The following is a 143,584-nucleotide window of genomic DNA, read 5'->3' on the forward strand; positions in this document are numbered from 1 at the left end:
CCTGCCCATTGAGCCACCCAGTGCAGACAGCGGTTGATAGTATATGATAATTTGCCTCCAATTTGTTGAAAGAAATCCGGGCTACCCAAGCTGTGACTTGCTCATACTCAATAAACAGCTCCTGCAGACAGGTGCGGCCCGGTATGTTGATGTAGACCAGGTTGCGAGAGACAGACGACAAAGACGACTGCGGCTTCAGAGGCGGCATAGACAGATGAGTCGGCCGCGGCGCTGTAAGCCGGCGCGGGCGAAAGAGTCGGCCATAGCATTAGAAACGGCACGGACTCAGGTGAGTTATCCGTGGTGTTGTAAACCGGCTCGGTTGCGAGATACGGCCGCGGTGTTGTAAGCCGGTGCAGGAGCCCATTGAGTAACGCGACACGGACGACCACCTGTGCCGAATGATTTGGCGCGCCTCCATCTCCGCAATATAACAACACCTTTGTAATGAATAATTTACCTGTGTATAAAAACATCATAGGGCAACATAATGGTGCCAACAGGTTTTAAAAGTGTACTGATATAAAAATATAAAGGAGGGATAACACCTGGTTTTGTTTAGGTGACAGCTCCATATGCAGACCCGGCGCCTCATAGTATTTAACCAGATTTATTGAGCGGCGCTGTTTTTGTCTTTTATCTGCAACTGCTAGAGCGTGGTCCGTGTACCTGCCGTCTAGACTGATGCAGACGGATGATGCTGAAATTTTGTAGAATCGCTGGCATTTTGTACTGATGATGAAAATAGCAGACGGAAGTGTGAATCGTCTGTATTAGTACTTCGGGACCCTGGCCTTTATACGGATTGCAAAAAGTGGTATCTTAATCCCCCGATGAGTAGCATCAAGTGTCACTTAGAGCCGGTCAAACCCAATGGTTTTCTGCATGGCAACTTTTGCGTAAATACTAACGGCGTTCTGCTTTGATCTTCATGCAATCTTGTCATCTTATGGAGCCACGGGTTGAACCGTACAAAGCAGTGGAGCACGAGTCCGCAGAAGTGACTGCTTCCGGGTCATGGCTGGATCAATTGACTCATGGCGTGTCCTTCTCCAAGTCAGAGCATGTGGTCTGATGCGTTGGTGTTGACCGAGGCTTGTTGTGCTGGCGTGGGAGACGGAGCCGGCCCGGGAACAGTCCGGTGCAAGGGCGCAGCGCAGGAGACGAAGCCGGCCCGGGAGTAGAGCCGGCGATCGGCGCAGCGGCCGGGGCTGCTGGCAGGCGAGTGACCCGGCGCACGCGGACAACAGCGGGAGGCGCAGGCGCACCGGAGCAGGCGGTTCACGGGTGAGGGACGCACGACAAGACCCGGCGCGGCGGAGACGGCCCACGACAATAGAGAAGCGGCGCGGTAGCAGGTCATGGCTGCAGAAGTTGCAGCGGCGGTTTAGAGCGGCAGAGCGGCAGAGCGGCTTGCAGTCGAGGTGATAAAGCCCGGCGGTTTAGCGCGGGGTGGTTCAGCAAACCGGCATCTCCCTCGCCGGCGACTCAGCGGGCTGCGACGGCAACTGATACTGAGCCATGAAAGCGCGCCAGAACCTTGGCCAGACCGGCGACTCGGCGGAGGCAGCGATGGCCGCTTGAAACGGAAGACGAAGCCCAGCAGCGGGGCAGGTTACTCGGCCGACTCAAGGCGCGGCGGTGGTGACTTGAAGCTCTGGTGGAGGCGAAGCCAGCGGGCGGCGGAGGCGGGTCGAAAACTGAATCAGCGGCGGCCTTAAAACGGGGCGGCTGACGGGTAGGAAGGCGAGGCGTCGGTGATTTGAAGCCGCGCGCGGAGCTAACCGTCTGGGCGAGCCAGCGGAGGTGGCTGCTCGAGCCCGGCCACAGCGGAGACGGCGAGACCCCGGGGCGGCTCGGAGGCACCGGCAACTTGAAGCCCTGGCCAAAGCAAAACCAGCAGCCGTATTCGTTTCCGAGTCGCGGCCGGTTTACCAGACCGGATCCTAGTCTTCTTTCACTTGGTAACTGAAAAACCTGAACCAATACTGGTGGACCAATTTACACGAATAGTAGCATAGTAGCATCGGTCTTAGCAGATCACTTTATGAAACCACCGCAGGGCTTGACTCGTGCCTACACACGCACGTGCTGATACAGATTGATCTGACGCGGCATATGGCATCTGTAATACAATTCCTGTTGGCCTCGGCGACCAGTAACTGTAGCAGCAAAGAATTAATCTTCTATTCAGATTCGGCGGATCATGTCGCATCAGCGATAGACAGAAGAACGCCAAACCCTAGATCCTCCTAATTTCTCTTATTTGATTGTGTAACTCACGGCTAGCAGGTTTGGACGGATCTGATCATCAAATAATGAACCCGCCGACTCTGTCCAAGTTTGCCCGTGTCGGGTCACCTTGCGCGATTATTCCTTGATTCTTCTTCATCTGGTCAGTCGCTCGCTTCTTGATCCCTAAAGAGCTCCCTCTAAAAACTCAACATCACCATGCGCAAGGCCCACGATGGGCGCCAACTATCGTGGAATTGTCACGGCAGATGTCCTTAGTGTCAGGACTTAGTCGCGAGGCCAACGCATCTATGTGGTAGCTTGAGCTATGTGGTAGCTTGAGAGGGGTTGAGCGGAATCGAGAGACGCAACACAAGACAAGGATTTAGACAGCTTCGGGCCCCGGGAAACATCATCCGGTAATAACCCTACATGCTGTTTGAGGCTAGGTCTCATTATCATCACGAGGGAGACGCCGTAAACCGGCTCTTTGTGTCTAGCCCTAGAAATTGTTTCTTGCTTGTAGCTTGTCCCTCTTTGGGGAGCCCTGCCCCTCCTTATATATGTTGAAGGGGCGGTTTACATGTGGAGTCCTATTAGTATTAGGACTAGTCTATCTCTAACACAAACCGGATACAAGTCCTGGTCTTAACTCCTTGTAAGGTAAATATTCCTCACGCCTTTCCTCTTAAACCGGCCCACCATAGTATGAACCGGCCTTCATGAACCGCCCGTTGGGCCACCAGGTCTTGCCGCCGTCTGTCCCGCCCGCCGGATTACCAATGAGTCGTGAACCGCCAGGTCCAAACGGGTCGCCTGGTGAATCGCCAAGTGCCAGCGGGGTCTCAAATAAACCGCCAAGTCCGGCCGGTTTACGCCGCGGGGTATATCCCCGACAGGGCCCATGAGGCAGGGGGCGCGCCCTAGAGGGGGCGTGCCCCCCACCCTCGTGACCGCCTCTTTTGTTCCTTGGAGAAGGGTCCAACTCTCCTGGATCACGTTCGGTGAGAAAATCACGTTCCCGAAGGTTTCATTCCGCTTGGACTCCGTTTGATATTCTGTTTCTTCGAAACACTAAAATAGGCTAAAAACAGCAATTCTAGGCTAGGCCTCCGTTTAATAGGTTAGTCCCAAAAATAATATAAAAGTGGAAAATAAAGCCCAATATAGTCCAAAACAGTAGATAATATAGCATGGAGCAATCAAAAATTATAGATACGTTGGAGACATATCAGGGGCGCGTGGGTCGTGGGGTGGGGCGCTGTGGGTAGCGGGGATGAGTGGAGTAGATCTTGCCATGTCATCGATCCATGTGATCAATCTGCGTCTTGTGTTTCTTCTTTGCCGTCTGCAAAAAAATGCACACGGGAAAGACCCTAGTTTGCCGTCTGCTAATATAAACACATACTGCAAAGATTCTTTGCCGTCTGCGAAAACAAAAACTGACAGCAAAGATTCTTTGCCATCTGTGATTTGTTTGCCAGACGGCAAAGTGTGCTCTTTGCCGTCTGTGTTTTTTTTTTCAGACGGCAAAGTATATTTTGTCGTCAGTTTTTCTTTGTCGTCTGCTGATGATGAAAAATCTTTCTTTGCCATCTTCCCTGACGAAAAGCTGACGGCAAAGACGCGCCCTGACGGCAAATTAGTCGTTTCCTGTAGTGTGGTATTCCTTTTCTTCGAAACTCTAAAACAAGGAAAAAAACAGGAACTGGCACTGGGCTCTAGGTTAATAGGTTAGAGGTTAATAGGTTAGTCCCAAAAGTCATATAAAATATCATATTAATGCATATAATAAAACATCCAAAACAGATAATATAATAGCATGGAACAATAAAAAAATATAAATACGTTGGAGACGTATCAACCACTGCGACCACAACCACCCCTGCTTCGCAAGGAGCAACAACTAGAACGGAGCACCACCGCACTAGATCCAGATAAGTCGCTCGAGCGAAATAGTTGAGCGAGAAGGCCCTCCAGCCGCAACACACCTCACGCCCTGGGGACGTCATGCCTGCTACGCCTGACGTGCCCCAACCGCTGGTCAGCGCCCCAGGCGCACAGCCGGAGACGCCGCGAGCACACATGTTGTCTGCTCATGCCGTCCACACCCCGGTCACGCCTCGAGGTTGGACCGAGGTCGCCGCCCCGGTGCCCCACCATCCACTCAGAACCAACACGAAGCTCCACGCGTTAGCCGCCATCCTTCGCCCGCTGCCGCCAGCTCCCCCTCGCGAGCGCCCAGGAACAGACGGGGAGAAGAGGCCTTGCTGCCAGCGGATCCGCGCGGGCTTCGCCCGTTAAAGCCCATCGGCGGCGACGACGAGGAGAGAGGGGTGGGGTAGGAGGTGTCGTGGTTCTAACTCTGACAGTGATGTAGGGGGGTATGTATGGAGAGGCTAGATCTTAGCTATGGAGGAGTTGTAAGCACACGAGGATTACGAGTTCAGGCCCTTCTCGGAGGAAGTAACAGCCCTACGTCTCGGTTCCCGGAGGCGGTCGACTGAATTATGTGGGTATGAATAACAGGGGTGCGAACCCTTGATACTGAGGAGGGGCTGGCTTATATAGAGTTTGCCAGGCCCCTCCAGCCCTCAGTAATGCAGGGTTTAAAGTACATTAAGACTGGGCTTTACTGGTAACGTCCCTAATAAAGTGCTATGATGACCATAAAAGCTACTTAATGACCGACCGTTTGCGTGCGGAGTGACTTTAGATCTCCTGGCAGTCGAGTGGTTGGCTTCGTGGTCGAGTGATAGCTCCATGGTTGAGTGTCTTGAATCCGTCGAGTGGGATACCTCCAAGTCGATTGAAAGGTGACTTCTTCTAGGGATGTCCTTGGGTAGGGCACTTAGGACAGGTCCATGCCCCTACCCTAGGTACATAGCTTCATCATTAGCCCCCAAATGGATCAAGGTTTGAGTGGGAAGGAGTTGGGGACCCTTCCGACTGGTTCTCTGTGCTATATGAGCGCCTTATTTCGGATCAATTGTCACGGATGACGTCATCAACTTCTTTCAGTCGCCTTGATCCATTCGAGGCCTCTTGTCGAGTGAATTTCTTTACTTGTGAAGTTTCGAGTAATGGTGCGAAAGGGATCTTCTGCTTGACAAGTTGTTCTGCAGCCCGCAGATTTTGCGGGATTTGAATTTCAGGAAGCGCGCGGGACGGGGGCGGCCGCAGTAATCGGATGGGATAAGACGGAAGCTCCTCGATCCCCGTGCCACCTTTTTCGCCACGTACCGCGCGCGTTCCTGTTGCGGGATTTGACAGGATTGCCCGGGCCTACTAGTCAGCCACTCGGAAGCGACCTCTTATAAGCTGCCGGCTCGGGACTCCCGAACAGTGCGCCTTCACTTTTCCTTCTCCCTTCACAAGATCCTCCGCCATCTCCGCTCTCACCTTAGTGCCGTAGGTCTGTTCGAGCTTCGCCGGCGATGATGGTGAAAGAGAAGACGTCGGCTCTGGAGCACGCGAAGAAGGCGGCGGTGCAGGGGAAGGGGAAGAAGTCCGCTCGGGGCGGATCTTCCTTGAGGACAGCTCTGTCCAAGGATTGGATCCAGGGCGACTAGATGCCGTCGGTGATTCGGCAGGATGATCTTGATGATCTGGTCGAGGGGTGATTTATTCCCCACGAATCTGCGCGTCTCCCGGGGAAAGAAGTCGAATCCCAGCCTCTCGATGGTGAGTGCGTCCTCCTCGCCACCCATATCGACCGCGGATTCTCTCTGCCTCCTCATCCTTTTTTCCGGAGTTTCTTGAACTTCTTCGGAGCGCAGCTCCATCACTTCACTCCCAATTCCATTGTGTATCTTGCTGCTTCCGTTTCCTTGTGTGAAAACTTCTTGGGTTGCTGCCCCCATTGGGGACTCTTCAAGCACATCTTTACTTGTCGCTCCCAGTCGGTCAAGAAGGCAAAGTCGAGTGACGAACGGACGCAGGTGATCCAGCTGTGTGGGGGCCTGGCGATCCAGATGAGGGGAAAAAGTTCTTTTCCGTCTATCACTTTTCCCGAGTCGGTCCGTGGTTGGTAGTCGACCTGGTTTTACTGTCAAGACCAGGCGACCCCAGGACAGTCGACTGGGCTTCCCCCTTTCTCTATGAACCGAGCACAAAAACTTGCCTCTCTGAAAGTGGCGCCGGAGGAAAAGGCGCAAGTCAAGGTGCTGGTTGGTCGAGTGGTTCAGCTTGTCCGCGAGGGTGTGACTGGCATGGACTTGCTGGAAGTCTTCCTTCGGAGGCGCATCCAACCGCTTCAGGCTCGTGACCACCCGATGTGGCTGTACTCGGGTCTCGAGGACACCACTCGGATTCACCCAGAGGAGGTCACTGACGAGATGCTGGAAGGGTGGCTGTCGAGCATTACAGGGAACAAAGACAACCCCCGAGGAGCCAGGAGGATTCCTCCACTCGACAACACATACGAAGTGGACAAGGTCTGACCTTGTGTTTCCGACTGAGATCTTCCTTTCCTTATTTGTTCCCTTTGAATCGGTCGATTGACTTTTGTCTTGTTTGCTGTCCTCCAGGCAACTACTGAGATGTACTCGACACCCAATGGAGCGCAGGAGCAGGCCGAGGAAGGAGAGGCGAGCGGAGGCGAAAGCGGAGACGAGCAAGGAGAGTGGGAATCTGACGGCGAAGGAGAGGGGGAGGACGACGACGACTCCAGCGAAGAGGAAGAGGAGGAAGTCGAACCCCCCCCCCCCCGCTCGAAAAGGTGATCCAAGCTTACACACGACCCTGCGCGGGAAAGTGGTAAGGCGACTGCCCCTGTTGGGCAGTCGTCGAAGCGCCCTCGGACCTCTTCTCCAGCGCCGACTGAAAAAGCTCCCAAGCACCCACGCGCGACGCCGTCCAAGCCGCCCAAGGCTCTGCCCAAGATGAAGATGACTGTCCCCACCATTTCTGGGTAATAGTAGGATTTGCTTTCCTTTGTTGAACGTGACAGACTCTTGGTCGACTCATTGAGCGAGCTGACTGACTTTCGAAATTTGCAGTGCTGCTACCTCGGAGATCTCCGCCAAGGACGATGATCAAGAGATGGAAGATGCTGTTACCTCCAACCCTGGTATGATAACTGATACTCTGCCTTGAGTCGACTGACGATTTCTTATAACTCTGGTCGATTGAATTTTTCTTGTAGCTCCTCCTCATGTCATTGACCTCCCTGATGACGACGACGAAGTGCCGCTGAGGGCGAGAAGGAACAGGAGGGCGTCGGCTGGCAAAACCCCACAAACTACTCCGGCGTCTGAGGCCGTAGCTCGGGATGGTGGTGATACCACTCGGCCTTCTGTAACTTTCGCCGTTCCTCTGACGAGCGTGCGGCCTTCGACGTCGACTGCAAATCTGCCTTTACTTTTTGCCACACACCACGTCCCTGAGGACCAAGTGGGTGCCGCTAAAGAGGCTATACGCCAGGCGGGAATCATGATGGAGCAAGTGACGGTGGTTCGGGAAGCCAGCCAAGCAGCTTATGACGCGAGTTCAGCTCTTCACAGTAACGTCCAGGTCAGTCGATTCACCGCTTGTTCTGTTAGGATATGCTGTTTGAAGAATCTCTTTTCCGAAGATCTTTATATCTGTACACCCACTGGGTGTGTCCGTCAATTTTTGTAGAGTGGGGGCACGCTAAGTGCACCCACTGGGTGTAGTCCCCGATACTAAGGTGGACTGCTAGCAGTCGACTGTAGTCTTTATATTGTGTTGCTGTAGTTGTACTTCTTCACTCGGTCTGGTCAGGCCATGTCGAATGGAACTGTATCCGGTCGACTGCGGGCAGTCGATTTTTTTTTCAAACCAGTGGGGGCACGCTGAGTGCACCCACTGGGTGTAGTCCCCGAGACTACTGCCGAATGTTTTTGATTCGGCTGTAGTCTTAGAAACGCCATCATTGTCTCTTGGTTACTCGGAAGCAACTTATCTTGGACATCTGTCGACTGATTTTTTGCAGAAATCCTGTGAACTTGTGGCTCGCTATACTGAGTTGGAGAATAAACAGATCCAGCTCAACCTTGACTTGAAGCTTGCTCAAGAGAATTTGCAGAAGGCGCGAGAAGAAGCAAAAGGTATGGCTGGTGAGGTTTTCCATTCTTGATGAGTGACTTTTCTTTCTTGTCCATTTTTGATGTTGATCTCACTCGACGTTCCGTAGATAAACTGGAGGAAGCTCTAAAGAAGAAGGATCAAGATCTTGATAAAGCGCAGAAGGAGGCTTTGAACAAAACAAAGCTTGCTGAAGAAAAACTAGCTTCAGTTGGTACTCTTGAAAAGGAGAACTCCAGACTGAAAACCGCTCTCGACGCAGCTAACACTACACCACAACACTGGATTGGGGGTAATTAACTGCCGGGAGAAATCATAGCATAAGGGCAAATCATCTGCCGGGAATCACTGTACTGCCGGTAGAAATACTTAAAGGCAGACGAACTGCCGGGAGAAGTTGAGCAACGAGGACAGATGGACTGCCAGCGATTGCACACGCTTCTTAGGTCACCCTATCTGCCGGGAGAAGCAACCCACGGCCCATCATCTGCCGCGACTGACTACTGTTTGGCGGGAGACATTGGGCCTCAATGTGCGCGCACAGAAATTTCGCACCCAAAAGAAATATAAGCGCCGAGCCCAAGCCCAACTGGTTTTCCCCAAATCCCTCCTCCAGATCCACCCAGACCCGCCGCCGCCGCCCCCGCTCTCGCCCCCAACCACCCCACCGTCGTCCCTTCCAAACCCTAATCCTTGCCGGCCCGTTCCCTCCATCCATGTTTGCCGCCGCCCCTACCTCTGTTCCTCCACTCACCTGCGCCCGACCTAGTCATCTCCAGATCTGGCCGCACACTGGTCATCGGTGCTGCCGGATCTGGCCGCTCCGGGCCTCATCAACGCCGCCCCGGTTGTTCACCTCTCCACCGCCTCTCCCCTCATCGTCATCCCATCCGCCTCGCCCAGATCCGTGAGAGGGTAAGACTGGGAGAGTAGCTGTCTGTCTCCTGACGAGCTCGTCCCCAAACGGCCTCTCCATGGACTCCCTCCACCACACTCCCAACGCCACTGCATTCAGAACGCGGTCCAGACTCCTGAACTTTTGCATGAAGCACCAGATCATAGACCGTGGCATCGAGTAAAAGTAGATCGACCGCGAGCTGCATCGACATCGAGGGTTCCTCTTCTTCACGGGGCCTGCACCTTCTGGGGGTGTAGGCGTGCAGCACCAGCTGCCGTGGAGGACGGATGGCGTAGTGCTGGTAGGGCTGCTCCACTCCTGCTGCACCACAACATCCTCTACATTCGCCACCAGTCTCACCACAACGCCTCTATCATCACCTGTATGTATGGATTAAGATGCTATCCCCTCTTTTTTTTTCCTTGTATGTCTGTTCAGAGTACAACAAGGTCACACTCACAGTCAGAACGCACCAACTAAGCCTTTTGCAAAAAACTTTTATTCCTTTAATTAACCAATATACACAGCAGTACACATGGTTTAAGTCTTGAGCATTAGTTCAGTTATTCATACATTCTGTGTAGGTTTGTTGCTCCAACTTGTCATATGCTTGAGAAGCCATATAGTTTACTTTGTCCTTATCAGCTATAATAGCAAAAGTATATGGTCCTATTTCAGGCCTAAGAGCCGGTTCCTATTTCAGCTCTAAGAGTCGTTTTAAAAAACAAAACAAGAAAAGACTCAACTATACAAGGTCAGATGGAAGATTCTTAGAGTACAGGTCATGTTTCGTTAAAAAAAACAAGGGCATGTTACTGATGTTCGTTTTCAGTTCTGATCCATCTGTCAAAGATAAATATTGTGAGCGAGATCACCGCCCAAATATGAGCAGTTAGGAATCTGTGAAATTTTGCAAAGTTCTTCTGCTAACAAAATCTTGAGAATTGGCAGTTTTCATCAGTTGTTTCGATTAGCTTTTCTTATTCGATTGTTGCTGCCTTTCTGATATGTAATCTTGCACCTCACCGGCTTTTTTCTGATACAAAATTGCATGCATTTATATGCGTCCTCGAGAAAAAATATATCAAATATTGTTATATCAGTACGTCACCGGAGAAAACATAAGGTGCAGTCGAAAATTAAAACAAATATCTTGCACTTTTATTGGTGTTCTATTCTCGAAGACTAAAAGTATAAATACCAACTACACTTTACTCGTTCTGTTTCAAGGTGAAATGTTGCTACATCATGCTAGTGTTTTTGTATTGGCTAACCAAGTAATTATATATCATTACAGAAGCTGGCATCTTCATTTCAAAAATTGATAAAAGTGGAAAAAGGGATGCCAGAAGATACAAGCATGTAAGCTTATGTTCTTCTGATTGTATTTTCCAATGAATATTATTGTTGATTGCTTAAAAGTCTTCGCTTCTAATGCAGCTTTTTTCGATAAAGGGCTTTTCATTGAATTGAAATATCGAGTTGATACAACCGCATCAAAGATCACCCGGCCTCTGCATAGCTAGATGCACACAGCCAAAGTTACAAAGTACTAGAAGCCAAAATAAAAAGGCAAAAAACGCCAGCAGTAGCGAAAAAAGATAAAAGAGGCCTAAGGTGATGCCGGTCCAATCCGAAGGTCACACCGCCATCCATGGGGGTAAAAAATGTCCCTGGCCGAGCACTCCAACCGGGTAGAAGCCATCATAAAAAAGTCTCTGTCCTCCGGCCTCTGCAGGATAGACCACATACGGAGCCATTGCGAGCATATATGAATTACCTGCATAGGAGATGAAACACTTTTATGATTAAAAACAATATCATTCCTGGTGAGCCACAACGCCCAACATAAGGCAGCTGCCCCCGCAAGAATGTGCTTAGACAATTGTTTATCTATTCCCCTAAACCAATTGCCGAACATATTCCGTACGCTGCGTGGAGGATATAGATTCGAAGCAATTTGGACTATTGCCCATACCGATCTTCTAAGTCCATGGAAAAAGCAGCACTGCGACCAGAAGCAAGCTGAGGTAATAAGCCTTGGACTCAGTTACCTCTTTATAGTTGTTCAGATCTGAGGCCGTTTTACCCCTTGTAAAGTAGTAATTTTCGTAATCGGATTCTCCAAGGCATTAGTTGCACCTTTCTTGTACATGTGTATCCTGTATATTAGCAAAAACTATGAAATAGCATAATGCCAGGTTGGAATTCACGATTACAGTTAAAATGGTCTTTATCTTCCCGATAGCTCCAAATGATCATGACTTTATTCCAGAAGCTTAGTTTGGTTAGGTACTGTTAGCTCATTTTGATTCAGAACTTAAGTGTAGCAAGACTACAAAGTGAAAGTAGGATGCTGCTTTTGCTTGGTAGAAACATGACTTGTCCTCATGGTACATTATACATCTCATTTTAGTTCTAGTGCATTTGTCTGACTTATTCCAATGCAACAACAAAAAAAGAGTGGCAAGATATGGAAAATGCCCTATGGTGGCCGTGCACCTCGGTGCACTTAATCCTGGCCGCTCAAACATTCTGAGAATGTGTGCCCTCCCTGTATTTGCTGTGGCTGTTCCCTGTATTGATTCATCAGCCTGTGTATGGAGGGCCGGCCAGCTAGGCGCAAGGGGCAGAATCTAGCCTCGCATGCACCTGTGTCTGGGTCCAGTTGATTATATACATCATATAGATTTTGACTACGCCTGTGTACATATGACGTCTTTTTTTTCTGCTGGACTAGCTGTTCCTTCTCAGTCCATGCATACCTTCCCCACATCAAATGTGTCCCACTAATTTCGTTTGCTAATCTCCCTTCTAAATAAACAGAGAGATCTTCCAGATACTAGCTAACTTGTAGACAGACTAATTTTTTCAAAGTCAGTGAACTATAGCTTGCAAATTAATAATAAAATATACGTACAAATGTTGTAGTCAGTACAAAATACTCTGTCTTGCAAAACGATCTTATATTATAGGACGGAGGGAGTAGCTAATTGACTGCTGTTACAAGGTAGAGGCAAAATAAAATTTAATTAACCATCCTTCTTAGTACGCTGCGCCCAACAAAGCACTAGAATTAGTGTCAAAGTTATATAAAAAAATCGTCTAAGTTAACATAATCTTTACTGGTCACACCTTATGCATGAGGGCTATTATGTGACAGGTTGACAATGGCCTCAGGATTAGCAATACGCTCCTGAAACTATACCTTATGCATGATTCATAAGTAACATTAACTGGCATTAGCCAAGACATTTGGATGATTCTTTGCTCAGTTAACTTCTCTTGGCTACTTCATTCTTTTGCAATTTCACTGTTCTTGATGTAATGAGATTGGTATTGTATATGAGCCAAATGTGAAATTTGTTTTGTGATAAGCAGAATTGATATATTTATTTTTACTTTTCTCAGTTACTTTGAAATCTACATTCGTAGTACTACTTGATCCATTTCTTTCCATGACTATATCATGTATAATATCTTATAAGATTCATGTATAGTATCTTCTGTCTACAAGCTTATGTATTGTAGTGTCTTATGTATAATGTTGCAGGTTTCTTAAACATACACAAGTTGATAGAGGTTTGGAAGATCTACAAGTTGCTGGAGATTTGGAAGATCTAACAAGTTGGAGTTATAATATATATACTCCATCCGACCCATAAGATCATTTTGCAAAACGATCTTATATTATGGGATGGGGGAGTATGTAATATGTCTTGTTTATTGAGCCTGGGGACGTTGGCAAGTTCACTTCGCTCATTTTGATGTTCGTTTTGACACATCAGCCAATGTATGCTCATTTTGGTTGTTTGGCACAGTATCTTTTTCTAAACATATGTACTTTGCCTTGTGGCACAACATCTGGTCGATTCATGCATGTATATGTATTTAATCGTTTAATGTTATATAATGAGGCCTTGCATGTAACATTGATTGAAGTGTATGTATAAGCTGTTTGATCTATCCTGATTGGCTCAACATAATGATTGAATATTAAATTAGGGATATAATGCACTGCTTGTGGAACAACACGTGCTGGCATATTACCTGCCGGGTAAATGTCTTTGTACAGGCAGCCAAACTGCCGGTAGATGTAGTTCCTACTCCATAACTAATCTGCCAAGAGAAAGTAAACTGCCGGCAAATAAACTTGTCAGGGCAAGGAAACTGCCGGGAATAGTTTATCTGCCGGGAGAACTAATCCCGGGCAGCCGTTCTTGTGGCAGTTCAATCTGCCGGGAGAAACTCTGTCCCGACAGTTTTTCTGCCCTCTTAAGTGCATTTTCCCGGCAGATTACATGCCATTGCATCCATGTTGTGGTGTAGTGTAATCAAGAAGTCAGCCGTCTGAAGAACGACAAGATAGCTCTGAATGACAAGGCAAGTGAACTGGCGGGGAAGAGGAACGATCTGGAGGCTTATCTCGGTGGACTCGCCAAGAAGTTGTTCGTCATGCTCGAGGGTAATTACTCTGGCCCGACTGTTTTGCAGTTACCGAACTCGTGCAGAGCCGTTGTCTTATTCTTGAATCGTGTTTACAGAATTTTGCCGGAACTTCGAAGAGGAGACCAGTCGAGTGGAGACAGGCTTGGACCCCATCAATTCTCCAGTGAAGGACGAGGCTGCTATGAACGTGCTCCGACTGGAATCTCGTGTTGCCGGCATTGTTGACTATCTTGCTCGGTTGAAGGTTGCGATGTCGCGGATCGACACGTCGCTCTGGCCTAGGACGACGCTTCAGAATGACCTCGAGTCCCTGATGACTCGACTGAATGAAGTCCCAGGTCGAGTGGCGGAATGGAAGAAATCTTCTGCTAGATGTGGCGCTGACGTCGCTCTGTCTCTGGTTCGCATCCACTGCAAGGAGGCGCGAGAGGAAAAGTTGGCCGCCATCCAAGTTGCCAATACCAGGAAGCACAGCTTTCAAGACTTCATGGAGACTTTCATTGCTGCTGCCACTCGCATTGCAGACGGGATCGACTTGGACGAGTTCGTCGCCCCTTCCAGTCCTCCGCTTGAGGAATACAAACTTTTTATGCTTCACCTTAAATTTGCCTCGGAATGCCGAGTGGATTTTGTAACCGTTAAACTCTGTCGAGCTGGAAGCTCGAGTACTTTGATCCGCGGTCCAGGACCTTTGGATCTTATCCGAACTTGATTTATTGTTGAATATCTTCATGGATTATCTGTCGAGTGGAACTTGTTCTTCACTCGAAATAACTTCGTATTTGTGGTGCAGCTCCGAAGGAGAAGGTAGCAGTCGACTCGCACCTCATCGTCCTTGCGGGTTGGGATGTGTTCCGTACTTAGGCGAGTACTGGACTACAGCTAAGCCCCCCGAGTGAGAGGTTTGCTCTCCACTCGGTAGGATTTTCAAACTTAGGCGAGCACTGGGCTGCAGCTAAGCCCCCGAGTGGGAGATTTGCTCTCCACTCGGTAGGATTTTTTTTCAAACTTAGGCGAGCACTGGGCTACAGCTAAGCCTCCGAGTGGGAGGTTTGCTCTCCACTCGGTAGGATTTTTAAACACTTAGGCGAGCACTGGGCTACAGCTAAGCCCCCGAGTGGGAGGTTTGCTCTCCACTCGGTAGGATTTTCAAACTTAGGCGAGCACTGGGCTGCAGCTAAGCCTCCGAGTGGAAGGTTTGCTCTCCACTCGGTAGGATTTTTTTCAAACTTAGGCGAGCACTGGACTGCAGCTAAGCCCCCGAGTGGGAGGTTTGCTCACCACTCGGTAGGATTTTCAAACTTAGGCGAGCACTGGGCTGCAGCTAAGCCTCCGAGTGGGAGGTTTGCTCTCCACTCGGTAGGATTTTTTTCAAACTTAGGCGAGCACTGGACTGCAGCTAAGCCCCCGAGTGGGAGGTTTGCTCACCACTCGGTAGGATTTTTAAACGCTTAGGCGAGCACTGGGCTGCAGCTAAGCCCCCGAGTGGGAGGTTTGCTCTCCACTCGGTAGGATTTTTTTCAAACATAGGCGAGCACTGGGCTGCAGCTAAGCCTCCGAGTGGGAGGTTTGCTCTCCACTCGGTAGGATTTTTAAACACTTAGGCGAGCACTGGGCTGCAGCTAAGCCCCCGAGTGGGAGGTTTGCTCACCACTCGGTAGGATTTTCAAACTTAGGCGAGAACTGGGCTGCAGCTAAGCCTCCGAGTGGGAGGTTTGCTCTCCACTCGGTAGGATTTTCTTTTCAAACTTAGGCGAGCACTGGACTGCAGCTAAGCCCCCGCGTGGGAGGTTTGCTCACCACTCGGTAGGATTTTTAAACACTTAGGCGAGCACTGGGCTGCAGCTAAGCCCCCGAGTGGGAGGTTTGCTCTCCACTCGGTAGGATTTTTTTCAAACTTAGGCGAGCACTGGGCTGCAGCTAAGCCCCCGAGTGGGAGGTTTGCTCTCCACTCGGTAGGACTTTTTTCAAACTTAGGTGAGCACTGGACTGCAGCTAAGCCCCCGAGTGGGAGGTTTGCTCACCACTCGGTAGGATTTTTAAACACTTAGGCGAGCACTGGGCTGCAACTAAGCCCCCGAGTGGGAGTCTAGCTCACCACTCGGTAGGATTTTTTAAACACTTAGGCGAGCATAGGGCTGCGGCTAAGCCCCCGAGTGGGAGTCTGGCTCACCACTCGGTAGGATTTTTTTACAGACTTAGGCGAAACGGATTCGCAGCTAAGTCACCCACTGGGGGATTTCATACGCAAGCAAAAAGCGACAGCAATTATAGGAAAAATTGGAACACTCTTGTCTTTGATAAATAAACTACAGAAGTTTTTCTTATTACATCTCATCCGAGTGAGAATTCAAGTGTAAAAGGGGCGGAGCAGTTCCGCATTCCAAGCTCGTGGCTCATCGATCTGGCGATCAACATTGTAAAGGTGATACGCTCCATTGTGGAGGACTCTGGTGATGATGAAGGGGCCTTCCCAAGTAGGAGCGAGCTTGTGTGGTTTCTGTTGATCCACTCGGAGGACCAAATCTCCTTCTTGGAAGGCTCGACTCTTCACATTTCTGGCATGGAATCGACGCAAGTCTTGCTGATAAATGGTCGATCTAATCATAGCCATTTCCCTTTCTTCTTCTAGGAGGTCGACTGCGTCTTGCCGGGCTTGTTCTGCTTCATCTTCGGTATAAAGCTCGACCTGGGGTGCATTGTGAAGTAGATCGCTCGGCAGGACTGCTTCGGCTCCGTAAACCAGAAAGAATGGAGTTCTCCCGGTCGACCGGTTCGGGGTGGTCCTCAATCCCCACAGAACTGACGGAAGCTCGTCGACCCAAGCGCCTGCCGCGTGCTTGAGATCACGCATTAGCCGAGGCTTTAGTCCTTTGAGAATCAGACCATTTGCCCTTTCAGCTTGTCCATTCGACTGGGGATGGGCGACCGATGCGTAGTCGACTCGCGTGCCTTGCGAGGCGCAAAAGGCTCTTAACTTATCTGAATCAAAGTTTGACCCATTGTCAGTGATGATACTGTGCGGGACTCCATATCTGAATGTTAACTCTCTGATGAAACTGATAGCAGTGCAAGCATCAAGATTCTTGATAGGCTTAGCTTCAATCCATTTGGTAAACTTGTCGACTGCCACAAGCACATGTGTGAAACCGCTCCTGCCCGTCCTCAACGGACCAACCATGTCCAGTCCCCAAACAGCGAAGGGCCAGATGAGTGGAATGGTCTTCAGGGCTGATGCTGGTTTGTGTGACATGTTGGAGTAGAACTGGCAGCCTTCACACTTGTCGACTATCTCTTTCGCCATTTCATTTGCTCTTGGCCAGTAAAAACCCGCTCGGTATGCTTTAGCCACAATGGTCCGAGAGGACGCATGGTGACCATAGGTCCCCGAGTGGATATCATCAAGGATTATCTGACCCTCTTCTGGTGTTATACACTTCTGACCGACTCCCGTCGCGCTTTCTCTATACAACTGTCCCTTTATGACTGTAAAGGCCTTGGATCGACGGACGATCTGTCGAGCCTCATCCTCATCCTCCGGGAGTTCTTTTCTCAGGATATACGCGATGTACGGTATCGTCCAATCGGGGGTGATTGCCAAGACTTCCATGATTAGGTCGACCACCGCTGGAATTTCGACTTCAGTCGGATCCGTGGCACTCTTTGGCTGCGGGGCCTCATCTGTAAAAGGATCTTCTTAGACTGATGGCGAGTGGATGTGTTCCAAAAACACATTGCTGGGGATGGCTTCTCTCTTGGAGCCTATCTTTGCCAAATCATCAGCCGCTTGATTTTTCAGTTGGGGGATGTGATGAAGTTCTAACCCCTCGAATTTCTTCTCTAACTTTCTCACTGCATTGCAATAACCAGTCATAGCTGGACTTCTGACGTCCCACTCCTTCATCACCTGATTCACCACCAAATCTGAGTCGCCATAGACCATGAGGCGACAGATGCCGAGTGAAATGTCCATGCGCAACCCATACAAAAGTGCTTCATATTCTTCTTCGTTATTGGAGGAATCGAAATGAATCTGGAGAACATATCTGAGTTTATCTCCTCGGGGGGAAACCAATACTACCCCAGCACCGGAACCATTCAGCATCTTAGATCCATCGAAGAACATAGTCCAATGCTCCGAGTGAACTTGAGTCGGAAGTTGCTGTTCGATCCACTCGGCGACGAAATCTGCAATTGCTTGGGACTTGATAGCTTTCTTTGCCTCAAACTTGATATCCAAGGGAAGAAGTTCAATCGCCCATTTGGCCACTCGACTAGTTGCATCTCTGTTGTGCAAAATCTCCGATAGTGGAGCGTCGCTGACGACTGTAATTACAAGCTTCTGGTAATGAGGATATCTTTGCTTTGAAGGAGTCAAAACTTCAGAAACATAATATACTGGGCGCTGAACTTTGAAGGCCTTTACTTCTTCCTCCCACTCGACCGTAAGTACTGTACTGACAACTTGTCCTGTAGCTGCAATGTAAAGCAGCAAAGGCTCCTTGCTGATTGGGGCAGCAAGCACCGGCTAGGTGGAGAACAGAGCTTTGAGCTCTGCAAACGCTACATCAGCTTCTGGAGTCCACTCGAACTTGTCGGACTTCTTCATCAGTCGGTAGAGAGGCAATGCCTTTTCACCGAGGCGAGACATGAATCGACTTAAAGCGGCCAAGCATCCTGTAAGCTTCTGGACGTCATGCACACGCACAGGACGTTTCATCTGGAGAATAGTACCAATTTTTTCAAGATTGGCGTCGATTCCCCGTTCGGAAACGAGAAAACTGAGTAACTTCCCACCCGGAACTCCGAATGTGCACTTTGATGGATTGAGCTTGATATCATACCTCCTAAGGTTGGCAAAGGTTTCAGCAAGGTCAGTCAGCAGGTCGGAACCCTTCCGTGACTTAACCACAATGTCATCCATGTATGCCTCCACGTTCCGACTGATCTGAGTGAGCAAACACTTTTGAATCATCCTCATGAACATGGCTCCGGCATTCTTCAGGCCGAAGGGCATGGTGACATAACAGAAGCACCCGAATGGAGTGATGAAAGCTATTTTGATCTCGTCGGGTCCATACAGACAGATCTGATGGTACCCGGAGTAGGCATCTAGAAAAGACAATCGCTCACACCCCGTGGTCGAGTCGACTATTTGGTCGATGCGAGGGAGAGGAAAATGATCTTTTGGGTAGGCCCGATTGATATGCTTAAAGTTAATGCACATGCAAAGTGACTTGTCCTTCTTGGGGACCATGACAACATTGGCGAGCCACTCGGAGTGGTAAATTTCTCGGATGAACTCTGCTGCTAAGAGCCGAGCCACCTCCTCGCCAATGGCTTTCCTCTTCTGAACGGCGGACCGTCGAAGATGTTCTTTCACAGGCTTAAATTTTGGGTCGAATCGTAGACGGTGCTCAGCCAGCCCCCTGGGAACTCCAGGCATGTCAGAAGGTTTCCATGCGAAGATGTCCCAGTTCTCACGGAGGAACTGGATGAGCGCTTCTTCCTATTTGGAGTCGAGCGTTGTTGAGATGTGAGTCGGAGCAGCATTTGGGTCGGTCGGGTGAATGTGAACTGGCTTCGTTTCACCAACAACTGAAAAGCTGACTCTGAAGCAGGCTTCTTGGCTCGTAGCAACTCACTCGGATCTGCAGTCTTCTGATATTCTTGCAAATCGACCACTGCCATCTGGGCATCAGCAATTTTTGAGCCTTTTTGAAAACACTCTTCTGCCTTCTTCCGATTGCCTGCAACAGTGATCACTCCTTTGGGACCAGGCATCTTCAATTTGAGATACACATAACATGGTCGAGCCATGAAGCGTGCATAAGCTGGTCTGCCCAAGATTGCGTGATAAGCACTTTGGAAATCCACAACCTCGAATGTCAACTTTTCCTTGCGGTAATTCTTGGAATCACCGAAAACCACATCAAGAGCAATTTGGCCGAGTGACTCGGCTTTCTTCCCAGGAATGACTCCATGGAAGCTCATGTTGCCGGTACTGAGCCTGGACATCGGAATGCCCATCCCTTTCAATGTTTCTGCATACAGTATGTTCAAACCACTGCCACCATCCATCAGGACTTTAGTCAGTCGAGTGCCTTCGACAACTGGGTCGACCACCAAAGCTTGCCTCCCAGGGGTGGCAATGTGCGTAGGATGATCAGACTGGTCGAATGTGATGGCAGTCTGAGACCACTTAAGATAACTGGGTGTTGCCGGAGCAACCATATTCACCTCGCGGTTAATGACTTTCAGTTGACTTTTGCTTTCAACATCAGCAAAAATCATCAAGGTGGAATTGACCTGGGGGTATCCATCGTCACTATCTTCCTTGTCCTCAACTTTGTCCGACTCCTTTTCCTTATCTTTGGACTGTTTACCCTGAAACTGCTGGATCAGGAGCCGACACTGTCGAGTGGTATGCTTTGGGTAAATGAGTTTACCCTCTTCATCTTTCTTGGTGTGGATGTGACACGGCAGATCCAAAACATCATTTTCATCTTGGTCCTTAACTTTTTTGGGGTTCCAAGGCCCCTTGGGTTTTCCCTTAAATTTCCCCTGGGTTACGGCCAGGGCCTCCCCAGGAGCGGCTGGCTCGGCCTTCCGCTTTTGCTTCCGACTGGAATTTCCTCCGGTTTCCTGGGTGACTGCCTTGTGCTTGCCACTCCGGAGTCGATCCTCATCTTCACCATTAGCGTATTTGGTGGCGATCTCCATCATCCGATTGAGAGACATCTCTCCGGTTCGACCGAACTTCAGAATCAATTCTCTGTACTTAACGCCTTCTTTAAAGGCACAAACTGCTTGATGATCTGGCACATTTTCAACTGTGTGATGCAAAGTGATCCATCTCTGGATGTAATCCCTCAGAGTTTCATTCGGCTTCTGCACGCAAGACCGCAATTCTGTAAGACCTGCAGGTCGCTTGCATGTTCCTTCAAAGGTTGTGACAAACACTCGGGAGAGGTCCTCCCAAGTGTAGATGCTGCTGGGTGCTAACTGATTTAGCCACGCTCTGGCTGAGCCCTCTAACATGAGAGGCAAATGCTTCATAGCAACCTCATCATTGCCACCGCCAATCTGGACAGCCACTCGGTAATCTTCGAGCCAAGTGTCAGGCTTAGACTCACCGGTGAACTTACTAACTCCAGTCGCCAACTTGAAGTTGGGAGGAATCACAGCGGCTCTGATGGCTCGACTAAAACACTCTGGCCCTGAAACGTGTACTCTGCTACTGGTAGGCGCATCTCTGTCGTGGCCTTCTCGATTTGCTCTGTTCCTGTCAACCAAACCTTGAACGAGAATGGATCTCGCATCAAAGCCTGGTTCTCTGGGGTCAACTGGAATTCTCCGCCCAACACTATGAGGGCGCCTGTCATCCTGCTGTCGAGGCGCATATGATCCACTCCTCGGGGGAGGGGTTGGCACTCGACGTCGATCATCATGATCGAATCGGTGATCATACTGTCGAGGCGCATATGATTCCTTCTGTACTGATCATGCCGGTCTCCACGTCCCTCATGCCGCGGGGGCGATCTTGGGCTGTGAGCCGACTGGACTGTATCTGCTGCCACTGATCGACTATGGATCCTGTTCCACGACTGAGAAACAACGGAATTCTGGTTTCCCGCTGCCCGGAGCAACGCTCTGATTTGCAACAAGCCCCTGCCAGCCTCTGACTGGGAGGGCTGAATCGATTCTGCTATACGGGCCGCAGCCGCCAAATTCTGAACCGGAGTTCGATATACCTGCGTAGGCGGAAAGAGCTGACGCCGACTGGATTCGGGAGCCCGTTGACGCGCCCGCTCATCGAGTACTCGCTGGAGATTCTCCAGTCGAGTGCGCTCGGCCAAGTTAGCCAAGCGCGCGTCCTCCAAGGCCCGGGCCTCAGGGGTTTCTCCAACGATAGGAGTGTGAAGTGCATCCATGTTCCGGCGGCGAAGTTCTTCTCGCTACAGTGACGTGAGAGGCTCGGGGAGATATTCTTCGTGGAGACGCGACGGGTCGCCCCCACCTGCCCCTCCGTCAGTGCGAGGGAAACCAGGAGGACTGGGCAGCCCATCGATCACCAAAACCTCTGCCGCTGGGTCACTTCTGTCGCATTCGGATGCGGTCTCTGCGGAGCCAGTCGAACAGGCCGTAGAGGGATTCGTCGGGCTCGATTGCCGCGATTTGTGGGGTGGCCGACTGGCGAGCCACCGCATGCCTCACCCACCTCTGAAGTCTCGATCGACCGGAGCGCTTGCGCCGGCGAGAGACGAGGCGGGGGGATGACACGGGAGCCGACCGATACTGGGTCGACGGCTGCCGCAGGAGGACGCCACGGACACATGCGCGAAAGTGTGTCGCCCCGCGGACGGGGAGCGCGTCGATGTCGAGTGGAGCCTCCTGAAGCCAAGTGGAGTCATCGGCGATGAACGTGAGCGCGCCGAGACGGATCTCGCGGCCCTCCACCAAAGCTCCGCCCGAAACCATGATCAAAGAGATCGAAAAAATCGCAACTTCTCCAACTAGGCGCTAAGACTCCTAGCCCCACGGTGGGCGCCAACTGTCGTGGTTCTAACTCTGACAGTGATGTAGGGGGGTATGTATGGAGAGGCTAGATCTTAGCTATGGAGGAGTTGTAAGCACACGAGGATTACGAGTTCAGGCCCTTCTCGGAGGAAGTAACAGCCCTACGTCTCGGTGCCCGGAGGCGGTCGACTGAATTATGTGGGTATGAATAATAGGGGTGCGAACCCTTGATACTAAGGAGGGGGTGGCTTATATAGAGTTCGCCAGGCCCCTTCGGCCCTCAGTAATGCAGGGTTTAAAGTACATTAAGACTGGGCGTTACTGGTAACGTCCCTAATAAAGTGCTATGATGACCATAAAAACTACTTAATGACCGACCGTTTGCGTGCGGAGTGACTTTAGATCTCCTGGCAGTCGAGTGGTTGGCTTCGTGGTCGAGTGATAGCTCCATGGTCGAGTGTCTTGAATCCGTCGAGTGGGATACCTCCAAGTCGATTGAAAGGTGACTTCTTCTAGGGATGTCCTTGGGTAGGGCACTTAGGACAGGTCCATGCCCCTACCCTAGGTACATAGCTTCATCAGGAGGGGCGTGGTGGATGGGGCAGAGCCACTGCCCATGTCGCCCCAGGGAGGGAGCGACGTGAGGGAAATATTTTTCTTGCTATTTTCATGTGAAATGTAGTACAAAAAATTCCATAGACAAAATTCCTATGAGATCCAATCATATAAGTCAAAGGTCTAATGTAGAAAAAATTCCTAAGGATTGCAGTCCTCGAAAAATCCTATACAGATCCTTTCAAGAAGCCCTAAAGAGGTGTTCAACTTACCACTTACTAAATAACCGTCTAAGGGCATCTCCAAAGCGGACCCGTAAACCTCCTGCAACCGTCCGGACCACGCTGTCTGGACCGCGGAAGCCATCCAGTGCCAACTTGTATCGGTCCGCGGAGCGGTCCGGACACGATTTCTCCTGCAAATCCGAGACAAAAGTGGGGAAGGTTTGCGGGAGTCCGGACCGGTCCCAAGCCCGCTTCTGACCGCCCTAGCCCATAAAAAACCTCCCCCCTTCTGCGCGTGTTCCCGCCCGGCGCCAGCTGCCCGCATTTATGTCGCTGTAGAGCGTGACGCTCCGCATTGAAGATGGCTCTGAGTGGACGTGACCTCTCATTGCCTCCACCATTGAAGCGGCGCGTGGGCCAAGGGTTTCACCTGGTGCGCGCCCGGCTGAACACGCCTCCTCGCCGCATTCATATGGCTCCATTAACCCGGCATGGAAGCTGAGAAACCTACTCCGACCACACATCCGTTCAGGAGCGGGCTGACATTAAACACAATATCGGCGGAGCTCCTCCCGTTCGCCCTCTATTTAAACAATGGCAGACGCCGGGCAAGAACCACACCCCTCCGCCGCTCCCCCAATCTTCTCATTGACCACTCTTCTGATGGCGTCCGAAGAGCAGTTCTCCGGCATACAAGCCGGCTGGGTGGCCACCGAGCCCACCGGATACGAGCGAGGCAACTCGCTACTCCACCTCCCGTGCCTCACCCGACGGAGCAAGTTGTCACCCGAAGCCGCCACGTGGTTCAGCAACTCGTCGCTGCAGACCCACTAAATGAGGAGTGGCGAGTTACTCCACGGCGGCACGGCGGGGAGCACGGCGGCACGAGCGTCATCGCTGCCGTCGACGACCGCGCCTCCCATGCCTGCGGACGTGCCTCCCGTGCGTGTGACCGCGCCTCTCGTGCATGCAGACGCACCATGCAGGCAGAGGCAGAAGTCGGGTGCGCGGAGAGCGACGAGTTGGTGGCCGGCGCCTCCGCGTCCTCCGCCATTATCGAGGAGAGGTAAAACATGGGATTCCGCCGCCGCTTGGGTCCCATGAAGGCCACCGCCTAGGCGACAGTGGCATACACAACCGGTGCCTTGCCCGGTTCTTCTCTTTCGAGGACCTCCGTTGACCCCACATGGGCTTCACGGAAGCGGAGGCGTCGCCTTCCCCTCCCGCTGAAGCATCAGCCAGGGGTTCCACTCCGATGAGTGGTGGGGAAGTGAGTCGTCCTTTGCGCTGAAGCATATACCTCCGGGGCTCCCGGCAGCCCGTTAGCTCGGTGATCGGGTTGCCGGACATGAGGAAGACAAAGGGATCCGTGGGCGGCGATTTAGATTAGGTATTATTATACCTCTAGAGACGGACTAACACCGTTTGATGTAAACGTAATGAAACCCATCTTGTTTATATGAAATCCGGTGTGTTTATATGAAATCAGGCCGTGTTTTATGAAAACCAGATTTGTTTCCATGAATTTTGTCCGGTTGATTTTAGTTGTTGTGAAAATGTAAGCGGCTAGCGTTGGATGACTGCCTTCCATATCTGTGTCCACAGACCTATCAACTGTCCGTAGACGGATGCGGGAGGATTTTTGGGGTTGCGGTTCGAGATGCCGTGACAGCAGAGTCCACACGAGGAGAACAAGACCCTAACGCTGGTCACGGGCGCAGCTGAGCCTGCTTAGCTTACTGCAGAGTTCAAGCGCTCGGCGCAGATCTCTAGCGTCGGGCTGGACGAGAAGCCTAAGGAAATGGCTGGGCCCGAGCCCGGTGGCGTCGTCTGGCAGTCAGACGGGTGAGGATTTTTCGTGTTTCCTCTTTCCTCTGGTCCGGGATTTGGCCTTCTTGTTAGTTAATTTGGTGCTCGCTCTTGTGTTTCTGTTGCAGAGAGATCGATATGGATCTGCTGCCTCCGATTAGCGCGTCTATGGGCGCCCTGGGCTCCCTTCCCGGGAAGCTGGATGCGCTCAAGGATTCCGAACTCATGGATGAGATCCGGAAACTTGTATCCCGTCTGCTGAAGCTCTCCAAGCCACAGGACCCCCGTCATGCAGCGAGGATCTGGATGAATGAGGCGCGCGAACTATCCTATGAAATGGTCAACTGTGTCGACGCCGATGCAGATTGGATCGACAAGATGTCAAGAATATTCAAGCCACGCGTGAAGGAGGCCAATGGGCGGTACGACAGATACAAGCTTGAGAGCGTCCGCAGCCGTGCAGCTGTCTTAGCGATCCCAATGGTGGTCGGCGACGGCGGCCGGAAGCCAGATCTACTCGTCGGCCTTCACGCCAATGGTGGCGCCTTCGAAACGCTCCGCAAAAATCTGATCGACCGGGACGAGCAGCTCAAGGTGCTATCCGTTGTTGGTGTTGGAGGAATCGGCAAGACCACGGTTGCCAAAGAGCTATGGCGTGAGCACAAACCCGGGCACCACTTCCGCTGCCGGGCTTTCGTGCGGACCGCCAAGAAACCTGACATGAGGAGGATCCTGAGGAGCATACTCGCACAAGTTCGTCCGGACCAACCACCCGACGCTAATGAGGTGCACGAGCTCATTCATGACATCAACGAGCATCTAAAGCATAAAAGGTACTTGAGCTGTTGAGCACCTTTTTTTTTTAATATGTATGATATGCACACTCGTGCATATTCAAGAAAAAAAATGTACTTGAGAAATGTATATAAAAATTTCATCATTCAGACAAGACTACTTGAGTGGGGAGTGGTTTTCTACACCCACGCTAGATGCAGCCATTTCTTAGATAATTATAAGGTGTTTGAATCTTGACCAATGAAGTATTTTCTAAATCCCTGCAAACAAAATATTTTCTAAATGCTTATTTGGTGCACCATTTTCACTCAAATAAGGTTTTGGTGGGTCTTGCTGTCACACCAAGTGCAAACAGAATACCTTGCCTCTGACTATAGAAATGCACTCAGCCAAAAGGCTTACAAAGTTCATTCTGCAACATAGCAGTCTAAGTGTGGAGGAGAAAATTACTAGGGTGGAGAAGTGACAATCCAAAGTCTGCACCTTGATAAAAAAGTATATTTCCCACAAAAAAAGATAAAAAGTACAACCTGCAAAAACGGCATTTTCCTCTTGTGAAGACCCTCCTCTCTTGCCCCTAGAGACCACCCCGTGCTTGATTACGTAAAGCCCCTGGCCCCCTCCCTCATCATCAAAGAAAATGTCGTGGGGATTCAGAATGTGATGAGGATGAGGAGATCCTGAGTCCCGAATCCCCACCACACACACACACACAAATAGTAAGAGCGTCTCCAGCCATTGGCCCCCGAGGAGACATAAAAATCGCCGCCTGAAGGAGAGCCGGCGATAGAATCGGCTCTGGGAGCGGTTGGGCATCCAGCCGTCGCCCCCAGGCGCCGATATCGGCCCATTCCTGGCCGCCTTTCGGCCCACTTTCGGCAAAAAATCATCCGATATCGGCGTGAATCGGCCCATATTCGGCGTGGTTTTTGTGTCACATATTCATCACAGCAAATCAATAAAAATCAAATAGCTCAACAAATAGTACAACAACAAATAATTCAATACAAATTATATAGTTGAAGAAATAAAAACTCATATTTCATCACACGTCGAGCTAGGCGTCGCTCTTGATCCTTCATAGGTGCTCCACCAGATCCTGCTGCAGTTGTTGATGCACCTGTGGGTCTCGGATCTCCTGACGCATATTGAGGTAGGCAGCCCAGATTGCCGGTAGCTGGTGATCAACTTCGGCTAGGGGACCCTGCCTGTAGTATGGTTCAGTGTCAAACACTGGCTCTTCCTGCTCGCTCTCGATGATCATGTTGTGCAAGATGACACAGCAAGTCATGATCTCCCACATTTGATCTTTCGACCAGGTCTGAGCAGGGTACGGGACAACAGCAAATCGAGATTGAAGCACACCGAATGCCCGTTAGACATCCTTCCTGCAAGCCTCCTGCACCTTGGCAAAGTGGGACTTCTTGCCTCCTGGCACATGTTTGAGATAGTCTTCACAAATGTAGACCATCTCGGATAGATGCCATCAGCTAGGTAGTACCCCTTGTTGTATTGCCGCCCATTGACCTTGAAGTTCACCGGACAAGAATGACCTTCAACAAGCTTGGCAAAGATAGGGGAGCACTACAGCATGTTGATGTCATTGTGAGTTCCTGGCATACCAAAGAAGGAGTGCCAAATCCAGAGGTCCTGTGTGGCCACCGCCTCAAGTACCACACTGCAACCGCCTTTGGCGCCTTTGTACATCCCAAGCAAATGGGAAGTTCTTCTAATGCATGCAGTCGATGCTTCCAAGCATCCTAGGAAATCCTCTTGCTGCATTATGTGCTAGGATCTGAGCAGTGTCTTTCGCATTGGGTGTTTGCAAGTATTGCGGTCCAAACACTGCCACTACTGCCCAGCAGAACTTGTATAAACACTCAATGGTCGTGGACTCGGTCATGCGCCCATAGTCGTCGAGTGAATCACTAGGAGCTCCATATGCAAGCATCCTCATCGCTGTCGTGCACTTCTGAATTGAGGTGAATCCAAGTTTGCCGGTGCAATCCTACTTGCACTTGAAGTAGCTGTCGAACTCACAGATGGAATTCACAATCCTGAGGAAAAACTTTCGGCTCATCCGATAACGGCGCCGAAATACTTTGTCGCCATGCAGTGGAGCGTTGGCGAAGTAGTCAGAGTAGAGCATGCAGTAGCCTTCCAAACGATGCCGGTTCTTTGCTTTCATCCACCCCGGCGCCGAGCCACCTTGCCGCGGCTTTTCATTGCTCGCGAGCAGGCCGGCGAGGACGGCGAGGACCATGAGATGCTCCTCTTCCTGGACGTCGGCTTCGGCTTCCTCCTCCAGCAGCACGGCGAGCGCCTTCTCATCGTCCGAGTCCATCGCCGAGCAGGCAAATCGCCGAACACCTTACAGGCGTGGTGGGCGCACACCGCCGGTACACCGCCCTGAGCGGCCGGAATGCCGGAAAATCGCTCCGACGGTGGTGGAAAGCCTGCCGCGGCGAAACGTCCTCTCTTTTCCGGCGGGGAATGACCTATCTAGTGGTGGTGGGTGGTGGGCGGCGCGGGGATCGGCAGTGGGGCGGCCGGGGGCGGGGGGGGGGGGGGGCGAATCTGGCCGGTTGGCTTGACTTTTCGCCTGGCAGTGTGGGCCAGGCATGCTTTTCCCTTGTGCCGGAGCCCCCGAGCGCCCCCCTCGCCCCCCCCCCCCAGTGCGCCAGGTTTGGCCTGCGATCGTCGGGCCCAAAAACGGGCCAAGCCGGCGGATTTCGACGTCTTGAGGGCGCGACTGGGGCGTTTTTTCGGCGCCGGCGCGTAAAAAGTCGCCGGGGGGGCTGTTGGGGCCGCGGCTGGAGATGCTCTAATGGAGTTTGTGGTGGTAGCGCCATACTGTCCCTCCTCCCCCTCTGTGTCGTCATAACTTTGTCTCCCATTCAAATAGTGCAAGGTGCAATTGCTCTATTTCACTTGCGAGGTGGTGTATCAGGATCAGTTTGTAGGGGGGATAGATTTGGTTTGATCCAAGAAATTTATGGGAAAATTGGAGCTGGTTAGAGCACAGATGCATGGGGTGAGGAGGACCAAGCCCTAGGTAAATCTATACTAGAGAGTATGAATTTTCTGTCTTGATCTCATTCTTTGCATTGCGTGAATAAAAGGGCGACTGCTGAGTGCGAAGTTTGAGGTCCCAACCTTATAATTTGAAAAGGGTAAAACACATTTTAAAGTTCTAAAAAACTCAAAAAAGTTCTGTGAAAACAAACATGTTCAGGATTTTTATTAAATGATATGATGAACTTGTAGGCGACAAAAAACATTGTGGCACAAAACAACAACAAAAAAAGCCCGCTTTGGTATATGTATTTGTCTTTTTGTGTATTTTCATGAAACTTGGTACTTATATATATATATATATATATATATATATATATATATATATATATATGACGCCGGTTTGGGACACCTTGGTGTCTGGGTACCTTGCCTATCCATCGTTGGATCGTGTTTAGCGACAGATTTGGAAACAAATGTAAATGATTTAATTACTAATTAATTTGGCAGCCTTTAATTCTTTAACTGTCCCATGCATGCATGTCACATCATAGAAAAGGAAGGTGATTAAAATACCATAGTGAATAAAAATCAACATTTATTACCTCCTTATATACCACTTATTGATTCGTAGAATAAATCACTACGTATATAAAATACACATGTATGTTACGTAACTTCAGCAGTAGGTATACACATACCCACCATCTAATTGGGTATACACATACACATACCCGTATATGTATCTTTTTTCAAGGCATGCGCATATATACATAATTTTGTTAGTTGGTATATGCATACCCGCGTATGTACATAATTTCGTTAGGGGTATATGCATACTCGCATATGTACATAATTTCTTTGGTAGGTATACGCATACCCGCGTATGTACATAATTTCTTCTTTTGCAGAGGTATGTATATAATTTCGTTCGTAGGTATATGTATACCCACGTATGTACATAATTTTGTTAGTAGGTATATACATATCCGCTATGTATATAATTTCTTTAATACCTAAAAACCTAGAATAAATCATTGGATATATACGTATCCGTGTATGTACATAATTTCATTAGTAGGTATATATACCATGGGTATTTATATTATTTGGAGTTTGCACACAATTTGTTGATATAGATAATAAAAATATTTTGTCATGAATATCTCAGAATGGTATCAACTTTTATGTATACATTTATTCATCTGTGCGTAGAAAAAATCCAAAAGCCGACGAGTCACATTGTGCGTACATAGTATATATGTTTCCTTTTTATTCTGTCATTCTCTCTCCACCAATCAATATGTGTTTTAATTCTATTCAAATCAATAAATACAAATGGGTGGACATGCGAGCTATTAAATGCTAGGTGCCCCAAACAACTTATATATATGCACACTTTTTTTGTCGTTACTAGCTAAAATATTATAGTTCTTGTTTGCATGTTAGTCTATTTGTGAAGTAAATTTTCTTTCACATACAAGGTTGAATTTGGGTCGCGTCAAGTTGGACTCGTTTACATATTGTGTTGGATGCGGGGTTGATTGTAATCAGGCTATATATAGAGCAATAAGACAAGGAGGTCACGAAAATAGTTTCTGTCCAATCTATCTCGTGTGTTATGTTTTTGCCCTAGTGTGAGTTTGTATCCTAGAACCCATGTTTAAAACTCTAAATCCAATGTTGAACAACAATTATTTATTTATATAAGTACCATGTTATAACCATTGAATTATTAAAATAAACATTTGTTGTGTCATGTGGGTCAGCGTGTCTGTCTATTTTCTGGTGTTGTCATCAATGCCCCAGTGACACAACAGTGCATTGATTTGTCTATGTGTTTTTCCTTCTTTGCTGACTGGTGTGTGGATGATCCGGTGATCTTCTGTTCTTGACTGTCCCGTCATCTTGAGCTTGCGTGGATTGGTGACTCACTAGGGCCTGGGGTGTGCCATGGCGTGCCTCCTGAGAGGGAGATGTGCGTACTTGTCTTAGCATCAGTCCTATTAGCACTTTCATGTCAAACCGGGACTTTTCTCTTTTTAGCCACCGGCCCAACCAGTGCACCACACGTGGACTAACAAAGGTAGAGCTAGCCGAGATGAACGCACCGCAGTGGAGCAATAATTGAGCTTCTTTTTAGTATTTTTAATCAGTTAACTGACCTTTTGATTGGCTACTCGTGCTACGTGGCATAAGCCAGCGGGCGCCCAGCGTTTTGCTGTTAATTGGTTTGTTGGTTTCAGAGCTGATACCCATGATGGCACTCCTACATTAGTTGCAGTCAGCAATCTGTGAAACAACACAAAGCCAGTTAATAGGATGTTGGACAATCTCTTTTTATTCTTTATTCGATGGCACGTATCCATTAATTTTGCCTTTTATTTGCATGAAAGTGTTATGGGTATGCAAGGGTGGCACTGACCTGATGTGTAAGGTTAGGTACTTGAACTTATGAGTGTAGCACTGAAATAACTGTGTGCTTGTTTTAGGAGTATTTGTGGTATTCCACTTACGTTTAATTATACTATATACTTTGTTTATCAGGTACTTCATTATAATTGATGACTTATGGGATACATCAGTATGGGATGTTGCAGCCCGTGCTTTCCCAAAGGGTAACGATGGCAGCAGGATAATAACAACAACAGAAATTGAGGATGTTGCTCTTGCATGTTGCAGTTATCAGTCCAAGTACATGCTTAAGATGGAACATCTTAGCGAGAGTCACTCAAAAGAGTTGTTCACCAGTGCAGTGTTTGGCTCTGGAGAACAACACTCTCGACAAGTAGATGAAGTGTCAGATGAGATTATAAGAAGATGTGCTGGTTTACCACAGGCAATTATCAGCATATCCAGTGTTCTAGCAAGCCATGGAGAAGCAAATACAGTAGAGAACTGGGAGCAAATACAAAAAAGTTTTCTAACAAATACAACTTCTGACGAGATACTGAAAGAAGTACTGATTTTTTGCTACAATAGGCTTCCCAGTTGTGTTCAGACATGTCTGTTGCATCTTAGTGTATACCCAGAGAACTATGTTATCTTGAAGGAAGATATAACGAAGCAATGGGTTGCTGAAGGTCTCATCAGTGCACCAGCAGAGAAAGGAAAAATGGAAATTGCCGGGAGCTATTTTGATATGCTTGTTAGTATGGGCATGATCCAACATATAGACGTAGACTATGGCAATGATGTTGTGTACTATGCGGTGCATCACATGGTACATGATATCATTACATCCAAGTCCAGAGAAGAGAATTTTGTCACTGTAATAGATTATTCTCAAAGGGCGGTACGGTTTTCTAACATGGTTAGCCGTCTGTCCCTCCAGTTCGGCAGTGCAACATATGCAACTACACCAGCACGTATCGGACTGTCGCAAATGCGATCTCTTGCTTATACTGGACTGATGAGCTGCTTGCCTTCCATATCAGAGTTTAAGCTTCTTCGAGTACTGATTCTCCATATTTGGGCTGATCAACCAAGCACAGGTGTGGACCTGGAGTGTATCTCTGGATTGCTTCTGTTGAGATATTTGCAGGCGACATGCAACAGCACCGTGCATCTTCCAGAGCAGATGCAGCGTCTGAAACACTTGGAAACACTTGAAATAAATGCAAAAGTAGCAGCCATTCCATCGGATATTGTTCATCTTCGAAACTTGTTGCATCTCCGTCTAGGAGGTGGGACAGAACTGCCTGATGTGACTGGTGTCCTCACAAATGATACCCTGAATCCTCCTAGTGCTGCCACTTTATTGGATGATTGGAGCAGTTCTCCCGATTCACTGAACACAATGGAGCTATTGCCACCCATTTGCAGAATCCCCAAGTGGATTGGACAGCTAACTAACCTCTGCATTCTGAAAGTTGTCGTCAGAGAACTGCTAAGGAATGATATCGGTAACATGAAAGGATTGCCATCCCTCACTCTTCTCTCATTGCACGTCCAGGGAGGAACTACAGAACTAATCGGCTTCGCATCAGGAGCATTTTCTGCTCTCGTGTATTTTGAGTTCAGGTGTGGTGAACTGCGCCTGATGTTTCAGGAAGGAGCAATGCCCAATCTTCAGAGAATCAAGCTAGGTTTCAATGTTCGCAGAGGAAAACAGTATGTGCCTTTGCTTAGCGGCATTGAGAACCTGTCAAACGTCCAGGAAATTTCTTGGATAATTGGCGCAGCCCCTGGTGCCGATGAGCATGATTTTCAGGCTGCAAAATCTGCATTTATGAAAGCTGTTAGCAAGCTCTGTAGTAAAGTCAGTGTAAAAAGAGCAGATATGGTTGAGGAAGAGTGTGATCCGGCAGAAAAACAGAGAGAGGAAGATGCATCAAGCAGTGTAAAAAGTGAACAACCTGCAATTCCGAAACAAGAATCTGAGGAAGATATAAAACAAAATGCCGGTGGCAGTTTGCTCAGCGGCATTGAGAACCTGTCAAGCGTCCAGGAAATTTCTGGAATAACTGGGGTAGCCACGGGTGCGGAAGAACATGATATTCAAGCTGCAGAATCTGCATTCATGAAGTCCGTCAGTGAGAAACGTAGTAAGGTCAGTATAAAAAGAGCATCTATGCTTGAGCAAGGGTATGGTCCGGCACAAAAACAACATGTGATCCGAGAGAAAGATGCATCAAGCAGTATAAAAAGTGAACAACCTGTAATTCCGAAACAAGAGTCCGGTGGCAACTATCAGTTCATTCAACGGTACGGTTCTTTGTCCTGTTCTGTCCATTATTTCATACTTTCTCTTTGTTGTTGAACTTAGAGATCTTCCATTACACTCTTCTGCCTCACACAGTAATAGCTAAACATAGATCATCACAAACTTTCAACTTTATTTTGCAACTTACGTTGCACTCTTTTACATGGGTGTGATTTGTGCAAAGTCCATTGCTCAAGTAACAAAGGTCAAGGAAAAGATCGACTAAATTGGTCATATATGTTTAAAGCTTGCTCTAGCTAGATGTATATGCATAAAATTTATCCCATGTAAAACATCCATATTTTCTCACCAGGAGGAGAAATACCAAGGAAACTGCAAATATGGTGCAAGGTTTGTCAGGGAACCGGGAACTTCGTGGCGGTGCCGTTGGAGAAGCTAACAAGGTATGATTTTGTTTTGTAAGGGAACATGGTAGATAAGACATAGATAGTACATACCTCTGAAAACATCGCTCAAATTCCATGATTTTAAATGCGCATGATTTTCTCACACCATATCTGATCATGTTTTCTGCAAGTTTTACTTTTTTGATATACGAACAGATATGACATTCAAATATAGTACATAACTTTCAAAATATCACCAAATTCAGTGATTTTAGGGTATTAGATGACGTACATTGAAATGAACGTATGCTGCATCATATACCTAAATTCAGGGCATGTGATCCAAAACTACCCCAAAATTCATTTAGCTTTTGTGATTTAGTCATACGTATGTGCTCCATTTTGATTTTTATGACTGGGTAAAGAAACTAAGATTGAAAAAAAAACAGGCTTGCTTTTAATTTGCGTATTTGAATTTTGGAATCATGGAGCTAGCTATCATAGATTCCACATTTACCTGGGAGCTAGCTGGAGAGCCAAAAAGTGGATTAAGAATGATCATTGTGGATGTTGAACATATTCTCTCCTCTTAGGTGGAATATTTCTCTCTTTCTCAGGAAGAAGAACGTCAGAATAGCCTGTGGAAAGGCTACATCAGCATGAATTTTAAACTCCATGAGATCGAAGATATCACAAACAACTTTGCAGATTATAGGAAAGTCGGCAGCGGTGGTTACGGAGATGTTTACAGGGTATGATCGACTAATCATTGTATTTTCTGTCAATGCTTCTCACATTTACAATCAAGATCTGTACCATGACAAGTGGTTGATTTTATCAGGCGACCTATCAAGGGGAAGAGATTGCTGTGAAGAAGCTCCATCAATTGCAGGGACTCGATGATAAGCAGTTCCACAGCGAGTTCCTTGACCTTCATAAGGTACGCCACCAAAACGTTGTGCGGCTCATTGGCTACTGCTACGAGACTCGGAGCAGACAGGTGAATCATAATGGGGAACTTGTCTTCGTGAAAATCATGGAGCGGGTGCTCTGCTTCGAATATATGCAGGGCGGAAGCCTCGATAAACATATTACAGGTAATTAAACCTCTTCCATGACCTGGATCCAAGGTATATGAATGATTCAGCATCATATATCTGACAAATACGCTGCTGTGTTTACTTGTAATTGCAGAAGAATCTTGTGAACTTGATTGGCCCATATGTTATAAAATCATCAGAGGGACTTGTGAGGGCTTAAATTACCTTCACAGCGCGCAGGAGAAGCCTATTTTCCATCTAGACATAAAGCCAGCCAATATTTTGCTGGATAAGAGCATGACACCTAAAATTGCGGATCTTGGTTTGTCCAAACTTGTTTTTTCAACATTAGCACATAAAAGAGAGATTGTCAATGGGACACAGTAAGTTTGACACATGTATTAAGCTGGATTTATATGTGTGTCCTGCAATAACCACATAGTCTTATATTTCTGATATCATGCAGCGGGTACATGCCCCCGGAATATGTAGAACGTGGCTTTGTATCGAAGAAGTTTGACGTATTCAGTTTGGGAGTGGTGATTATAAAAATGATGGCCGGTAATATGGGCTACTTCTGTCGTGCTGAAAAGTCTCCCAAAGACTTCATTGAGCATGTAAGAGAAATCTACTCCCTCCGTTGCAAAATAAGTGTCGTGGTTTTAGTACAAATTATCTGTTTATACCGTGGACATACATACATCTCTTTCACATTTTACAGACCTGAGCATTATCTTTCTAAGGGAGTTTTCTGTGACAATTTTGTATGCAGGTAACTGAAAACTGGACGAGAAGGTTGCAGGAAAAGCCTGGATATTCCTCGCACGAAATAGATATCCTCCGAGTGAGTACAACTGTGGAGATTGCACTAAGGTGTGTGGCCAGGGACAGAAACGAAAGGCCATCTATCAGGGACATCGTCCATGAACTTGCGGAACTAGAAGCTAAGATTGAGAAAATGTCACTAGCTTCTGATCTGCCAAAAGATCTCACTTTCCAGGTACGTTTGCTTGACCACTGGGAAGACATGGGTGCCCCTGTATTTTTCTTCAATTAATGTTTGCAATCCTCTGTTTCAATATTTTTGGCCTGTCAAATTTCTGTTGAATATGTACCTGTGCAATGATATTTTTTTATTTATGATTTGGCTGCACGAATCAACCTCTTTTTTTTTCCTTGCAGAGAAGCTGCAACACTAACATTATGTCGGTGGATCCGCCCACGGTGCTGCGGTTCCTCTTTGAGCTAAGGAAGGAGGCGTCGTGCTGCCTGCAGCTAACCAACAAGACAGGTGGCTTCATCGCATTCAACATATTGATCGACGAGAACAAGTACAGTGTGCGGCCAAGCCAAGGGACCATCCCGCCGTTCTACAGCCGTCACGTGGGCGTGACTCTGCGAGCGCAGGAGGCGGCGCCACCATACATGCGGTGCGGCGACTTGCTCCTTGTGCAGAGCACCGGCGTCAGCCAAGATCTTGTGATCGATTATGAAGAATTGTTCAAGACGGCCATGGTGAATGAGGTGAAGCTGCGAATCGCTTATGTCACATTGGACCAGTAGAATCCTCCACCAAGAACCGAAAATAGCTCAGGTGGTAAAGAGCCGTATTGGTAAATTCAGATAATTATTGAGTAGTTTTTTGCGAAAGGGTGTTGTTTTGAGGTCTCTTTAATTGTATCTTCTTCGATGATGTCGTGTTCATCGTCTTGAAGATGCACTTGTGCCACCATAGTCCACTGTGAGATGAACTCCTAGATGTGTGCACTGTTAGGCCATTTGTGAACTGAATTTGATGTACCCAAGCGTCATTCTGGATAGCCTTGCTTAAACCCCAGCTCTTGTTTCTGAAAATGTCAAATATTAATTGTGCAATCTGCTTGGGCCTAAGCCAGTTTAGCCTGGCGGATTCCCAAAAGCTCGCCTTGTTCCCATCCCCTATCGTGACCTTCGCCAGGGCGTGAAAGAGGTCCCTCTCTTCCTCGTCGCATGGGTTCACGGTGCCCACGCAAGAGTGCAGGATCATATCGATGCAAGTCTCATGAGCCAAGCCCTGCTCCATCGCAGAGAAAACCATCGATCACATCATCGCTTAGTTGCACGGAACAGGTAGCTATCAAACAAAGCCTAATTGGTGTGCCACATCTTAAGGAACGATTGAAACTATATATTATTTTCTGCCCCTCCGCAAGCATCCTTGATTTAGTTGATATCCACCCTACAAAAATGTACTCCATCCATTTCATAATGTAGTATGTATAGATTTTTAAAAGTCAACTTTGATTAAGTTCATAGAGAAAACTGTTTATATCTACAATAGCAAATATTTAAAATATGAAATTATGTCTTATGATGAATCTAATGATATATGTTTGGTAATCTAGACGTAAATGTTTTTTTCACAAACTTGGTCAAAGTTGGTGAGGTTTATTTTAAAAAAATTATATATGCACTACATCATGAAACGGAGGAAGCAGCTAATTAAGCAAGAACAATCACTGAGGAAAGATGGAAGGAGCAGACGCCTTTATCGGTGCCAAAAATGTTGCATGTTATAAGAGCGAATTGTTCTGCTTTGGTAGAGCCAAAGACGACCAGGAGTCTTATAGGCAATTGTTTGGGTGCGAGTTGGGGAGTTTACCCTTCTCTTACCTTGGTATTCCGATTCACCATCGTAGGCTAACAAACAGAGAATGGAAGTGCATTGAGGATCGCTTTGAGAAAAAATTGAGCTGTTGGAAGGGTAAGCTCATGTCATACGGAGGCCGTTTGATTTTGATTAATTCGGTGCTCACGAGTATGCCTATGTTTCTCTTATCTTTCTTTGAGGTCCCAGTTGGTGTTAGGAAACGACTGAACTTTTATCGGTCGCGTTTCTTTTGGCAGGGTGATGAGCTTAAAAGAAAATACCGGCTTGCTAAATGGGACATCATCCGTAGACCGAGAGACCAAGGGGGTCTTGGTATTGAAAATCTTGAAGTTAAGAACAGATGTCTTCTTAGTAAGTGGTTGTGGAAGCTGTCTTCCGGGACTGAGGCCATGTGGGCGCAGATCCTCCGCAACAAGTACCTCCAAACTAAAACATTGTCCCAGGTCGCAGTCAGGCCGACTGATTCGCCTTTCTGGAAAGGACTAATGAAAGTCAAGCAATCTATGTTCAATAGGACGAGATTTGTTATTGGAAACGGTACAAGTACACGTTTCTGGGAGGATACTTGGCTTGGTGAATCACCTTTAGCCATTCAATATCCGTCGTTATATCGGATTGCTCAACGACGTGATGTGTTTGTTGCAACGGTTTTCCAATCAGTCCCCCTTAATATTCAGTTTCGAAGGTCGCTAGCGGGCAATCGTTGGGAAGAATGGCTCCATCTAGTTAGGAGACTGATGGAGGTTCAACTTTCTCACCAACCCGATATATTGCGTTGGAAGTTGACTAGTTCTGGAGTATTTACAGTTAAATCAATGTATCTTGATGTTATTAATTCGACTGCTATTCCAACTTCCAAGTATGTTTGGGCTGTCAAAGTGCCTTTAAAAATTAAAGTGTTTATGTGGTTTGTTCATAAACAAGTTATTTTAACAAAGGACAACTTGATTAAATGCAATTGGACAGGACCTACTAGGTGTAGTTTCTGTGATCGGGATGAGACGATTACACATTTATTCTTTGATTGCCCGTTGGCCAAAGTTCTTTGGCGGACGGTCCATATTGCTTTTAATATTACTCCGCCGACTTCGGTCAATACTTTATTTGGGACATGGCTTAATGGGGTTGAGCCTGTTTTAGCAAGACATATTCGGGTTGGAGTTTGCGCTTTGTTATGGACTATCTGGATTGCAAAAATGATTTGGTTTTTAACAGAATATCACGGATTCATTTTTTGCAGGTTATTTTCCGAGCTACGGCATTGATCCGTTCGTGGTCGCTACTCACTCCGATGGAGGCCAGGGAGCATTTGGTTACTGAATCTATCCGTTGGGAGATGGTAGCTCGGGATATCTTCAACCGGTTTGGATGGCGGTCATGTAATAGGATAGGCAATTAGTTTACCTATCTATTGTTAGCCAGCCGGTTGTGGCATCTTTTTCGGGCTAGTTTGTGTATCTAGCCGTCCATCGCTCTTGTGTGAGCTGCATTTATCTTTTTCTTTTTTAGCTGGAGACTGTGGAACCTTATTGACACTTTTTGTTATTTGGTTAATAAGATGGCCGTATGCATCGCTCTGATGCAGAGGCCGGGGAAACCCTCCTTTTCGAAAAAAAAATGTTGCATGTTATACTATTGGCCTGGTCCCGCCTCACGCGTTTGAGGGACGCCTGCAAGGCTCTCTGCCTACCATTGTGTTGTGTGTGCTCAGATGGCCAGTTGGATGGGACACCGCTCTTAGCAAGGTCACACTAAACGGTGCTTATGTACAATTTAGCGGTTTTAGCTGCATGTAGCACCATTTAGCGGCGCTATAGTGTCGGTTTAGCATGTTTTGAGGCTGAAAGTTATTTGCCATAGCCTGCTATTTTAAACTTTGATTAATCCCCATCAACCAGTTCCCGAATATTTTCAAAAATGTTTCTTCTTCTACTACTTTTGGAGGGAGTATAGAGGATACTTGTACAAGTCTTGCTATAAATTCTGTAAAGAGATCAAGAAAACAGGATGAATATCAGACACCATATAAATCATGTACGCTCCAAGGAGGCCTTGTTGAGTTTGACTTTGGGATTACAGCTTATGCAAATTTCGTAAGACTATCCATAATGGGAGTAACATAGATGGTAACATCACACACATCTAGACAAAGTATATGATGTGGCAAATAATAAATGAAGAAAGAGAGATACGTGATAATATAGCTACTAGTTACTAATAGTATGGGTAGCATCACACATACCAAGATAAGATGAGTCTATAGCATAATAAATGAAGTCTTGCATGATACCACACATATGTTACTCTTCACTGAGGAGGTAGTAATATAGACTAGCAACATATGCATATTACTAGTCTAAGTTACTCTTCATTGTGGCTAGTCTAAGTACAATCCCCTGCAATTTTTTTCTCTCGAAAGTACAACGTCATGAACACGAAGCCAACGTAGATGCACCAATCATGTTATATGTCCCCCACTTGGTAACTTGCCATAATAAATAATCGACGGCCAGAGCTCAGCATGTATAATTTGTGAACATGCTCTAGCTAGTAGGCAAGATGCTATGACCTAACATGTATATTGTACACCTTATTAGCGGTCAACATAGCATATGCCATGTTTTTTCTCAACTAACTGAGATGAAGAGTTTCTTATTACTTTGGAAAGGTGGAAGGTGGGTGCCCTCCATGTGAAACTTTTACAATTGTCACAGAGATGTGTCCGGGTTTTCGTGACTTTCTGCAAAAGAAAGGAGGAAGTACTTTCTGCAATTGACTATGCAACTCTGAAGGTGCACACTCTGTAGCAGAAGATTTATCTAACTATATTTGTGTTTTTTCATAAATGTGGAAAATATGTGATATTTAATGTAATAGATTGGTTGTAGGCGACTAGCAGCAGTCGACGTCGGATCAGCATGGACCATGGAGTGTAGGTGTTAGAGCATCTCCAATAGGTGATGTAAAATAGAACCCAAATACGTCTTGATGTAAATTTTACATCACCAAAAAGGTGGTTTTTAGATCACCAACAAGGTCCAACTCCACTTTTTTCAAGAAAACATCTGATCTATTCATCTTCAACCATGGTAGTACAACGAACACCAGAAATAATAAAAATTATATCCAGATTCGTATACTACCTTGCGACGATTGCAAGCACTGAAACGAGCCGAAGGCGCGCTGCTGTCATCACCCCACCCTCACCGGAGCCAGGCAAAACTTGTTGCAGTAGACAATCAGGAAAACGTCATGCTAAGGCCCCATAGGTCCAACTCCAATAGCTGATGTATTATAGGCACGGAGTTGAAGCTACGATGGCTCCGGTGGGTGGTCGTGATGGACGGGGACGGCGGCGGGGTGGTGGCGATGCCCGGGGAAGACTGCGGCGGGGTTGCGAGTGCCTACTTCCTCCTCCGTTCGGTTGCGGTGGTTGGCCATGGAGGTGCAAACCCACCATGCCTACCACTGCCAGCGATAGCGGCGGCAGCGGCGGAGGGAAGGGAGGAGTCGCGCCGCCGACGGGAATGGGGCCATAGACAGGCGCGACATCGGCAGGGAGGGTTGGCGGGATCGACATGGCGGCAGATCACCAACGGGCGGCGCGGGCACGGAGGAGACAGGAGACGCGATCCGAACCTTCAGATTGGTTGTTACGTTTGCGCGCGCGGCGTTCCGCGTGCTATACCACGGCCCTGGTGATGTATAGTTGCATCAACAGTGTCCTATTTTACCGAAAAAGGATTTCCCCTGCTTTGTATTCCAAAGCACCCAACACCGAGTACAGATAACGCTGTGGCGAGCAGCACAACACACTAAAAGAGAAAGAAGAGGAAACAAATGCCAACCACGACAGCTTGGCAAAGCATGGATGACCCGCCACCGCGGCGCCCACCGGAAACAAAACACCACCGACCGAGGCTCCGATCCGCCGCGTACCAAGCAGCACCTCCAAGAAGGGATGCAACACCGACGACGCTGCTGCCCGGATGAGTCCTCGGGTTTCCCCGGGCACGCGGAGGGAGCTGGGGGGTGGATACCACCGACACCCTCCAGGGAGGAATGGTGGAACCCGCAAGTGTCACCACGTCGGAGCCGAAGCCGGCAGGGATTTCTCCCGCATTCCAACCCCAACCGCCCAACCGAACGGAACCGACCTGCCAAAACCGACGCCCATCACCATGCGCCAATGCAGTAGCGCCGCCACCCACGCCGCCTTGCTACGAACACCACCACAAGGCCAAGAGGACCGGAGAGAAGCTCACCACAACGGGAGCAGCAACATCGACGCCGAGAGGGAGGGAACCACCTCCACCGCCGTCGTGAGGGAGGCCCGTGCCTCCGGCACCGACGCGGTAGCCGTTCGGACGCGGCAGCGGGGCATGCCGGGCCACCCCTGGCCCAGCCAGGCCCAAAGCGGGCCCGTTAAGCCCCGCCGGCCGCGATGCAGCAGGCCGGCGTCGTCGCCGCTGGCACCCAGCCACGCGTCGCATCTCCCCCGCCTCCTAGAAGCCACACCGGAGCCATCCCCGCCGCCGGCCCGCCCAGGCCTAGATTTGGGCCGAGCGAACGACGCCAGATCCCGCCGCCGCGCCGTCAACAGCGCCGCCGCCGCCCAGTTGCTCGCCTGCATGCGCCACGGAGCCCCGCCGCCTAGATGCACCCCTCGGAGCCGCTCCGCCCGCGCCGGAGAGCGACCGGGAGGGGAAGGGCCAGGAGGCCGCCGCCACCAGCAGCCCCAGGGCCAAGCCGGCCGCGGGCGCCGGCGCCGGCGGCAAGGAGGAAGAAGGGAGGGGGGGAGCCTGGAGGGAGGAGGCCCGACGCGCGGCCGGTCGCCCGCGGGGGGGGGGGGGGGGGGGGGGGGGGGGGGGGGGGGGGGGGGGGGGGGGGGGGGGGGGGGGGGGGGGGGGGGGGGGGGGGGGGGGGGGGGGGGGGGGGGGACGCGGTCGCGAGAGAGAAAGGGGGAGATTATTATCACAGTGTCCTATTTTACATCGCGATGTATAAAGGATTGGCCAAAAATTCATATAGGGCAGCTGCTGGAGGTCGTTGTTGTGCCATTTTTACATCAAAAGCTGTTAACCGCTATTATACATCACCTAGTGGAGATGCTCTAATCTAAATATATTTATGAAAAACTTTGAAGGTGCTAAACCACTCTAACGAGGATGGGGCATCCAAAAAAAATCATATAGAAAGGACCGAAATATACAGAACCAGAACAAAATTCAGGTTAACACTTTTAAATTTTTTAGGATTTAAATTTATCATTTCATTGTTCAGGCCGTCTAAGACCAAGCATCTAGGAGTAGTTGCGAGGGTTGTTATCGTATTTTCTGCGGTAACCATGAAGTCATCCGGTGCTATCTTCAGTGTATGTCTGTCCCCATCTAGCCATACCCTTTAGGCCTCCATTACAAAGCAGTGTTGTCCGAAAAACTAGTGTTGGTTGCCAAAAAGAATTAGAGGGCCGGAGTGGGTCGGCGACCAGGCGGCGGAGGGATGGAGGCCGCGGTGGTGAGCGCTCTGATGACTAACATCGTCGCGAGGCTCTTCGCCGTGCTAGAGCAGAGATACGACCAGTTGAGTGCCCTGCATGATGATATCGATTCTATGAAAGCGGAGCTTCACCTGATTGCTGGTGCGATGGAGGATCAGCTCGCGCAGAAGGGGCCCACCCGTGCTGTAGAGCGCATATCCATGACTGTATTGCGGGAATTGGCATTTGACATCGAGGATTGCCTGGACCGGTTCCTTCCTTGCGCTGCATGTGGAGAAGAAGCGGGGTCAATCGGCGATCCAGTGTACTTTGTTGATGAGATTCAGAAACTGAAGAAGCGGCTGGAGGGGGCACATCAGCAGAAAACAAATTACGGTGTCAAGGGCGGCCAGCAGGAAGATTCCCAAGATCGTCAGGGGCATCCAGTAGCTTCCCACGATGCGGACACATTTGAGGAACATCATCATCATGTGGGCATCGAGAAACCCAAGCAGGAGGTTGTGGATTTGCTAGAGGTGGAGGGAGACAAAATGATGGTGATATCCATCGTCGGATTTGGCGGCTCCGGAAAGACGGCACTCGCAAAGGCAGTGTATCACTGCCCTCAAGTCCGCCGGAAATTCCTTCGCCGTGCCTGGGTTGTGGCGTCGAAGCACAAAGACGACGCCAAGGGGCTCTTGACGGCGATACTACAGCAGCTTCTTCCAAGCAAAGCACGAGCAGTGCTACCAACACAACAAGTACCCCAGCTCCAGCAGCACATCATACATCATCTGCAAGCTAGAAGCACAAGGTATGTCCCCTGACCAATCAGAATCAATCGTCTTATATGATTAGCATGCATCAATTTGACATCTCTGTTTGCCCGCATATTACTTTCTTGATCCAGTTTCCTATATACCTTTTAAATGATATAAACCATACTGGTTTCTTTCTCGTCGGTTTTGTACATTTTTTTAGCAATTGAAAGGCGGCAGCAGTGAGTACCTACTCAACACAATTAAGTTTTTTGGCATAATTTACCACTTTTGGAGACCTGCCGATCTATTATCTATTTCAGTCATAGGCGTAAACCTGCACAACATATTTTTGTATTGAAAATTATCTATGTAAAAAAGGAAGATGCAAAAAAAAAGGGATTAACAAGTGATATCCAAGTCCTACATCGAACCATCTTCCATTCATGTTTGATGGATATAGAAGGTCAGTAGGTCACACATTAAAATTTAGAAATGAGAAATTATCTGCAAAAACGTCTTACACTAGTGTACACAGCTAGTACTGCTCCCAATATGAGGCGCAGCCCTAAGTTTTAGTCTCTTGTGCTGCAAATTTGCAGTAGCAGCAAAACAAAAACAACAGCGCATGAACGCACAACGAACCCCCGAAAGTTTCCCGACCGAGCGCTGCACAGCCAGAACACCGCACCCCGCCCGCACCAGAGAGCTGTTGGGTGAGGAGCCAGGCAGTATTGGCCGGCAAGAGTGGAGCCAGGCAGTGTTGACCGGTAAGAGAGGAGCCAAGCAGTGTTGGCCGAGATGTCGTGCATGGGAATCATGAGCGGCTCCATCTGACCGATTTTGTGGCCAGCCGCTCGGATTTGTGTCGGATTTCTACAACGACTACCTCTTCAAGCTCCCCGCATTCGAGTGGTAGATTTCTGCAACGACTACCTCTTAAGCTGCTCGTCATTGGCGACTCCTCCATCATCAAGTCTTGCCACCTCCTCCACTTCGCCGTGAAACTAAAACCATCGATGTTGATTTCGGAAGTACAGTAGCAAAGTAGATGATCCCCTTTTGTTGGTTATTCATGGAGCTCCAATATTTAGTTGCTGCAAGTACAACCATCAGACCGAATTTGGTGCTCCCCCGCCGTCTGATTTTTGTCCAGCCCAATCTATTGTATCAAATCTGTACTTCATCCAATCCACTCGTTGTTTCATGTCCTTTTTTCTGGTTCATGTGCAGATGCTGCAGAGGAACAGACAATGATCCGGCTTAACCAGATTAGATATAAGTTTTTTATGGTGGATTAAACGTAGATTAGTCTAACTTGGACTAGTGTAGTGTATTGGTAGCATTATCATATGGTGATTAACAAACTCATGCCTACCATAGAACCACTAAACTAGAAAACAAGTACAGAGGTACTGCCGCCCATTAGCCAGGCTGGTTCAAAGTACAGAGCACATGGTTGCTGATCTAGCACCAATACTGTTATAGGTGTATTGTTTATGTAGATGGTGGTGGTGAAGAGGTCACATCTAGTTAGGTCTGAAACCATGACAAATTTGGGCCAGTTGTGCTGCACCTAACTGAAATTAAATACTATTCATGTTTTATATGGTTTGTCTTCATTTGAGATTCGTTTAATATTTCAATATGTATGCAATCATGGAGAAGAAAATATATGGTTGGGTGCATTCGGGCCACTGGTGGAGAAGAAAAATCCGGGGCCCTAAAACTCACTTTTTAGTACCCTAAACCTGTTTTTCAGTGCCATATTTTAGGGCAGCTGTTGGAGATGCTCCTAGAGCTTTCCGTAATTTGTAATATTGCTGCCCTATTTAGTTAAACAAATAAAGCATAATAGCATTTCCAATAGCTGCCCTATTTTAGAGCACCAAATTGTGGTTGGAAGAAATTTCGGGGCACCAAAAAGTGGGTGACCAACACAAGCAAAAGTACACATAAACATAGTAAAGGTACATACTCTCTCAACCTTCATTTCCACTCGTCCTTTCTTTCTCCTCACCATGGCTTCCAGTATTGGTTTCATGCTCATCACAGACTTTATTTGTTCATTTTCATGCTTTGTGCCATCCATGTCGCCACCCATACCTCCCATGGAATTGATGCCACCATCCATACCTCCCATGGCACTCATCGTACCACCAAAGTCGCCTCCCATGGAACTCATCGTACCACCAAAGCCGCCTCCCACGGAACCAAAGCCGCCTCTCCTGGAACCCAGGCTACCTTCCATCATGCTCATCAAAACCCCCATGTATTCTCCCATGACGCCACCCATTGCACCACTCATACCACACATGCCCCCCCCCCATGCCACCACACATAAAATGCGATATTTTTGGTCATATAACCTTTTTTTGTTTTCTTATACCAAATTTTACGTATTTTATGTGTAACTATTTGTATTCCAAACGTAATTTATTTATGAAGCGATCATAAGATTACCTCGGGTGAAGAATAACTTATTCTGCATCCTCGGTGATGAATAATGTTTGTGTGTGTGTGTGTGTGTGTGTGTGTGTGTGTGTGTGTGTGTGCACCACCCATATAGGTCATCCTATGACGCTTAGAATAATCCCAAGGTTCTCTCGGTAAATACCGGAGCTCTCCTATATTATTAGTAGGTCCTCCAGAACTTGTCCACCTTCCCGGTTTAACCCGGTTTTCTCCGAAACACTTACGGTTCTCTCTCAAAACATTTTTTGTTGACCCTGAAATTTCTCCAGTGTTATTTTCTCAAACACTGAACTCCAATAGAACTCAACAGATCATAAACCCTTAAGAGTGTGACCCTGCAGGTTCGGTGAACTATTAACAGGACCGAAACACCTTTTGTGCAATGATCAATAGAGAAACCGTGGACATCCACATTGACCCCTATACCCATACGAATGATATTCAAGTGAACCTTCAGTTACCATGTGCTATTCCATTTGCTTCACGATACTTTACAAAAATTTGATGTGAAATATATTGGCATCCCCGTGAATCAAACACATGATCACTATATCAGTTTGCTCGTTACCTATTTTGTTGTCTTTTCTCGTTCATGTGTTCCGGCATCCCCGTGAGTAGGTCATATTGTGTCTGGCCAGACGATGATGGATACCATCACACTGAGAGGGCCGTAAGAATATCTCTTCATCATCAAAGGAGCAAATTCTAAGAGCATCTCCAGCCGCGCCCCCAACAGGCCCTCCCAGGCGACTTTTTCAGCGCCGACGCTGAAAAAACGCCCTAGTCGTGCCCCCAGGATGCCGAAATCCGCCGGTTCGGCCCGTTTTTGGGCCCGGCGATCGCAGGCCGAACCCAGCGCAATGGGGGCGCTCGTGGGCTCTGGCGCGAGGGAAAAGCGCGTCTGGCCCACACCTCCAGGCGAAAAGTCAAGTCCTGCTTCCAGATTCGCCTCACACACCCCGCGCGCTCAGCCACCAACCGGCTGATCCCACCGCCGCCAATCGCCCGCCACCGCTAGAGTGTCCATCCCCGCCGAAAAAAGAGTAGAGGTTTCGCCAAGGCAGCCCCTCCACCAGCACCTGGGCGCTTTTCACGCCGTTTCCGGCCGCAGAGAGGCAGTTTAGTGGCGGGTACGCGCCCACCGCGCCCGCAAGGTGTTCGGTGATTTGCCTGCCTCGACAATGGACTCGGACGACGAGGAGGCGCTCACCGTGCTGCTGGAGGAGGAAGCCGAGGCCGACGTCCAGGAAGAGGAACATCTCATGGTCCTCGCCACCCTCGCCGGCGAGCAATGAAAAGCCGCGGCAAGGTGGCTCGACGCCGGGGCGGATCGAAGCAAAGAACCGGGGCCGAATATGGGCCGATTCTCGCCCATATGAGGCCTTTATTCGCCGAAAGTGGGCCTAAAACTGGGCCAATATCGGCGCCTGGGGGCGACGGCTGGATGCCCAACCCCCCCCCCCCCGCGCCGATTGTACCGCTGGCTCGCCCCCAGGCGGCGATTTTTATGCCTCCTGGGGGGGCCAACGACTGGAGATGCTCTAATCTCGAGTTATCAAGTACCTTATCATACTTTTTTGATGCACCTGTAAGTTGCTGTTATGATCACCCTATTACGCTTGACGTTAGAAAAAACCAAAAGTACTTCATTTGGTACGAAGATACTTGATATTCTCATGGTCTAAACAATTATGCATATGCTAACTTTCTCTGTGTTATTAACTATCAACTACTCATGAAAGGATCTCATAGTATAGCAATCAACTTGGGTTAGTTCAACACGAATGGTCTTCCAACATTGTGCCCTCAATTTTGCCATAATTATCGTTACACATAACTACGCTCATGATCAGAAAAACAGAACCATCATGCAACACTCGAGCTAGTCCTATAGGTAGACTAGGAATCATATTTTATAGTTTTTAACTCTATACGTGCATTTCAATTTTCCTCTGAACCTCTCGGTTTTCATAGGTTCAAGAATCAGAGCAGTCATAGCATAGAATATAAACATTAATTATAAACTTGGAAATAAATAATAACACAACACTTATTGTCTCTAGGGCATATTTCCAACAGCTGCCTCCTCGAGGCTTGGGCATGGAGGTGGTCTTCTTTGGCCGAGGGCCATCCTTACCAGTGACATTTGCCGGTCGTGGGGCCGTGAATCCACCACGACGAGCAGGGGCGGCGGCGGTAGTTGAGGGAATGGCGACGGACGCGCCGACTATGGCTAGGAGGCCAGGAGCGTCGCGGGGTCGGCTGCGGCGTTGGAGGAGCTGCCCATGGCGACGTGCTGGCCGGCGGGCCGATGGTGGCGCAACAGACCGGTCGCAGGAGGGTAGCAAAACGACTGTGGTTGGGCATCGCGTGGGGGGCACTATTTTACGGCAGCCGCCCAAATGTTGTATATTTGCAGCACTTGATGCCTCCTTTTAGGGCCGCGCAAGAAAATTTTGCAATTTTTGGATGATAGGGCATTTGTTGGAGGCAAGGTTTTGGATCCCGATTGGACCTTTTCTCCCGAGGGGCACGGAAATTTGCGGCTACCATGGTAACCATGAAATACCGAAAAAAATCCGATGAAATATAAAATCAAATTTGGAATTCAATTTTTTCGTATCAACATAGATACATACCTTGCCGTAGCGTAGTGGCTGTTCACCCGCAGCTGCCGCTTGCTGATGCGTTGTGAGTTCGACCCTTGGGCTCTTACCCAATTTTACTGTGTTTTTTAACTTTTGCATCCTTAAAAATAAATTAAAAAAAAAGAGCATGAGCAGATTCAAACACGCGACTCAGTTGCTGTGGAAAGGTTGGCTTTGCCATGAGGAGTTGGATTGACCTGAAAGAGATGACATGTAGTATCTAACTATTAGTTGACGTTTGAATTCAAAATATTCAGGATATTTTGCTAGGTATGAGTGTTTTCGATGGGGGGGGGGGGGGGGGGAGTGGTAAATGCGGTAACCACCCGGTAACCGAATATTTCGAGTGGTAGCCAAAACACTGGTTGGAGGCCGTTTTTTGTCCCCAAGTGCCTTACAAATGCTAGTGCCCTATAATAGGGCAGCTATTGAAGATGCTCTAAACTAGTTAACATCTTGCTAACCGAGGTATTGAATGTGACTCCCCCACCCATGTAGCAAGCCATGCATGATACTACTACTGTTGATTCGATTCAATTTTTTATGTCCATCGGAGATGTACAATTGAAGGAGAAGAAGGCTAGTATGATTTTCAATGCAATTTTATGTTTTATTGGTCGTTCCGCATCCAGTTGTATTCTTATTCTACTGGCTGATGTTTTTCTTGATAATTATTAAAATGAAGATGCCAGGTGTCCTTTTTCATATAAAAAAAGAAGTATCACATCAGAGCATTTGTATTGTACGCATGTGGGCCACTTAGATTTCCTTTTACCGGTGTATTAGTCATCTTAGGTTGTGCACTGCGATCAAGGTGTGGGGGAAAACGAGAGAACTTGATATTTGTTTGCTAATTAATACCATTGCATATAGAGAATTGACCACTGCATATTGTGCTAGTAGTCTCAAGTCACTGAATGCATACAGGCCCCACGTCTTCTATTGGTTGATTTCTTTTTCCGTGGCAAAAAATAGGGAACGAGGTGGGTAGCTAATGCACCGCGCCTAAGAGTTTTGAGATTATTTGGTTTCGTAATGTGACTAATGCACCGGTAAGGAGGGAGTATATGTAATACAGTATTTAAGAGATGGGTGTAAGACCACCCAGTAGTAGTAGTTCAGCACAATTTCATATTGTCCATTTGCCTAACAGGTGCTTAATTGTAATTGATGACATGGAGCATCAACATTGGAAGGCGATAGAACCTATCATTTCGTGGAAACATCAAGCAGAATACTAGTGACGACAACAATTCATTCCGTAGCAAATAAATGCAGCTCTGCTGGCGGCTATGTATACAATATGAGAACCCTTAGCGCAGAGGACTCTACGGTTTTGCTAAAGAAGAAAGTTTCTTTATTGGGAGGATCTTCACCTGATTTGGAGGATGGTTCGGCTGCAATCGTACACAAATGTGATGGCCATCCGCTTGCTCTCGTCAGTGTGGCCAACCATTTGCTAGGAGAAAGTGAGCTCACAGGAAAGTTCTGCAAAGATACCAGCAGCTGCCTAGGTTCTCATATGGACAAGAACACGCATGGAGATTTCACAAAACTTCGACAAGTTCTGGTGAATAATTACAGCAGTCTGTCTGGTGGTCTCAAGACATGTTTACTGTACACAAGTTTATTCCCAAATGGTCGTCCCGTCAGCAGGAAAACTCTAACCAGACGATGGTTAGCGGAAGGATACATAGATGGTGACCTGGAGGCTGCTGATAAGAATTTCAAGGAACTGATTGACCGGAATATCATTCAGTCCATCGATGAAAGCAACGATGGAAAATCAAAGACGTGCAAACCTCATGGTATCATGCACCAGTTCATGCTGCACAAGTCCATGTCTTGTAATTTCGTCACATCTTTTGGTGATAAGAACAGAAGGCGGTTCCGTCACCTAGTCATGGAAAATCATACAAATTATACAACACCTGGTATGGATCATGCTGCCGTTCCAACTTCACGTAGCCACAACCGCCTGCACAATCTCGTTACCTCTGTTAAAGAAAAGTTTGCCAATATCAGTACATTTACCAATACAGGATTGGTCTGCAAGCAACTCCGTCCGCGGTCTCTAACAATCTTTGGGGGTGCAGGAGAAGCCGTTTCAGATTTGACAAGTTGTGAGCTCCTCAGAGTGTTGGATCTGAAAGAATGTGTTGGTTTGAATGAAGAACATCTCGGGTACATATACAAGCTGTTGCATCTCAAATATCTAACACTCGGGAGCTCCGTTTGCAATCTTTCAGTTGAAATGGAAAGGCTTCATTGTTTAGAGACACTTGACGTGAGGAACACCCAGATAGAGACATTGCCGGTGGAAGTCATTAATCTGCCCCACCTAGCGCACCTGTTTGGAAAGATTAAGCTAAACAAGATTAGTAGCAAGAACGGTAAGAAGTTCATGCAAGGAAAAAGTAATTTGCAGACTCTAGCAGGAGTTGTTGTAGACAGCAACTCTGGATTCCCGGAACTGATGGTTCATATGAAAAAACTGACAAAGATCAAGCTATGGTGTGAGATCAGTAGCACATATAGGAATTACACCATACTCTCAGAAGCCATTCACAGGTTTGTTCAGGCTGGCATGGGTAATCCAGTAGGTGACCGTTCTCTGTCGCTTCACATCAATGATTGTTCCAAAGATTTGCTTCATCACCATCAAGTTGACAACACAACTGCAACATCAACAAAACATGTTTGTGTTAGCTCCCTCAAACTGCAAGGCAGCCTGAGTCAGTTCATTCAGTTTGTTACGTCCCTGCGTGGTCTGAAAGAGCTGTGCCTTACCTCTACTAATCTGACGAGGGATGATCTATCAACGCTGTTTACACTAAAACTCTTGGTTTATCTTAAACTGGTTGAAGTCCACTGTCGGTGTCAAAACCGGCGGATCTCGGGTAGGGGGTCCCGAACTGTGCGTCTAGGCGGATGGTAACAGGAGACAAAGGACACAATGTTTACCCAGGTTCGGGCCCTCTTGATGGAGGTAAAACCCTACGTCCTGCTTGATTAATATTGATGATATGGGTAGTACAAGAGTAGATCTACCACGAGATGAAGGAGGCTAAACCCTAGAAGCTAGCCTATGGTATGATTATTGTATGCTGAAGTTGTCCTACGGACTAGCTAAAACCCTCCGGTTTATATAGACACCGGAGAGGGTTAGGGTTACACAAAGTCGGTTACAATGGTAGGAGATCTAAATATTCGCATCGCCAAGCTTGTCTTCCACGCCAAGGAAAGTCCCATCCGGACACGGGACGAAGTCTTCAATCTTGTATCTTCATAGTCCTGGAGTCCGGCTGAAGGTATAGTCCGGCTACCCGGACACCCCCTAATCCAGGACTCCCTCAGTAGCCCCTGAACCAGGCTTCAATGACGACGAGTCCGGCGCGCAGATTGTCTTCGGCATTGCAAGGCGGGTTCCTCCTCCAAATTCTTCATAAAAGTTTGTAAACACCAAGGATAGTGTCCGACTCTCAGCGCGTTTTGCGAGACGGTTTCCTTGGCACGTCTTGTCAAAGCAGAGATCGTGTCCCCTTTATTCACGGGATTCTCATCAATACGGACGTGGGTAAGCCAATCGTGCCCGTTGGCATGTTTTCTCGATTAAAGGCGAGTCCCAAACGGTTACGGGGAGGGCTCTTGGTATTCAACCTCTTATAAAGAGACCAAGGCCTTACTCCTTTTTTCCAATCTCAAACGAGTTCGCCCGTCGCCTCAAGTTCCAACACCCTAGGCTCCAGATTCCAGGCGCTTCGGACCTTCGACAATGTCCGGTTCCGATCTTTGAGGCCGATGGATGGAGGAGGACGTGCTAAAGTTGAGAGAGGCCAAGTTCTTGACCAGCGAAATTTCGCATAGGTTGCCTGCTCAAGGGCAGGCTATTCCCAGTCCCCAGCCCGGTGAGAGCATGGTGTTCATGTCTCACTTCCTTCGAGGGTTAGGCTTCCCAATGGATCCCTTTGTGAGGGGGCTGATGTTCTATTATGGGCTGGAATTTCACAATTTAGCTTCGGAGTCCATCCTCCACATTTCCTCTTTTATCGTCGTGTGTGAAGTCTTCTTCCGCGTTGCTCCTCACTTTGGGCTATGGCTCAAAACCTTCGAAGTAGCGCCGAAGATGATCGAGGGGCGGCATGCGGAGTGCGGAGGCGCTGTTATAAGGAAGAATGCCGATGCTCCATGGCCCGAAGGCTCTTTTCAAGAGGAGCTCGGCTTATGGCAACGAGAGTGGTTCTATATCACCGCTCCCAGGGGCACCAAGTGGGTGGCGCCACCAGCCTTTCACTCGGGTCCCCCACCACGGCTAGCGTCATGGGTTAACAAAGGATTAGATTGGGGGTTATCCAAGGACGTGCCCTTGTTGCAGGGCCGCATTGGGGATCTCTTAGAAAGAGACCTCCTCCTGGTTAAGGTGACGCAGGTCATGCTGATTCGCCGAACCCTGCCCGGCAAACGTCGTTCCCTTCGCCTGTGGGAGTTCAATCCGTAGGGACCACGAGCTCTCCAGCATTTCATGGGCGCAACGCCCGCGGAGATGTATAAACTGTTCTTCAGATCACAAACAATGTGTCCGGATTTAACCGAGGACGCAGGTCTGAGCTGCAATCGCCCGGATACTCAAGTAAGTAGCCTTGTGCCCGGACTCGTTATCCGTATATTTGTCATAAACTTGCCCCTAAAAGAGTTGTCCTTTTAAACAGGAGTAGATAGCGAAAGCAAAGCTGATCAGGTGTCTGGCTCCCCTCCCCGAGAACAGGCCGGATCCCGTGCTAGTCAGGATGTTGGAGATTGTGCCTTTGGAGGAAAGCGAGGGAGGGGACAAGGAAACTACGGCCTCCTCGAAGGAGGCTGTTGGGGAGGAAGGAACCGAAAATTCCTCTCATCAGGGGAAGAAAAGGACCGCCTCTGGAGACCCGGAGACCCTGGCCTCAAAGCGGGGGAAAAAAATCCTCAGCAGAGGGTCCTACGCCGGGGGATACCTCGGCCGAGCTATGTCCTCAAGGGGATCAGCCCTCCAGCGAGCCGTAAGTAGAGAAAGATTTTCTTTTTGAGAGATAAGGGAAATCCTTGCTTTATATCTGAGAAGATTAACCGAAATTTTACCTTGTAGCTCGGACCTCAACCCTTCTCAGCAGAGCTCGTCTTCGGGGGACCTTCTTCCGGAGATGATGGAGAGCGGAACGCCTCCCCCTGCCGTACCACCTAGCGAGGCGGGCGACCCTGAGGTGTCGTCGCGGAGGGTTTCTCCGAATCCGGTAGGGGCGGAAGGTAGCCATATGGCCCCCCAAGGTTCTCCGCGTCCGGCCTTTGAAAGAGGCCATAGGACGAGTCCGGCACCGTTTGGTGTTCGGTCGGAGGAGCTGAAGAATCTGCTAGGGCGAGCTTCTATCTCAGGGGAGCACCGTGCATTGATGGGCACGGTGATTGAAAGCATTTCGTCCGCGGAAAGCGGATTGCATGAGGCCGTCAGAAGTTTACTGGCAGGTTTTGAGGTACGTAAAATAGTGTACACTTTTTGACAGTTGCGCATAAATAAGATGCGCCCTGTGTAGATAGTAGCCCTGAGACTCTGTGCGTTGTCAAAAGTGACGGCGCGCAGAGGATCAAAATCCCAGGTCTAAAATGTCGCCTTTGTATGTAGGTGGCGAAGTGTCCGGAATCCAGCCGGACTGATGAATTTGCCGAGCTAAAGCGGCAACTTGACGTGGCAGATGCCGACATCCCGCTTGTTAACAAGCGGCTTGATGAGGCTCAAGGTATGTAATTCCTTGGGCGGCATCTGGTAAGAGGAGGTTTATGCCATTATCTTACAATGTGTGTGTGCTTGACGCAGATAGTGCGGCCGTTGTGGAGAGTCTTCGGGCGGAACTTGCCCGAGCTAAGGAACAAGCCAGAAAAGGTGATGCGGCTACCGAGAAGGCCCTTGAAGAGCTGAGAGCCGAACAGGCTGCTCACTGACGAAGCAAGAAGGAGATGGCCGAGATGGCCGTGAAGTTAAAGAGCGCTGCTGACCGTTGCAAGCTCCTTGAAAAAGAAGACCGGGCGAGACAGACGGACTTAGAGAAGGCCGTTGCTGATGCCAAGGACGCTCGCTCTGCGATGAGAGCTGTGAAGGAGGAGCTGTGTCAGGCCGGACAGATTGCGGCTGGAAAGCCCTTTATGCTGCGGAGGAAGTTTTGTGGTCCGAAGTTTGCTCCGTTGGACCGGATGTGGAGTGTGGAGGACACCTATCTGGATTTGGCAGCGAGTGCTGCTGATGCGATCGAACACTTTCGAGAACAAGAAGATCGCGAAGTGGAAAAACTTTTCTGGTCGCAGTTCCACAATCCAGAGCGTCCACTGGCGGTGGACGATCGTCTGGCTCAATGGGCCGAACTGAATAGGTTGTCCGGACTCGCCATGAAGTGCGTCATGGGTCATTTGTGGCCGGGGAGATCGGAGCCGAAGAGTTATTTCAGCTTAGTGCAGCAATTCCTTGATGCGGTGCCACATATCAATGCAATTAAGAGGTCGGCATGCATAGAGGGTGCGCGGATGGCTCTTGCCCGTGTCAAGACATACTGGGTGGAAATGGAGACCGCCGTTGTTGCGTCCCAAGATTCGGACCGAAGCCGAGTTCCTGCCGAGCACTATTTTCAGGAAGTCCTGCAAGGCGCTCATATAATAGAGACGCAGTGCTCGAAGGATGCTATATTGGAATAGCATATGTAATTGTAAAATAATTATAGGAACTTTTTATACTTGTGTCTGCAAGTATTTTAACACCTCCTTTGCGGCCGTTTATATAAAATCTGAAAGATTGCAGTCGTCGGCTTCAGCCCCCATGCACATAATGCTGGGATGTTCGCAGAAGGCGCTTTTTCACACTTAATCCAACGTCTTGGTCCTACAAAGAAGGTGACAGCGCAGCGAACTAGGCAATCGGACTATAATGCTTTATCACTTTCACTTAGCCATAGGAGTTTGACAGTGAGGCTACTTAGATAGCCCCTGGTGGCGACTGCGCTCGCCCGAATTCAGGGCGCGTATGTGCCTGGCCGGGAAACGGCTCTTTGTTAAAGCGGAGGAATCCTATAGATTCCGGTAGGTCATCGAGTGGTTGACCAGTCTCACGCTATATCATGATAGTCGGTTTTCGGCTTTCTCTACTGAGGTGCTCGCCTGGCCGAACCGGGGCACAATCGCAGTAGTTCTCCTGGTGCCGCCTTAGTCGATAGAGCGGAACGTAAGGCGGCCGAACACAGGAGCCGGGCAACCCAACATTTGACCAAAATCATGATTCAGAGCTGATGCATATAAGGCCAAACTCGCGACGCCGAACACTACCTAAGGTATTCGGTCTTTATGAGAGCGGGCGAGGTAACGCTCTTAGGTATAAGCCCCTAGTGTCCAGGTACGCGCAGGAATTCTGACGTGGCCACATGCCAAGACGCCAGCCTCCTCCTTGGTTATAGAACCAGGGGATGTGTATCAACAAGAGACAGTAAAAAAGGTTTACGCAGGGTCTTAATCTGAAAAGAATCCTTGGAACGGGTCCCTGCTGCACGTCTGCGCCTGTGTCTCCGTTGTGCCGTATCCTGGACGGGCGCAGCACGACGTTCGTCTGTAAAAGAGAGGAAGTAAGTTGAAAAAGGGTCATGCCGAACAAAAGTTATATTAAATAAACAAAGTATAAAGTAAAATATATAAAATTGAGCTTTATTGTCTCTTATTTTATATGTGCGGAGCCCCTAGGGCAGGGGTATATGGCCACTAAGCCTTTATCAACGATACTTTTGTGCCAGACTCGTCTATCCGTGTCCGTGGTCTTAATGACCTGTTCGGATGTTCTGCCTGGTGAAGCCATTGTATTGTGGGGCTGTTAAAGCGGCCGCACAATCCTCCGCTCGGAGGAGGCGCACTCAATGCTTCCCCTTCAAAGAGATGATGCCTCGTGGACCGGGCATCTTAAGAGTAAGAGATGCATAATGCGGTATTGCATTAAAGCGAGCGAAAGCCTCGCGTCCCAGCAGTGCTTGATAGCGACTTGAGAATGGGACGATGTGGAAAGTCAGCTTTTCGCGGCGGAAGTTATCGGCAGAGCCGAATATAACTTCGAGCCGGAGAAAACCCATACAACGGGTGTCTGGACCTGGCATTACCCCTTGAAAGGAGGTTTTGCTGTGGCGAATTCTTGTTCAGTCTGATATATCAGGTTTAGTCCACTGCCGCCGTCCATCAAGACATTTGTAAACTGGAGTCCGTCGATTATTGGATCGAGTACCAAGGCTGTCCAGCCTGCGTTCTTGATACTTCTGGAATAGTCCAGATGATCGAAGGTGATTGGTTTTGACAACCAGTGGCGAGACTCCTTTGGGGTAGGCCATATGGCGCTTACCTTCATGGGTGCCGCACGTTTTGTAATGTGAAGTAAGTTTACTCTTTTCACTTCTTGTGGGAAGTTCTTTTGTTTCCTGGTGCTCTACTTTTGGGATTCGTCATCGTCATCGCTTGGTGTGTCGAGCCCCTTGTGTTCGGCATTGAGTCTGCCGGATTGTTTGAAAACCCAACAATCTCTGTGGGTATGGTTAGCAGGCTTCCCAGGAGTACTGTGTATTTGACATATCCTGTCCAGGATTTTGTTTAGGTTGGATAGGTCGTCCCTATTATCCTGGAGGGGCGGCTTTTTCTTATTCTGCCGCGAGCTTTTAAATCTAGCATTGACTGTCGTGCTCTTTGGACTGTTTTCTTTAGTCCGGCGACGGTCCTTGTTGCGTCGTGGTTTTCCGTTTCCATCCCTAGTTTCGGATATACTTGGGTCGCTGGTGCTGCATCTTGCCAACCAGCTGTCCTCTCCTGCGCAAAAGCGGGTCATGAGGCTTGTTAGTGCGGCCATTGTTCTTGGCTTTTCTTGGCCGAGGTGTCTGGTGAGCCATTCATCTCGGACATTGTGCCTAAAGGCTGCTAAGGCCTCGGCGTCCGGACAGTCGACTATCTGATTCTTTTTAGTAAGGAATCTGTTCCAGAACTGCCGAGCTGACTCTCCGGGTTGTTGCGTTATGTGACTGAGATCGTCTGCTTCCGGGGGGCGGACGTAGGTCCCTTGAAAATTTGCTCGGAAAGCGTCCTCGAGCTCTTCCCAACTTCCAATGGTGTTTTCAGGAAGGCTTTTAAGCCAATGCCGGGCTGGCCCTTTAAGCTTGAGGGGTAAATATTTTATGGCATGGAGATCATCTCCTCTGGCCATATGTATGTGGAGGATATAATCCTCGATCCAGACTCCAGGGTCTGTTGTTCCGTCGTATGCCTCTATGTTTACGGGTTTGAATCCCGCTGGAAATTCGTAATCCAAGACCTCATCGGTGAAACATAGGGGTGTGCGGCACCCCTGTATTTGGGTGTGCCGTGATGTTCGGACACTGGTTTGGTTGCATTGCTTACGAGAGCTTGCTTTCTTGGCCCATAAATGGATCTGGATGGGCCATCCTTTTGATGCGAATCCTTAAGTGAGTCGCATGCCGGCTTGAGTGCGGCGCCGCTCGCCGCTTTATGCTGGCCATGGGGTCGTCTATCCGACCGGGTGGCTTTCTTACTTTTTGAATGCGAGGGCTCTAAGGCCTCTTCGTCGAATTCGGGCAGTAGCTTTCGCTTCGGATAGCTTTTAGTGTGACGACTACCGCCGTATTTGTCTGCGGTATTGATTACATTACTCCATCTGATTCGGAGTGCATCTTCCGCAGTTTTTAGCTTCCGCTTCTGCTTTTTCAGGCTGCGTGCGGTTGCAACGAGCCTTTTTTGGAGATTCTTCTGCTCCGTGGGCTTATCCGGCGTAAGATCGTCCGGTATGCCATTTTCGCCGGGGGAGGGTTGTTCGGTTTCTCTATCCGGGTTGCCCTGTTCGGACGGCTGCTCTAAGGCATGATCGTCGTCTACCAGCTCATCCTGCTCTATGGCTGGGTCTGTATCGAGGCGGGGCTTGGGTCGGCGTTTACGCCGATGCTTTGGTTGTTTTTCGAGAGATCGATCCCTCGTTCCATTCCCGTTTTCCTCGTTGTCGCTTCCTTTAGGGGTATCCACCATGTACACATCGTGAGATGAGGTGGCTGTCCAATGCTCTAGAGGCGTTGGTTCATCTGCGTCTCCTGCATCGTCGTCCATGCCGTAGATGTCTTCGGAGTCGAAGTTGAGCGCATCGTTTAAATTATCGACGGTGGCTACTAAATGGGTGGTGGGTGGGTTTTGAATTTCTTCATCATCCGTATCCCATCCTTGCTGACCATAGTCCGGCCAGGGCTCTCTTGATAAAGAGAGAGACTTTAGCGACTTCAGGATGTCGCCCAAGGGCGAGTGCTGAAAGATGTCCGCGGCGGTGAACTCCATTATCGGTGCCCAATCGGATTCTATCGGCAGGGGCGCGGGGGGCTCAGAGTCCGGAGAGGAATCCGGCCCCTCGGAGTCACGGGCCCGGCGGAGTGCGGGGCTGGTGTTCGGCTCGATCGCCTTTGAGATCGCAGCCCCCGAGGTGGCGTCCAACCGCTCTTCCTCGATCAGCGCAGTAGGCTCCGAATTAAGGGTCGGAACCAGTGCGAGTGCGGCCTCCAGGGCACTGTTCGTCGGCAGAGCTAGATCATGCCCATCGAGACAGTGCGGCGCGCTCGGTTGTGGCTCGAATCCGTCGAAGATCAAGTCCCCGCGGATGTCCGCCGTGTAGTTTAAACTTCCAAACCTGACCTGGTGGCCAGGGGCGTAACTTTCGATCTGCTCTAGGTGGCCAAGCGAATTGGCCCGCAGCGCGAAGCCGCCGAAGACGAAGATCTGTACGGGGAGAAAAGTCTCACCCTGGAACGCATCGTTGTTGATGATCAAAGGAGCCATCGGGCCTAAAAGCGACGACACAGAGGAACTCTCAATGAAAGCACCAATGTTGGTGTCAAAACCGGCGGATCTCGGGTAGGGGGTCCCGAACTGTGCGTCTAGGCGGATGGTAACAGGAGACAAGGGACACAATGTTTACCCAAGTTCGGCCCCTCTTGATGGAGGTAAAACCCTACGTCCTGCTTGATTAATATTGATGATATGGGTAGTACAAGAGTAGATCTACCATGAGATCAAGGAGGCTAAACCCTAGAAGCTAGCCTATGGTATGATTATTGTATGTTGAAGTTGTCCTACGGACTAAAACCCTCCGGTTTATATAGACACCGGAGAGGGTTAGGGTTACACAAAGTCGGTTACAATGGTAGGAGATCTAAATATCCGCATCGCCAAGCTTGCCTTCCACGCCAAGGAAAGTCCCATCCGGACACGGGACGAAGTCTTCAATCTTGTATCTTCATAGTCCTGGAGTCCGGCTGAAGGTATAGTCCGGCTACCCGGACACCCCCTAATCCAAGACTCCCTCATCCACCTTGCAGGTGATTTACACATAAATCTTGGAAAAAGCTAACGCCCACACGTGTGGGCGTTTGCACATCGCCCACACGCCTCCACCACTCATTTTGCCACGTATGAATAGATGACATCAGCAGGAATCTTTTTGGTTTTCGGCTTAAAAATATTGTATCTCCTAAATAAAAAAGCAAACTAAAAATCCGTTTTCACCATTAAATCCGTCTCGATGAGATCTTCAAAACTAGACTACATGTTGATATGTTTCAACAAAAATTTTTTTGCCCAGAAGTTGCCATGATGTTTACACTGCAGTTGCCATAGGGCTTAAACTAAAGTTGCCATGTGGCAATTTTAGTTTGTAGATCATGGCAATTTTAGTATTTTCATGATGGCAACTCCAGTACTTTGACCATAAAAATTATTTTTTTGTATGAACCATGGCAATTTTACGTGCATGTATCATGGCAATTTTAGTTTATGGTTCATGGCAAGTCTAGTTTCTTAATTCCCCATTTTATAAATGTCAAAATTTACTTTTAAATGTAGAAAAAAATTGCTGAAACATATCATGGCAACTTCAATGTAAACACCATGGCAATTCATATGCAATAGACATGGCAACTTTTAATCCAAAAAAAATTCATCAAAACATATCAACATGGGATCTAGTTTCGAAGATCTCGTCGCGAGAGATTTAATGGTGAAAACGGATCTTCAATCGGATTTTTCGTTTAAGAGATAAAACATTTTAAAAAATGAAAATCCAAAAAAATTCCTACATGCATGCATGTGATGACGTGACAATCTGTTTGCATTAGAGACGTGTGGTGCGTCTCCCTTTCTGCCACACATGTGGCAGTTATCGACATCCTAAATCTTGGGAACTTCCGTAGCCTACAACGCCTACGCCTGGTGGTGCAAGAACCCGGACTCCCAACAATCCAGCAAGGAGCATTACTGAGTCCCTTAGTTTCCCTTCAGTTGCTATGTAAAGATCTACTAGGCCCTTCCGATCATCTCCAAATGAAAAGTTTTGGACGTCTTCAGGAAATCGCTTTGGATTCTATGGTCAGCAAAGAAACCATAGAACTCTGGGAAAATGAAGCTAGGATGCACCCTAAGAGGCCAAGGATTTTATTGCTAAAAAGGGTTGGTCCAGCTGGGAAATATGTTGCAACTGATCAGGGATCCTTGGAGCTTCCGATGCCCTGCGGCTGCAGCGAAAGATGCTGCCATGCTGATCAGGGATCCCCAGAGGCTCAGATGCAGGGAACGCCCTGATTCCTTCTTCTAGGCAAGGTCAGGATCCTGATCCTTTGTGGAGCTTGCAAGTTTATTTTGCTTCCGTCTTCAGTTTTCCTCTCTTTGACTCTCATAAATATCCGGCATATAGTGCTTGCAATCATTAATTTCCATTACTCAGTCATTTGTAAAACTATTTGAATTACATGAATGCTAGCTGGCCATCATGCTAGATAAAAGAGAACACTGGAAAGGCAAAAAAAATAAGTTCTTATGTAGCAACTTTACTCTTGTCTTGCTATTTGTTGCAATTGCTGGTTGTACTTATAGTCCGAAAAGTCGTAATGTCATATATCCAATTCTATATGCAACACATGCTAAAGCAAGGTCCTGTTGGATCATTCCATTCTCAGATAACTTTACTACTCCAAGTTGATGATTTGAAGATAAAAAGAAGAAGGCGGAACCTGATGTTGATGGCTTGTCCATGTGCCTGCTTCCTCTACAACACTTTTCTCCTTGTGTTTTTGTTGTTGCGAGTCCTATTTTGCTTTATCCAAATTACGCTAGTACTGGAATATTAATTCCTACGGTGAAGTCATGTGTGCTTGAGTGCTTCTACAGTACCATTGTTTTCCGGTGAGTCTTTGATGTGCCGTACACGAGAATATACCTGCCAGAAGAAGACATGTTTATACATTAATATTACTCAGTAAATGAATAAGTGAGCCATCATAACACTTACACTTTTAATGTTTGATCAATACTGCAAGCATGTTGACGTTACAAAAGGTATCATCACACACGCATATATGGCTTTATGTGCGTCATAACAATCTAGTGCAACTGGCTGGGCGCAGATATGTCCACCGTCCATCAAATTCGAACCCCTCTATAATAGCACCTTCAAATTAACTTGGTGAGTTGTAGGAATCCAATTGTCCAACCGCCCTATTCAAATGAGTAGCGCAAGAAATTAAGAATGTGCTCCTGCTACTAGGACGAACTACGGAATCCAGATGAAGGATATATGAGGAATGAGGGTAAGATAGCCCAGGACCCTATTTTTTTTTAAAAAAAAAACCCAGGACCCTTGAGGCTTCGAACTGATGCTGCCTACAGTAGTACATACAATTCATAAATTCCAGCGCGCGGTGCGGATACGTGGACTTCCAATCACCATTGCATTCCATAGGCAGCCAAACGGGCTCGAGCTGACGGGACGCTGAAGGCATCTCTCGGTGGATTGGGATGGTCTTGCGCACGAACTGGTGGTGGACGAGGAGAGCGGGGCAGGGATGTGCTGCGAGGCGTCGGCTGCGAGAAGCACAGGCGCGGCGCAAACCACCTGCGTCGCCGCCGCTGCATACTCCGATGAGTCGGGCGGGCCCCCTTTATTCGAACCTAAGAGGAGCGGGCCGGGCCAGCCCCCAACTTGACCAGGAGCAGAATGGCTACAGCTCTGCTCAAAGCAGAGTAGATGCTCTGTTCCAGAATTCTCAAAAAAGAAAAAAGATGCCCTGTTCCCGCTTCCCTCAAAAAAGAAAAATGGTCTGTTTCCACGGGGACACACAATCTGCTACTCTGTTCACGACAGTACAAGAGTTTGTGCTGGTCATCTGATTGCCAACCATCTAATCCAGCGCGATGCCAATCTTTTGTTGTTTTCAAAAATGAAAACCACATGAATTTTGTCAATGGAATCGGAACCGTGGCATGAGAAAAACATAGGACTTTATCCAATGGGTGCTAACTGCTAAGGGAATATTTTCACGATTAACCAGAATGCAATGAAGAAGATATAAAACTTGTGAAGGATTTTCACAAGGGCATGGCATGCTACATATATTGCTAAAAGGAACATGAGACAGATAGCTTGAACTCTGCCAGTAACGCAATCTATATGCCAACATGGCACTCGCATTCTGAATTTCAAGGCTCTGCTACAGGCTACACCAGCCGCAGCTTCCCATATAGCTATGAGGCAGGCAGGAGAAACAACCCAGTTACAACTTACAAGTCATATATCGAATTACACTAACTTAGATCTGACTTCCGGTCCTATTTTGATCGAACGATAATAGAATCCGGTCCTATTTTGGATCGTATGGACTGAGGAAAAAAAACTGCAGCTAAGTCCTTGACTCCTTGTGTGCCACCTCCTCCTCATCCTCCTTCCCAGCTGGCCTCCCTCAGCTTGTCACCGGCTTCTACACAGATGCCCCGCCTCTACGGCGCGCGGTGGTCTCATTGGGATGTGCTTGTGTCGTCTTCTTTCATCTGAATCATCCTCTTTGACCGTGCCAACCATGTTGTAACGGCTAACAAACTTGTATTCCCAATCTATCAACGCATCAAGCTCGAATGGACCAAGGCCGGAGACATCGCTGGTCAAATCCTGGGGTTCGAAGGACATCTTGGCTAGAGCTCTGCTGGCATCTTTGCCAGCAAATATCGCATATGGTCCACCGGGTCCATAATATGTTCTGCACAGAGCCATTAAAAGGTGTCAAATGAAAATAGAGATGCACTACTAAGAACCGCCTTCAACCAGAAACGGGAAGGAATCGGAAATGCCTGGGAACTTGAGAACACATTACTCATCAAAACGGTTCGGACAGATCAATCTTTGAATACACGAGAAGCATGCACCATGTTAGGAAGATACCTGCTCCGTGTGATGTCATAGATCTGACCCTTGATTGCCATGAGAAGGGGCTTCGTGCGGTCTGACCCATCATACTGTCGGAGCTCCTCCTCACTGAGCTCGCCCAACTGTGCAGGCCACCACACACAAATATCACAAACTTGCTGATCCACTATATTCGACCAGTCATAGTGCTCCTACGTATTCCTGGGATTCCAAATACATATAATTTTGTCTTCAAAATATGTTACTATAATTGGATTTCAACCTTCCTGTCTCCATGTCACCTATTATGTCTTACTAAAATGGAATAGAAATGACAGCACATAGTATTTCGAGGTGAATTTGTTTTCTCTTCCCATGCTCCAGAGTGTTTTTTTCTAGCAAATGATCTGAACTTATTTATTAAGAGAGAAGTGCATATTACACCCCTCAACTCTAGCTCTAGTCTAATATACACCCCCCAACTCTAATACCATCTAGTTTACACCCCCCAACTCTCAAAACCGGCCAGAATTCAACCCTCCCCTCCTCGTTGACCGGTTTTGACCTAGTTGACCAGTTTTGACCGGTTGACTGGATGAACAGTAACTAAATAAAAAACACTTTTTCAACGAGTGAACAGTAAATTCGGAGGAAAAAAGTTGGAAATAAAATTCAACAAACAATTTCGATTTTTTACTGGGTGAATAGTAAATTCAATAAATTACTATTTTTTTCAAAAAGATCTGAATTCTTTTTGCATGGACGTTTTTTAGTGCGTGATGTCCATGCCAATTTTCAGCTTGTTTGGACATTTGAGTGGTATCTTAAGAAAAAAAAATCGGCCCGAACTGTATAAGAACAGTTAACTGTTTCACAAACATCACATTTGTCTTTTTTGCTGAGAACTACTCAGATGTCCGAACAAACTAAAAATTGGAACGAACATCACGCACTCAAACATCATCCATGCAAAAATAATTCATAATTTTTTATTTTATTTTTCGGAATTACTGTTCACATGAACAAAAAAATAATTTTTTAAAAATAAAATTATTTTTTGAAATTGTATTTTTTTTCTGAATTTACTGTTCATTTGGTGAAAGAATGTGTTTAAAAAAACTAGTTACTGTTCACCCAGTCAACAGGTCAAAACTGGTCAACTGGGTCAAAACCGGTCAACAAGGAGGGGAGGGTTGAATTCTGGCCGGTTTTGAGAGTTGGGGGGGTGTAAACTAGATGGTATTGGAGTTGGGGGGTGTATATTAGACTAGGGCTAGAGTTGAGGGGTGTAATATGCACTTCTCTCATTTATTAACTACATAAGGTATATCCGGCTGAAGAAATTAAAGCAAACACAAACAACAAAAACCCATGATAAAACTGAAAAGTTACACCAAGGTTTTTCTTTTGAAATGTTGGATGAAGTGACAAACTAGACATCATTTATTCCTTCCCTGTTCACATTTTCTTTTCAGAAAAAATTACCTCATCAGAGCATGCATTGGCTATGGCTAGCTACTTAATGGTGTTTCTGCGTGGAACTAATGACTGGTTCTCTGAGGATGTAGGTAAGTTGCATACATGCTTAATGTTACTTTATTGTTTTTGCTCATGTGGCAATGAATGAATATTCTCAAAGGTATTATCCACACTGCATATTCAAAAAAAGATTATCTCATGCAGTGGCGGAGCTACAGAGAAAGAGTTGGGCGGGCCAGTCTAAAGGAGAAAAAAAATCAAATTCTGAACCATACTACTTCAATACTAGTACCGGGCATTATTCGTTATCTTGAAAACATCTGAACCGTCTCATTTTTCTTTGAAAACCACACCAATTCTTTGCTGACTAACCTTACCCATGGCCAGTTAGTATTTAGTACATAAATTACAATCTGTGAAACTTTGAAAACAATTGAATAATCCATGCTACCAAATCGATAACTGCGAATTTTAGACAAATATAGCCTTCTTTTTTGAAAGGAGTCTACAGAAAAATTGGTCTTGGGAATTTGAGATGATGCAATGAGCTACAAATAGAAGAAATAAAGGAGATTATCATGTGCACAATGCATGTGCAACGGTGCAGCTGAGCCATGGCATGGCTTGGCTGAATCGGGAACGTATGTACGCGAAGCAGTGCTGGATGTGTCTGAATCTGGTCAGCTTGTGGACTTGGCTGCAGACCTGCATTGGGCTGGGCATTCACACGCAAGCTAGCCAGAGGAAAGCCTCTCGTGAGCATCCACGCTGCTGACGCCTCACGGACGGAGTGCACTAGGCATATGTAGTTTGCTTTTTTGCTTATGGGCAGGGCGGGCCACGGCACGCTTTTACCTGCACGTAGCTCCGCCAGCGATCTCATGATTGAACCTAAAAGTACTTGCCATTGGTATAATATTTTATTTCGGGATGAACCAGATGTATGTCCAAACTCGATGATACAGAAGATAGAGAAGAGATGGAACGTTATAACACAAAGAAAACCTTATGCCATTAGTGATCATACCTGTCCTAGCCGTGGCCAGCATGTGCCTAACCGTATCATATTCTCTGTCTCGTTTATTTTATCAACAATATCCGACTATACTCGGCCTTTTATGCCGATCAGTCTCCACACACCTTAAAGCTATTTCAATGAATGTCTTCATTTTCTTCATAATATGGCTCTGAAGCATACACCGACGTTGCGAGTAACCTATCCCTCCAGTTTCTTTGCACCTGAAAAAAGAGCATAAATAATGGAAGTAATACTAGAAAAGTATTTTTTTTCTTACCTGTTCAATGAACTCCTGTGAAGACATTTCAGCACATTTGGAGTAGCCCGTAGGTCCTGTCATTAATTTTATGATAACAACACCCAAGCTGAATATGTAAAACTTGTTTGAGATAACATTCCGCTCTATGTATTCCGGTGGTAAATACCCGCTGCATGACAAATTACACATATTTATATATACAATTCTACCAATGCAAGCTCATTTCCCCGCCAAGTTGCACTAAAGGAAGAATTGAACTCACCGTGTTCCTAAAGAACTATTTGTGATTTGGGTTTGTTCTTCTCCCAACAGCCTTGACAATCCAAAATCTGCTATTTTAGGTACCATATTCTCATCCAGCAATATATTGGCTGGTTTTAAATCCAGATGAAAAATAGGAGGTTTTAGCTCTACATGAAGGTATTTCAAACCATGGCAAATCCCCTTAATTATTGAGTAGCGTGTGTGCCAATCATGGCCATTAGATTCATCTGAAGCAATAAACAAATGGCATCAACAAAATGTATATGTTATGTCCTTATACCGTACTACCTTCTAATACAAGTAGAGCACCATGCATCATACCCGAAATGCAGCTGTCAAGGCTTCCATTCTGCATAAACTCAAAGCAAAGCGCCCTCTGTGTCATTTCAGCAAGAACCATTTTCCCATTGTAGGGCAAATATTCTCGCCTAGTTTCATGGCAATAGCCAACTAATTGCACAATGTTCTTGTGATGAAGACTTGCTGGGTTGTGATACTCTTTCTCAAATTGTTCATCGTCAAGTCCAGGCATTGGATAAAGCATCTTCACCGCAATCTTTTTTCCATCTTCATACAGTCCCTATTGAAAATCTTACAATAATGTTTTAATTTTCTGTTCACCTCAAGCATTATCATATATGTAAGACGTATCAAGGAGAAATGTGCATATGTTTGGTGTGGCAGACAAGACAGTACTTCAGGATCAAGTATGGGAGGTAGTCAATTAGAGCATATCTACTTGATCCCCTAAAACTGGTTAGAGGAGTAAAAATCCAGTTTTACTCCTCTAATCAGGACCTAGCCAATCTCCTAAAACCCATAGAGGAGTATATATTTTACTCCACCTCTCAGCCAGCGAGTAAAAATACTCCATCGCTCGACCGCGGAGTAAAAATCCCCTCGCCTCTCTACCTCTTCACACCTAATCCCCCGCCGCCCACATCTCGCCGGCAGCTCCTCCACCACTCCTGCACCACACCTGTGCTTTCATGGCCGGATCCCGTGGCCACCGCTCCCCGCCGTTCGTCCACAGCGCGGATCCGCACTACCACGAGCACACCCCATCTGGCGGGCTAGCCAGCTTCCCAGACCTCCCCGCGCCACCGCCGCCACAGAGGAAGTACCATGGCATGCGACAGCGGGCATGGGGCACGTGGATGGCTGAGACCACGGATCAGCGCACCCACAAAAAACTGTGGCTCGGATCCTTCCACGCCGCTGAGCTTGTCGCCCACAAGTACAACATTTGGTCAGTCCGGCTGCAGTGCACCGAGGGCCGCCAAAATTTTGAGTGGGGTGAGATGCCGCTGCTCGATCCAGTTGAGCCGGGGGTGGTGAACGCGCGGGACGCAAGGGAGGACTAGGAGGCGATGGGAAGGCTCACGGCGGAGACCGCCGACGAGGCGTACATGGCAGAGCTCCATCACGAGTACCCCAAGCTAGTGGAGGCGGAGTGCTGCCTGTACGAGCAGCGAGCAGCCGGGTGGGCGGAGGTCATCGTCCTGCCAAGCGACAAGGAGGACAACGACGGCAAAAGAAGCGGCGTAAGTGGAGGCGGGGGAGGAGGCAGCATAAGTGGAGGCGGCAACGACGCCGGCTTCCTCAACGAATGGTGAAGAATCTTCGGCGGCGGCGACAACAACAGCACAGGCCTGACCCCATGGTCGGTCGGATCGATAAAAAGACATGGTTGACGCTCCTGCATTCAGATAGCCACTAGTTTTAGTAAGTTTTATCGATTAGTTTTAGTTAATTTAGAAGTAGACTATATTTCGGTTGATGGCAATGTGAACTATTATGGGTATGTGTTCAATTTCGGTTAAGTTTAGTTTGTTTCAATCGAGTTTGTGTTCAACATGGCCGAATTTGATATTTACTCCGCTAAATCTAGGAGATCGGCTAGAAATGGTAAAGAAAAATTAGAGTAGTAAAATTAATCCACTATGCTTTACTCGACCGGATTCTCCTCTATATTTTAGGGGATCGGTTAGAGACGCTCTTAACAAGATAAGTAGAGAAGGAAATAATGTACTAGCTCATAATCTGCACAATGTGTTGTTTAATATATACAACCCCACGTGTGCCAATTTGGAAGTTTGGCACACATATCACCTTTTTCTACATATACATGAAGGGATATATATATATACTCCCAGGAGTATGTACTCCCACCTTTTTTATATATCCGCTACCTAGTTTCCGTTGCTCGGAGAAACCATCTGTTATTTTTTCCAGTAAATGGAACGCCATACTCCTTGGAACCACACTTTCAAGGTCCATGTCTATATTTCTGCCGGTGGAAAAAGGAAAAAGGAAACTGTTGCATGAGAAAATTGCATTTACAGTGAAAACAATAATTACGAAACCATGACCATATTAATTGCTCTTACTTATCCTTCTTGATCTCAAACAAATAACAGGCCCCACTTGATTTTGCACGGATCAGATTTCTTTTCCTGAGAAATGGTCAAAACCACGGATGAAAACACAACACCAAAATATAGTACTATAGGAGAGTGTTTGCATATGTATTTCACATGAATTGCAATGAACTTTCAAATTTTTTGTGGGACTCCGGAAAAGTTCCCGAGTTCCAAACAGTGCCTAGAGATGCATAGTTTGTTATGAGCGGATGAGCCATGCCTAGCTATTATTCCACCATACAGCTAGCACGGATATGTTGATTTACAAAGAGTAATTAAGTGCAGATTAGCTAGTAGAACACAGATCTGGTATGATCAAGGATCTAGGTATGGACTTAACCACAAATTAATCAAGCGTGGTGTAAGGGAGGGAAAGCTATGGCGAACATGCTAACCTGGAGCAGGCCTGCAGCGGCGCTCGTCAACGCGCCTGGTTGATGCAGCGTGGTGTAAATGGGCAAGCAACTCGGTCCCTCTGCTATAGATGAGTGGCAGGTCCGTAAGCCAAATTATAAACTGGATTGGAGAATACCGTGTTGACCGATACAACGTTTAACTAACCCCATGTAAGCAGAAATATAATACTATTGCCGAAAAAAGGTTTCCCCCGCTTTGTATACAAAGCAACCAACCGAACATCCAACGATAAGTGCTGGGGCGGAAGCAGCACAGTCACGTCCAAAAGAAAAGAAAGAGAAAATACAAGAGAAACTAATGCCAACAATGGCGGATCGACAAAAAAACGAAGAAGCCTCGAGACCGCTGCACCCACCGGAGATCGCCCACCAAGCTCCGAGCCTCCGAAGCACCGGTACCAATCAGCACCTCCAAGAAGGGACGCGACGATGACGACGCTGCTGCCAAGGGTTTCCCCGGTACACTGTGAGGAGAGAGGAAGGGTAGCCCCGACGCCCTTCAGAAAGGTCAGGCGATACCCACAAGCGCCACCGCGTCGGTGTCGGCCAAGCCAACAAGGATTTCTCCCGACCCCAACCTCCATCTCAGGCACTTTAGAGCTCGCCACCAAACATACCCTCACCATGCGCCAACCCGGTCACGAAGCTTCCCACGCCGTCTCACCACGGCACCATGAAGCATGGTCCGCACAAAGAGGGAGCGGAGCCGGGATTAGGGCAGTAGCACCGTCGGCATGCGGGAGGGCCCACGTCCACCGTCGAAGACGGTAGCTGACCGGACGCAATAGCAGGAACATACCAGGCCCGTGACCGCACAGGCCCGGCCGGGATCTCCGAGGCCCGTAAAGTTCCCGCCTTTGTGCTGCAGCCGGCATGCCGTCGACGCCGCCGCCCCTGTCCAAGCCGCTCCCCTGCCTCCCCGCACAGAGAGCCGCCAAGTGGAAGCACCACCACCACCGCACCGCCGGCCACCACCACCAGGTCGCCGGACCGCCACCAGCCGAGCCGCACCACCACCGCACGCCCACGACGGCGAGGAACCAACGCAGCCGTCGGGGGCCCGAAGCCGGACCCCAGCCGCCGCCCACGCCGCCCGCAGCCTGCGCCGCCTGCCGGACGGATCTGGCCGCCACGGCGAGGTGCGCACCACCGCGCAGCCGGCCACGCCGCGCCATGCCCGCTAGGAGGCCGCGCGCCGCCACGCCGCGGTGCCGCGCGTCCGCACCGCGCCCGCACCTGAAGAAGCAGCCCACGCCACCCCATCGCGTCGGGGGAAGAACAGGCCCCGTCACCGCCGGCGCCGGTCGGGCTTCGCCCGGCCACGCCCCCTGGCAGCGGCGAGGGAGGAGGGAGGAGGAGGGGAGGCTCGCGGCGAGCGGATCTGGGGGCCCTCGCGGGTGGCGGCGCAGGGAGGGAAGGGTTTCTGCGAGAGCCCCGCGGGGAGGGGGCGTAGGACTAGATTGGAATGTTGATTTTAACTGGCCCAAGCCCAATATAATACTATTAGGACATACAGCTAACGCACTTGCATGGTTTTTTTAGAAAAGGAGGATGACCCCGGCCTCTGCATCTGGAAGATGCATACGGCCATTTTATTGATTATTCTCAAGGACCTTACAAAGTATTACAACAATGTGCTTGAATCCACCATCTTGGCAGCATATGCCACTACTCCTATTCAAAATGATGAAGGGGTGCTAGTTGGGCCACTACCCAAACCAATGACCTAAGCCTAACATCAAAAGCCGGAAGCCGAAACTCATTCGGAAGCCCCAGCCGAGCCACATACCGGGTCTGGGACACAATCCGGGCAGACTCACTCGTGTGTCGTCGCCGCCATCTTCCACAGGTCCGTCTTCAGATCATATTGAGGCTTCTACCTTGTTTGGCCACTCTGCCATCGACGTCACCATGACGCCGGACAGCAACCTCCCCCTGCGCGAGTCCATCTCCGTGCATCGGACGCCGAGCCTCCACAGCGCCATGCCGCCGATATCCGCCGCCATCAATATGTGAGATGAAGCACCGCTCCACCATCCCCTGGCCAGCACTTACTCCAAAACGATGCCCCCAGGAGGGAAAGCGATAAAACGCCATCATCGTCTGATCCGGAAGACCCAGATCTAGGGTTTCCCCCGGAGCATCCCGAACCTGATGACGCAGACTGCAATGACGATGCCTCAACAAGGGAACGACATCTAAGACGCCGCCATCGTCCGCCATGACCGTAGTCGGCGCGATTTTCATCGGCAATTGCTCCACCAGACGTGCGCCGCCGACGTCGCTGGTCCCTTCAACCGGAGCAAACTCCAAAACAATGCCCTAAAGAGGGACTACGACGCAAAAGCGCCGCCATCGTTCGATCCCAAAGAGATCTAGGGTTTCCCCCGGAGTTGCCCGCGCTATCAAGGACCAGACAAGGATAGAATCCCGCGGATCTGCCCAGCTGCCGATGAGTCACACCCACCACCGTGCCGACGGCAGACCAGCGATCAAGGCCCACGCATGGGCATAGATCCGGCCGCGCCGCCGTGAACCGATCCGGTCACGCTGCCGCCGTCCTTGGCGGCCGCGACGCACCAGATCGCGAGACCTCCTGCCGCGGGGAAGCGAGGTCGCCGATGCGCCGCCATCCACAGCCTACCGCGCGGCCGATCTGCCGCCGCCTCGAACCGCCGGCGTGCGCCGCGCTGTGGTGCCCCGTCGCCGCCGCACCACACCTCGGAGCAGCCACGTCCGCCCGCGAAGAACTGCTGCACGAGGAGGCAAAGGGGGCCCCGCCGCCGCCGGCGCCGGCCGGGCTTCGCCCGGTCGCGCCCTGTGGCGGCGGCGAGGGAAGGGACGGGAGACGGGAAGCCTGCCGGCGGGGATTTGGGGGCGCCTCCCGGTCGCCTCGCGGGGGCGACTCGGGAGGGCAGTTTTCTCGGGAGGGCACTTGCATGGTGACCATGTTACTGTTCTGTTTTCCGGGTAGAAAAAAAGAAAAAAATAAACTGCTGCACGAGAGATAGTTCATGTTCATATTTACAGGTACAATAAGCATTAGAAATTTATGGCAAATTTAAGTGCTCCTCTCCCTGTTGATCTTTATGGGCTCTACCAGTACACAAGGGGGCTTGCGAAAATGAGATTCATGCACAACAGCAAAATACATATAAAGATGAATAGTTTGTGATGGACCATTTTTTCCTCCTACTATAGTCACATACATCAGATATGTGGCTACTTCCATACCTAATAAATGCAGATTTGCAGTAAAACGCAAATGTATGAAGATCAAATGGGCATGCATTTAACCGACAGGTTGTTAAAATAGCAGTAGAAGGAAAGCAATGTCGAAGGCACAAACCTTGCAAAAAAAAGGCCTGCAACGAGAGCGGTAGGCGCTTGTGAAACTGGAAGGAAAATGACCAGCTAGCTCGGTCTTCATTTAAAGATGGAACACGTCAACACGATCACATCCCATCATGCAAACAGATTAAATTACACAGTTGCATCCAAAACAGTCTACTTACCAGGAAGCCAAGTTGGGAGCAGGTGGCAACCGAATCATTGTATATGCCAAGTCTCTGGTCCTCGAGGAAACCATTTGTAATTTCTTAAAGAAATGCAATGGCAGAGACCTTGGTGTCACACTTGCATGACATGTTAACATTTTGGAGCTAGCATAAGCATTAGAAATTTTTATGGCCAGTTTAACTGCTCTTCACCTTGTTGAACTCTACCAACAGACCCATTCATCACTATATAAAAGGAGAGTAACAGCGATGTTGTTCGGCAATGCCGCGTAGTTTGACAAATTGGTTGATCATTGCAAGTAGGAGCCTAAGGTGGACCAGCACCGGTAGTTGAGATGCATAGTTGCATATGACAGGACGCAACCCCATTTAAATTAAACAGCTGGCCGAAACAAGGCTTAATTATACAGGGGCACACAAGGTGGTCATTACACAATTTGCATCCTCGAGATCAAGGTGAGCGGTAGGAATCCAATGTGCAGTTTGCATATTCAAATGAGCAGTAAGAAATTAGGAATACGACAGCAAATTAAGCTTCTTGGACAAATTAGTACGTACTAATTTGGAGATGAAAAAAAATGCTATAGACCAATTTCTGCACAACAGACAAACGATTTGACTTCCAGCTCCGGGGGCTCAGCACACGAAATGCGTCGACGCGGCCGTCCTTGCCGAGATGCTGTGGCTCCTGGGGCGTGTTTGGTTGCGTGTATGAGGTCCAATCAGGCATGCGCGGGAAGAAAACGGGCTGTTTGGTTAGCTGCATACACTATTGGGCCTACATAGCATGCAACTTAAAGCACCTCTGGGCTTGGCTCGCTGGAAACGCTCAGATCCGCAGTTTCTTGCGAGTCAGACTGACTCGAGTGCAAGAGAGCGGGCCCTTGTACGAGTGGGGACCGGAGGGATGCGAGGTGATTACGTCTTCTTCAACCTCCACTAAGCTTCTCTCTAATCTCCTCTCTTCCTTATCCCTCTGATCTACACAACGGTGCTTTGATTCGAGGTAAGCTCTACACGAAAAAGATGCACCTCGATGCTACGGTTCCATTCAGGCGATCGGTTCGTAGTTTCATCGGCCAGAACTTCTTTATTTTGTGTTCCCGTTTGAAACTATTCTGTACGAATTTTGTCAGATTGGTCGCCTACGATTGATCGTTTAAAATTTCCTTTGACCAGCAGCTTAATCTCGCAGTTCCGCAACATTCGTGTTGTAAGTTTTTGGTTTCGACGATCGTAGCTTCATCTCTCCTTGAACAACAGCCTAGTGTACTCACGCCGCCATGTCGAACTCCTCTGTCCTCTTCTTAGAGCCCTCCAATTCGTCCCTCTCGACGCCGACGTCCTCCCCTTGATCTCCTTGCCCGCGTCCTACTACACTAGAGTCGTTTCCGGCGTCGCTCATCTCGGCCTACTCTCTGTCGTCCTCCTGCTGCACTGACGCTGCAATGACGCGCACACTACTTTCTTGTGTCCTCTGCCTCCGTGCACACTGCAGTTCGCCGCGCCACCGACGGGGTCGATCATCTTGACCTCTCGGCCTCCTCTCTCTCGTCCCACTACACTGGAGTCGTTTCCGGCGTCGATCATCTCGGCCTTCTCTCTCGTCCTACTGCACGGATGATACCATGGCGCGAGCACTTCATTCTCCTCCTCTGTCCGTTGTCTTTGCGCGAGCACCGCAACTAGATCGCCGACGGTCATGTCAGACACAGCGCCACGGCCACTATCCACCGCAGTCGCCATGGTCCGGCGCACACTGCACTTCTTCTCCCCCTTCCTCCGCTAGCTCTTAACCCTGTGTGCTAAGTGTAAGTGCTAACTCTTAATTAAACCCCATGCGGTCAACCAAACAACGTGTAGTTGTATGCGCCGAGACAATGCAGGCAACCAAACAACGTGCCAAAGTTGATCTCTAATGCAGGAAGTCCATATATAGGCAACCAAACAACTTGCAGATGTCACATATGAAACTGTTTTTCCAGAGTCAGACTGAGTGGAGAATGATATGCAACGCAAATACTGTAGCCGGCGGCAACCAAACACGCCCTTGAAGAATGGGGCAAGGACTGCGTCGTGTTCGCTGCCGGGAAGAAGCATGAGGCAGCAGGCTCGCGCGACCCACCTGCATTCTGGCCGCGTGACGCGTAAAATGCCCAGGCCGATATGTTCATCTGCCCATCTCTGTGGCCAGATTCCTCTGCATCCTGAGATGAATCTAATATGTGGAGTAAACAAAAACAGAAAAAGTACCGTAAAATAAGAGATTACCTGCAGAATAAAGAAAACTCTAAGAGCTTATTGGAGTCAAGTCAACTTGGTTTGTTCTTTACCCGCAAAAAAAAAAACTTGGTTTGTTCTTTCAGTTTTGCTAAAACTCATTTAGATGAAATTTAATTTAGTCTTATTCATCTTTTATAGCTATTAAATGTGATGCTATAAGATACGTGTATGCTGACGTGGGTTGTATCCATTCTTATTTTTCAGGTGAATGAGACCAAATTACGTCTTATCTAGATGAGTTTCAGGTACTCCCTTGTTCTTTTCTGTCTCTGCAACCAGCAACGCGTTTAGCTGCAGACACGCTCCATTAAAAGGTTGCTAGCTGCTGCTGGTGCTGGGCGGGTGGGATCCTCCTTGTCATCTTCGCCGCCGAGAGGAGAGGAGCTGCTCCATCGTCGCCTTCCATTCACTCCTTCTTCTCCAGGTCAGGCCAGTGCTCCTCCTACGCCATCTTTGCTTAGTACTGTAGGTTTCTTTCTCTGTCAGGCAAATCACGGGGTGTATTCGCTTCGCGATATATCGATCGGTCTCTCGCTGGATTTCTTCACAAAAGCGTCGGCTCCCTCTCTCTTTTCCTGCCTCTTTCTCGGTCCCAAATCCCGTAGGCATCTTGAATCGCGGTAGATCCATATCGGCCTCCGTTGACCGCGCAACAACAGGCAGCACGGAGAGGTTGAGGGACGCATGGATGGCTGCAAAGATGTGGCAGGCCTGAGCTGCGCCGATTTGGATCAAGATCTCGAATCGCGGTAGATCAAATCGCTTTCCACCGTTTGATCTTGATCCAAAGGTTCAGCAGCCATCTTCTTCCTCTCCTTCTTCTTCCCCAGCAACATACCTCTGTTTATTTTTCCTCTGGCAGACGCCTCTGACCCTTCCTCTCCACATGCCTCGCCTCCGGCCGGCGAGGTCCTGTCCGAGCCCTCGCCAGTGGCGCCCTGGCCGGCTGCGACGTCTTCATCTCATCCTCGCGCTCTGTCCAAACCGAGCAGCAACCATATCTGAAAGACCCCCTACCCACACTGGTCAACGTGCTGCCACGCCTCCATCGGTGACGCCGCCTCCAGTCGCGTTGTCCGCATATACGGCACGGTCTCACCCTCGGGGATTCTTGTGGAAATTGACTGACGCCGAAACTATATGAGTGCGATGACGTAGTTTCAATCCTTCCTGTTTATTTCTAGGTGCCGCAGCAGTTGTTGATCCCATTATAATTTTGGTTTCTCACGAAGAAGACGAAGAAGATCGTCCAGTAAGCCTGCTGGGTGTGAGATAGCCGCAGCATGGATTTTAAGCTCCATGATATCGAAACTATCACCAACAACTTTGCCGAGGCTCAGAAAGTCGGCAGTGGTGGACACGGAGATGTTTACAGGGTATGATCGACTAATTCTATACCATCTTCCATTTGTGCTTCTCACATTTAAAATCAAGATCTGTACCATGACAAGTTGTCGATTTTATCAGGCCACTCATAAAGGAGAGGAAATTGCCGTGAAGAAGCTCCATCAATTTCAGGGACTCGATGATGAAGAATTCGACAGCGAATGCCGTAACCTTCGTGAGGTACGGCACCAAAATATTGTGCGGCTAATTGGTTACTGCTACGAATCTGAGCACACATGCGTGGTGGACCGCGATGGGGGGGTTTATTTGGAACAAAGGATGGAGCGAGTCCTCTGTTTCGAATATATGCACGGCGGAAGCCTCGATAAATACATTCAAGGTAACATATAGTATTAGTGTGCATATAGGTATCTTATATGCAGTGGGAGTTCAACTCATTTGCGGTTGTTTCATCTAGATACCACTCAAATAATCAATGGAAGTTTCCCTTGTCTTGAAATATATCTGGTCCACGATTGCCTACATATTAGTTTGCTTATCAAGATGAATGATTCGATAGCTTATTTTATACACATCTTTTGCTACTAATCGCAGATGAAGCTTGCGGGCTTGAGTGGCTGACATGTTACAAGATTATTAAAGGGACTTGTGCGGGAATAAATTACCTTCACAGCTCGAAGGGAAAACCTATTTTCCATCTGAACTTAAAGCCTGGTTGTTGACACCAGATTTTGGCATGATCACGAATCCAGATTCATATGCAAAAGTTAGAGGCAACACTTCGCGGGCCGGTCCTGAGTGAGAAAGTATTCGGCCTTTGTCGGCTGAATGAGACCTTGCCGGGGTAAAACCTTGCCGCCGTGAACAGTAACCTTGCCGGGGAAAGCTTTGCCGCCGTGAACAGTAACCTTGCCGGGGGAGAGCTTGCCGCCGTGAACAGTGCCGGGGAAAGCTTGCCGCCGTGAACAGTAACCTTGCCGGGGAAAGCTTGCCGCCGTGAACAGTAACCTTGCCGGGGGAGAGCTTGCCGCCGTGAACAGTAACCTTGCCGGGGAAAGCTTGTCGCCGTGAACAGTAACCTTTCCGGGAAAGCTCGCTGCCGTGAACAGTAGAAACTGTCGGGGCCAATCCGACCAGATGCTGAAGATGGGCTCAAATCCACAGCCCACGCAAGGAGCAAGACAGAAGATTGGACCAGATTCGGGCTGAATCCGAGTGGGACCAGAGCTAGGATTCTAGGACGTGAATTGATGTAATTTTCTTGTAAGGAAAGCCTAGATAAATCCTTTACTTGTATGGGAAGTCCAGTCGCCTCTTATATATGTTGGGGGTGACGGCCGATTGAACAACACACAATCGAACAAATCTATCTACATCTTTTACCTTTACTTTTCCTTCTCCCTTGTTCTTCTTCTTCCTCGTTCTTCGTTCGTTCTTCGTGTTGAAGGGCAGCGATCCTCGAGGCTCTAGGGGCGGGCGAACCGACCTAGGGCAGCCCATAGCCGCCGCACGTCCAGACGGGGTCCCTCCCGGGCGTGTGGGGTTTCGGGTCCTCAAAAGCGCCCGCCGGATTGTCTTGCGTACCGCGCTTCCGGCAGGTCTCCTTCGACGTGAGCTGCGGTGCATCACCCCCGGCGTCGAGGGTACACAGTGACGTGTTCGTGTGCGAACACACTTTTTGGCGACTCCGCTGGGGGCGAAGCTTTGAACGGTCTCCGGCCCGTTCTTACTACGAAGAGATGGTCATCTAGGGTTTGCAGTCTACAAAGGTAATATGAATACCCAATTCACATATGTAGATGCAAATAATGCGTATGTTGTTGCTAGATCATCTAATGAGCATAATGTATCGGCTAGCCCTATATTTATCAATCATGCATCTAATTATGTGCAAGGGCCGATGCAACAAAATATCCATGATTCTACTTCATATAATTTTAGCAACATGCAACATATGTACCCCAACCCTCATGCATCGGCAACCCCACAAATCCATATGCCGATGAACAACATGATGGGTTCGGTTAATCGATTTGAAACACCTGATGTTAAAATTTCCAATAGCATAGAAGAAAGTGTTTCACCTTTTTATTCATCGGCAACTAATTTGCAGTATGTGAATCCAAACGTGCCGGTGGATAGGGGAATTGGCCATGTTGCTACTAGTTATTTGGCCAATTACCCTCAAACATCATATGCTACACCTAATGCTACTAATTTTTTGGCACCATACGCAACTGTTGATGTCCATAATTCGGCTACGCACCTTCATGGTCATGGCCGAATAAGTGAAACTTCTGCAGGAGCACAAATGCCTTCACCTACTACCGTGGCATATCATGTACCCCCTACACAATTACAGAATTTCGGCAACATCTCATTGCCGAAAGAGTCTAAAAGCATCGGGGGGCAACCATATCCAGACTGGGTGGTTGAGAACAAGCTTACATTCTCTTGGGATTTGTGCAACTCCATTCGACAGGAACTAATAGAAGGCGGGAAGCCTCATGATTTTGCTGCAGTAAAAGCTATAGTTGTGCAAATGATACGGTCGCCCAGTGGTGTACCATCTAGTGTACCCCCTAAACAATTGCAAAGTTTCGACACCTCATTGCCGGAAAAGTCTGAAAGTATTGGGGGGCAATCTCATGAGGAGTGGATGGAAATTGAGATGAAAAAGTTTAAAGCTTGCCAAGCTGAGATGTGGGCTAAAATTAGACGAGAGCGAGAAGCCTTGCAAATTCAAAAAGATAAAGTTGTTGATTCAGGCAACAAAGAAAATTCGGTTATTAGAAAAGCCGAATCAAGTAGTATATATTCTGAGACCATCAAATCCAAAGAGGCAAGCATTATTGAGAAAGGGCATGGAAAGCATATCAAAACAACCATACTTGATTTTTCCGAAGTCAATGGAACCTACTTCCTGCCCTATGAGTTTCGTGCCGTAGAAATTGACAAGCCTCAAGGACAAGAACAAGTAGCTGAACAAAGTTCGGCTGACATGGATCTTCAAAGCAATGATGCACGGAATCAAGAAAAAGATGATGACAAGGTGTTGGGGAGCCATCCAAAGACGGAGCAAGATGTTCTTCAAGTGGCACCACCATCATACTCTCCCAACATATTTGAAGAGGTATGCATACAGAGTAATTTGCCTATTTTCAGATTTGGTCGCAACTTCATTATTGATGCATCTATAAGAAATATTCTCATAAGTAATTTTGAAAGACCAATGATGAAGGGTAATTTACTTGTTAGCAATAAAATTGTTACAAAGCATATCGGTCAATACATTGTACCATTCGAAGAGACCGATAGTGACTTATTATTGAAGCCAAAGCTTATCCCATTGCTTTATTCAGAGTTCATATCTAATTGGGTAGCTTTGCTTGCTTCATACTTGGCTTACGCATGGTCTCAATTGAGACATGTGTGTTTTAACTATTTTTGTTTCAGAAATATAAAGCCAAGGTTAAATTATTTTGAGAAATCCGATGCTAGTATTATATCTTATCCAAAGACATCGGAGATAGAGTGCAAAACACAATGTATAGCCGAATGGGAAGATTCTAAATCTGAACCATTCATTTGCTTACCTCCAAAGCCGTTCGCACACCAAGATCGGCTAGAAAACAAAATGTATACCTTTGATTCAAACATGTGTGATCAAATCTTCGATTTATTGTTAAAAAATAATTACATTAGAATTCTTGATCACCATGTCAAACCATCTATCCAAGGACGAATTTATTGTAAGTTGCATGATTCATTCAAGCATAGTATTGAGGATTGCAGCATGTTTCGTCAAATAGTTAAATCGGCCATTGATAAAGGACGATTGAAATTTGTTGAGACACCAAAAGATGATTATTCTATTCCAATTGGTCCCGATGGTAAAAGGTTTTTGCATCGGCTGCTTCAAGCCGATTCATTTAAAGAGAAGGTAAGAACTACAGGTGATGGGGTCGACCTTTCAAGTAATCAAGTTGTTGAAGAACATAATGAACATAATCTTGAGGGCGAGAATTCCATCGAAGCTACAATGGAGACGCCAAGGACTGGGGGGCAGCAAGCAAATCCAACGATCGATGAAAGCAAACCAAAAGAAAACAAAGGCCGAAATAAGCGCAAGTGTAAAAGATCAAAAATCACCTTCGCTGAACTATTGGAGAAATATCAAAAGAAGAGTGAAGAGAAGAATGGTTATCGGCCCAATCATGCAAAGAAACCAAGATCACCCCCAAGGAGCAAATATGAGGATCGGTATTGGCAAAGTGAGAGTCTCAATGCAACATATTCATATCCTTATTTTGGGCCGCCAATGCCAATGCTGTGGATGCCTCCCTATGCTCATGTAGATCCATATTCATCATGGGACAGGTATGATACAAGGGAACATTCTCCATCTTATTTTAGACCATCTCACCAATATTATGCGGCTCCGAGAAGATCAACATTTGAACAGTCACATGTTAAAGACTGTTTCAATTATAAGGAATCGGTCCGGACACCATGGATGAAAAAAGAGGTGGTCAAGCAAGTCTACCGCGTGAAAAGAGATGGTCGTAAGTGTGCTACTTCAGATTTGATCTCAAATAATAAAGAGCCAATTAACATGTTGACATTGGCTACTAAAGGCAATGAGACGAAGCAACCTATTATCAAGAGTCAAAGTGCCAAATCTGAAGAAAATAAGTTGACAGTGCACAAGGTAAAACAAGAATTGCCATTGCTTCAAACAAAATCACAGCCGGGATGCCCACTCGGCTTATCGTGTTGGCGAAAGAAGGAACTACAAAAACTTAGTGCACATGAACTTGAAGAAAGGAACATGGCATGGGTTCCCAAAGGAAGTGCTCAAAATAAGAATTATGTGAAAGCATCCATTAAACGACGTGTGGCAAAGATGAAGAAGGAAAAGAGTGAAAACTATGAAGGACCAAGCCAAAGGTTTCAACATCTTCGTTCCACACATTATCCATATTCTTCAACTATGTCATTGATGCCTATGCCATGGAATTCGTCATCAGGTATGATTGGTTACCCTCAATGGACTTATTATAATCCAGGGATGCAATATAATTTCTTACATCATGAAAGGGTATTGCCAAATCACTATACATTTGATTAGCTACAAGTTTGTTGCTGATCCAAAGGGCCGAAATACTTGATTTGTCATTTCATTTGTTTATTTCGGCTATATGTGCTTTGAATGAAGTTTACATAGTAATGGACGATATATACTTACCGTCCTAAGAAGATGCAGAATGGACGATGGAGTGTTGACATCGTCCTTAGAACCAACATGGTACAAGTTATTTTTCGGCACGCTAGCTATGCCGAAAAACAGGGGGGCATGTGTTGACACCAGATTTTGGCATGATCACGAATCCAGATTCATATGCAAAAGTTAGAGGCAACACTTCGCGGGCCGGTCCTGAGTGAGAAAGTATTCGGCCTTTGTCGGCTGAATGAGACCTTGCCGGGGTAAAACCTTGCCGCCGTGAACAGTAACCTTACCGGGGAAAGCTTTGCCGCCGTGAACAGTAACCTTGCCGGGGGAGAGCTTGCCGCCGTGAACAGTGCCGGGGAAAGCTTGCCGCCGTGAACAGCAACCTTGCCGGGGAAAGCTTGCCGCCGTGAACAGTAACCTTGCCGGGGGAGAGCTTGCCGCCGTGAACAGTAACCTTGCCGGGGAAAGCTTGCCGCCGTGAACAGTAACCTTGCCGGGAAAGCTTGCTGCCGTGAACAGTAGAAACTGTCGGGGCCAATCCGACCAGATGCTGAAGATGGGCTCAAATCCACAGCCCACGCAAGGAGCAAGACAGAAGATTGGACCAGATTCGGGCTGAATCCGAGTGGGACCAGAGCTAGGATTCTAGGACGTGAATTGATGTAATTTTCTTGTAAGGAAAGCCTAGATAAATCATTTGCTTGTACGGGAAGTCCAGCCGCCTCTTATATATGTTGGGGGTGACGGCCGATTGAACAACACACAATCGAACAAATCTATCTACATCTTTTACCTTTACTTTTCCTTCTCCCTTGTTCTTCTTCTTCCTCGTTCTTCGTTCGTTCTTCGTGTTGAAGGGCAGCGATCCTCGAGGCTCTAGGAGCGGGCGAACCGACCTAGGGCAGCCCATAGCCGCCGCACGTCCAGACGGGGTCCCTCCCGGGCGTGTGGGGTTTCGGGTCCTCAAAAGCGCCCGCCGGATTGTCTTGCGTACCGCGCTTTCGGCAGGTCTCCTTCGACGTGAGCTGCGGTGCATCACCCCCGGCGTCGAGGGTACACGGTGACGTGTTCGTGTGCGAACACTGGTAAAATTCTGCTGGACAGAAGTATGACCCCCAAGATTGCAGATCTTGGTGTGTCAAGACTTGCTGCTTCAGAAAAAACAGAAGAAACGTTAACAGATATGCCCCACGGAACACTGTAAGTTGATGGATGATCATACTCTGAGCTGTTCATTTTTCAAAGAGATCCTCAACAAAAAATTCCTTGTATTTTTAACTAACTATTAACCATATCAATTCAGGGGGTTCATGCCACCGGAGTATGTGAACAGTTGCTTGATATCAAAGAAGTTTGACGTATTCAGTTTGGGCGTCATAATTATAAAAATACTTGCTGGAAATAATGGCTATGACAATTGTTCTGAAATGTCCCCTGAAGAGTTTATTGAGCTTGTAAGAAAACTCCTGTCTATTTACCATGAACATACATAGGTCTCTTTCACATTGTATATACGTGTTTGCTTAATTCTTTTGGCGTTGCAAACAATGTAGTATCTTTGTAGGGAGTTTTATGCGCAATTTGCATGCAGGTAACTGAAAACTGGACGAAAAGGTTGCGGGCATTGATGAGCTATTCATTCCAGGAGGACATCCTACGAGTGAGGACTTGTGTTGAGATTGCATTAAGGTGTGTCGCCTTGGACCGAAACAAAAGGCCTACCGTGACAGATATTGTTCATGAACTGGAGGCACTGGAAGCCAATATCACAATAATGTCATACACAATTGTGCAGGTATGTATGATGGATGTGGGGAATTTTTATGTACTCTGCAATTTCACAAATGAACTTGTAGAGAGCTAACCCTTCTTAAAAAATATTACGAAATGAAAAGGCTTTCTTACTTATTTACTAGTCAAGAACAAATCTTGTTTCCAAGCACACATACTAAGATGGAGAATTGGAGTTTAGAGGAGGAAGTTGTATTGAGATTAGACATAGGATGTGCCCATTTATTCTCAACCCAAGTTTGGTATCTAATGAGAACTATGTGTATGAATTTGAGAAAAAAGTGTATTCCCTCATTTAGTTAGTGGAAATTTATGATGGACTGAGAGGCGATAAAATAAGCTTAGGGCATCTTCAACGGCGACCCGCAAATTTCCTCCTGCATCCGTACACGGGGGGGTGGGGGTGGGGGGATCAGTCCGCAGACACTAATGTCGGAAGCCTCCTCGAGCTCTGCCTCCATGACCTCCTCCTTCGGAGGCCCGGGAACTGAAGCTATCTGCCTCCATGTCCTCGCCAAGTGGCTAATCAGCCAAACCATGTGCAGCCCACCAAGCTTGGCTTCAACGGGAGGGGAGGAGCGGTGGCCTTCTTAGGATCGGAGTGGCGGCGACCTACCGTGCACTACTCTTCCTCGCTGCTGATGGCGCCCACGGACGTGCCAGCTTCTTGGTCGTGGCAGGGGGCGCGGCCTCGGCGGAGCCGGTGATGTCCTCGTCGTCGACGTTGGTCTTGCCCCACACCTCGTCCGGCACCCCGTTGAACTCCTTGTAGGCGGCCCCCAATTCCGCCTGCCGCTGGCGGTAGAGGCGGATCTCGAGGCGGAGCGGTATGACTCGAGCAACGCCACCTGCTCTGCTGCATCCATGTTCAGCATGATCTAACAACCAGCGTTGAGCCACTCCTCCGCTTGTTGGTGCTCCTGGGAGATGGAGGCTGTAGGCGACATCGGCTTGCTGCTGCCGCTCCTCCCGCACCATGTCCATGTAATGGGCACAGGCCTTGCCAATGGTCGTGGTGCAATGCACCGGCGAGGAGGGTGCCCCAGGCTCGTCCTAGACCGCGACCTCCATTGAAATATCCTCGGCCTCCAGCTGCCTGCCAGCCTACAATAATGGCGGCCATTTCCTTCTTCTACTCCGGCGATAGTCCGTCCTAGAGAGCTTTGGAGTGCGAGGAGGCCATGGTGCGGAAGAGGTGAAACGGACGATATGGCAGACTTAGCATCTGTACAATGGCCTCCTCTTAATTAACTTGCCACGTCCGATTTTTTTTTGCCTATATGACAGACTTAGCATCTGTACAAGGTGAATCATTTGGAGGAGAGAGATGAATATGACGACCTCAGAAAAAAATAATGCCAAGCACGTGAAACTAGAAAAACATTTAAAAGAAGGATTGTTCCAAACGTTCGGACTATAGGTATAGATCCGAACGATCCCACAGCCCTGCGATGGCGTGCAAGCTTTCTAACAAACCGCATGCAAGATGCGTCAAATACTTCTATATTACCAAATGAATTTAGCATGGTAACCCACTGCATGCACATAAACAAAATTGATGACATCACAAAAGATTTCATTAAAATTTAAAATTCAAAATGTTTTGTAGCTCAAACCGTCGCTCGGATTGAAAAACTGTTTTCACATAAAAAATCCGTCTCAACGAGATCTACGAAACTAGATCTTATGTTGATATGTTTCGATGATTTTTTTCCGGGTAAGAAGTTACCACGCGTGGGGTATGCAAGTTATCACGTCTATGATACATAAGTTAATATGTTTACATAGGCAAAATCCGGGCATAAAAATGACTTCTTCCAACTTTCTCCCACGTGCAAATGCACTAAAGTGCAGAAAAACTAATGTCGTCGTAGATTCTCTTTATTTTTGAAATTTTGAAATGTTTTGTAGCTCAAACCGTCTGTTCGATCAAAAATCCGTTTTCACAAAAAAAGAAAATCCGCCGCGGCGAGACCTTCGAAACTAGATACCATGTTAACATGTTTTGAATACTTTTTTTTCTAAGTCAAAAGTTATCATGCCTGGGCTAAATAAGTAATCAGCTCTACTATGCATATATTACCATGTTATTTACACAGATCCTACCGGAGTATGGTTTCAACAATTTTTTTTATGGGTCAAAGTTATCGTGGTGTTTGTACTCAAGTTATCAGGACCGGGAGCCTATATTATCATGCTACTTACACAAAAAGTTATCAAAGTATGTTTTCAACAACTTTTTTCACGGGTCAAAGTTATTGTGATGTTTGTACCTAAGTTATCAGGTCTGGGGATCCAATATTACCATGTTATTTATACAGATGTTACCGGAGTATGTTTGCAAACAACTTTTTTACATGGGTCAAAGTTATCTTGATTTTTGTACTTCAGTTATCATGTTCGGAAGGGTATATTATCATGTTATTTACACAAGAAGAAGTTATCAGTGGTATGTTTTCAACAAAAAAAATTCATGGGTCAAAGTTATCGTGGTGTTTGTATTCAAGTTATCAGGACCGGGAGCCTATATTATCATACTATTTACACACAAAAAAGTTATCAGAATATGTTTTCAACAACTTTTTTTCGCCGGTCAAAATTATCATGGTGTTTATACCTAAGTTATTAGGTTCAGGAGCCTATATTGCCATGTTATTTACACAGTTGTTATCAGAGTATGTTTTTAACAATTTTTTTCCATGGGTCAAAGTTATCATGGTGTTTATTCCTAAGTTATCAAGTCTGTGAGTCTATATTATCATGTTATTTACAAAGAAGTTATCGGTGGTATGTTTTGATCAACTTTTATCCATGGGGCAAAGTTATCGTGGTCACTGTACCTAGAGCCCGATGACATGCATTGGTTGCATGCTCCTGGTCTTGAAATGGAGAGAAACATGCTACCATAATGAGAGCACGGATTATGTGCTCCCATTTCAGTCCTCTTAATTTTCCAGTCCATTATTTACTTTCCTCGGACAAGGTAGAAATGGGAGCAAGACAACGAGACATACTACCGTAATGGAAAGAAACAATAGCATTTTCAATACTATATACGGAAACGCCTATTGTAACCAACGGGCTATTTAAAAGCATACAATTAGGGGTACGACATCAAAAGTAATTTAAATGAGCTGGTTAATGGGCCTGAGCTTAGTTACGAGAGACTCAGATCCGAATCCAAAGGCACCCCACACACAGACATCAGAATTATTTTCTAGATTTTTGGCTGTATACGATAAAAGGAAATGCAACGTCTGTTTAATCACAGGAAACAGTCAGCTGGGCTGGTTACCGAAATTTAAATGCATGCAGCAGGTGCAAGGATCGACTCCTACCGCTTCGTCTTTTTTTCGAAAAATGAAAAGCAAGCAGAAGGTGGGGCGCTGGAGCCGATCGAATCTATCGACAAGGCGAGAACGTTTGGAAATTACAATTGCTGTTAAAAGAATGCCAAGCACGTGAAACTAGGAAAATATTTAAAAGAATGCCAAGCGCATCAAAAAACTAGGAAAACATTTAAAAAAAGGAGCCCACCAATGCACGAATAGCTTTAGTTGCTAAATCATTAAATGAAACAAGCTTAGCTAGTACAGTAAGCTAAGCATTTATGCATTGACAAATGTAGTTGTTAAGATATTTAATATGCTTATCTATGCATTAATTACCTAACACATCATCTTTTTTGCTTATGTGGCATGTATGTTACTACCTATGTTACTCCCACTATGACCAGTCTTATAGTGGGAGTAACTTAGCAAGTAACATAACACATCCCAAGAAAAGTTTGCTTACATGACATGTATTTAATGAGGGAAGAGATGGTTGGAGTAACATAATATGTTACTGTAACATAACATATCCCAAAGCAAAATGAGTCTACATCTTAATAAATGATGGCTTGCATAATACTACATATATGTTACTCTCCGCTATGAAGGTAGTAACATAAACTAATAATATAGGCATGTTACTAATCAAGTTACTCCTCACTATGACTAGCCTAAGACACAATGCCAACCCAATCTCAACATCCCATAGTAATAAATTTTGCGTCATTAAGGCACACTACTGGATTGGTCCTCTCCTGCTGTCCTGCATGGACGTTTTCCAAGATGGTGCCTCGCTCACGCAGTACAGGGTTTCTCATGGTTGTGGCAAGGCTCTCTTGCATGTCTAGCTAGCCCGCACGGGGCACCCCGTACCTTTGGCGTGACTAGGAGGGCGGTACCACGTGCTCGTGCATTAAGACAACACATATATTACATGTGTTATCCATAGTTTTATCTACTCTCTCTGTTTCAAAATAAGTAACTCAACTTTTTACTAAACTTAGTATAAAGTTGAATCACTTAGGGTGTGTTTGGTTGGGAAACGAAGTAGAATGTAATGTCATGGTTCCGCTCTACTAGAATGGGTTGGTTCCGTCCTATGTTTGGTTTGGGATGGTAGGTGAAATGGAATGGTTCCATCTTAGTGTTTGGTTGGAGATATGAAATGGAATGCATTTGGTTCATCTCACATCTTGCATAAAAATAATTTCTCACATATATATGCATAATTGTCACTAGTCTTCGTATTTTTAACACATAATAAAGAATTGCCAAGGAAAATACTACTTATTCACTCATATACATGTTAAAAGTCTACCAAATACAAGGCATTCATCTATATTCATGTCAAATACAAAGCATCCACCTATATAGGGTCAAAAGATATGTCAAAATACAAGTCGTTTACTCGATATTGAGCTTTCCGTGATTAGGAAAAAGGAAGCTAGCAAGGGGCAGAACATAATTCTCTTCCCCATTAGAGCATCTATAGCCGGAGGTTGCAAATTTGGACCCTCAAACGCCCGCAGACGCGCCGGGACACGCCCACGGACAGTGACCGGGCGTGCCTCGAATTTTACAATTTACAACCACGTATCCTATTTTCAAAACATATGTTACATGCAGGGCGATGCACGTCGATCATCCTCTCCGTCTAGGGCCGGCTGGGCACCGAAAATTGCTCATACTTAATATTTTCACATCCGTATTAGTCCCACCTCGCTGACTGACGAGCTAGTCGACTAGCTTAAATATCCGGGTCATCCAGAAAGGATAAGCTTATGACATCATTGCATTCTTGTTAAGGATATGGACTCTTACTATGAATCTTCTATCTTTATCACATAGAAGATTCATAGTCAGGGTCTATCTCCTTCACATAGGGAACATTGATGTCGGCTTTTGTTGAATCTCTATGTGTCATGCATCAAAACAAAATAAAAATCTACTGTCATTGTAGTATAGGTATCAACGTATATGATCGAGACAAACTTGACACTCGATGAACAATCATTAGTCAATGAAATGCAATCTAGTGCATATATATCTCGATCACACAACAATCAAGCTTGCCGCCATCCGCTAGCACAGCTATTCAAGCCGGCCGGCGTCTGCCTCGCCCGACGATGTGGGACTAAAATTTGGTTGCACCGATGAGAGATGGAGGAGCTTCGGTCGCTGCAGGTGGGACCGCTACGACCTGTAACGGGGTCGGCGGGCGTGCCTGGTCGCGCCCGGGCACCCCCATATCCGCCTCATATTTGTGCAGGATATGAGGGATGCTGGTCAGTCCGGGCGTTTGAGGCGCCCGTCTGGGTCAGATTTTCGTGACCCGGCGGCCCGCCCGGGCGTATGAGGCGGGTTTGAGAGGTCCAGTTGTAGATACTTTTAGAGCCTGCTGTGATTACGAGAAGCTAGCAAGTAAAATGGTCGTTACTGCCGCTGCTTGTTGTGACTGCTTGGCGCTGCTTGCCTAGCTGTAGCACGTAACCCATGGACAGGCACTGTAGAGCATGTGCGAGGAGGCAGGGAGGGCCGAGCAGAGCTAATGGACGACGGTGCCCACGTGGAGGCGGTGCCGGGAGGCCGCACGGAGTAGGAGGTAGTGGGAGTCGCGGGCGCTGCTCTGCCTCCCAGATCGGACGCCGCTGCTCCGCTTGTCAGATTGGCCGCCGCCGCCGCTGCTCCGCCTGTTAGATCGGACGCCGCCGCCGTTGCTCCACCTGTCAAATCGGACGCCCGCCGCTGCTCCGCCTCTTCCCGGTCAGTCCCGAGGATCCCGCCGGAGCGACCAGGTTGTCCTTTCGAGGGGGAGAGACGAGGGACAGGAGTGTGCCGGCGGTGAGACATGAGGGGAGGGTCGAGGCTAGGACATGGCCCGGTCGAGGAAGAGAGGGCAGAGTCAAGGGAGGAGGGAGACGCGAGGCGTTCCGTGTGGTTCCCCCGATTTGGAGGTACCAGCGGGTTCCGCATTTGGGGCGAATATGCTGTTCCAGGGAATGACTTGGTTCCGGTTCTTCAACCCAACCAAACGCGAGAACCACTCCTGGGTATGGGACGGACCCATTACATTCCACTTGATGATCTGAACCAAACACATTCTTATTTTGGGATGGAGGGAGCAATATTTAAGAATAGTTATTATATTCTTTGTTTGATATAATCTTAAAGTTCATATAAAATGGTATAAATGCAATCCCTTACTATTCAAAGGAGTTTTTATTTGTTGCAGACAGGATCAAGGCCACACCAAGTGTCGTTACAACATTGAAAGATATCACAGACAACTTCTCAGAGGACCGAATACTTGGTAGTGGTGGTTTTGGTGTGGTATACAAGGTATAAGATTTAAGAGTATATGTTTTTTCGCTCAGATATGTAACCGTACTTTAACATGTAAACCAACATCCATATAAACAAGAGACTTTAAACAGGGACTGCTACAAAACGGGGAAGTGGTTGCAGTGAAGAAGCTTGTGCAGTTAACACCGAAATCACAGAAGCAATTTGAGAATGAGGCTGATCTTCTTATAACACTGAAGCACGCAAATGTAGTGCGGTTGTTGGACTACTGCTATGATACACAACCTCTGCTTGTTCCAGAACGTTTGCTTTGCTTGGAATATATGCCTAACGGAAGTCTTTACAAGTATATTACAGGTATGACCTTTTAATATGAATAGTTTTTGTTGCTTTATGTTTGATAGGATTGGTGCATTGTAGGCAGTGTGCCCAATGACATCCGAATGTCAAGTTCTCATCTGCGGTGAAAAGATCATATTACAAGCATCTACAGCCTACCTCCTCAAATCCCTCTAAAAGGTCCGCGAACGCTAGTGATCGGACAGGAGAGAGAAGAAAAAAATGACTCAAATGACTTCCTCATCATTCCAAAACGTCTGGGCTGTCTACAAACCCTAATATATTGATACCAAATCTGAAGAGGATATAAGGACTCATTGATGCGCCCAGCCAGTCTGCCACATGGGACGTTGCGCACCCCGTACCATCTTTTCTCTTTCTTTTCTTTCTCTCTATTTATCTCTACGGATTCTCTAAAGACGTCTAATGGGAGTGAGTACTCCCGGGAGTAGCCACACCTTTCCCTAAAAGCCAACTCATGGCCGTAAACTCTAGTACTTGGCCCATCGCGTTACCCTAAATCAAGCCAAGCCCCAGTGTGATTAGCCTGTGACTTGAGGTGATTAGCGCTGCCGGCGACCGCTGCCTGGTCGTCGTGCAAACTACACTCTTATCAATTCGCTAGCGGTTCAACACGGTCACCACCCAAAAAAAAAATCGCTAGGGGTTCAGCCCCAAGGTTAGCACTGTTGAGAACTGTGTACTAATCTCTCTCAACTCTAGTCTTGTACGCGGTGAAATTGTATATCCAATTTTAGTTATTTTGATGGTGTGATCTACTCCCCTTGTTTGAAAATACTTGTGTCAGAAATATGTATGTATCTAGACATATTTTAGTTTTAAATAAATTTCTTTGAGTTGTTTGATTTATGGTGCAGTCATAAACAGAAAAGGGCTACCAAACATCATAAAGATTAATTTGATTTTTAAATATGTTGTTTTGAGTACTCAACCTACTAATATTGTTAATGATGCTTATGTGCAACTTACCAATCCCAGTTCAATGGGGATGAAATTACATGATAATCTACATTTATAGGAAATCACTAGCCTGATAAACACGATGGCACGGTGCGTGTGGTAGGTTGGATATATGGTAGCATGTTCGGGCTGCTTTGTGTACTTGGTGCGCAGGCACACCAATACACCATACAACGCATGCAATTAACGGACACTCTGCCACGCATGCAAACACATGCAGACTTATTACACTGCATATGTCCGCTCCATCTTATTTCTGCTTTTCCATCAAGATACCTGACTCAGGCAGGTCTGTTCAGCAAAAAGTAACTCGGCCGGGGCTCATTTACCCTGCCGAAAAGTCTGCATGCCGCACGCCTCACGAGCTTCGACACATGAGATTGACATACAAAGGCATGCATGGGAATATCAAGTGCTACCACCCTTAGGTGATACCACGACACGGGCTTTTCCGTTGATCTCAGATCCGACGGTATCTGAGAAGCTATTGTATCTGCACACAATTTTAAGACTCTCAGATAACTTTTTTGCAAAATGCTTAAGACGGCCCAAGAGCCCGTATCACGGTATCACTTAAGAGCCATCCGTGTGTGGCTGGTGCTGCTACTGCTCTCTGTTCTGCGCCCATGCAACACATGGCGGGTGGCAACATGGAGGTTGAGGAAGGAGGATGCATGGCGAGGTGGGCAGCCGCGGTGTTGGGGGATTCGGCCATGAGTAACGCGTGTGGGGGCGAGCTCTCCCGTGTGGCGCGGCGATATGCTCATGGGGAAAGAGAAAGGATTGAGGAAGGAGAAGAGAGGCGCCCAAGCTCATCGATGCGATCACGGTTTGAGACAGGAAATATCAGCATCAATGCCCTGCTGCTTCTAGCGCACACGGATGGAGCTATGTGTATAGCTGCAGGGGCCACCGCCCCAGCCTTGTCATCTTTTGTGAAGATTTTTTTTTGTGGTAGCAACAACGAGAAATATAGCACGCTATTTCCACGTAATAGCGTCACTATAGCTTATCCGAGGTAGGGGCGATCAACTCGGGTGAGTCAACATCACGTACATGTGGTAGGAACCTAGCTGCTGCTATAAAATTTCCATGGTGCAGTTTGTCGGTCTCTCATTTTGTCCAATGAATGCTACAATTTGGAAGATGTGGGCTCCTCTGAAGTGCAATTTTTTTGCTTGGTTGATCTTCCAAAATCGTGTTTGGACAGCCGATCGTTTGCTGCGCCGAGGTTGGCCAAACTGTAATTTGTGCCCTCTCTGCAAGCAAGTGCAAGAATCTGCTGCTCACCTCCTATTCCAATGTAGGTTCACTATCCGGATTTGGACTGAAATTTGCACTTGGCTTGGCATCCTTGACTCCTCACCAATGATTTGGCGTCATGAAGACTCAGTTAAAGATTGGTGGCTTAAGGCGGTTAGTGGGGGAGGTGGCCACAGGAAGGCCACCACCTCCTTGATGATGCTTGTCTCGTGGGAAATTTGGAAGGAGCATAACGCAAGAATTTTTCAGAATGTCTCCGCCCCTACCTCCATTGTTATCGCGAAAATCAAAGAGAAGGCCCATCTTTGGACTTTTGGCAGGAGCGAAGCAGCTTAGTATTGTTATGTCATGAGAGTAGACCTTTTCGGTTTTGCCGCCTCGCGGCTTATGTCTAAACCTTCTTCTTAATCAATGAAAATGGCAAGTCTTTTGCCTTGTTTCAAACAAAAAATCCTCCATGATCATTGTATACAGTATCGCCGCAAGCCCCTGTGTCTGCATGAAGTGATACGTCGACATTTACTTTCACATTACCACGAGTTGGGTTCTTCCACATCTGTTCGAATTTCTGAGTAGGTAATTATGGTGTCATTGATCTGATAAAGTTCGTTCCAGAACCTTGATAGACATAGCAGTTTTCTCAGGTGTTTGGATTACCACTCCTTTAACAAATTGCTGCCGTTGCCACCATAGATACCACACCGCAATAGCAGCAAGCTCTGCCATAAGTAACCCATCAGATAAACCACTTAGCTTAGTACGAATCTGTTAGGTGATCTTGTCTAAGCTGGTTGGTTAGTGTCAGCTAAGTTGAGTAGTCCGGCTAGGATTACTAGTTAGGCCATATATTACGTGTTGTAGTTGGTCATATGCGAGTACTAGTTCTTGTAGGAATAGATTAGTAGTATGTGTCAAGTACGTGGCTTAGGAGATTACGAGTCCAGGTTTGGTGTTCTTGGATGTGTCCGTGCGTACGTGTAGGTTTAGGTTACATAGTCCGATTCGAATTGAGTTTGCGTGAGTCTTGGCTGAACGTGTATATATATACACAGGCAGGCCATGGATATTGTAACACTGTGGGGGGAAAGAGAAAATAAAGAGAGAAAACAAAGGGCACAACAAGGGCCCTTAGCTATCAGTTTTGCGCTGGCGTGTTCATCGTGAATTGATGTGATCAATCATGTTGGTGGTATTCGAACAGAATCTCCATAGTAATTGAACCCATTCTATCCTCCACAACCGCCCTTCGCATAGCATCCAGTACCCCCAGCTGAGACCAAACGTTCGTGACACGCCGATAATTGAAAAGACAATGCTGCCTGTCTTCGGCATCAATCGAACAGACTGGACACTGGGATATGACGTGCAGCTAAAACCCCATAACAGGGAAGGGCTCCATGAAGAACTTTCCATGTAAAGTGTTTCACTTTTCCAAGAAGTTGGAGTCCTCATATATTCTTTCAAACAGGGTTAATATGAACATTGCCCTGTCCATGGGATAGTGATATTCAGGAACCAGACTCGTGATCTAAATCCGTGTAATATGCTGACCGCACTGAGAAAGTACCTGAACGAGTATAGTTCCATGTGATGAAATCTTCCGTCATTTGAACATTGCTCCCAAGTGTTTATGATCTGCACCCTAAGCGTTTATGATCCATCTCCGAGTGTTTATCCTTTCATCGATCTGATGACTCGTAGTCTCTGGTTGCGTGCCACCATGGGCACCAAGGAATTCGCCCTATAGTGAGTCGTATTACAATTCACTGGCCGTCGTTTTACAACGTCGTGACTGGGAAAACCCTGGCGTTACCCAACTTAATCGCCTTGCAGCACATCCCCCTTTCGCCGTGCAACAAAATAGACTTGAGACAACATCTATTGAATGGTCTTCTTTTATTTATGTAGTTGCAGATGCGCCTTCTGCCCTTGATTGGCAGACACGTTGCAAAATAATTGAGGGAATTTCCTTTGGTCTACGGTACCTTCACGAGGGATCTAATGTTCCAATTATTCACCTAGACCTAAAACCAGCGAACATATTGCTTGATGAAGATTTTGTACCAAAAATTACAGACTTCGGTCTTTCAAGACTGTTTGATCCACAACAAACTATTGACACTGCAGCTGCTACTGGAACATTGTAAGTGAAGCACATTATTATTATTTATCGCATTTCAGTAATTGGCTGGCTGTGTTCTCTCTTCTTTCCTCTTAATAGCTCATTTTACGCTGCAGAGGTTACATGTCACCAGAATACCAGCTACGAGGTAAAATCACACCAATGGCAGACATATTCAGTTTGGGTGTGATAATCATGGAGATAATAACAGGGCATAGGGACTACCCATATGATATTAGAAAGTCTTCCAAAGACTTCATCAAACAGGTAAGACAAGTCAGTTTGAACTTCTGAGACGAAATTCCATCTGCATAAGGCTATATGACATTACCATTGTATAGTAACATATCCCCAATTTGCGTTCAATTTCACAGGAAATGCAAAAATGGAGAAATAAGCTGCAAAAAGAACCAGGATATACACTAGAAATAGACTGCCAACAAATCGAAAGATACATTCAAATAGGTCTAATCTGCGTGAATAATGACCGGTCAAAAAGGCCTACGATGAAGAAAATTATAGATATGCTTCAAGGGGTGGAAAGTATGAATTGTTACATTCGCAACGAGGTAATATCACTTGTAGCCCATGCATGATAACACCACTGTATTGCGTAGCCTATAATGTATTTAGTGTCCTTATGTCCTATGTTAAATTAATAATGATATAATTTGTCCAAAATACTGGTTAGTATTGGAAGTAGCAACCTAGCAGCTAGGACTAAGGTATGTGCTTAATGCCTACCTTGTATGACACTTTGTAACTTAAATTCCTACTGGACAAATTTTCTTCAGTATAGTAACTAGCGTACTGCTCAATGGACTTACTAGACTTTGTAGTCTGCATCTGACCCCTTGTATGTAATGCTAGGGCGTTTTGGCTAGAAGTCATCTGCAAAAAGGTCTAACTGATTTATTTATTTTGGAAAGGAGGGTGAAACCTCCGGCCTTCACATCATTTTGATGCACACAACCAGTCTAAATGATTTTGTAGCATTCACCTTTTATGTGCAAGAATGAACAACTTTTTAATAAAGTGAATCCACTCTGTTGCATCAACTACTGAAGTAAAAAAACAAGTACTTGCTCCCATTTGTTCTCAAAAAGTTGTTCTCGGACAAACCCTAGCCTCCCGCGACTCCGCTGGCGGCGGCCGCCGCCGCCACCGCGCAGCCCCCTCCGCCGCCCTCGTCCATGGCCCCCGTAGCCCCCGCTGCTTCCCCCGCCGCCGCCCCTCCCCCTCCCCCTCCCAGCCCGGCCGGGGATGAAGGCCCTGACCCGGATCCCGACCCACGCCCCTCTCCGGCGGTCGTTCTTTTCGCCCCTGCTGCTCCGGCCCCGGCGCCGGCCGCTCCGGCCCCTGCTGCTCCGGCACCGGCGCCGGCCGTTCCGGCCCCTGCGGCTCCGACCCCGGCGCCCGCCGGTCTGGCCCCGGCCGCCCCAGCTTGGGTGGAGGTTGGGAGACGGCGCCGCCCGAGCCTGGAGAAGGTGGCTGCTCCCCCTCCCAGGAAGGATGCTGGACTGCCTCGCACTTTCAAGCAGAGGACTTTCGGCCTCTGCTTTCGGTGCTTGGCGTCGGACCACTTCGTCGCGGGCTGCCGCGGCCCTGTCCGGTGCTTGGGATGTGGCCACTTCGGCCATCGCGAGCGGGAGTTCTTGGCACGGCGTCCTGCCGGTTCAGAACCTCGCCATCCCCCCCTCGCGCCTACCGGGCCTCGTCAGCGGCCTCCCCCCTGCAGCGGATCACCTCCAGCCCCAGTTCATCGACCTGGTCGCACTTGGGCTTCGGTGGTTTCTCATCAAGACAGCCCTGCGACTGATGGTGTCGTGCCGGCAGCTGACCCCGACGTGCCTCCTGCTGTTTTGGAGCCCTTTCGGCCTCTCCTTGCAGCTCAGGCGGAGGCGCTCGGCGCTGAGCTACAGGCCTTGTTCGCTGCTCGTCTTGAGGTGCTGTTCAAGCCTCTTCAAGACTTGGTTGCTGCTGTGGAGAGTTGGACTGCTTAAGTCTCAAGCCTATGCGAACCTATGGAAGCTATCGGGGGCAGCCAAGACCTTGCCAATGTTGAATCTGCTCCTCCTGCTGTGGCCGTTGGTGAGGATTGCAGTGCGCTTGTTGTGGCTGGCTGCTCAGCTGAGTTGAGTGAGAAGGCTCAATCCGTTGATGATCCGCCTGCCTTGGAAAAGGTCATGCTCGAGGATGATCCTCCTGACTTGGCTTCTGTCCTACCCGGGATGGTGAGTCAAGGCGTGGAGGAGCGGGCCAAGGTATCTTCTTGTTTTGACATGGTTATGTCTGAGGTGGAGCCTGTTGAGCAGTCGACACTGGAGGAGCCGAAGGTTTCCAGTGCTCCTTGCACCGGCAAGCCTTCAAAGGAGCTGATCCAGATGGATGCAGATGAGCCTCTTGGGAGAGCCTCCTCTCCGTGGGGGGAGTTCCTCGAAGAGCTTGCTCTCACCGTGTCAAGCTCGCCGCAAGTTTTGCAGGTGGGAGAGGCTGCTCCTTCTCTCTTAGAGCGACGAAGCTGCCGTTTGGACAAGAAAAACAAAGATTGCGACATTCCTGTAGCCAAGCGCGCGGAGTATAGGCAGGCGGAGGCCTTTGGAGAGGTTCCAACACTCAAGAACAAAGGAAAAGCATCTGAGGAAGACCTGAATGAGAAGATGCAGCACTATCTGCAGATGTACAAGAAGGAACACACGCCCAAGGCGATCGAGGCGGTGCGCGCATTAGTTCAGGCCAATGCTTGACCACTTCTGTTGCGAGGGTGCACTTCGGTGTGCTGCCATTGTAGAGAGTTTGTGGGTGTTTGCGGAGTTCGTCTTTGTTGGATACAAGGCATGGCCTCCGTTCCTAGGTCTGGGGGCTCTTGTTTCTGGCACAGATGATGTGCCATGAGTTGTTGGGTGTGGTTTTTGCCGGTTTCCCATATTAACCGCGCGTTGTATGGTTTTCGTTCAGGTTTCCCTATTAACTGGACCACTTACCCTCTTCTATAATGCAAAGACAGAGCACCTGCCGTTCACGCTCAAAAAAAAGTTGTTCTCGAGGTAAACTTTGATCACTGGTATCTTGTGAAATGCAAAGTCAACTCTGAAACTTTGACCACTGATATCTTATATTTTTTTTGAAAGATCCAGCGTCGCTGGCATTCATTGATAATAGCAGAAAGCAATGGAAAACAACAAGGTGGTGAAGGTCCTAGGACCAGAAGATCCGAAGATCAAAAGAAAAAGAAAAACAGCCCTAATGGCTGCAACAGAACACTCCATACAATCCACATTAGACAACGCAGCTCCGACTCCGACGATGAACCACAAAGAAACGAGGCAAGGTTGGCGTCACAGGGATCACTGAACGAGCCACCTAACACGCGTCATCGTATACCAGCGGCCCCCCACCGCGGCTTCGACTTCACAGCACCAGGCAGTCGAGGCATTCCCACGGACACGCCGGAGAAGAAGAGCCGACTACCACGACCAAAGCCGCGCTCCCGACGTTGCTCACCACCGTCATCATTGCCACAGAAGCCACCGTGCACGTCCAGTCGTAGGAAGCACCAAAGGGATCAAATTCTTCAAGACGGCGCCCTAAAGAGGGGAGCGACGTTGAAGACGACGCCACCGCCCGACCCTGAAGCGGGATCTGGGCTTTCACCCGAAGGACTTGATCCGTGAGTAAAGGCTGTGAAGATTCCCGACGACGCCTCCAAGGAGGATAGCGACGCCCACAGACACCGTCGCCGCCGTCCGGTCAGCACCGGCCAGGCTTTCACCCAGTGCAGCCACTCCCGCGCAGCAGGCCGAGGTCGACCCGTACCCCCATTGGACCGCGCACCCCCCACACAACGAGCACGCCACTGCTGTGTAGGGCCACCCGCAAACCTCCTCATCGACGGGCCTGCAGAGACAAGATCGGGTCCTGCACCCCGCATCCATCCGCGGCCGGAGCCACCCTGCTCCAGCAAGCGACAACCGGGCACCACCAGCAACCGCCAGTGCCCCTCCCGGCCCGCCAGCCACGGACCTCCAGCCAGCAACCATCTCCTTCCGGCCCCATGGACTCCATAGCAGCAAAACGGGGCAGAGAAACTGCCCATCTTGTGCTGCCAAGGCCGGATCCGTGGCATCCAGACCCGCCCGCTGGGCCGCCGCCGGTCGCCGCATGCCAGATCTGAGCCGGTGGCCAGCACGCCGCACCCATGGCCGCACACCGCGCCCAGCCGCACTCCTCCTCGCGCCTCGCCGCGCGCATCCTCGTGCGGTCGCCGCCTGCCAGATCTGCGCCGGCGACCAGCACGCGCGCGCCCAGCCGCACGCCTCCTCGCGCCCCGCCGCGCGCAGCCGCTGCGCCCAGCCCGCGCCTCCACCTACGCGCCCCGCCACCGGATCCGCGCCCGCGCCTCCGTGCGCCGCCCCGATGGCCAGCAGCGCCGCCCGAGCGCGCGCAGCAGCTCAGGCTCCCGCCGAGGCCACCGGCCCGCACCAGCCACCTCTGGACGGAAGGGGAAAGGGGCCCCGCCGCCGCCGAGCCGCGCGGGCTTTGCCCGGCGACCGCTGTCGGCGGCGGCGAGGGGAGGAGAGGATGGTGGGTGGGTTGCTGCTGGCGGCGGCTAGGGTTTTCTCCCGAGCCGCCCGCGGGAGCGACGCGAGAGCCCACTACTGATATCTTATAGAATGTTTACATAATATACTTTATGTGTAATTGGGTTGAAATGTATAAGTCTACTGCGAATTAAATTGCTAATCAACTTAATTTTTGGAGATCATGTCCATGTTGAAAGTAACAGCTCTAAAGGACCAGAGATATTATAAATCACAAGGAAATTCTAACCATCAATCTGGTCCATTCCAGCTATCAATCGACGACATCCAGGAGGAGCTGTAGATTACAATCAAAAGAGGTTGTCAACAATATCCACTGCTTCTGTCTTCCTGGTATACCACTTTATAAATCTTTAAAGACTGTTAACTGGTTAACAGTTCTATAACCTGATTGATTCATTTATAATGCAAGTTAGCTTTGATTTCACCACAGGGCTTTGGATCTCCGTATGTACTTTCTCCTCGCGAGTGGCGTTTATGCTCGACTACCACTACATGCAAGCATTTTCACTTGTTTGGTTTCCAGTCCTAGTTGTAGCCAGTGTATGTCACATATGTGGACGTGTGTTCTTCGCTTGAAGATAAATATGCAGCACGATGGCCATAGTTTCCACAAAAGGATGAGAGACATCCAAGCCTTTGGAAGTTTGTATAACTTTGTATGCAAACATTGACAACAGTACTGCTATTTGCGGCTCCAGGTGTTGCACACAACAGCGGTTAAATGAAGGGCTGTTGTTGTGCCTTTTCAGCTTTGCCAACTGTGTCAGATGATCTGGTATGACTTTTGTAAAGATTATTTACTTAAGATTAGCAATTGATGGCAATACTACGTACCAGATCTATCCTCCTACGTTCTTTAAAACTCAAACTGTTCCCTAAATTTGGTCTGTAATAATCTGGTAATTTCAAACTTCGTCTATACACATGCCTCCCATAAGTTTTCATTCCGTACCAACCTTTTTCATATGCATAATCTGTATGGAAAACAGTTGTGGCTCTCGTGGAAACAATCCTGTGCCTTCATGGAAGGCAAATCTGTGCCTCTCACAGAAGAAAAAAAAAGTTTTTTTTCTTTCCAAGAGGCATAGCTGTGGCTCTCACGGAACAAAGCTGTGCCTTCACGAGAAGCAAGTTGGATATGCTCATTGACAGCCTATCGACCCAAGCAACAGTGGAAAAGCCAAGGCGTGAAAACCTCGTGGCATCATGCACCAGTTCATGTTGCACAGTCCATAGCTTCAAAATTCGCTGCTACATCTTTCGGTGCTACGAACCGAAGTAGTTCCCGTCATCTTGGTATTGAGAACCATAAAAATAGCACAACATGCAACATGGAACATGGTACTGGCTGCCTGCAGAATTACTTCGGTTCGTAGCACCGAACAGAATCCAGGCTCAGCAACCCTGGATTCCCGGAACTGATGGTTCATATGAAAAAACTGACAAAGGTGAAGATATGGTGTGAGATCATTAACACAGACATCAATTACACCATGCTCTTAGAGGCCATTCACAAGTTTGCTCAGGCTGGCATAGGTACTCCAGTAGGTTCCCGCTCCTTTGGTGAAATATGTTGCCTCGTGCCAAGTCCACAACGATCGCTACACCAACACCTGTGCTACCGATCACATGGAAATTGACCTTGACCAACTCACCCTTCAGAGTAAGTACCACAGGTCTGATCAATTCAGAGTTGGCACACTTTTCACGTTTGTCGTTTTGCTCTATGAATATTCTGGCTGAGAAGGCGCCACCGGTGGTCTTCCCCGACGCTCTCAGCCACGGTTACGCCACGTGCAGTGACCAGATCACTCTCGCCCTCAACAAGTTGGTCGTTGACATCTCCGCCTCGATCCCAAGGCCGTCGCGGTCCTTGACACTGCTTGGATCCTGGTCGCCGGGCTCCCTGACATTGCCCGGTCCGAGCGGGTGATACGCAACATGTCCCGGATCCTCAGCAAGGTGGTGGTGGTCGACGAGCTATCCCTCCGCAAGGAGGAGGAGGTGCGCGTTAAAGTCAAGTGCCTCGATTCCTCTAAGCTGCGCGCCACCATCCGAGTCTTCTTCAACGACCAGGGCTTTGATCTCCGCATCGCTCCCGAGCCGCCCAACCATGTGGGTCGGCCCCGCTTCTTCGACGACGCCCCTCCCGGCGCCCCTCCCGGGTCCCAGGACGACTTCCGTGGCCGCCACCACCCTCGGTCCCACCACTCCGATGATGAGGAGGCTTCTGAGGATAGCCCCTCCCGCTCCCCTTCGCCACCTCGCCCGGCCCCCTCCTCGGGTCGTGGGGGGCGTCAAGCGGGGCTCACGGAGCCTCCTCCCTCTCCGGTTGCAGCGGCCTCTGAGGGGAGTGACGCCTCAGACATCAGTCTCATCGTCGCCCCGGCCTCCTCTCCCCGCTCCCCCGTCACGCTTCCTGCCTCGACGGCCCGGGACATGCAGACGGCTGCCTCCGTCCTGGCCTCCCCTTCGACGGGGCCTCCCGCCGCGTCAGGCACCTTCCCGGCCACCCTCCAGTCGGCGCACCAGGATGCCGCGCCGCCCCCCCTCAGCTCGCCTCCCTTGGCGATGGTTCCCGAGGACCCCCCCTCCACCCCCGGCAGCCGCTTCCCCCTCACTGCCACTGCCGATGGTAACTGGGGCTCCTCCCGTTCCTGCGGCCACGTCGCCTCCCCCGGCCTCATGCCCCCGCTGCACCGACTGCTCCCAGCCGCGTCTCCTACTCGCGGGCCCGGCGGGCCTTGATGGGGAGGGCGAGACTCGGGTGACCATCCCGGTGGCGTCCCAGCCTCCTCCCCCACGGTCCGCGGCCTACGCACGCCGTGGTCGGTCCTCCTCCACCCCGGTGACGGCCTCGCGTCGGAGCCTCAGGCTTGAGGTCGCCCGGCCGGTCGGTAGCCCAGCTCTTCCCATCCCCGAGCGGGCGGAGCGTCGGGCCGCTGCCCGGAACCTGGAGCCAGGTACGCCTGCTGCCCCTCCTTCGGCTTCTACTTGCTCATTCTCGGCACTTGAAGCGATTCCTCTAGGGCACCTTGCGAAGGTCGCATCCGATTCCGCGATAGTTTTTAGGGGGGAGTCCGACCCCCCTTTAGTGCAGATTGCGGTCATCCAGGCTCGCGAGATTCTTGATGGGAAGTTGGCAGAGGCTCGTCAGACCCTCCTCGCTCCTCCCATCTCCTCGGGCCCTCCTCCGGTGGCTACCGTGTCTCAGCCCCAGAGGACGGCTGGCCGCCCTCCTGCGATTGAGGCTGAGCCTCGGGGCCGCACCCGCTCTCGCACCGCCGCTCTCCGCGCCCAAAGCGCCTCCCGTGTCCTGGGGTCAAGCAGCCCCCCAATGGCTCCCTAATGCGTGCCCTATTCTGGAACATCCGCGGCTTCGGCCATGATGGCCGACGCCGCCAACTCATCGAGTACGTTCACGATGAGCATATTGACATAGTGGCGATTCAGGAAACCATGCGCTCTGACTTCTCTTTGCCGGAGCTCGACCGACTGAGCTCCCACCTCTTTGCGTGGCACTGGCTCCCTTCTAGTGGGAACGCCGGCCATTCGGGTGGCATCCTTCTGGGTGTGAAGGATGCCAACTTCGAGGTGGGAAGTATGGACCGGGGCGAGTTCTTTGTTAGTATGGAGCTCTTTGAACGGGCCCTGAACTTCAAATGGGAGGTTATCATCGTTTATGGTCCGGCGGATCACAGTAGATCCGCGTCCTTCCTTGATGAGCTTAATCGGAAGGTATCGGCGGCCACCCTGCCGGTGGTTGTCGGAGGAGATTTTAACCTCCTCCGATTCGCGGAGGACAAGAGCAATGATCATGTTAACTATGCTCGTATGCAGATGTTTAACGACTGCATTGCCGATCTTGGCCTTCGCGAAATAGATAGGATCCGTGCTAGGTTCACCTGGACTAACCGACAAGCTTCCCCGACCCAGTCCGTATTGGACCGGGTCCTAGTCTCCCCGGAATGGGACCTCCGTTGTCCTCTGGCCTCTCTTCGGGCCATCACGCAGATTGGCTCCGACCACGTCCCTCTGTTATGGTCCTCCTCCGACGAGCGCCCTCCGATCCCTCCTAGATTCCGGTTTGAGACATTCTGGTTGTCCCAAACTGGATTTGTGGAGGCTGTTGGGACTCGTTGGGTGGAGACTAGGTCTCTTCCTCACTCCCGCCCTCCTTCTGCTATTGACTCTTGGCATCTCTGTGCCAAACGTGGTCGGCAATTCATGAAGGGGTGGGGTGCCAATCTGGGTCGGGACCTACGCGAGCGCAAAAGGGCCCTGCTAACCGCCATTCAGGCACTTGACCTCCGTGCGGACACGGTCGGCCTTTCCCCTGACGAGTGGCTCTCTCGGTATGACCTGGAAGACCAACTCTCCATCATCTACATGGACGAGGAAGCTTATTGGCGCCTACGAGGTTCCCAGAAATGGTTCCTCAAGGGCGATGCGAACACTGCCTACTTTCAGGCCATAGCTAACGGCCGACGGAGACGCAACACCATCCCCCTCCTCTGGGACGGTCCGGCCCTTCTGCAGTCCCCGAGCGACATTAGGACCCATGTCGACGGGTTCTACCGATCCCTGTTCTCCGCCTCTCCTAGAAGCGGCCTGTCTCTGGCCCCCGACTGCTGGTCCGGCCGCCAGCTTGTTTCAGATACGGAGAATGCCACACTCATGGCTCCATTCTCGGAGGATGAGGTTTGGACAGCCATTAGAGGCATGAATCCATCCTCGGCCCCGGGCCCGGACGGCCTTCCGGTGAAATTCTTCCAGACCTTCTGGAATGTGATTAAGCCGGAAATCATGGCCATCTTTGATGAGCTCTACGTTGGGACCGTCGACCTTGGTCGCCTCAACTATGGGATCATTTTGCTCATTCCCAAAGTGCCGGGGGCCTCCGACATCCGCCAGTTCCGCCCGATCACGGTGATCAATGTGATCTTCCGGATTCTGGCTAAAGGGTACGCCAATAGGGTGACCCTGCTCGCAGACCTCATTACCCACCCCAACCAGTACGCCTTCGTGAAAGGGCGGTATATCCTGGATGGGGTTTTAGTTCTCCATGAAGTTCTTCATGAGGTCCGGTCGAAGCACCTTAAGGCGGTTTTCCTAAAGATTGATTTTCATAAGGCCTACGACACTGTTAGTTGGTCCTTCCTTCGGGAAGTTTTGCTCCGGAAGGGCTTCGATGACCGTTAGGTCACCCGGGTGATGCAGATGGTGTCCTGCGGTCGCACTGCCGTGAACATCAATGGAGAGATTGGACCTTACTTCCCCACCCTTTGTGGGGTTAGACAAGGCGACCCTTTCTCTCCGTTCCTGTTCAACATGGTGGTGGACGCACTTGCCGCCATCCTCGATAAGGCCAAAGCCGCTGGCCACATTCGTGGGATTACCCCTCATCTAGCGGGCGGCTCCGGGATCTCCATGCTCCAGTACGCCAATGACACCATCATCATGGTCGAGGGCTCAGACATGGACATCGCTAACCTCAAGTTCCTTCTTCTCTGCTTCCAACAAATGTCTGGCCTCAAGATCAACTTCGATAAGAGTGATGTGATGGTTATGGGCTACTCTCCAGCTGACGCCTTGGATATCGCCAACCGCCTCAATTGCCGCCTCGGCTCCTTTCCCACGACCTACTTGGGAACCCCCATAAGTGACTCTCGGCTCACTGTCGCGGACTTGCGCCCCACTGTGGCCAAGCTTCAAACGCGCATGGAGCCTGGCAAGGCCGGTGGCGGTCAAAGGCTGCTCGGACAATCCTCATTAACTCTTCCCTCACTAGCCTCCTCCTATTTCTTATGAGCTTCTACAGCCTCCACGAGACCCTGCACCATGAGATCGCCAAAATCCTGTCTCGCTTCTTTTGGGCAGGTGACAACAATAAGCAGAAATACCACATGGTTAGCTGGCCGGACATCTGCAAGCCCCGTGAACAGGGAGGCCTTGGTATCATGTGCTCTAAACGTATGAACATTTCCCTCCTCACCCGCTGGCTCTGGCGCATTTCGCAGGGCCACGGTGGTCTCTGGCTTGACATTCTCCGGAACAAGTACCTGCGCGGACAGCCTCTCGGCTTCTGTCAGAGATCCGGCGGTTCCCAGTTCTGGCAATCGGTTGTCCAACTGCTTCCCGTCCTTCGCATTGGCACCTCCATCTTGGTTAGATCGGGTACAACGACGTTGTTCTGGTTTGACCGGTGGGCGGGAGACTCCCCCTTTGCGGCCCGTTTCCCCGACCTCTTCTCCATTGCTGTCGTCCCCCTAATCTCCGTTGAGATGTCCCTTATTGACTTAGGGCGCCTCGCCTTCCGGAGGCCATTTGGGCCTTCGGAAGCCGCCGCATGGCTGGAGCTGCTGGATTGCATCGCTCTCCACGAACCGGAGTTGGTTGCGGGCCCGGACGAGGTTCGGTAGCGTCTTGAGCCTTCGGGCCAATTCTCCACCAAGTCCATCTACTCGGCCATTGCCCCCTCCTCCGCCCCTCCCCCCTTACGGCGGTTTGGCCCATCCACTTTCCACTGAAAATTCCGATCTTTATGTGGCAATGGATCCGCGGTAGGATTTCGTCTGGGGTGGAGGTCCGCAAACGCAATGGCCCTGGGTCCGGCCTTTGCCCCCTGTGCGGTACCCCCGAAGACTCGAATCACATCTTCTTCACCTGTGTCTCAGCTCAATTCTTGTGGAGCTGCTTTAGGGAAACTGTGGGAGGTGATTGGTGTCACACCAACTTCCCCGACCTCTTTGCCGAACTCCAAAACTCCCCTTCCCCTTCTCGCCACATTAGGTGGCTCGAGATTGGGGTTCTTGCGTGGACCCTTTGGACGAATCGCAATAAGCTTGTGATCCAGCGTATTCCTCTTCGACGGGCTACTGACGCTCTCTTCAAACTGTTTGGTTACTTGCAGCTATGGCGGCCGCTTAGCCGCCTGCAGGACCGCGACGCCATCACCGCCTTCATCGCCGACCTTCGCTCGATGGCCGTCCGTCTATCGCCGCCGCCCCCTCCGCCACCCCCGGAGCCGGATTAGACGCCTTGCCTTGGCCGCGTCCTTTTTGTGTTTTTTCTGGGCTTGTTGAGCTGTGCCCTCAGCAGAACCTTTGTACTCCTCATTATGTGACTTGGGTGTGTGTGTGTTGAACTAGTCCATGTATGTTTGCTCTTGGCGGTTTGCTTTATTTATAAAGCGGGGCGAAAGCCTTTTTCGGTAAATATTCTGGCTGATTGATCTCTAGTTCTCAACAACGATCCTCATATTCAGCATGCTTCAAAAGTTCTTATCTCCGTTCATAAACATGCTATGATAGTAGTTTTTCTAAATCCGCCTGTTTATTTTCTTGCTTTGAAGGGTCAGACGTTGAAGAAACAAATTTAGCACGGCAGATGTGAAGCCGGACGGTATCCATTGCAGTCGTCGAACATTCAGCGGCCCCAGAAGTTAGCATTGATAAGCCCCAGTGCAAGCAAGGAGGTGTGGGCGTGTGGCACAGGCACCCTGTTCATCCCTCTTCTTAGGTCGTCCAGTCACTTCAGTTTTGGAGTAAGTTCCCACCATGTAGTATGACAGATTGTTCTGTCTGGGTGTAGCGCGCAAACTAGCGAAGGAATTGCTTTCCCCATTTCTAATCATGTATCAAAGTCACATATGGAATTTGTACTTAAGGGTCCTGTACCCGAGTATGTTTTTTTTTGGAAAAGGACGCTTGCCCCCGGTCTCTGCATCGGAAGATGCGTGCAACCATCTTATTAAAAAGTCTCAAAGTAGCACAAAGTCATAAAAGTATTACAGCTCGCAAGCGGAGGAAAACGTAAAAGAAAAGTGAATGCTCAAAATCGCAACCGGTATGACAATGTAAAGGACAAGCTCCCTGGACTCCTATCCTGTTATGCGACCGCCATCCGAACCGGTTGAATATAGCCCGTGCTACCATCTCCAACTGGTTGCACCTAGTATCCAAAGGCTTCCTGGAGTCCATAGAAGTGAGTAAGGACCACGTACGGATCCATGCAGTAGCTCTGAAGATGACCTGCAAGAAAGTTAAAGTATGTTGTCTGTTAAAAATCATATCATTCGTGCAATTCCATATAGCCCATATAAGCGCACATATTCCAATCCGAATACGAGCCGCAGTAATATGATCAACCCCAGCTAACCATGTCCCAAATAATGATTCAATGTTAACTGGAGGAGTAATGTTAAAGGTTATATGGATCGTTCTCCAAAGCAATTTCGTGAGTGGGCACTCTATGAACAAGTGTTGTATTGTTTCATCATGATCACAAAAACAACAACGGGAACTACCTACCTACCGCCTCTTTACTAAGTTATCTTTGTGAGAATCACTTGCTTGTGTACGAACCACATAAAGATTTTAATACGCAAGGGAACCTTAACCTTCCAAATATGTAACGATCTCGAGATTGGGCCAGAATTAATTAGATCCATGTAAAAAGATTTCACCATAAACACCCCATTTCTAGCTAACGTCCAGTGCATCGAATCGGGTTGGTCGGATAATTGAACATGTATCAATCTTCGAACCAAGTGTATCCAGGCATTCCATCACTCACCAACTAACACACGTCTGAACTGAATATTCCAGGGAGTCGATTGAAATACTGTGCCTACGTAATCCTCCTTGCGTTGCACAATGTTATATAGGGTGGGGTATTGTACGGATAGTGGCGTCTCCCCTAACCACGTATCCTCCCAAAATCTTGTTGACATCCCATTGCCAACCAAGATTTTGACCCTACGAAAGGACAAATCTTTCGTTCGCATGAGTCCCTTCCAGAATGGCGAGTCAATTGGCCTCACGGTAACCTGGGCTAGCGGTTTCGATCGTAGATACTTATTACGTTGTATCTGTGCCCACATACCCTCTAGCTCTATCTCTAACCTGTAGAGCCATTTACTCATAAGACATTTATTCTTAATTTCCAGGTTTTCAATACCGAGACGCCCCTGGTCTTTTGATCGGCATAAAATATCCCATCGTGTGAGACGCTACTTCTTGTTGGCCTCATCTGGCTGCCACTACTAGAAACAGAGAATTTTCCATCGGTTAGATCTTTGGCGTCTGCTAGCGGATGGCAAAGAAGGCCTTTGTCGTCTGCTTCTGAAAAACGGACGACAAAGATCCTATTTTCCATGAGCCATTTCTTTGCCGTCGGCTGGCCGACGGCAAAGATTGTTTGTTGTCCGCTGGCGGACAGCAAAGAGGTGGGTGGGGGTCCAGTGGAGGTCCAAACCCTAACAACCCACCACCCCCCTCTTTGCCATCAACTAGCGGACGACAAAGATTCTTTGTCGTCCGCTAGCTGACGGCAAAGAAGGTGCCCACTAACGGCCACCACTCCATCTCTCCTCGGCCCCAGCCCTCTCTCTTCTCCTCTCTCTCCACCCGCGTGCCCCCGCGCCCGCACCGCCGCCGCCCCACCACCCTCCGTGCCGTGGAGCCCCCCGCCCCCGCTGTCCCGTCGCCCAACACCGGCGCCGCCCCACCACCCTCCCGGCCCCGGATCCCCCCGCCCCCCACTTCCCGACGCCCCGCCGCTCGGCGCCCCCCGCCCCAGCGGCTCGTCGCCCATGCCGTCCCGTCACCCTCGATCTCTGCCGCCCCCGCCCTCGATGCCCGGGTGCCGCCGCCGCGCGGCGCCACCTGCCCCCACCCTCCCTGCCCTGGTGCCCCCGCCCCCGTCGCCCCAGGCCGCCCCGCCCCCCTCCTACACCACTACCGGTCGCCACCGTTGCCCTCTCTGGTGAGCTCCACCGCTGCCCTAGATCTCTCCTTTTTTCCTTTTTATGTTTTTTAGATTTACATTAGTTTAGGCTTAGTTTAGTTTAATTTTAGTTAGGTTGATGGCAAAACAAATAATGCTATGTTACTCATCTTTCGATTTCAATGTGTAGTTGTTTCGTAGCTGCGAGGGTCTGGTGTTCGACAAGCTCCGCCCCTGCGCTCGTGGGTGAGCACAAATGACATCTCCTCCTCCCCCCATAATTATTTTCTCTGTTCTGGCCATCGTGCCGATGACACTAGCTAGGTAACTACAGTCGCGTAACCAGTATGTGTCTCCTGTCCGAAAGGGCTGCATCGATAAATATGCATTCAGTTGCATATTTATCACCGTAACTCATTCGGATTGTCCAGCAATTTCCACGAACAGCCTGAGTATGTGCAGATTGAGTTTGTTCTCCATGCTCTACCCCATTCCGAGACAAAATTTCGTCAGCGCCCCCCTGTTGTTCTCCGGATGCACATTCTCTCGGCTTTTTGCCGAGACGTGTATCAGGAGAACAACGGGGAGGTGCTGCCAAAATTTTGTCTCGAAATGTGGTAGAGCATGGAGAACGTACTCAATCTACACATACTCGGGTGGGATTAGGACCTATCTTTATGTTGGGTAACATAGTATTTCAAAAAATTTACCTACGATCACGCAAGATCTATCTAGGAGAAGCATAGCAACGAACGGGGAGAGTGTGTCCACGTACCCTCGTAGACCGAAAGAGGAAGCGTTTAGTAACGCGGTTGATGTAGTCGAACGTCTTCGCGATCCGACCGATCCAAGTACCGAATGTACGACACCTCCGCGATGAGCACACGTTCAGCTCGGTGATGTCCCTCAAACCCTTGACCCAGTTTAGGCTGAGGGAGAGTTCCGTCAGCACGACGGCGTGGTGACGGTGATGATGAAGTTACCGGCGCAGGGCTTCGCCTAAGCACTACGACGATATGACCGAGGTGTGTAACTGTGGAGGGGGGCACCGCAAACGGCTAAAAGATCAACTTATGTGTCTTTGGGGTGCCCCTGCCTCCGTATATAAAGGAGGGAGAGGGAGAGGCAGCCGGCCCTAGGGGGCGCGCCAAGGTGTGGAGTCCTGCTAGGACTCCCTAGTCCTAGTAGGATTCCACCTCCCACACGGAGTAGGAAAGGTGGAAGGGAGAAGGAGAAGGAAAGGGGGTCGGCCCCCTTCTCTAGTCCTAATCGGCCTCCTGCCCAAGGGGGACGCACCAGCCCCTTGTGGGCTGGTGTGCTTCCCTCTTATGGCCCATAAGGCACAGAACTTCTCCCGGGGGGTTCCGGTAACCTCCCGGTACCACTACTAGGAAAATGCTTACCAGTAGCGCTGGTTTTTGAGCTACCAGTAGAGCGGGCACCAGCACTACTGCTACAGTGCTACAGCTATTTTGTAGCAGTAGCGCGTTTTTAAGCCAGCGCTACTGGTAAGTTCATGTACTAGTAGCGCGTTTTCAGGCCCGCGCTACTGCTAACATTTATGTTTTTTTTGCATTTTGGCACTGTACATGTTTAAGCAGATATATCTTTTATACAATAACAACTCATCATGAACTAGTCTGTTTAAATAGCATATTCATTACCACTTGTCATCACCATCAAACAATGTTCGTCAATGAGACATCATATAACAAGTTGGTCACTAGTCATAATCACAACTCCTCCTCATCATCATCAAGTCTAACACAATGTAGCACATAATAACACATTATAGCTACGACCTACTCCTCTCATAGGACCTACTCTACCCTCTCTTAGGTAAAATGTCATAAAACAAGATAGGCATTGACGCTGCATTAAGAAAAATTGACTCTCCATAATAAAGGACGGAGATCATCCTGTCTCCAAGTCTTGGCCTACGCACAATGTTGCTTCCAAGTAGCTCTCTACGATGGTTCAAACATTTTTTGAAATCATCTATTATCATGGCTTCCTCGCTTTTAGAAATCCGGTATGGACAAGAGTGATGTGGATACTGCGGCTGACCTGGCCGTGGTGGCCGTAAGCTCATAACATTAACGCGACCTCTCGTCAACATCAGATGAGGCACACAATCCATCAGGATTTTCTGTTCAAAAACATAGTAATAACTTTGTAGTTAGCAATATAGTTTAGTTTTAGAAGAATTTATGCAAAAGATGCACGGATGTCGTAATAGTAGAAAATCTTACCATGATATCTCCATTGATGTTACCGTAGTTCAACACGTTCACTAGTGACACGTATTGACCATAATGTGGAGGAGTTTGATAATAGCTATTGTAATTCTCAATATCAGTAAAAAATGCGATAAGACCATCTTGCTCCTTATAAGTTAATTGTGCTTCATCATTGTAGTAGTAGGTTCTGTCTACCATTTTCCGTACATTTTTTGAAGAATGAAAATAAGCTGTCAATGGAAATAAGCTGTCAAATATTTTGAAATAAACAATATAAATTACTTAGTAAATATGTTTAAGAAACTCACACAGCGGTAGAACTGGAAGCGTGTCAACAAGGACCCAAATGGTCATATCATTTTCGTTGATGTCAGGATCACCAAGATCGAAGGTGAGAAGCATACCCTCATGAAAATCATACGCCTTGCAAAGGGCTTCCCAATTCAGGCAACCAAAATTGTATGAGTTCACAGAATTGTATAGATTTACAGCAAAATCATAACCATGATGGGTCCTTAGTTGAATTATATTTGTCTCCATTCTTTCATGATCTTCAAAACCCATCTTCTCCAAGACATAGCGTCTTGCATGGCATGGGATAAGCTAGTCGAATTGTAAAAGACGGAAATTACACGTTGAAGAAGCAGAGAAGTCGTGCAAAAAATAACAAAAAACACTTGTCGTCGTTGCGTACCGTTTCAACATCGAAGGTCTCTTGGAGCTTGATGCTGAAGCGCCGACCTTCTACCAAGTGAGGCCTGTCGCACAGACCGCGCTCATCTTCGCAGTACTCGCACATAGCGAATTCCCTTTCGTCGTCAGACATTTCCTAATAGGTAATTAATAATCCATCATCGAATACATATATAGTAGTTTGTAGCAAAGATCATCATATAACAACTAAAACACCTAAAATTTGTAGTTTGTAGCAAAGATCATCACATAATCCATCATGAATACATATATAGTAGTTTGTAGCACAAACCGCACTCATCTTTTGCATTCAATAAGCAAATAACTAATAGGTAATTAATAATCCATCATCGAATACATATATAGTAGTTTGTAGCAAAGATCATCATATAATATCACTAATACATCTCGAATAATAGCTCCTCTAGGTTCAGTGGGCCGCGGTGGACACCCAAAGAGAAGGAACCATCACCGGATCATAGCTCCGGTGAGATCCCCAAAGAATCTGCCAGGTATTGGAGAACTGGCCGTTCGCCAACGCAACCAAGTAGCGCTGGACGTGCGCGTTCTCCTCCGTGACACGGTGCTGTACCACTTGCGCGGGGGACTCAAGCCTCTCCACCGATGCAGGCCCACGTGACCGCCACCAAAGAAGCTCTGGGTCGACGACGGGCTAGCTCCTCACTAAGCTGCTCTCACCAGAAGGTAGCACAACCCAGTACCAGCACGGCGGAGCCCAGTCCCGGACATGGCTCCTCTGCTCAACCAGGAGTCCTCCGCCGAGTCGGCGACGAGGATGCGGGATAGGCATCGTCGATGTCAAGAACAAAATGCTTAATTATGAAAACAAAATTAATAAACACTTAGCAAAATTTGGCCTGACCTTTGCTAAAAACAGGACATATCGAGCACCTGAAATTTGCCAGAACATAAAGAATTGACATTTCTGGCAAAACATAGGCCACTCGGAAAAATATGACATGTCCAAAATGTGACATGTTCAAAATATGACATGTCCACTCCAAATTTGCATATAATAGGAAAAATTGCTTTAACTAAAAAAAATAACAACAATTGCTTTAACTAAAAAAATACCTAGAATTCTGTTAACTACACCTAAAACAACTAAAACACCTAAAATTATGTTAACTACACCTAAAACAACTAAAACACCTAAAACTCTTTTAAATACACTTAAAACACCTAAATTATATTAACTACACCTAACTAAAAACCTAGCTAAATTTCTGTCCTAACTTTAAAACCTAGCTAAATTTAAAAACCTAGGGTTCATACCTAATCTGTCCAAGCAAGGGTTCGATCAAAACCTAAATTATTCTAATAACCTACATTTTTTCAACTACATAGAATTCAAAATAACTAATCTAATAACTATAACTAGGGAGGGAGGGAGGATGAGGAAGGAGGGAGGAGTACCTCTCGGTGGAGGAGGGCCGGCGCGGGAGGAGAGCTGGCGTGGGGGCCGGGGCGGCGGGCGGAGGAGGGAGGCCGACGCGGGGGAGCTGGGCAGCCGGCGGGGAGGAGGGCTGGCGCGGGCGAGGGCGGCCGATGCAGGGAGGAGGGCTGGCGCGGGGGACAGCAGTGTGCGGGGGTCGACGGCGGCGCGCGGGGGTTCGATGGAGGAGTGTGGGAGTGTGAGTGAGAGTGAGGCCGGCTGGGCCGGGGGGCGCGGGGGGGGGGGGGGGGGGGGGGGGGGGGGGGGGGGGGGGGGGGGGGGGGGGGGGGGGGGGGGGGGGGGGGAGGTAGTGGGCCTAACAGCAGCGCGGGCAACGGGCCAACGCACTTGCTATTTTTTGACCGGGGGTGTGGTGTATTACACTTAGCAGTAGCGTGGGGCTATGTAACAAGCGCTGCTGCTAACTGATACCAATAGCGCTCTTTATAGCCAGCGCTATTACTAACTAGTAGTAGCGTGGGGTTATAAACAAATGCTACTGGTAAACTTCTATCTATAAGTGTTTTCCTAGTAGTGTACTTCAGAAAAATGCCCGAACGACTCGGAACCATTCCGATGTCCAAATGCAACCTTCTAATATATGAATCTTTACCTCTCGACCATTTCGAGACTCCTCGTCATGTCTGTGAGCTCATCCGGGACTCCGAACAAGCTTCGGTCATCAAATCACATAACTCAATACAAATCGTCATCGAACGTTAAGCGTGCGGACCCTATGGGTTCGAGAACTATGTAGACATGACCGAGACACATCTCCGGTCAATAACCAATAGCGGAACCTGGATGCTCGTATTGGCTCCTACATATTCTACGAATGTCTTTATCGGTCAATCCGCATAACAACATACGTTGTTCCCTTTGTCATCAGTATGTTACTTGCCCGAGATTCGGTCGTCGGTATCATCATACCTAGTTCAATATCGTTACCGGCAAGTCTCTTTACTCATTCCATAATGCATCATCTCGTGACTAACTCATTAGTCACATTGCTTGCAAGGCTTATAGTGATGTGCATTACCGAGAGGGCCCAGAGATACCTCTCCTATACACGGAGTGAAAAATCCTAATCTTGATCTATGCCAACCCAGCAAACACCTTCAGAGACATCTGTAGAGCATCTTTATAATCACCTAGTTACGTTGTGACGTTTGATAGCACACAAGGTGTTCCTCCGGTATTCGGGAGTTCCATATTCTCATAGTCAGAGGAACATGTATAAGTCATGATGAAAGCAGTAGCAATAAAACTAAACGACCATTATGCTAACTAATGGATGGGTCTTGTCCATCACATCATTCTCTAATGATGTGATCCCGTCCATCAAATGACAACACATGTCTATGGTTAGGAAACATAACCATCTTTGATTAACAAGCTAGTCAAGTAGAGGCATACTAGGGACACTATATTTTTTCTATGTATTCACACATGTACTAAGTTTCCGGTTAATACAATTCTAGCATGAATAATAAACATTTATCATGATATAAGGAAATATAAATAACAACTTTATTGTTGCCTCTAGGGCATATTTCCTTCAGTCTCCCACTTGCACTAGAGTCAATAATCTAGTTCACATCGCCATGTGATTTAACACCAATTGTTCACATCACCATGTGATTAGTTCACATCGCCATGTGACTAATACCCAAAGGGTTTTACTAGAGGCAATAATCTAGTTCACATCGCTATGTGATTAACACCCAAAGAGTACTAAGGTGTGATCATGTTTTGCTTGTGAGAGAAGGTTAGTCAATGGGTCTGTCACTCACTTTCAGAAAGGCTGTAGTGCTCCCACTAACTTTCTTGTAAATACAGGCTTCACCAAAAGTCTGTATAAAACCGTAAGCTTTGATCATTTTATGAAAGCGTATGGTCCAACTCCGGGATGCTTGCTGATACGTCCATTTTGCATCATGCTTTTATATTGATATTTATTGCATTATGTGCTGTTATTACACATTATGTCACAATACTTATGCCTATTCTCTCTTATTTTACAAGGTTTACATGAAGAGGGAGAATGCCGGCAGCTGGAATTCTGGGCTGGAGAAGGAGCAAATATTAGAGACCTATTCTGCACAGCTCCAAAAGTCCTGAAACTTCACGGAGGCAGTTTTTGGAATTAATATAAAATTCTGGCGAAAGAATCAACCAGAGGGGGGCCACCCACCATCCACGAGGGTGGGGGGCGCGCACTACCCCCCTGGGCACGCCCCCTGCCTCGTGGCCCCCCTGGCAGGCCTCCGGTGCCCATCTTCTACTATATGAAGTCTTTTACCCTGGAAAAAAAATCAGAAGGAAGCTTTCGGGATGAAAAACCGCCGCCACGAGGCGGAACCTTGGCGGAACCAATCTAGGGCTATGGCGGAGCTGTTCTGCCGGGGAAACATCCCTCAGGGAGGGGGAAATCATAGCCATCGTCATCACCAACGATCCTCTCAGCGTGAGGGGGTCAATCTCCATCAACATCTTCACCACCACCATCTCCCCTAAAACCCTAGTTCATCTCTTGTATCCAATCTTTGTCCCAAAACCTTAGATTGGTACCTATGGGTTGCTAGTAGTGTTGATTACTCCTTATAGTTGATGCTAGTTGGTTTATTTGGTGGAAGATCATATGTTCAGATCCTTTATGCATATTAATACCCCTCTGATTATGAACATGAACATGATTTGTGAGTAGTTTTGGAAGTAATAAAAGCGACGGACTGCATAATAAAGGTTCATATCACAAGGGGCAATATAAAGTGGCGTTCTTTCACATTGAGATTTTATGCATCCAACATAAAAAGCGCAGGCAACCTCTGCTTCCCTCAGCGAAGGGCCTATCTTTTATTATTATCTTCTACCTTATGCAAGAGTCACGGTGATCTTCACCTTTCCCTTTTTCATTTTTATCCTTTGGCAAGCCCAGCATGTTGGAAAGAACATGATATATATATATATGTATATATATATATGTGTGTGTGTGTGTGTATATATACATATATCTAATTGGATGTAGGGGAGCATGAGTTATTATTGTTGACATTACCCTTGAGATAAAAGGTTGTGGGGCAAAACTATAAGCCCCTATCTTTCTCTGTGTCCGATTAAAACTCCATAACCACAAGTGAGTATGTGAAAGACTACATGATAGTTGAGTATGTGAAGTTTGCTAAATCAAAGCTCTGACATAGACTCTTGCTGAAAATAGGATGAATTGAAATTGTTTGATGACTAAGAATATCGTTTGCTAGTTTTCAAGAAAGTTTATGATCCATACTTTAAACTTGTGAATTACTTGTTACTTGATCATGAAAAGTTTTATGAGATGAGCCATTGTTATGATATGTAATGATGCTAGAAAAAGTGATTGGAATTATCATTGATCAAACTTAAGCTCTTACTAGCATTCCACATCAAAAATTATCTTTTTATCATTTACCTACTCGAGGACGAGCAGGAATTAAGCTTGGGGATGCCTAATACGTCTCCAACGTATCTATAATTTTTGATTGCTCCATGCTATACTATCTACTGTTTTGGACTATCTTGGGCTTTATTTTCCACTTTTATATTATTTTTGGGACTAACCTATTAACCGGAGGCCCAGCCCAGATTTGCTGTTTTTTTGTCTATTTCAATGTTTCGAAGAAAAGGAATATCAAACGGAGTCAAAACGGAACGAAATCAACTGGAGAAGTTATTTTTGGAAGGAAAGCCACCGGATAGACTTGGACTCTACGTTAGGAGATGCGGGAGGTGCTCACGAGGGTGGGGGGCGCCCCCCCTTAGGGCGCGCCCCCCTGCCTCGTGGGGCCCCCGTAGCTCCTCCGACGTCCTCCCTGCACCCATATATACTCTCGTACCCTAAAACTTCCAGAAGGGAGATTGGATCAGAAGTTCCGCCGCCGCAAGCCTCTGTAGCCACGAAAAACCAATCGGGGCCCTTTCCGGCACCCTGCCGGAAGGGGCCATCATCACCGGAGGCCATGGAGGAGTATCCCGGAGGGGTCTTCATCACCATGAAGGCCAAGGGCCAGAAGGTGGAGGCCATGGAGGAGGAAGCACAAGGGGGAGAACCTCTCCTCCTCTCTTCCGGTGGCGCCGGAGTGCCATCGGGAGGGGAATCATCGCCACGGTGATCGTCTTCATCAACATCACCATCATCATCACCACACTCATCTCTTTTACGCGGTCCACTCTCCCGCACACCGTTGTAATCCCCTACTTGAACATGGTGCTTTATGCCACATATTATGATCCAATGATGTGTTGCCATTCTATGATGTTTTGAGTAGATATCTTTTGTCTTTGGGTTGATTGATGATCTAGATTGGTATGAGTTGTATGTTTTACTTTGGTGCTGTCCTATGGTGCCCTCCGTGTCGCGCAAGCGTGAGGGGTTCCTGCTGTAGAGTGTTGCAATACGTTCATGATTCGCTTATAGTGGGTTGGTGAGTGAACAGAAGCACAAACCCGAGTAAGAGGGATTGTTGCGTATGGGAATAAAGAGGACTTGATGCTTTAATGCTATGGTTGGGTTTTACCTTAACGATCTTTAGTAGTTGTGGATGCTTGCTAGAGTTCCAATCATAAGTGCATAAGATCCAAGTAGAGAAAGTATGTTAGCTTATGCCTCTCCCTCATATAAAACTGCAATAGTGATTACCGGTCTTGTTAACAATTGCCTAGGACAATTCCGCACACCGATCCACCATTATTCCACACTCGCTATTTATAATACTAAGTAATATATTCTAACTTTATGATAACAGCACCTACTTTTATGTTTTAGCTCTCCGTTACCATGCAAAGTTATCCTCTTCATACCCACAACATAGTTTTATTTCTCGTTGCTAGTTGGAAGCAAACGTTCGGTGCACGTAGAGTCGTATCAGTGGTAGATAGAGCTTGAGAGAATATTGATCTTACCTTTAGCTCCTTGTGGGTTCGACACTCCATACTTATCACTTCCATCTTTGGAAAGTGCTACGATGATTCCTTGCACTTGGGGATTATCAATTTCCGCAAACTAAATAAAGCTACTAAAAAGGATCATTACCCTTTACCTTTTATTGATCAAATGCTAGAAAGATTATCCAAACATACACATTTTTGCTTTCTAGATGGTTATTCTGGTTTCTCTCAAATACCTGTGTCAAAAGAGGATCAAGAAAAGCCCACCTTTACTTGTCCTTTCGGTACCTTTGCTTATAGACGTATGCCTTTTGGTTTATGTAATGCACCTGCTACTTTTCAAAGATGCATGATGGCTATATTCTCTGATTTTTGTGAAAAGATTGTTGAGGTTTTCATGGATGATTTCTCCGTATATGGAACTTCTTTTTGTGATTGCTTGAGCAACCTTGATTGAGTTTTGCGGAGATGTGAAGAAACAACTTGTCTTGAATTGGGAGAAGTGCCACTTTATGGTAAAGGAAGGCATTGTCTTGGGGCATAAAATTTCTGAAAGAGGTATTGAGGTTGATAAAGCTAAAGTTGATGCTATTGAAAAGATGTCGTGTCCCAAGGACATTAAAGGTATAAGAAGTTTTCTTGGTCATACCGGTTTTTATAGGAGGTTCATTAAGGACTTCTCTAAAATTTATAGGTATCTGACTAATCTCTTACAAAAATATGTTCCATTTGTCTTTGATGATGATTGCATAGAAGCATTTGAAATACTTAAGAAAGCCTTGATTTCTGCACCTATTGTTCAGCCACCTGATTGGAATTTACCCTTTGAAGTTATGTGTGATGCTAGTGATTATGCTGTAGGTGTTGTTCTAGGACAAAGAGTTGATAAGAAATTAAATGTTATTCAATATGCTAGTAAAACTCTAGACAGTGCCCAGAGAAATTATGCTACTAAGAAAAAGAATTTTTAGCAGTTGAATTTGCTTGTGATAAGTTCAGACCTTATATTGTTGACTCTAAAGTAACTGTTCACACTGATCATGCTGCTATTAAATACCTTATGGAAAAGAAAGATGCTAAACCTAGACTTATTAGATGGGTTCTCTTGCTACAAGAATATGATTTGCATATTATTGATAGAATGGGAGCTGAGAACCCGTTGCAGACAACTTATCTAGGTTAGAGAATGTTCTTGATGACCCACTACCTATTGATATAGCTTTCTTGATGAACAATTGGCTGTCATAAATGCTTCTTGTACTGCTCCATGGTATGCTGATTATGCTAATTACATTGTTGCTAAATTTATACCACCTAGTTTCACATACTAGCAAAAGAAAAAGTTTTTCTATGATTTAAGACATTACTTCTGGGATGACCCACACCTTTATAAAGAAGGAGTAGATGGTGTCATTAGACGTTGTGCACCTGAGCATGAACAGGAACAGATCCTACGCAAGTGTCACTCTGAAGCTTATGGAGGACACCACCCTGGAGATAGAACTGCACTTAAGGTATTGCAATCCGGTTTTTATTGGCATACTCTCTTCAAAGATGCCCGTAAGTTTGTCTTGTCTTGTGATGAATGTCAAAGAATCGGTAATATTAGTAGACGTCAAGAAATGCTTATGAACTATTCACTTGTTATCGAAGCATTTGATGTTTGGGGCTTTGATTATATGGGACCGTTTCCTTCCTCTAATGGGTATACACATATTTTAGTTGCTGTTGATTATGTTACTAAGTGGGTAGAAGCTATTACAACTAGTAGTGTTGATCATAACACCTCTATTAAGATGCTTAAAGAAGTTATTTTTCCGAGGTTTGGAGTCCCTAGATACTTAATGACTGATGGTGGTTCACATTTTATTCATGGTGCCTTTCGTAAAATGCTTGCTAAGTATGATGTTAATCATAGAATCGCATCTTCATATCACCCACAGTCCAGTGGTCAAGTAGAATTGAGTAATAGAGAGATCAAGTTAATTTTGCAAAAGATTGTTAATAGATCTAGAAAGAATTGGTCCAGGAAACTTGATGATGCATTATGGGCCTATAGAACTGCATATAAGAATCCTATGGGTATGTCTCCGTATAAAATGGTTTATGGGAAAGCATGTCACTTACCTATCGAACTAGAACATAAGGCATATTGGGCCATTAAAGAGCTCAATTATGATTTCAAACTTGCCGGTGAGAAGAGGCTATTTGACATTAGCTCACTTGATGAATGGAGAACCCAGGCCTATGAGAATGCCAAACTGTTTAAAGAAAAAGTTAAAAGATGGCATGACAAAAGGATACAAAAGCATGAGTTTAATGTAGGTGATCATGTGTTGCTATTCAACTCTCGCTTAAGATTTTTTGCAGGAAAACTTCTCTCTAAATGGGAAGGGCCTTACGTTATCGGGGATCTATCGTTCCGGTGCCATAAAAATCAACAACTTCAAAGGCACAAATCTGAAGGTGATGAACGGTCAAAGAATCAAACATTACATCTCAGGTAATCCCATAAATGTTGAAACTAATGTTATTGAAACCATAACCCCGGAGGAATACATAAGGGACACTTTCCAAGAAGGTTTCAGACTCCGAAAAGGAAGAGGTATGTGGTACGGTAAGTAAACCGACTCCAAACAGTTCCAATGGTAATTTTTCTCCGTTTTGGAATATTTCAGAAAATAGAAAAATAAGAAGTAGTTCGGGAAGGACGCGAGGCATCCACGAGGGCGGAGGGTGCGCCCTACCCCCTGGGCACGCCCCCTGCCTCGTGGGAACCTCGTGCGCTCTCCGGACTCCGTTTTCTTGCACGATACTTCTTTTGGTCGGTAAAAAATCATTATATAATATCCCGAAGGTTTTGACCACCGTACCACGCAAATATCCTCTGTTTTTGCTTCGAGCTGTTTCTATAGCAGATTTAGAGCAATATGTCATCTCAAGACTCCGACGGAGAGAGCTACGTCTCACATCTCATTACTGACCCAAAGACCTATGGAGACCTATCTCCTTGTGGTCGAACTACGGATGATGAGTAGGATGCTCATTGAGGAGGATCAATGATTTAAGTTCAGAGGAGGAGGATGTTCCTCTGCCTCAACCTGGGGATATGCACGTGAAGTTCAAGAAGTCTAGTTTCCCTAAGAGGGCTAAACTGCCTAACAACCGATCTATTCCTTCTCGTTTTCGGCAGAAAAGCAAAGGAGATTTATGTGACAAGATATTGAAGCTAGAATCGGAGGTCGATGATCTAAAGGAGGAAATTTCTCTTCTAAATTACAATATGAAAAAGCTTAAGGGACAATTATCTTCATCATCACCATCCTCTTCACCCCCGAGGAAAGAGACATAAATACATGGGTATGGGCACTCCCCTTGGCAACTGCCAAGCTTGGGGGAGGTGCCCTGGTATCGTATCACCATCACACTCCTATCTTTACCATTTTTCTTAGTTCGATCCTTTTGGTAATATCTTGATCTAGTATAATAAATTTTTAGTATGATTTAGTTTTGAGTTTTGCTTTATGATCCCTCTATGTAATCGAGTCCGTGAGCTATATATAATAAAGATTAGTTTTGAGTCAAGGGCTTGGTTATCTTGCTATGATCTTGAGGGAATATTAGAAAAAGAAAGAATAAAAGGAAATAAAAGAGATCATATTGATCTTATGGAGAGTAATGACTTCACATATAAAGAATATGATGAATAAAAGTTGTTGAGAGTTGATAAATATAGTTTTGGTCATCATTGCAATTAATAGGAAGTAATAAAGAAAGAGAGGTTTTCACATATAAATATACTATCTTGGACATCTTTTATGATTGTGAGCACTCATTAAAATATGACATGCTAAAGAGTTGATTTTGGACAAGGAAGACAACGTAATGGGTTATGTTTTCTTATATACGAAATAAAGTATATTGTCATGGATCATCCAACATGTTGAGCTTGCCTTTCTCCCTCATGCTAGCCAAATTTTTTGCACCATGTAGAGATACTACTTGTGCTTCCAAAAATCCTTAAACCCAGTTTTGCCGTGAGAGTCCACCATATCTACCTATGGATTGAGTAAGATCCTTCAAGTAAGTTGTCATCGTTGCATGCAATAAAAATTGCTCTCTAAATATGTATGATTTATTAGTGTGGAGAAAATAAGCTTTATACGATCTTGTGATGTGGAAGAAATAAAAGTGACGGACTGCATAATAAAGGTCCATATCACAAGTGGCAATATAAAGTGACGTTCTTTCGCATTAAGATTTTGTGCATCCAACCATAAAAGCACATGACAACCTCTGCTTCCCTCTGCGAAGGGCCTATCTTTTATTCTTGTCTCAACATCTTCACCGGCACCATCTCCCCTAAAACCCTAGTTCATCTCTTGTATCCAATCTTTGTCCCAAAACCTCAGATTGGTACCTATGGGTTGCTAGTAGTGTTGATTACTCCTTGTAGTTGATGCTAGTTGGTTTATTTGGTGGAAGATCATATGTTCAGATCCTTTATGCATATTAATACCCCTCTGATTATGAACATCAATATGATTTGTGAGTAGTTACGTTTGTTCCTAAGGACATGGGAGAAGTCTTGCTATAAGTAGTCATGTGAATTCGGTATTCGTTCGATATTTTGATGAGATGTATGTTGTCTCTCCTCTAGTGGTGTTATGTGCACGTTGACTACATGACACTTCACCATTGTTTGGGCCTAGAGGAAGGCATTGGGAAGTAATAAGTAGATGATGGGTTGCTAGAGTGACAGAAGCTTAAACTCTAGTTTATGAGTTGCTTCGTAAGGGGCTGATTTGGATCCATATGTTTCATGCTATGGTTAGGTTTACCTTAATAGTTCTTTTGTAGTTCCGGATGCTTGCAATAGGGATTAATCATAAGTGAGATGCTTGTCCAAGAAAGGGCAGCACCCAAGCACCGGTCCACCCACAAATCAAATTATCAAAGTAACGAACGCGAATCATATGAGCGTGATGAAAACTAGCTTGACGATAATTCCCATGTGTCCTCGGGAGCATTTTCCTTTATATAAGAGTTTTTCCAGGCTTGTCCTTTGCTACAAAAAGGATTGGGCCATCTCGTTGTACTTTATTTACTCTTGTTACTTGTTACCCGTTACAAATTACCTTATCATAAAACTATCTGTTACCGATAATTTCAGTGCTTGCAGAGAATACCTTACTGAAAACCACTTGTCATTTTCTTCTGCTCCTCGTTGGGTTCGACACTCTTACTTATCTAAAGGACTACGATAGATCCCCTACACTTGTGGGTCATCACTTGCACCGGTCCATAGATGGATCGCTGGAGCTTGCACACTTTGTTAGCACCTTTAGGATTGACAAAACCTTCTTGTTGCATCATATACAACTCTTCTTTAAGAAATCCATTAAGGAATGCAGTTTTGACATCCATTTGCCAGATTTCATAAAATGTGGCAATTGCTAACATGATTCGGCAGACTTACGCATCGCTACGAGTGAGAAAATCTTATCATAGTCAACACCTTGAACTTGTTGAAAAATTTTGCGACAATTCGAGCTTTGTAGATAGTAACACTACTATCAGCGTCCGTCTTCCTCTTGAAGATCCATTTATTCTCAATGGCTCGCCGATCATCGGGCAAGTCAATCAAAGTCCATACTTTGTTCTCATACATGGATCCCATCTCAGATTTCATGGCCTCAAGCCATTTCGCGGAATCTGGGCTCATCATCGCTTTCTCATAGTTCGTAGGTTCATCATGGTCAGGTAACATGACCTCCAGAATAGGATTACCGTACCACTCTAGTGTGGATCTTACTCCGGTTGACCTACGAGGTTCGGTAGTAACTTGATCAGAAGGTTCATGATCATCATCATTAGCTTCCTCACTAATTGATGTAGGAATCACTCGAACTGATTTCTGTGATGAACTACTTTCCAATAAGGGAGCAGGTACAATTACCTCATCAAGTTCTACTCTCCTCCCACTCACATCTTTCGAGAGAAACTCCTTCTCTAGAAAGGATCCATTCTTAGCAACGAATATCTTGCCTTCGGATCTATTATAGAAGGTGTACCCAACAGTCTCCTTTGGGTATCCTATGAAGACACATTTCACCAATTTGGATTTGAGCTTATCAGGTTGAAGCTTTCTCACATAAGCATCGCAGCCCCAAATTTTAAGAAACGACAACTTGGGTTCCTTGCCAAACCACAGTTCATATGGTGTCTTCTCAACAGATTTAGATGGTGCCCTATTTAACGTGAATGCAGCTGTCTCTAAAGCATAACCCCAAAATTATAGCGGTAAATCAGAAGAGACATCATAGATCGCACCATATCTAATAAAGTATGATTACGACGTTCGGACACACCATTACGCTGTGGTGTTCCAGGTGGCGTGAGTTGCGAAACTATTCCACATTGTTTTCAATGAAGACCAAACTCATAACTCAAATATTCACCTCCACGATCAGATCGTAGAAACTTTATTTTCTTGTTACGATAATTTTCCACTTCACTCTGAAATTCTTTGAACTATTCAAATGTTTCAGACTTATGTTTCATCAAGTAGATATACCCATATCTGCTCAAATCATCTGTGAAGGTCAAAAAATAACGATACCCACCGCGAGCCTCAACGCTCATCGGACCGCATACATCAGTATGTATTATTTCCAACAAGTATGTTGATCGCTCCATTGTTCCGGAGAACAGTCTTAGTCATCTTGCCCATGAGGCATGGTTCGCAAGCATCAAGTGATTCATAATCAAGTGATACCAAAAGCCCATCAGCATGGAGTTTCTTTATGCGCTTTACACAAATATGACCTAAACGGCAGTGCCACAAATAAGTTGCACTATCATTATTAAACTTATATCTTTTGGCTTCAATACTATAAATATGTGTATCACTACTATCGAGATTCAACAATTAGACCACTCATCAAGGGTGCATGACCATAAAAGATATTACTCATATAAATAGAACAACCATTATTCTCTGATTTAAATGAATAACTGTCTCGCATCAAACAAGATCCAGATATAATGTTCGTGCTTAACGCTGGCACCAAATAACAATTATTCAGGTCTAAAACTAATCCTGAAGGTAGATGTAGAGGTAGCGTGCTGATACGTCTCCAACGTATCTATAATTTTTTATTGTTCCATGCTATTTTATTATCAATATTGGATGTTTTATAATCATTTTATAGTCATTTTATATCATTTTTTGGTACTAACCTATTGACATAGTGCCAAGTGTCAGTTGTTATTTTTTCGATGTTTTTACATCGCAGGAAATCAATATCAAACAGAGTCCAAATGCCACAAAACTTCACGATGATTTTTTATGGGCCAAAAGGAAGCAGATGGGCCCTGGTTGCACTTGGGGGAGTCCCGAGGAGGGGACAACCCACCAGGGCACGCCAGGAGGCCCTGGCGCGCCCTGGCGGGTTGTGCCCACCTCGGGTACCCCCCAGACCGCCTCTTTGCTCTATAAATACCCCAAAAATACCAGAACCCTAGAAGTGTCGACGAAATATTCATCCAGGCGTCGCAGAGTCCAGAACCACCAGATCCAATCAAGACACCATCTCGGATGGGGTTCACCACCTCCATTGGTGCCTCTCCGATGATGCGTGAGTAGTTCTTTGTAGACCTTCGGGTCCGTAGTTAGTATCTAGATGGCTTTCTCTCTCTCTCGCTGAATTCTCAATACAATGGTCTCTTGGAGATCCATATGATGTGACTCTTTTGCGGTGTGTTTGTTGGGATCTGATGAACTTCGAGTTTATGATCAGTTATATCTTTTTATATCCATGAAAGTTATTTGAGTTTCTTTGATCTCTTATATGCATGATCTCTTATAGCCTCGTATTTCTTCTCCAATATTTGGGTTTTGTTTGGCCAACTAGATCTATTAATCTTGCAATGGGAAGAGGTGCCTGGTAGTGGGTTTGATCTTATGGTGCTTGATCCCAGTGACAGAAAGGGAACCGACACGTATGTATCGTTGCTACTAAGGATAAAACGATGAGATCTATATCTACCGCCATATAGATAAACGGTTCTTGTCTACATCATGTCATCATTCTTATTGCATTACTCCGTTTTTACATGAACTTAATACACTAGATGCATGCTGGATAGCGGTCGATGTGTGGAGTAATAGTAGTAGATGCACGCAAGAGTCGGTCTACTAATCTTGGACATGATGCCACTAGTAGAAAAAGGGTCAAATGTGAAGAACATTAGTGCCAGTTTGTAAAAAAACCGGCACTATTATGATCAATAGTACCGGTTCATGGCGGCGATCAATAGTACCAGTTCGTAATGAACCTTTAGTACCGGTTCGTGCCACAAACCGGTACTAAAGGGGTGGTGGCAGGCTGGCGTCACGCCAGGGCCCCATGAGCCCCTTTAGTGACGGTTTGTGACACAAACCGGTACTAAAGGTCTAACCTATAGTACCGGTGTGTGTCACCAACCGGCACTAAAGAGTCTTAACCTATAGTCCCGGTTGAAGACACAAACCGGCACTATAGGGCAATTTTCAAACTCTACCCCCCCCCCCCCCCCCCCCCCCCGTTTATTGCCATTTCAGTTTTGAAAAAACCAAAAGAAAATGATAAAAACTTCAAAAAATAAAATCCTTCAAGAGGTAGTTATATTAATACATCTACTAGTTAGGAAAATTTGAAAACTTAAATTTGGACATGTTTTGCAAAATGTGTAGGGAAAATGTAAAACGGCTATAACTTTTGCATACGATGTCGGAAAAAAAACGTATAATATATCAAAAAATTCAGCACAAAAATCCGCATCCGATGGAGCCAGCCTACGGCCTGTTTGCAAAAGGAAAAAAAAGATATGGTCATATTTCAGTTTTTTTTAAAAAAATTGGTTAAATCTAGTCAAACTACTTATTCAAGAAGTATTAATGTTACCACATAATTATTCAAGAATATTAGTGTTACTAAATAATTATTTCAATTTTTTGAATTTTGGTCAAATCTGGTCAAACTATGGTCAAACTATGGTCAAACTTATTCGAGAAATATTAGTGTTACTAAATAATTACTGTTTCATAGAATAATAGTTTCAAACTCAAACGGTGAAACGTGTGACCTAATGCACAAGCTAAACTGCTGAGGGTTAATAGGATTGATAGCTTACATTTGTCAGGAAAACAACAAGTGCAGACTTGGAATGTAGGGGGAATAGAACTCCGAAGTTAAGCGTGCTCAGGCTGGGGGAGTGAGAGGATGGGTGATCGGCCGGGAAGTTAGGCGACTTGGAATGAGTGATCCACACTTGAGCAGTTAAGAGAGGTGATTAGAAAATAAATCATAAAATAATTCAGAAAAATTAAAAATCAAAAAAAATAAAAAAAATCCAAAATTTTAGAAAAAACTCAAAAAAAAACCTTTAGTACCGGTTGGTAACCCCGGTTGGTAACACGTTTAGCGCCGGTTCGTGCCGAACCGGTACTAAAGGGGGGGCCTTTAGTGCCGGTTATGGAACCGGCACTAAAGGCCCTTACGAACCGGTTTTAAAGCTCCGTTTTCTACTAGGGTGCCTATGTAATGATCATTGCTTGGATATCTTCATAATTATTTGAAATTATATCAATTGCCCAACAGTAATTTGTTTACTCGCCGTTTGCTATTTTTCTCGAGAGAAGCCACTAGTGAAACCTACGGCCCCCGGGTCTTCTTTCTCATATATTTGCCTTGCGATCTACTTTTCCTTTGCATTTTTATTCAGATCTATTAAACCAAAAAAATACAAAATTACCTTGCTGCGTTTTACCTTTATTTATTTTATTTGGCGTTCGATCTATCAATCTACTACAATTTACCTCACGTCTGCTTGCCTATCTTGAGGAGCCGTACCCCAGAAGGGACTGACATCCCCTTTAACACGTCGGGTTGCGAGGTGTTGTTGTTTGTGTGCAGGTGTTGTTTATGTTGTGTTGCCTGGTTCTCCTACTGGTTCGATACCTTGGTTTCATAACTGAGAGAAATACCTACCGCCGCTGTGCTACATCATCCCTCCTCTCCAGGGAAATACCGACATAGTTCCAGCTACCAGCATGTGCCGACGGAGATCACATCGACTTTGGAACCATTTCCCACGCGCATCGTCACCTCGTCCTTAGCCAATCTTCGCTTAAACCGTAGCCCCTTTTTCGAGTTGCAAATATGAGCAACAGAACTAGTATCAAATACCCAGGTGCTACTACGAGCTTTAGTAAGGTACACATCAATAACATGTATATCAAATATACCTTTCACTTTGCCATCCTTCTTATCCGCCAAAAACTTGGGACAGTTCCGCTTCTAGTGACCAGTCCCTTTGCAGTAGAAGCACTCAGTCTCAGGCTTAGGTCCAGACTTGGGCTTCTTCACTTGAGTAGCAACTTGCTTGTCGTTCTTCTTGAAGTTCCCCTTCTTCCCTTTGCCATTTTTCTTGAAACTAGTGGTCTTGTTAACCATCAACACTTGATGCTCCTTCTTGATTTCTACCTCCGCAGCCTTTAGCATTGCGAAGAGCTCGGGAATTGTCTTATCCATCCCTTGCATATTATAGTTCATCATGAAGCTTTTGTAGCTTGGTGGCAGTGATTGAAGAACTCTGTCAATGACACTATCAACCGGAAGATTAACTCCCAGTTGAGTCAAGTGATTGTGGTACCCAGACATTTTGAGTATATGTTCACTGACAGAACTATTCTCCTCCATTTTGCAGCTGTAGAACTTATTGGAGACTTCATATCTCTCAATCCGGGCATTTGCTTGAAATATTAACTTCAACTCCTGGAACATCTCATATGCTCCATGACGTTCAAAACGTAGTTGAAGTCCCGGTTCTAAGCCATAAAGCATGGCACTTTGAACTATTTAGTAATCATCAGCTTTGCTCCGCCAGGCGTTCATAACGTCTGGCGTTGCTCCTGCAGTGGGTCTTGCACCTAGCGGTGCTTCCAGGACGTAATTCTTCTGTGCAGCAATGAGGATAATCCTCAAGTTACGGACCCAGTCCGTGTAGTTGCTACCATCATCTTTCAACTTAGCTTTCTCTAGGAACGTATTAAAATTCAAAGGAACAGTAGCACGGGCCATTGGTCTACAATAGCATAGACATGCAAAATACTATCAGGTACTAAGTTCGTGATAAAATAAAGTATAATTAATCATATTACTTAAGAACTCCCACTTAGATAGACATCCCTCTAATCATCTAAGTGATCACGTGATCCATATCAACTAAACCATGTCCGATCATCAAGTGAGATGGAGTAGTTTTGAATGGTGAACATCACTATGTTGATCATATCTACTATATGATTCACGCTCGACCTTTCGGTCTCAATGTTCCGAGGCCATATCTACATATGCTAGGCTCGTCAAGTTTAACCCGAGTATTCTACGTGTACAAAACTGTCTTGCACCCGTTGTATGTGAACGTAGAGCTTATCACACCCGATCATCCCGTGGTGTCTTGGCACGACGAACTGTAGCAACGGTGCATACTCAGGGAGAACACTTATACCTTGAAATTTAGTGAGAGGTCATCTTATAATGCTACCGCCGTACTAAGCAAAATAAGATGCATAAAAGATAAACATCACATGCAATCAAAATAAGTGATATGATATGGCCATCATCATCTTGTGCCTTTCATCTCCATCTCCAAAGCACCGTCATGATCACCATCATCACCGGCTTGACACCTTGATCTCCATCGAAGCATCATTGTCGTCTCGCCAACTATTGCTTCTATGTCTATCGCTACTGCTTAGTGATAAAGTAAAGCAATTACATGGTGATTGCATTTCATACAATAAAGCGACAACCATATGGCTCCTGCTAGTTGTCGATAACTGTTACAAAACATGATCATCTCATACAATAATTTATATATCATCATGTCTTGACCATATCACATCACAGCAAGCCCTACAAAAACAAGTTAGACGTCCTCTACTTTGTTCTTGCAAGTTTTACGTGGCTACTACGGGCTTCTAGCAATAACCGTTCTTACCTACGCATCAAAACCACAATGATTTTTTGTCAAGTGTGTTGTTTTAACCTTCAACAAAGACCGGCCGTAGTCAAACTCGATTCAACTAAAGTTGGAGAAACTGACACCCGCTAGGCACCTGTGTGCAAAGCACATCGGTAGAACAAGTCTCATGAACGCGGTCATGTAATGTCGGGCTGGGACGCTTCATCCAACAATACCGCTGAATCAAAGTAAGACGTTGCTGGTAAGCAGTATGACTATTATCGCCCTCAACTCTTTGTGTTCTACTCGTGCATATAACATCTATGCATAAACCTGGTTCTGATACCACTGTTGGCTAATGTAGTATTTCAAAATTTTACCTACGATCACACAAGATCTATCTAGGAGAAGCATAGCAACGAACGGGGAGAGTGTGTAGACGTACCCTCGTAGACCGAAAGCGGAAGCATTTAGTAACACGGTTGATGTAGTCGAACGTCTTCGCGATCCAACCGATCCAAGTACCAAACATACGGCACCTCCGCGGTCAGCACACGTTCAGCTCGGTAATCTCCCGGTACTCTGGAAAAATGCCCGAACCACTCGGAACCATTTCGATGTCCAAATGCAACCTTCCAATATATGATCTTTACCTCTCGACCATTTCGATACTCCTCGTCATGTCCGTGATCTCATCCGGGACTCCGAACAAAGCTTCGGTCATCAAATCACATAACTCATAATACAAATCATCATCGAACGTTAAGCGTGCGGACCCTACGGGTTAGAGAACTATGTAGATATGACCGAGACACATCTCCGGTCCATAACAAATAGCCGAACCTGGATGCTCATATTGGCTCCTACATATTCTACGAAGATCTTTATCAGTCAAACCGCATAACAATATACGTTGTTCCCTTTCTCATCGGTATGTTACTTGCCTGAGATTCGGTCGTCGGTATCATCATACCTAGTTCAATCTCATTACCGGCAAGTCTCTTTGCTTGTTCCGTAGTGCATCATCCCGTGACTAACTCATTAGTCACATTGCTTGCAAGGCTTATAGTGATGTGCATTACCGAGAGGGCCTAGAGATACCTCTCCGATACATGGGGTAACAAATCCTAATATCGATCTATGCCAACCCAACAAACACCTTCGGAGACATCTGTAGAGCATCTTTATAACCACCCAGTTACGTTGTGACATTTGATAGCACACAAGGTGTTCCTCCGGTATTCGGGAGTTGCATAATCTCATAGTCAGAGGAACATGTATAAGTCATGATGAAAGCAATAGCAATAAAACTAAACGACCATTATGCTAAGCTAACGGATGGGTCTTGTCCATCACATTATTGTCTAATGATGTGATCCCGTTCATCAAATGACAACACATGTCTATGGTCAGGAAACATAACCATCTTTGATTGACGAGCTAGTCAAGTAGAGGCATACTAGGGACACTATGTTTTGTCTATGTATTCACACATGTACTAAGTTTCCGCCTAATACAATTCTAGCATGAATAACAAACATTTATCATGATATAAGGAAATATAAATAACAACTTTATTATTGCCTCTAGGTCATATTTCCTTCACTTTACCTATTAGAGTGTAGGTTACATGGACGTAATAAAATTGACAAACTAGATGAACTGATGAATATACATGCTGAATTATATATATATTATTGTCTGTCCAGTAGCTAAGCAAGATGAGTGATCGTCCGTGGATGTACACCGGTCGCACTAGTCAGAAAGAGATTACCAATGAATGGTTAACAAAAACCAACGGGTTTGTGAAAGCCGCATTTGCAAACGGCCAAAGGAAAAACTGGTGCCCTTTTGTCCGGTGTGAGAACTGGGAAAAGAGGACACATGATGAAATGGGAAAACACCTGCAGAACAGTGGTTTTACGCCCGGTTATACGGTGCAGACATTTTATGGTGATTCTCCCCAACGTGCCAGAGCTGAGGTGGTCCGTCGTCACAACGACGAGCATGGTACCGGGATGGAAGACATGGTGCAAAAATTTGATGATGCTCGAGATTCGGACGAAGAGATGGAGGAATCTGCAAAGGCCTTCAATGAAATGTTGGAGTCTTCAAAACGTCCTCTTCACGAGCACACCGAGCTTTGTCAGCTGGATGCCATCTCACAAATAATGGCTCTAAAGGCTCAATTCAACTTGGGCAGAGAATGTTACGACGCGATGATGATAGTATTTGGATGCTTTCTACCCAAAGGCCATGTACTGCCTGCAAACCTGTACCAGTCAGACAAAATCCTCCATGCTCTTAACATGGCCTATGAGAAGATACTTGCATGTGAGAAAGGATGTGCCTTATTTAGGCTTGAGTCTACTTGAACTATTGTCACATTTGCAAATCTTCAGGTAAATTGTGGTAGACAACGGCATGGGTGAGAAGACGCAGACCAAAATCCCGATTAATGTTCTTCAATATATGCCAATTGTACCAAGACTTCAACATCTTTTCATGGTTGAAGTGACAGCCAGACAGATGACATGGCACAAAGAGGGAAAAAGAACCGAACTAGAGCAGATGGGAATCTGATGATGGTACACACATCGGATGGGTTCAAGACATACGACGCCTTTAACAAACAAAACTTCATAATGCGTGTCTGGTACATGTACTCGACGCATGACTTGCTGGCATATGCTCTACTCGTTGGATCGTGTGTGCATGGAAGGTTCTCGTGCCCCACATGCACTCTTGAGTTTCTTTGGCTGCAGGCGGGTCGCAAGTTTTCTTGCTTCAACTTGCGTAGACAGTTCCTGGATCCTCGCCATAACTTCAGGAAAGACAAGAAGAACTTCATGAAAGGTAGAGTTGTCAAAAACTCTGCACCACCTCCATTGACAAGCCAAGAGACCCTGGATCAGTTAAACGCTCTCGAGCCAGATCCAGAGCGTCCAGGGTATTTCAAGGGGTGTAATTTGAAACACGCCTGGACTCACAAGACATGCTTATGAGATCTGCCTTACTTCAAAGACCTCCTTTGCCCACACATCATCGACGTGACGCACACTGAAAAATATCGTCGAGGCACTTTTTGGTACATTGTTTGGCATAGATGAGAAGTCAAAGGATAATACTAAGGCTAGAGTCGATCAGGAGGCGCTATGTGATAGACCGTTACGAAACATGCAAGAACCGAAAGGAAAGCAGAATTGGACGAAACCAAAGGCATGGTTCAATCTTGGAAGGCCAGCTATGAGGGAAATTATCTTGTGGGTGAAACTGCAGTTGATGTTCCCCGATGGTTATGTAGAGAATCTAAAGAGGGAAGCGAGTCTTGACAAATTGAAAATATTTGGTCTCAAGAGTCGTGATTGGCACATATGGATTGAGCGGGTAATGACTTCATCCCTGAGGATGAATGGCTAGTACTGGCAAAGCTGAGCTATTTCTTCTGTATTCTTTGTGCGAAAGATCTGTCACCTGCCGTGATAAACGAAATAGAAGAGTTGGCGCCAGATTTGACCTGCAAGTTAGAGAATATCTTTCCACCGGGCTTCTTTAATCCAATGCAATAATTAATTTTGCATCTCCTGACAGAGGCAAGATTGCGGGGAGGGGGCGTGCAAAATCGTTGGTGCTACGCAACTGAGAGGATGCAGAAGACGCACCGAGCAAAATGTAAAAATAAACGTCGAATTAAATCATCGATGGCCGAGGCATTCATTAATGAGGAGGCGGCAAACTTCGTGACACTGATCATAGCCTACAAAGCATCACAGAAACAGAACAGAGAGATCAAACCGAAATCAATTGGCTGAAGCCTTCTTCTTCCTCGTCTCTTCTTCCTCTCCTCGTGTCCATACGAGAGATTCATCTCTTGCTCTTCTACCCTTGATTCTGTGCTCTTCCCATCCTTGATTCTCTCTCTGGATTGTTTCCCCTTGTGAACCTTGGTTTGGCAAATCTATTCATACACCGGGAACACTTGTATCCAATGATTTCTATTGTTTGGTATCGATTTGTTACGTCCTGATCCAGGGTCGTGACAGGGAGTTGAGAGTTGAGACCCAGTGTGAGCATGATAAAATTTGTAATAATTGGCCTATGATTCCTAATATCATCCCTGGGAAGTGGGAACTGGCAAGAGGTTCTCTACTGGTACATACAGTGCAGGTGATACATTTCTTGGAAAATGCAGTGTTAAACCATCATCTGTCACGTTAAAGAGGAGGTTCCAGATACTATCTTGTATTGGCTGTAGCCGCATCTTTAGGTTGTTAGGAGTTGTCATCCCGAGGGATTGTAACGCAAGTCTATCCTCTCTTTCCTTGCATCCCAAGCTGTAACTCCAACAACCTTCGGTGTGCATATCAGTGATAAGCCCCTGCCTATATAACATGACCGCGCGGCCATGATCATGGTATGACGCTTACCACAAGTTTAACATGTAGTTGTAGCAATTGTTACAGGCCACAATTAGCGATGCAATCGGGTGATCACTGTGCGTTGGCGGAAACGTCTTACCCGATCTAGGGCGATGTGTTGCGTGTTAAATAGACAAGGTGCGAGCCTGGAATACGCGTACAAGAGTTGGTTGAGATACAACTTGATAAACAAGAAAGATAGGAGATAAGCTAGCTAGTAGTTACAACAGAATATCTCATGCGCCTAGCCTAGCTATCCTGGTTCAATACTCAACCTCCTGTACCTCACTAATACGTGACACAATTATGTGTTTCACACCCTCCCTTAATCACAGCTTGGTCAAGTTGAGATTACGTTTGAATTCTTCAAAACTCCGTACAGGCAATGCCTTTGTGAATCCATCTGCAACTTGATCTCTGGAGTGCACAAAACGAATGTCAAGTTGCTTCTGAGCAACCCTTTCCCTGACAAAGTGAAAATCAATTTCTATATGTTTTGTTCTAGCATGAAAAACTGGATTTGCAGAGAGATAGGTGGCACCAAGATTGTCACACCATAGACATGGAGCTTGTGTGTTTTTCACACCAAGTTCTTTCAACATAGACTGAACCTATATAATCTCTGCTGTAGCATTTGCTAATGCTTTGTATTCGGCCTCTGTACTTGATCTGGAGACAGTAGCTTGTTTTCGTGCACACCATGATATTAAGTTAGGTCCAAAGAATACATCAAACCCACCAGTTGACCTCCTGTCATCCAAGCATCCTGCCCAATCTGAATCAGAGAATGCACTGACAAGTGTTGAAGGTGACTTGCTAAAGTTTAGACCAATGCTCAAAGTATGTTTGACATATGTAACTATGCGTTTTGCAGCAGTTAGATGAACAGTAGTGGGTGCATGAAGAAACTGACAAACTTTGTTAACTGCAAAGGAAATGTCAGGTCTAGTAAGAGTGAGATATTGTAATGCTCCCACCAAACTTCTGTATCTTGTGCTGTCTTCTTGATTCAAGAGTGTCCCTTCTGTGAGAGATAGTTTTTCTGAACTGGATAATGGAGTAGGAGATGGCTTACAGTCTTTCAAACCAGCCTTTTTTACCAAATCAGTTGCATACTTCTCTTGAGAAAGGTGAAGTCCATCATTGTTTCTCTTTACCTCAATCCCAAGGAAGAAGTGCAAGTCTCCAAGATCCTTCAAGGCAAAGTCTGCACTCAAGTCCTTTAAGAGCCCTGTGATTGCTTCATCAGATGAGCTTGTCACAATTATATCATCAACATAGATGAGGACAAATATGCATGTGTTGGACTTGTTATAAATAAACAATGAAGTGTCAGAGTTGGAAGGAACAAAGCCAAGTGCCTGCATCTTATGACAGAGACGTGAATACCATGCCCTTGGAGCTTGCTTTAACCCATATAGTGCTTTATCAAGTTTGCACACATAAGATGGAGCATTCTTACTTACAAACCCAGGAGGTTGCTTCATGTACACTTCCTCTTCCAGAACACCATGGAGAAACGCGTTCTATACATCTAGCTGTCTAAGACTCCAGCCCCTAGAAACAGCAATAGACAGAACAAGGCGAATGGTAGCAGCTTTTACAACTGGACTAAACGTGTCCTCATAGTCTATGCCGTATCTTGGTTTAAAGCCCTTTGCAACAAGTCTAGCTTTATAACGATCAATGGTTCCATCAGATTTTCTCTTAATCCCGAATACCCACTTGCAGTCAATCAAGTTTTTACCTTGCTGTGGAGGAACCAGATGCCATGTTTTATTTTTCTTCAATGCTATGTACTCTTCATTCATAGCTTTCTTCCATTTCTCATTACCAAGTGCCTCTTCAACCGTGTTTGGTTCACCTGGTTCTCCTGTGGAACAAATCATACCATATTGAACTATGTGTTTATAGTTCACAGGTTTTGTTACCCCTTTTTGTAGTCGTGTGCGTCGCGGTGACGCTGCAACTTCATCCATAGCCACAGAAGATCCTGTCTCTTGTATAGGAGTTCCAGCCGGAGCCGATCCCAAGGCGGATTCCCTGGGTGCAGCAGCGCGAGCTGTCCCAGCGGGATCTTCTGCGGTTTGTGGCTGAACTGCATCACCTGGAGAGGCCACAGAGGATCCCAGCCTCTGGACCGGCCCATCATTGTGCAATGATGACGAATCAATGCTGGGGGCCGTGTCAGGGCCCGCACCAGGGTCCGCACCGATGGAGCGAACCGGAGCCCGCCGCTTGTAGCACACCGGCTGGCCCGGTAGCGCGCGCCGTTCGGGCCATCCATGCATCGCCAGTTTGCAGCAGGAGATTGGCGCGTCACTGGGTCCGCGTCCCGACCAATGGGAGGCAACCGCATGCCTCCTGTGGAGCCGGGCGCTGCGGCGCGTGCGCCTGCAGCTGCAGCCGCGCCAGGTGCGCCGGATCCCGAGGGAGATCCCGCGTCTGCTGCAACCGATCCCGAGGGGGATCGGATTTCCTGACGCTGCTGCACTGATCCCGAGGAGATCCTGTCTCCTGCTTCTACACATGAAATAAGGGCCAAAATTTGCTCTTTCTTCTTCATTTTGTTCGCCATTTGTTCCTGACTCTGGTCCTGTTTCATCACCACACGACTCATGCAACATATCAGCAGGATTAGTCAACAAGTGATCATCAGTATCGTTCCCCCCTTGATCACAACCGGTGAGATGTGAGGGCAAAAGAAGGATTTCTTTGCGAAGAAGCGCACCGGCGTTAGGATGAAGATCAGCAAAGGGAAACTGTGTTTCATCAAATACGACATCCCTAGAGATATAGACTCGACCTGTGGAGACCTCAAGACACTTGACACCTTTGTGTTGAGAGCTATAGCCAAGGAACACACATTTGGTGGAACGAAACATGAGTTTCCGTTTGTTGTAGGGACGAAGATTGGGCCAGCATGCACACCCAAAGACACGGAGAGATTGGTAGTTTGGTTTTTCATGGAGGAGTCTTTCTAGGGGTGTTTCATTATTGATGACATGACTAGGAAGAATGTTTATGAGGTGAACGGCTGTGAGAAAGGCCTCATCCCAGAATTTGAGAGGCATGGATGCTCCTGCAAGAAGAGCGAGACCAACTTCAACTATGTGACGATGTTTTCGTTCGGCAGAGCCGTTTTGCTGGTGCGCATGAGGGCATGATACGTGGTGTGATATGCCAAGAGTTTGGAAGAAGGAGTTTAACTTCTCGTACTCCCCTCCCAAGTCTGATTGGACAGCAATTATTTTGCTGTCGAACTTGCGTTCAACAAGAGCTTTAAAGTTTTGAAAAACTTGAAACACTTCGGATCTATGCTTAAGGAGATAAATCCACGAGAATTTGCTATAGTCATCAATGAAACTGGCGTAATATGAGTGTCTACCAACAGAGGTTGGGGCTGGACCCCATACGTCAGAGAATATAAGTTGCAACGGTTTGGTAGAAACACTAGTAGATATGGGATATGGCAATTGATGACTTTTTGCTCTTTGGCACGAATGACAAATAGTTTCATTATGTCTCTCAACCACAAACGGGAGCTTATTTTTCCTAAGCAATTTTTCAACTAGAGAGAAAGAAGCATGTCCTAATCTATCATGCCACCGGGTTGATGAAAGCTTGGTAACACCATAGACTTGTTTATTGAATCTTCTACGCACCGGGATCAACGGATAAAGCCCTTGAACACATCTACCTCGATAGAGGATTTTCTTCGTTTCCTGATCCTTGATCAAAAAGAAAAAGGGGTGAAACTCGAGGAAGACATGATTATCTAAGGCAATTCGGTGAACAGAAAGAAGACTTTTGGCAGCACTAGGAACATGCAAGATTTTCTTGAGATGAATATTGCGACTAGGGGTACTAAATATTGAATGACCAATGTGATTTATCCGCATACCTTCTCCACTGGCCGTGTGGATTTGATCCTTTCCATGATACCTTTCCTTCATGGTCACCTTCTCAAGTTCGTTGGTGATATGGTTGGTTGCGCGCTGTCGACATACCAGTTGGTGTCGATGCCATAGGAGCCGTCGGCCGCTGCAGCGATCTTGTCATCGTCTTGAGAGTCATCCTCGTCCTCATCATAACGGTACCAGCAATCTTTTGCGGTGTGGCCCGGCTTACCACATATCTGGCAGCAAGGCAATTCCGGGCGAGATCGACCAGAACCGCTGCCGCCGCCGCGACGAGCCTTGTTGTTGGAGCGCCCGCCGTTGTTGCCGTTGCCACCAGACAGCCCCCTACCGCGGGAGGAGCCGCGGGAACGGCCACCACCACGGCCGCGGGTTGCAGTGTTTGCCGAGGACTTGAAGGAGTTGCCGCCTGCACCGTGGAACTGCGCCATGCGTTGGTCGAAGTTGCTGAGCATGGCGAAGATCTCATCGAGGGAGGCAGGGGAGACGCGAGCGTCGAGGGTTGAGACCAGGGGCTGATACTCCAGATCCAGCCCATGGAGGATGAAGGAGATCAGCTCATCATCCTGGATCGGCTTGCCCGCCGCAGCCAGCTCGTCGGCGAGACCATGCATGTAGGCAAAGTAGGTGCGGCGGATTGGGTACCTTTCTGCGCGTTGATGAGGGAGGTGCAGATGTTGTTGATGCAGCTCAGTGACTGCGATGAGTACATGCCCGCCAGCGTCGTCCAGAGCGCGTTCGCCGTGGTGACCGCGGTCACCGTGACCAGCACCTCCTTGGAGAGGTTGCTGAGGAGGAACTCGAGCACCTGCTGGTCCTCCCTGACCCAAAGAGGGTGGAGAGGGTTGGGCTCGAAGGTGTCCTTGCCGTCCTTGTCCTTGGCAGCACGGAGCTTGGCCGGCTCCGGTGACGTGCCGTCGATGTAGCCGAAGACACCGGCGCCGCGCAGTTGGGGTGTGATCTGCGTGCGCCACAGCACGTAATTCGTGCGGGAGAGCTTCTCGATGACCTGCCCATTGAGATTGGACTGGGCGACACCGGAGGAGGAAGACATGGTTTCGGCACAGGTGGAGATGGAGCCTAGATGGGAAATAGGAAGGCTCTGATTACCATGTGCGCTGGCGGAAACGTCTTACCCGATCTAGGGCGACGTTCTGCGTGTTAAATAGACAGGGTGCGAGCGTGGAATACGCGTACAAGAGTTGGTTGAGATACAACTTGATAAACAAGAAAGATAGGAGATAAGCTAGCTAGTAGTTACAACAGAATATCTCATGCGCCTAGCCTAGCTATCCTGGTTCAATACTCAACCTCCTGTACCTCACTAATACGTGACACAATTATGTGTTTCACAATCACAACAAGTGAACTTAGTAAGCCTAGCACAATGTGGGAGATGTGTGATCAGCGATAACTGATTCTTGCAGTAAACATAGGGCTATGACCTCTGCCAATTTTTGCTTCTATCTCACAGCCGCCCATTCTGTAGCTAGAAGAATAATCGGCATCGGAAATGATGTACATAAGCTGCTCCAAGTTCTTTTGAAACCAGTCAACATCACTGATCCCACAATAAGCCTGCACATGTTAACAATAAAAGGGGTTATATATTCGTAAGTGCCTGAATTTTTCTTAAATCCCAGTTAAGTTTTAAACCTTCAGATCAACATCCAACCACCCTCATATCTAAGTCACCACATATATGTAACCTACAAACTTAAAGTTTCCCTGATGCTTGACTAAATTTGCAATCTTTCAAATACTGCAGTTTTAGGCTAATTAATGTGCAATTTAGGTGACCCAGATTTACAAAATTCCAAGCAACTAGGAAGTAGAAAAACTATGGGCGTGTCAAATCTTAGTTGATAGTAATTTTATTAAATACTCTCTCCATTCCAAAGTAAGTGTCTCAACTTTGTAGTATCTATAAATCGAGCCTTAGAATCTTCGATATAAAGGGGGTATTGGCATATCTGAGATAATATACGTAACTTCAGCTTCAAAAATGTGCAACCGTATGGTTGCACATTCCAAACACTGAAGTCACATACCATTTTCGAAAAATTTGAGGATGGACGATGGGCAACCAATCGATCTAGAAATGCAAATTTTCATGCTGCTTAGAAATAGAAAACCGGTTGAACTCAAGTAGGAATAATTGATTACAATTAGGATGTATATATGTACCTTGTTGCGGTGCCAGAAACTACATGGGGTACTCCAGGCAACTATGTAGTCCTTTTCTTGGCCATGTTTATTTTTCCCTCGGTACACAACAGCGGCTACCGAACCTGACGACTCACCGGCCCGGTGGATGTGATGGAATGCTGCCCACTGGCCGTTGCCAATCGTAGCTGGGTAGGGAGCCCTGCCGATGTGGCCGGACCAGTCGTAGTTGGCGACTTGGTAGAGGGTGTCTCCGGTCGCATTATACACACGGCACAACGTTGACTGTCCATTGCCGTACAGGGACTTCAGACCCTTGACATACCTAGAAGCTTCGTTGTCCTTGTCATGCTCGTCCACCAGGTTCCATGCCTCTCGTGCTCGATCCTCCCGTGTCTTGTGTTTGCCCATGTACCTTTCCATTTTATCCAACTTGTAGTTGTCGACTACTTCACCAAAGCAATTCTCTGTTTCGCTCACTTCTCTCTCCCGTTTTTCTTCTGCTTCTGTTATGTGAGTTTGCTGGCTTTCCTGCACATTTGGAGGCACATATTTGACAACCACCCACTTTGTATATAAACGGGTGTCTTGTGGACTGCATAATTCATTTGGGAGATCCAAGAGCCATAATGCAGAGGCCGGGGGTTATCCTCCTTTTCGGAAAAAAAATAGCTTCCCACCAGGATAGACTGCTTGGTGTGCTGGCAATTTTTCTTTTTTATGAATATAAATTTCTAGAAATAACATTTCAAGAAAATTTTAAACAATATTTTCCTGTGAGAAAATATAGTTCACAGCACAAACAAAGCTAATTGTTATACGAATGTTCAAATGCACCTTAATTCGCCTGGTTAAAGCTTACCAGGGGATTTAGAATATCCCCTCTGTTTGACAATGCAAGTCATTTTCTTCAAGAATTATTGTTTCACAATCTAGCCCACCAAGGAGACTGTGTTTCCCTCAAAACCTAGAAGCTAAAAATCTATCTGAAAAGGAATTACCTTACCAAATCAACAGTACTACGAAATCTATAATAATTTGGTTAAACAAGGGTGTTACATTATCAAGCATCCAACGACACATTAACAAAAACATACTCCCTCCATTCCAAAATATAGTACGCCCGCGCTTCCCGAGGTCGAACTTTGACCATAAATTTAACGAACGAGACCGACTGCGGCGGGAGAAAAAGTTACATAATTAAAAACTTCTTTTGAATACGAATTCACTGATATAGCTTTTTCCCCCGCCGCAATCGGTCTTGATAGTTAAATTTACGATCAAAGTTGAAGCACGGGGATAGAGGAAGCACTACATTGTGGAATGGAGGGAGTATATATTAGGGATTTAGAGTAAATAAATTTTATTTTATCCTTTTATTCAGATTTTTCCTGGCTTAATTAATTTTACGGAATCAATCTTACAAGCACATGTATTCCCAATGTTGTAAGCGTTCTTCCCTATAATTTTTTTTTCAGAATATAGTATGTCAGGATTAAACATATTAATTGTATGGCCATAGCCCATTGGTCAAATATTTCTAGGCAGGAAAATAATCATATTAAAACACAGTTGTGCCGTTAATGATCGCACCTGGTTCTTTGTTGACCCAGGGTCCTTTAGTAACGCATCAGGAAATTGACTTGCAGTTTCTATCTCGTTTAGCTTATTAAGGATGTTTCCTATAGTCGGCCTTTTATGTCGGTCAACCTCCACACAAGTTAAACCCATTTCAATGCACGTCTTTACTTGTATGCAATAGGACTCCAGTGCATTCACTGATGCTGCATGTAGCCTATTCCTCCAATTTCTATGTACCTGGTAATTTAAAACATAGATGCAGTATATTAGCATAATTAAGTACCATTTGTGAAACATATACAACTAATGACAATAAAGGCAACTCCTTTTTCTTACAAGCTCAATGAATTGTTGGGAAGATATTTCAGCACTTTTTGAGTAGCCCATGGGTCCTGCCATTATCTTTATGATTATAACACCCAAGCTGAATATGTCCAATTTATTAGAAATTACATGATGATTTATATATTCCGGCGGTAAGTACCCACTGCATGACACATCATACATATTACTGATACCATGTGTCAAATGCAAACAAAATTACTTGATTACAAAAAAAATCAATTGA

The 143,584-nt window shown here is 47.3% G+C and overlaps 6 protein-coding genes across 10 annotated transcripts in view; 4 read left to right on the top strand and 2 right to left on the bottom strand.

The window, feature by feature from the left end:
• The first annotated feature begins 24,568 nt into the window (after window positions 1-24,568).
• Window positions 24,569-36,457, top strand: LOC125535070 (disease resistance protein RGA5-like). 2 transcript variants are annotated; one of them, XM_048698125.1, is made up of 10 exons: window positions 24,569-24,771; window positions 24,864-25,568; window positions 31,093-33,252; window positions 33,564-33,654; window positions 34,191-34,349; window positions 34,439-34,694; window positions 34,792-35,020; window positions 35,104-35,254; window positions 35,410-35,637; window positions 35,820-36,457. In XM_048698125.1, exons 1-10 carry the CDS (start codon window positions 24,728-24,730, stop codon window positions 36,198-36,200), a joined length of 4,404 nt encoding a protein of 1,467 aa, XP_048554082.1. In that variant the 5' UTR covers window positions 24,569-24,727; the 3' UTR covers window positions 36,201-36,457. The 2 variants fall into 2 exon arrangements, with proteins under 2 accessions (XP_048554082.1, XP_048554083.1); XM_048698126.1 differs by having other exon boundaries at window positions 34,215-34,349.
• A 6,268-nt stretch (window positions 36,458-42,725) lies between these two features.
• LOC125540648 (disease resistance protein RGA4-like) lies at window positions 42,726-61,967 on the top strand. 2 transcript variants are annotated; one of them, XM_048704244.1, is made up of 2 exons: window positions 42,726-43,580; window positions 61,682-61,967. In XM_048704244.1, the coding sequence occupies exons 1-2, from the start codon at window positions 42,790-42,792 to the stop codon at window positions 61,683-61,685; spliced, it is 795 nt and encodes a 264-aa protein (XP_048560201.1). In that variant the 5' UTR covers window positions 42,726-42,789; the 3' UTR covers window positions 61,686-61,967. The 2 variants fall into 2 exon arrangements, with proteins under 2 accessions (XP_048560201.1, XP_048560200.1); XM_048704243.1 differs by lacking the exon at window positions 61,682-61,967 and adding an exon at window positions 48,063-48,477.
• Window positions 61,968-63,025: 1,058 nt separating this feature from the next.
• Window positions 63,026-69,853, bottom strand: LOC125535071 (cysteine-rich receptor-like protein kinase 26). Of its 2 annotated transcripts, none has more exons than XM_048698128.1 (9): window positions 69,739-69,853; window positions 69,311-69,376; window positions 69,093-69,210; window positions 67,242-67,500; window positions 66,919-67,147; window positions 66,675-66,825; window positions 66,407-66,618; window positions 63,937-64,043; window positions 63,026-63,754 (listed from the first exon to the last, which is right to left on the bottom strand). In XM_048698128.1, exons 3-7 carry the CDS (start codon window positions 69,198-69,200, stop codon window positions 66,532-66,534), a joined length of 834 nt encoding a protein of 277 aa, XP_048554085.1. In that variant the 5' UTR covers window positions 69,201-69,210; window positions 69,311-69,376; window positions 69,739-69,853; the 3' UTR covers window positions 63,026-63,754; window positions 63,937-64,043; window positions 66,407-66,531. The 2 variants fall into 2 exon arrangements, with proteins under 2 accessions (XP_048554085.1, XP_048554084.1); XM_048698127.1 differs by having other exon boundaries at window positions 63,937-64,122.
• A 6,137-nt stretch (window positions 69,854-75,990) lies between these two features.
• LOC125535074 (putative cysteine-rich receptor-like protein kinase 16) lies at window positions 75,991-78,229 on the top strand. Its single transcript, XM_048698130.1, has 3 exons — window positions 75,991-76,936; window positions 77,028-77,286; window positions 77,502-78,229. The coding sequence occupies exons 1-3, from the start codon at window positions 76,844-76,846 to the stop codon at window positions 77,627-77,629; spliced, it is 480 nt and encodes a 159-aa protein (XP_048554087.1). The 5' UTR covers window positions 75,991-76,843; the 3' UTR covers window positions 77,630-78,229.
• Window positions 78,230-83,449: 5,220 nt separating this feature from the next.
• Window positions 83,450-100,746, top strand: LOC125535072 (cysteine-rich receptor-like protein kinase 43). The gene is made up of 9 exons (XM_048698129.1): window positions 83,450-83,594; window positions 83,732-83,935; window positions 90,496-90,602; window positions 90,698-90,923; window positions 95,058-95,292; window positions 95,388-95,538; window positions 95,646-95,840; window positions 100,123-100,205; window positions 100,306-100,746. Exons 4-8 carry the CDS (start codon window positions 90,890-90,892, stop codon window positions 100,153-100,155), a joined length of 648 nt encoding a protein of 215 aa, XP_048554086.1. The 5' UTR covers window positions 83,450-83,594; window positions 83,732-83,935; window positions 90,496-90,602; window positions 90,698-90,889; the 3' UTR covers window positions 100,156-100,205; window positions 100,306-100,746.
• A 39,640-nt stretch (window positions 100,747-140,386) lies between these two features.
• LOC125540649 (probable receptor-like protein kinase At3g17420) overlaps window positions 140,387-143,584 on the bottom strand; it is a 5,114-nt gene continuing 1,916 nt past the window's right edge. For both annotated transcript variants that reach the window (XM_048704245.1, XM_048704246.1), the window contains exons 5-8: window positions 143,353-143,503; window positions 143,029-143,253; window positions 141,457-141,966; window positions 140,387-140,847 (exon numbers count right to left, since the gene is read on the bottom strand). In XM_048704245.1, coding sequence (XP_048560202.1) covers window positions 140,674-140,847; window positions 141,457-141,966; window positions 143,029-143,253; window positions 143,353-143,503 — 1,060 coding nt within the window. In that variant the 3' untranslated portion in view covers window positions 140,387-140,673. The remainder of the gene's footprint in view (window positions 140,848-141,456; window positions 141,967-143,028; window positions 143,254-143,352; window positions 143,504-143,584) is intronic.

Source organism: Triticum urartu, chromosome 2 (assembly GCF_003073215.2).
Source record: "Triticum urartu cultivar G1812 chromosome 2, Tu2.1, whole genome shotgun sequence".
Lineage (NCBI taxonomy): Eukaryota > Viridiplantae > Streptophyta > Magnoliopsida > Poales > Poaceae > Triticum > Triticum urartu.

Coding starts and splice junctions, on each gene's coding strand:
- LOC125540648 (XM_048704243.1), top strand. CDS start 42,790: ATGGAGGCCGCGGTGGTGAGCGCTCTGATGACTAACATCGTCGCGAGG. Junction 43,581..48,062: donor CTGCAAGCTAGAAGCACAAG/GTATGTCCCCTG, acceptor TATTGTCTCTAG/GGCATATTTCCAACAGCTGC.
- LOC125535071 (XM_048698128.1), bottom strand. CDS start 69,200: ATGGACCTTGAAAGTGTGGTTCCAAGGAGTATGGCGTTCCATTTACTG. Junction 67,501..69,092: donor GTAGCGGATATATAAAAAAG/GTGGGAGTACAT, acceptor GATTTTCAATAG/GGACTGTATGAAGATGGAAA. Junction 67,148..67,241: donor CCTTGACAGCTGCATTTCGG/GTATGATGCATG, acceptor TTATTGCTTCAG/ATGAATCTAATGGCCATGAT.
- LOC125535070 (XM_048698125.1), top strand. CDS start 24,728: ATGGCTGGGCCCGAGCCCGGTGGCGTCGTCTGGCAGTCAGACGG. Junction 24,772..24,863: donor GTCGTCTGGCAGTCAGACGG/GTGAGGATTTTT, acceptor TTTCTGTTGCAG/AGAGATCGATATGGATCTGC. Junction 34,695..34,791: donor CCTCGATAAACATATTACAG/GTAATTAAACCT, acceptor TTGTAATTGCAG/AAGAATCTTGTGAACTTGAT.
- LOC125535072 (XM_048698129.1), top strand. CDS start 90,890: ATGCCTAACGGAAGTCTTTACAAGTATATTACAG. Junction 95,293..95,387: donor GCAGCTGCTACTGGAACATT/GTAAGTGAAGCA, acceptor TTTACGCTGCAG/AGGTTACATGTCACCAGAAT. Junction 95,841..100,122: donor ATTGTTACATTCGCAACGAG/GTAATATCACTT, acceptor GGTCCATTCCAG/CTATCAATCGACGACATCCA.
- LOC125535074 (XM_048698130.1), top strand. CDS start 76,844: ATGGATTTTAAGCTCCATGATATCGAAACTATCACCAACAACTTTGCC. Junction 76,937..77,027: donor GACACGGAGATGTTTACAGG/GTATGATCGACT, acceptor CGATTTTATCAG/GCCACTCATAAAGGAGAGGA. Junction 77,287..77,501: donor CCTCGATAAATACATTCAAG/GTAACATATAGT, acceptor TACTAATCGCAG/ATGAAGCTTGCGGGCTTGAG.